Source organism: Ornithorhynchus anatinus, chromosome X1 (genome assembly GCF_004115215.2).
Source record: "Ornithorhynchus anatinus isolate Pmale09 chromosome X1, mOrnAna1.pri.v4, whole genome shotgun sequence".
NCBI lineage: Eukaryota > Metazoa > Chordata > Mammalia > Monotremata > Ornithorhynchidae > Ornithorhynchus > Ornithorhynchus anatinus.
The window spans coordinates 47,750,409-47,855,783 of NC_041749.1; the positions used below are offsets into that span (position 1 = coordinate 47,750,409).

The 105,375-nt window shown below is 52.3% G+C and overlaps 1 protein-coding gene across 4 annotated transcripts; it reads right to left on the reverse strand.

Annotated features, from left to right (window-relative positions):
- Window positions 1–17,861: 17,861 nt before the first annotated feature.
- Window positions 17,862–92,178, reverse strand: KLHL3 (kelch like family member 3). Of its 4 annotated transcripts, none has more exons than XM_029050785.1 (15): window positions 91,781–92,178; window positions 80,739–80,858; window positions 72,942–73,048; window positions 68,423–68,544; window positions 56,683–56,845; window positions 46,110–46,219; window positions 41,743–41,859; window positions 38,979–39,128; window positions 35,613–35,730; window positions 34,627–34,824; window positions 33,517–33,618; window positions 29,471–29,599; window positions 27,706–27,846; window positions 25,520–25,663; window positions 17,862–23,276 (listed from the first exon to the last, which is right to left on the reverse strand). In XM_029050785.1, the coding sequence occupies exons 1-15, from the start codon at window positions 91,792–91,794 to the stop codon at window positions 23,248–23,250; spliced, it is 1,764 nt and encodes a 587-aa protein (XP_028906618.1). In that variant the 5' UTR covers window positions 91,795–92,178; the 3' UTR covers window positions 17,862–23,247. The 4 variants fall into 4 exon arrangements, with proteins under 4 accessions (XP_028906618.1, XP_028906617.1, XP_028906620.1 ...); XM_029050784.1 differs by having other exon boundaries at window positions 72,921–73,048; XM_029050787.1 differs by lacking the exon at window positions 27,706–27,846 and having other exon boundaries at window positions 72,921–73,048.
- Between the last annotated feature and the right edge of the window lie 13,197 nt (window positions 92,179–105,375).

Here is a 105,375-nt window from a genome sequence, read left to right on the forward strand (position 1 = left end):
TCAATCAATCATGTTTATTGCGTGCTTATTGTGTGCAGAGCACTGTACTTGTCGCTTGGGAGAGTACAATATAACAAAGTCAGTAGACACATTCCCTGCCCACAGTGAGCTTACAGGCTAGAGGGGGAAACAGATATTAATATAAATAAATGAATTACAGATATGTACATAAGTGCTGAGGGCTGAAGGAGGGGTGAACAAAGGGAGTAAATCCCAGTTCAAGGGCATCATGGAAGTGAGTCGGAGAAGAGGAAGAGGGCTTAGTCAGTGAAGGCCTATTGGAAGAGATGTGCCTTCAATAAGGCTTTGAAGCTGAGGAGAGTAATTGTCTGTCAGACAATAGCATGGCCTAGTGGCTACAGCACGGGGTCTGGGGTCAAAAGACCTGGGTTCTAATCCTGGCTCTGCCACTTGTCTACTGAGTGATCTTGGGCAAGTCACTTAACTTCTCTGTGCCTCAGTTTTCTCATCTGTAAAATGGGGATTAAGACTGTAGGTAGATGGGCAACCATTGGAGTTTCTTGTAGAAAAATGATCTGGGCAGCAGAATGAAATATGGACTGGAGTGGGGAGAGACAGGGAGGTCAGCAAGAAGGTTGATACAGTAATCAAGATGGGATTAGATAAATGCTTGGATTAATTTGGCAGCAGTTTGTTGTGAAAGTTGACCGGACAGGATTTAGTGACAGATTGCATTTAAGGGTTGAATGAGAGATATGAGTCGAAGATAGTACCAAGCGTAAGGGCTTGTGAGATAGGAAAGATGGTGATGCTTTCTACAATGATGGGAAAATCAAGGGGAAGATAAGGTTTGGATGGCAAGATAAGAAATTCTGTTTTGGACATGTTAAATTTGAGATGTTGGTGGGATATCCAAGTAGAGTTGTCTTGAAGGCAGGAAGAAATGCAAGGCTGCAGAGAGGGAGAGAGATCAGGGCTGGAGATGTAGATTTGTGAATCAACTGTATAGAGGTGATAGTTGAAACAAATGTGTTTTCCAAGGGAATGGGTGTAGATGGAGAATCGAAGGGGACCCAGAACTAAACCTTGAGGGACACCCACATTTAGGGGGTAGGAGGCAGAGGAGGAGCCTGCAAAGGAGTCTGAGAATGAATGACCAGAAATATAAGAGGAGAACCAGGAGAGGATGAAGTCAGTGAAGCCAAGGTTGAATAACGTTACCAGGAGAAGCAGGTGGTCTACAGTGTCAAAGGCAGCTGAGAGGTGGAGAAGGATTAGGAAGGAGTAGAGGCAGTTGGATTTGGCAAGAAGAAGAACATTGGTGACCTTCTAGAGGGCTGTTTCTGTGGAGTGAAGGGGGTGGAAGCCAGATTGGAGGTGATCTAGGAACCTGTGAAGGAAACTGAGAATGAACAACCAGAAAGATAAGAGGAGAACCACGAGAATATGGAGTCAGTGAAGCCAAGGTTGGATAACATGCTGAGGAGAAGGGGATGGTCGACAGTGTCAAAGGCAGCTGAGAGGTTGAGGAGGATTAGGATGGAGTAGAAGCCACTGGATTTGGCAAGAAGGAAGTAATTGGTGACATTTGAGAAGGTGGTTTCAGTAGAGTCGAGGGGAAGGAAGCCAGATTGGAGGGGGTCCACGAGAGAGTTGGAGGAGAGGAATTCAAGGCAGAGAGTTTAGATGACTCGCTCCAGGAGTTTAGAATGAAAGGGTAGGAGGGAGATGGGGTGATAACTGGAGGGGGCTGTGGGGTCAAGGGAGGGTTTTTTCGGATAGGGGAGATGTGGGCATGTTTGAACGCAGAGGGGAAAAAGTCATTCGAGAGTGAGCAGTTGAAGATGGAAGTTAAGGAGGGGAGAATGAAGGGGAGACAGTTTTTATAAGGTGGGAGGGAATGGGGTCTGAAGCGCATGTGGAGGGGGTGGCACTTGAGAGGAGGGAGGAGATCTCCTCTGAAGATATGGCTGAGAAGGATGGGAAAGCAGAAGAGGGAGTGGAGAGGAGGGGGGATGGAGGAGAGAGGGGGTGATTTTTGGGACCTCAGACCTGATGGTGTTAATTTTCCTAATGAAGTAGGTGGCCAAATCATTGGGGGTGAGGGGTGGGGGAAGGGGAGGAACAGGGGGCCTGAGGAGGGAGTTAAACGTCCAGAACAGTTGATGAGGGTGATGGGCATAGGTGTCAATAAGGGAAGAGAAACAGTTTTTCCTAGCAGAGGAGAGAGAGGGCATAGATAAGGCAAGAAAGGACAAACTTAAATTGGATAGTTCTCCACTGTGGATTCAGTCTGGGCTGCAGGTAAAGGGAGAAGATGAAAGAATGGCCGCTTCTTGTCCGGAGCAGCTCAGGAACGAAACGTCAGTGTCCTGGAGGGCAGATGGTAGACAGTGGTTCTGGTGTCTGATGACCTGGTCTGGCTTAGGCCTCTCAGCAGGGAGATCTCAGTGTCCTCAGGCAGGTCTCTGTCCCGGGTGATGGCCGATGGTCCACGCCAGTTTGTGGCCACTCAGCAGAGAGATCTCTGTGTCTTCAGGCAGATTTTTCTCCTAGGCAATGATGGATGGTCCACTCTGGATTGTGACCGCTCAGTGGAGAGATCTCACCCGATCTGTCCGAGCGGCCTCGGGCAGGTCTTTGTCCCAGGCAATGTTCGATGGTCCGTGCTCACTGAGCCTACTTGGTCTCACAGTAAGTGCACACGATAGCACTTACTATTACTAAAGATGGCTGTTTGGATGACACAACTGCGTTGCAGGAGGGAGGGATGGGGCAGAAGTTAACTGGGGCTGGCGTCCTGGAGGAAAAAGGATTTCGGAATGGCTCTGAAGCTGGAATGAGCCGGAATCTGGAGGACTTGAAGGAGGAGGGAGCGTCAGGACCGGGGAAGGGCGTGAGCATAGTAATGATGGTGTTTGCCAAGTGCTTACCATGTGCCGTAAGCACTGAGGAATTGGTCAGAGGCAAGGAAAGCCAAGAATAATGGGCAGTAAGAAAGTTTGCTTGGAAAGAGGCAAATCTGGATGTTTCAAATGAAGACAGCTGTTGCTTGAGAAGGGGAGAGCCAAAGGGTGGGAGTTTACTGTGAGGGAGATGGGGTGATCATCCTCATCCCCTTTATTCAGCAAGAGGAGGAAGAGGGGCTGAAATGTCTTCTCTCACCACCAGAGTCAGAGCCACACCCCTTCCCCACAGAGGGCACTCCAAGCTTTGCCTGTCAGGCTCCAGCAAGGTAATCCCAGCCACGAGAACTGTGTGGTGCCACTGGGGTTGACTCCATAACTCTTTCCAACATGGTAAATCCCATTTTTAATAGAAATGTATCTTTCAGATATACACCGTGATTATGCTAGAAATAGATTAGGTTGTCTATCATATTGATATATGACTACAATCTCGGAAATTGGTCTCGAGTGTCATATCTCCGCTACACAAGAAAAATTTAGAGCCACGTAAAAATGCTTGATGGCCCGCAGCCTGAAGTGTTCCTGTTTTTCATGCGCATCCATAGGCGATATGCTATAAGCTGTCATTCAGCCCTTGTAACTGAAATCTATTTCACAAATAGTCCCAGCTCCCAAAATGAATTTCTGAGTGTTTCCCTTTTTGCTCCTGTAACAGGTTTTCTGGGGCAGGCACAGACCCTGGGGATCTTTTGCTTTGAGCGAGGCCTAGTTGAAAGAGTGCCATCCTGGGAGTCAGGGGACCTGGGTTCCAATCCCAGCTCCACCATTTGCCTGCTATGTGACCTTGGGCAAGTCAATTATCTTTTTTGTCTACAAAATGGAGATTCAATTTCTGTTCTCCCTCCCCCTTAGATTGTGAGCCCCAGGGACTGTGTCCAACTAGGTTATCTTGTATCCACCCCAGAGATTAATACAGTGCTTTGCCCTTAGTAAGTACTTAATAAATACCAGAGTTATTATTATTATTGAGGCTGCTTTGGATCACTCTTTAAAGACCCATCTCAACTTTTGTGTGGGATCTGAGGAGGGAGAATACTGCATCTACCTCTTCCAGTGACTGACTCTCCAACTAGCCCCTTTACCTCCTCTTCAGGAGACCATAAGTCACTTAAATCAGTGCTGGTCTAGATATGACTGGGTACATGCTGGAGGGAATGCTGGAGGAAATGCTATGGTTGGGCTATTTGGGGAATGGAGAAACTTTCTATTCCTCACACAATATACCCACTGTTTTGGCTTTATGACTGTTATGACTGCTATCTACCCTATGGGAAACCTGTGGGCACAGTGGCCATTTTCTCACGGAGATACCTGCGCACTTGAGACTTGCAGAAGACCAAAGTTCCAGCTCTCTTCTTGGACATTCCCTCTCTGCTGCTTCCAGCCACTCTCCCTGTTCTCCCATTTTCCATTACCACTCTCATCAGGCTTGCTGGTTCCCCACCCACCCACCTTGCTAATCTACCATGTTGGAAGAAACACTACTGTTGGGTTATTTGGGGACAAGGGAAACTTTCTATTCCTCACACCATGGGTCCACCATTTTGGTGGGCCCAGTTGTGATTGCCATCGACTCTGTGGGGAACCTGGGCACAGTGGCCATTCTGAGGAGCACCCTGGGACTCTACTCCCTTTAGGGCACCACGGTTGGGGGCCCTACAGTTGAGGTAATGGAGCAGGACTAGGGTAGGGCAGAAAGAGAGAGAAGATAGGGCTTGAAAAAGAAGGATACATCCTTCCCACCCTGACATGGCCTACTTGCCCCTGCCCACCCAGGCCTGGCCCTGACTTTGGCCCCCAACCTTGGCCTGGGGGTGAGGGTGGCAGCGATGGTGGCAGCAGTGGTGTGGTGTGTAGCATTGGAGCTGTGGGGAGGGAAATGGAATGACATGGATGGGTTTGGAGTAGGGGGCATTGGACCAGCGAGGTGAGTGGAAAAGTGCAGAGGGTGGGGCTAGGGTCCTGGATGGGCGGGGGCTGGGCTAGCTTGTTGTGACTTGGCAGGAAAGGAGCCAAACTCCTGGGATCTCTCGCCAGAAGGCAGATGCTCCAGGAGCATATCCCGCCACCCCCAGCTCAAGATTGGCCACCACTGACCACGTTCAATTGGGTTTACATTTTTCGAAGTAGCAAAGGGGTTGGAAATTTGGGAATTTTCTGAAATTTGACTGGTTGTGGCTTGAATTGGGGCTTTCGACTCCCCATAACTGCCCTGCTCAACTGCCCTCATTTCCCTGGGTGCACACACTGCTCAGGGCTGGCATCTGGGTGTTAGGGGGTCAGTCAGAATGAACCACCCCACTCCCCCTTAGCCACTTGACAGTTTTGAGCAGCTCTCCTTTCACTTCTCCAGTGAGGTCCATTTTGGGCAGGGTTGGGAATACAGTTAGATTATTGAGAAAATTGAAACAATCAGGTGTGATCTTCCTAAAATCTCCCCTGCCCCTCCTCAGGCCCTCCCTGCTCCTGCCCCTTCTTCAGCTCTCCCATCTTTCCCAGCAGCATTTCAAGAGGCGATCTGCTACTTTCTCTCCAAATCCACCCCTTTCACCTATGCATTCGACCCCATCCCTTTGCACCTTATCAAAACACTTTCCCCCTCCCTTCTTCCCTCTCTAACTGCTATCTTCAACTGTTCTCTCCATAATGGTTTTGTCCCCACTGCTTTCAAATATGTCCATGTCTTATCATAAAAAACCCCTCCCTTGACCCAATGGCTCCCTCCAGCTATCACTCCATCTCCCTCCTACCATTCCTCTCCAAACTTCTTGAGTAAGTTGCCTACACCTGCAATCTCAAGTTCCTCTCCTCTAATTCTCTCCTTGACCTCCTTCAACCTGGCTTCCATTCCCTTCTCTCCACAGAAACTGCCCTCTCAAAGGTCAGCAATGATCTCCTTCTTGCCATATCCAATGGCCTCTACTCCATCCTAATCCTCCTCGACCTCTCAGCTGCCTTTGACACTGTTGATCACCCCCTTCTCCCAGAAACATTATCCAACCTTGGCTTCCCTGACACTGCCCTCTTCTCTCCTCCTATCTTTCTGGCTGATCATTATTATTATTGTTATTATTATTATTATTATCATGGTATTTGTTAAGCACTTACTATGTGCCAAGCAGTGTTCTAAGCGCTGGGGTAGATACAAGGTAATCAGGTTGCCCTACATGGGGTTCACAATCTTAATCCCCATTTTAGAGATGAGGTAACTGAGGCACAGAGAAATTAAGTGACTTGCCCCAGGTCACACAGCAGACAAGTGGCAGAGTTGGGATTAGAACCCACGCCCTCTGACTCCCAAGCCCATGCTCTTGCCACTGGGTCATGCTGCTTTTCTAAGTCTCTTTTCTAAGTGGTCGTTCTCAGTCTCTTTCATCAGTAGTATTTATTGAGCACTTGCTGTGTGCAGAGCACTATACTGAGCACTTGGGAGAGTGCAATACAAGAATAAACAGACATATTCCCTGCCCACAATGATCTTACCATCTAGAGCAGGGGAGACAGATGTTAATATAAATAAATAAATCACAGATATGTACATAAGTGCTGTGGGGCTGGCAGGGGGGATGAACAAAGGGAGCAAGTCAGGGTGGAGAGAGACTGGGCCCAGTATGCTGGGGAGCAAGTGTCAGGGCTGGAGGTGGTGGGCTGAGGGAGTCAGGGCCAGGTCCAGGACTTCTGGGTGAAGGGAGCTGGGGCCAGGAATGCTGTAGAGAGAGGGCAGGGGCTGGAGTTACATTGCCCTGAGGGCTGAGTTCAGGTCCAGGGGTGATAGGTGAAAAAAGCCAGGGTTGGGGTCAATGGGACAAGAGGGCCCAGAGGTAGGGTTGATCTCTGACTACTACTGGAGGAAAGATCAGGACAATGGGAGCTGGGAAACTGGGATTTCCTGCTCTGCCTCTGGCCTGCTGTGTGACCTTGGGTCAGTCACTTCACTATCTGGGCCTCCATTTCTTAATCTGAAAAGTGGAGATAAAATACCTGTTCTCCCTCCCTCTCAGATTCTGACCCTGGCAAGAGCACAGGCTTGGGAGTCAGAGGTCATGGGTTCTAATCCTGGTTTCGCTACTTGTCTGCTGTGTGATCTTGGGTAAGTCACTTAACTTCTGAGAAATAGCGTGGCATAGTAGAGCAAGGCCTGGGAATCAGAAGGTCATGGGTTCTAATGCCAGCTTGGCCACTTGTCTGCTGTGTGACCTTGGGGAAGTCACTTCACTTTTCTGGGCCTCAGTTACCTCATCTGTAAAATGGGGATTGAGACTGTGACCTCCACATGGGACAGGGACTGAGTCCAACCCAATTTGCTTATATCAACCCCAGCGCTTAGTACAGTGCCTGGTACATAGTTAAGCGCTTAACAGATAACATTATTATTATGATTATTAATAATGAGTGCCCAATCAATCAGTCAATCAATGGTATTTATTGAGTGCTTACTATGTAAAGAGCACTATATTAAGCACTTAGAAGAGTATAACACAGTAGAATTAGCAGACACCATCTCCTTTCGGTCCTGACCCTCCTCTCCACCTAGTCCTGGCCCTCCACCTTTCCCTGGTCCTGTGAGCTTACAGTCTAGAGATGACCACTGATTGATTGGGAGAGTACATTTCAAGCAAGTTAGTAGATTCATTCACTGTCCACAAGGAGCTTACAGTCTATATGGGGAGACAGATACTAAAATCAATTACAGACTCTGAGCCTGTGGTGGGCAGGGATTGTCTCTGTTGCTGAATTGTACTTTCCAAGTGCTTAGTACAGAGCTCTGAACACAATAAGCGCTCAATAAATACTAATGAATGAATGAATATGTACATAAGTGCCGTGGTGCTGAGGGTGAGGATGATAGCAAGTGTTTAAAAGGTACAGTTCCAAGTGCAGAGGGAGTAGGGGAGATGAGGGTTTAGTCAGGTAAGACCTTTTGGAAGAGTTGTGATTTTAAGAAGGCTTTGAAGGTTGGGAGAGTGGTGATCTGTCGGATATGAAGGGAGAGGGAGTTCTAAGCCAGAGGGTGGATATGGGCAAGGGTTCAGTGGCAAGACTGATGAGAAGGAGGTACAGTTCTCCATCTGGAACAGGAAGAAGAAGAAAGAAGGAGGGAGGGGGAGGAAGGGGAAAGAGGAGAAGGGAGAGGGAGAAAAGGAGGAGGAGGAGGAGAAGGAGAAGGGAAACAGGAGGAGGAGAAAAAGAAGACTTATTAAGCACTTACTGTGGGTCAAGTACTGTGATAGATATGCAGTCAGGGCCAGCTACAGTCCCTATCCCAAACAGGGGTCACATCTAAATAGGAGGGAGTAGAATTTTAAACCCCATTTTACCAATGAGGACACTGAGGCACAGAAAAGTGAAGTGACTTGCCCAAGATCACACAGCAGGCAGGTGGCAAAGTAGGAATTAGAACCCAGGTCCTCTGACTCTCAGGCCCATGCTCTTTCCACTAGTCCATGAAGTGGCTTGCCACAGAGTAAGTACTTAATAATGCCATCATTATTGTCTCGACGGTCCACAACTCGAGGGCAGGAAGTTCCCCAGAAGAAAAGGAGGACTGAACAATCTGAAGATAATATTTTTCCTGAAAAGAGCATTGCTGCCCTCTAAAGGAAGTCTGCGGGGATTGGATAGGAAGCGGGATGGAGCCGAAGACAGGTAAACTCCCTGCTTCAGCAGCTTCCTTGGGGTGTGCAGAGGGAGCCGGGCCTGGATGCAAACATACCCGCCACGGCGACCAGGGAACCTGGTGCTGTTTGGAATCCTAGCCAGGGAAGGTGCTGTGTGACTGTGGGTAGCTCAAATCGCCTCTCTGGGAATCAGTTTTCTTATCTGCGAAACAGGAAAACACTCTCCCTCTTAGACTATGAGTCTGTGGGACAGGGACTTTGATGGATCTGAATATCTTGTGTTCATTCCAGTGCATCTTGGCAACAAGTGCTTAATAACACTGCAAAAATAATTGTTACTATCATCATCATTATTGAATATGCTTCTCTGCCTGCCAGTGCTCTACAGTCACTTTTGGACCCTGAAAAGGTGGGGACCCTGCGGGAATATGCTGCAGGAAGGCACCACAAGCAGACACTAAAGGCAGATGCTACCGGCAGACAAGGCAGGCACTTGGTTGATCTATGGCCATTAGCTAGCTGAGAAATAGAGGGAGGATGGTACACTGGGGTGCTGAAGGGCCCGAAGGCAAAACAGATAAAATAACATCAGGGTTATGACTGGCTTTGCCACCCTGAAAGGCCAGCCCCTTCCCTCCTCCCTGCAGTATGGGCCAGTGACATCAACTTCATCCATGCTGGCCCAATGGGCCAAAGAATCTAGCCCTCCCAGGCATCAGTTGATCGATAGATGATCTCTCAGCTCTGGGATTGCCTAGTCTGGGGGCCAGCTTTAGGGTGCAGGGTCCATGGAGAGCAGTCCGTGGCAGTAAGAGTCTTCATTCAATCAATCAATCAGTGGTATTTATTGAGCATTTACTGGGTGCAGAACAATCAATCAGTCATATTTATTGAGTGCTTACTGTGTGCAGGGTATTGTACTATATGCTTGGGAGAGTATAACACAATATAGCAGATACATTCCCTGCCCACAGGGAGCTAGAGGGGGAGACAGACATTAATATAATTAAATAAATTACAGACATGTGCGTAAGTGTTGTGGGGTGAGCCTGGGGTGAATATCAAGTACTTAAAGGATACAGATCTAAGTTCATAGGCAATGGAGAAGGGAAAGGGAGTAGGGGAGATAAGGGCTTAGTCAGGAACAGCTTCTTGGAAGAAGCAGCGTGGCTCAGTGGAAAGAGCATGGGCTTTGGAGTCAGAGGTCATGAGTTCGAATCCCAGCTCTGCCACTTGTCAGCTGGGTGACTGTGGGCAAGTCACTTAACTTCTCTGGGCCTCAGTTACCCCATCTGTAAAATGGGGATTAAGACTGTGAGCCCCATGTGGGACAACCTGATTCCCCCGTGTCTCCCCCAGCGCTTAGAACAGTGCTCTGCACATAGTAAGCACTTAACAAATACCAACATTATTATTATTATGTGATTTGAGGGCTTCGAATGTGGAGTGAAACCCAGGTTAGATAATGTTTTAAGGAAAAGAAGGAGGTCCACAATGTCGAAGGCCACTGATAAGTCTGGGAGAATTAGGATGGGCTAGAGGCCATTGGATTTGGCAAGAAGAAGGTGACTGGTGACCTTAGAGAGGGCAGTTTCAATGGAGTGAAAGAAGTGCAAGTCAGATTGCAGGGGCTCAAAGAGAGAATTAAAGCAGAGGTAGTGGAGGCAATGGTGAAGACCACTCGCTCAAGGAGTTTGGAGAGAAATGCCAGGTGGGAGATGGGGCAATAATTGGAGGGAACTGTGGGGTCAAGGGAGGATTTTTTTAGGGGCCCCTTGTTGTGCTCCACCCCCACAGACCATCCAAAGTCCCAGCTTCCACCGAGACCAAAACTCCGAGTCAGGACAGATCCTGCATACAGATGGGTCAGAGCACATCCAGGGATGGACTTGGGGAGCAGGCTAAGGCCTCAAGGTAGAGAAATGAGACCCTGGAAAAGACCTTGGGGGCCAAATTTATTCCTGGATCTTCCTTGACAAGCTGATGGCAGCAAGATCTGGCACTCAGGAGACCTTCTCGGAGGGAAAGAAGGAAGATTTTTCACTTCTCTTCTGGTGGTTAGGGCCCTTCAGAAGAGTTTTCTGAAGTGGCTTTCAGTAGGGTTTGAAAATTAGGGGAATGGTGGTTTGTCAAATATGAAAGGGGAGTGAGTTCCTGGAAGATATGCGCAAGGGATCATGAGTGAGACAGATGAAATCGAGGTACTGTGAGCAGATCGTCATTGGAGGAGTGAAGTATGCAGGTTGGGTTGTAGTGGTAGATTAGAGAGGTTAGGTAGGAGGGGGAGAGTTGATAGAGTGCCTTAAATAATAATGGTATATATATTCATCCCAAGCATTATTATAATGAAATTAGTGTGATTGGCTTCTCTGCTGGTCAAAGCGCACATGCATGGGTATGTATGTGCTCAATTGTGCTGTGCAGGGCCTCTCCCCACTCTCTCCCTTTTCCCCATTGTGAACAGGAGTAAAATCTGCTGGTTTTTTTGTTTGGGTTTTTGGGTTTTTTTAGTGGTATTTGTTAAGTGCTTTCTCTGTGCCAGGCACTGTATTAAGCACTGGGATAGAGACAAGCTAATCAAGTAGGACCCAATCCATGTCCCACATGGGGCTTACAGTATTAATCCTCATTTTACAGATGAGAGAACTGAGACCCAGAGAAGTTAAGTGACTTGCCCAAGGTCACACAGAAAACAAGAGGCAGAGTTGGGATTAGAACCCAAGTCCTTCTGACTCCCAGGACCATGCTCTATCCACTAGGCCACACTGCTTCGCTTGTGCTGTGTTTGAAGTCCTGCTCTCCCAGTGCCCATGGTTGGCACTTCTAGAAACCTTGGGGGGCAGCTGGGCATAGTTACTACAAAGTCACTCAGCCCTCAGCAAGCGGTGGCGGTTCCTGGGTTTGGGATGCCCATAACTCTGGAGGGAGCAGGGAGAGAGGAGGAAGAGAAAGGAGTAGTGAGGCCTAGTGGAATGAGTACAGGTCTGGGAGTCAGTGGACCTGGGTTCTAATCCCAGATCTGCCACTTGCCTGCTGTGCAACCTTGGTCAAGTCACTCAACTTCTCTGGGTCTCAGTTCCCTCATCTGTAAAATGGGGAATCAATATCTGTTCTCCCTCCAACTTACAATATGAGCCCCATGTGGGACCTAATGATCTTGTATCTATCCCAGAGCTTAGTACAGAGCTTGGAACGTAGTGAGCGCTTAACAAATACCAATTATAACAATTATTATTATTATTATTGTTATTATTATCCACATGGATTCTTGGGGCTGACTCTGGAATAGGACCTCAAAGGTGTCAGGTCTGTCAGTGAGCCCTGGCTGTGGCAAGTCCCAGTAAGTTGCATCTACCAGCCCAGCCACATCAACCCCAGAAAACCACTAAACTGGCCCAGTTTCTCAGTTTCGGGTCTGTAGTGGGCATATCCTCCCAGTCTCTCTCCCTTTTGAGCTTGCAGGAGGAGGCGGGGGGAAGGTGCCTCCCAACACCCCACTTTCCCAGCTTTTGTCTCCGAACAGCAGCTGGACATTGCTGCCAGGAAGAGCTGAATCCCGCTCACCCTAGCAGGACTCGAGTTTGATGGGAAGGGGGCAGAAAATGGTGATTGGGCAAAGGATGAGGAGGAATTCACAAGAGCAGCTGCCTGGAGAGGGAGGTGAAAATGGGATTAACCAATCAATCAATCAATGGCATTTATTGAGTGCTTACTGTGTACAGAGCACTGGAGAGAGTACAATAACAATATAACAGACAACATTCACTGCCCACAGTGAGTTTACAAGTCTAGAAAGGGAGACAGATACCAATATAATTGAATAAATTACAGATATGTACATAAGTGCTGTGGGGCTGAGAGAGGGGATGAATAAAGGGAGCAAGTCAGGGCTGCGCAGAAGGGAGTAGAAAAAAAGAAAAGAGGACTTAATCAGCTCCTCTTAGAGGAGCTGTGCCTTGAATAAGGCTTTGAAGATGGAAAGAGTGTCTGTCAGATATGAGGAGGGAGGGCAAGCCAGGCCAGAGGCAGGATGTGGGCAAGGGGTCAGCGGCAAGATAGATGAGATCGAGGTACAGTGAGAAGGTGAGCGTTAGAGGAGTGAAGTGTATGGGCTGGGTTGTAGTAGGAAAGTAGCAAGGTGAGGTAGGAGGGGGCAAGGTGTTTGAGTGTTCTAAAGCCAATTGTGAGGTGTTTCTGTTTGATGTGGAGGTGGATGGGCAACTACTGGAGGAGTAGGGATGGCCTAAACATTTTTGTAGAAAAATGATCTGGGTAGCAGAGTGAAGTAGGACTGGAGAGTACTATACAACAGAATTAGCAGAAACATACCCTGCCCTCAACAAGCTTACTGTCTGGAGAGAGAAAGGAACAGCAGCAGTTGGGAGCAGGGCAGGGCAGAGGGCAGCAGGGTTTTGGGCAAGGATAGATGGCCTTGAATGTGGGGGCCCTTGGGGAAAAGGGGCCCAGAAGACAGGGAGCACAGGGCAGGGTCTGATAGGCATTTGAAGGAGCTGTGAGAGGGCTAGGGTTAGTTAGAAGGGAGGAACTGGGAAAAGATAAAAAGGCCGCCTTGGGACATTCAGGGTCCTGCCTTGCTGGATCACATCACAATGGAGAACCCTGGTGAGAGACACGGCTGACCTGCCTGCTGCACCCCAGGACTCCGAAGAGAGGACCCTCCGGCAATAGGCCCTACATCATGGGAGAACAGCAACTTCATCTGCAGCTGTTTTCTCCATCTTATGGCCTCTCTGGTTTTCCCTCCCACTCCAAGCACCAAGACGGCCTAAGGAGCCCCTGCAGTGGCTAAAGAGAAAGGGAACATGATTCCCCCACCAACCTATGAGCCTGGGGTGTCTTTGAATCCTGCAGTTCCCTGCCCTGTTCTTGGAATGTCCAAGGCTGAAATCCAAGTATTAGTGACCTGGGGCTTTATTGGGCAGTTTGGGGCCTTGCTAGGGGGCCTGGACCATTTCTGAGTAGCCTGGGTTCTCACGGTGGGGGGCGGGGGGGAGGGGGGCGGGGATCTTGGGTATTGCTTGGCGTTGAGGAAGGAAAGAGATAATGTTGAGATGCCCCTAATGGGGGAGGTTCTCCTTGATGGGGAGACTATCTTCCCAAGATAATGGCAAGGTAATGGACTGTGTGTAAAACACTAGGGAGACCTGGAGACAACATGTAGAGAGGCTTGTGGGAAACTGGAAATTTATGAGGAGCACCAGAGGGACTAGGTGTGGCTGATCACCTGCCAGATGACTTGGGCTCTCACCATAGCAGCTAGATGTGTGCAGGACGATGAATTTTATGTCATGAGAGACTTATCTGAATCGTCGTGCCAAGTGTGTGAAACACACCAGCTCCTGCCAAGTCTGTGCAGTAGAGGGTGCAGCGGAGAAGGCTTCGTCCTTTGGGAGGCGCTCACATGAACTGCAGGGGATAAAATGGGAGCCCAGGGGCAGGGCTGGAGTACTCGGGCTTTTCTACAGGGGTCTTTTGTGTTCAGTGGTAGAGGGTCTGCAGGGGACCCAGCCAATGAAGTCAATCAGCCCTGTTCATATAATGGGTGTTACTTGCTGTAGGACAATTTAGTAGAAATAGTATTAATTAAGCCCTTACCTTGTGCAGAGCACTGTACTAAGCTCTGAAAGAATGCCCACAACACCCCAGCCAAGTAGGGTTAGAACTTAGAACTGCTTCGGGCCAGGATCAAATACCACCAGCGCCGCTTGCAAAAGGGGAGAGAGGGAGGATTTGCTTGGGTCCTGCCCAACACTTGGCAGAGTGGGGCATCGCATGTAGGTGTAGGGCACCCTTGGGCAATCTGGGGCACGGCTGGCTGGTCTAGGCCATCTCCGGGCAGTGTGGTGCTTGCTGGGCAGTCTTGTACTAAGCTCCAGACTGCCAAATGATGTGCAAGTGCTTAGTACAGTGCTCTGCACACAGTAAGCACTCGATAAATACAATTGAATGAATTAATGAATGGAGAATCCTTGAGTGTTTAGGGCCTTGCTGGGGAATTTGGGCATCGCTCAGCAATCTGGAGTATCACTAGTGGGACTGAAGCATCCCTGGAGAGCCTGGGACCTTCCTGGGGAACTTGGAAGCTCACTGGAGGCCTGGGGCAGTGTTGGTTGCTCCGAGGCTTGGCCGAACTACCCGGGGCATACCTGGGCAGTTTGGATCACTGCTGGGTGGTCTGGGGCCACGGACCCTATGGGAACCATGTTGGGGTGGGGTTGGGAGAACAAAGGCACGGATTGAACGTGTGAAGCCCCCTCCTGGGGCCTGGGGATCGAGCTTTGTTGGAAGTCAAGAGTAGGAGATAGGAAAGCACAGGTCCTCACTACAGCACCACTACTCAGCTGCCTGGGGGCATTTAGGCGCCTCCCTCATAGAAGGCAGGGGGAGGGGTGGGCTGACCTCTCATGGTCACTCCTTCCCTCAGCAAGCCAACTCTTTACCAATTATTTGGGAGGGGTTGTTGGAATCTGCAGCCATTTAGTGAGGGTGGTGGGTGGGGCCTCAGGCAATGGTTTCCACATGCCGCTGATCGAGGGTTGCAGGTGGGTAGTCAGCCCCCCTCAGCACCTGCTGCAGAAGGTGGCAAACTCAGCCCCAAGGTGGGGCCGGGCACATTCACACGGCTTACCAGCCTACTCAGCCCAGAGAAGTTAACCACCCACCCCTGCCCATCCAACCACACCTCCACCCATCTTCTCTGAATAAATGGAACCCCAGAACTGTTGGCTTCCAAGGCTTAGTCGAGCTGAGACAGGGCAGGGTGGACATGAACCTTCTCTTTCACACATCTTCTCTTGGCAGCCCTGCCTCCCTTGTCCCAACCTGCTGCTGCTGCTGCCATTGGCCCCTGCCTCCCTCTCACACCAGAGCCAGCAGATTTTCCTATCTGGGGGAACCCATCGGTGGAGAGCAGCTTGTAAAGCAATGTTTTAGCAGGTGGAATCCAAGCACCTAAACACTCACTACAGTGCTTTGCACACAGTAAGCACTCAATAAATACCATTAATAACAACGGTCACCCAGAAGCTATCATTTGTGGAGAATCATGACTTAGTAAGCCACACACTTGCAGTTATTGTTCCCTATTGTGGGCTATTACCGTTTTGGCAGGACTAACCTCCTGTTTGTTTTTCAAATAATAATTATGGTACTTGCTAAGCACTTACTATGTGCCAAGCACCATTTTAAGCTCTGGGGTAGATGAAAGTTAATCAGGTTGCTTGGCACACAGTAAGCGCTTAACAAATACCATCATTATTATTAGGTTGGACACAGTCCCTGTCCCACACAGGGCGCACACTCTTAATCCCCATTTTACAGATGAGGTAAATGAGGCCAGAGAAGTTAAGTGACTTGCCCAAGGTCACACAGCAGACATGTGGCAGAGCTGGGATTAGAACCCAGATCCTCCCTACTCCCAGGCCCCCTGTCTGCTAAGCCACACTGCTTCTCTAAGATCATCCACCACCAGAGGACAGCATGGCCTAATGGAAAGAGCAAAGACCTGTAAGTCAGAGGACTTGGGTTCTAATTCCAGCTCTGCCTCCAGTCTGTTGTGTGACCTTAGCTAAATCACTTAACTTCTCTGGGCCTCATGACTTCATCACCTCATCACCTTCCTACTTCCTCTGAGCCCCATGTGGGATAGGGATTGTGTCTGACCTTGATTATCTTATATCTATCCCAGTAAGTACATTGCCTGGCACATAGTAAGTGCTTAACAAATGCCATTATTACTATTATTACAGCATGGCATAGTGGATAGAGCACAGGCCTGGGAGTTAAATGGTCATGGATTCTACTACTCTGTTACTTGTTGTGTGACCTTTTACAATCCTTTTTCCACTGTCTTGTCTATTTGCACATTGATGTTGCTGGGTTGGCTCTGCTTTCTCATTAGACTGTCAACTCCTTGGGGACAGGCTCCAGGTCTCATTCTTCCTCTACAGCTCTCCATTGCACTCACTTACAGGCCCACACACTCAGGTGACACTCCTTAGTGCCCAGCCACCCACTGACAGATTTCTCCCTGCAGTGAGCTTTTCTGAACTGTTGAAAAACCAGCTTCAGCCCACCCCCACCAAGATCCCGCCTTCCCTCCCCCTCTACCCATCTGCTACCTACCCAACTTCCTCCTTCCCTCATCTTTCCTCCTTCCCCCCCCCAACCCATCTGCCCCTCCCCACCCAGCTCCTTCCTTCCCTCCCACCCATCTGCCCCTCCCCACCCAGCTCCTTCCTTCCCTCCCACTCCAACTCTTCCTCACTCTGCCTTCTCACCCATCTGCCTTTCCCCACCCAACTCCTTCCCTCCCTCCCATCTGATTAACTCTGTAGTCAGAAAGATCCAGGATTTAGGTTTGGGGGCCTGGCCTGGCCCTGTTGCTGGCTGGCTGGGCTTGCTGACCACCTCAGCTGGGGTTGTTACAAGGACTCACTGCAGGAACAGGGCAGGTTTTCTGGGTGTGCAGCTTGGATGGGTGAGGGGCTCAAGGCAACTACTTGCCTGAATCTTACCTATTGAATGGCAGGAAGGGACTTAGAGGTTTCATTTAGTCAACCTCCTGCTTCCAAACAGTGCTGCTTCAAAACCATCCCATACAGAACCGTGATTCTCTTCAGTAATCTTAATAATAATAATAATAATGTTGGTATTTGTTAAGCACTTACTATGTGCAGAGCACTGTTCTAAGCTCTGGGGTAGATACAGGGTAATCAGGTTGTCCCACATGAGGCTCACAGTTAATCCCCATTTTACAGATGAGGTAACTGAGGCACCGAGAAGTTAAGTGACTTGCCCACAGTCACACAGCTGACAAGTAGCAGAGTCGGGATTCAAACTCACGACCTCTGACTCCAAAGCCTGGGCTCTTTCCACTAAGCCACGCTGGCCAGGCCCCTGAATGTGTTTGGCGGGGTGGGGAGAGGAGCATTGCTCTGGAGGAAGGGAGAGAAGGTCTGGGACCCCAGGAGAAGGTGTTGAGGAACTAGAAGCACTAGAGAGAAGGGGAGGGTTAGAGTTAAGCGTTTGGTGCTAGGACTGGGGCAGGGTAGGAGTTGTAGGGACGTAGGGGAACTGGATGGGGAGGACTGGTGGGAAAAGGAACCAGGTCCATTGAACCATAAGGGATCTCCATAGAGGGTCTGCACAACCACAGATGGCCCTCCCTCTTTTGACTCCCCCTCAAGACCCACCACCCCTGCCAGTCAGCGCTGGCTACCCATCTGCCTGCTGCCCCGACTGGGGAGAGTTGAACCCCAAAGAGGCGGTCTCAAGGAGATATTGAGACTGGTTGAGAGTCCAGCTTTTATTCCCATTAAAGTGAGGCTGGGAGAATGCCATTCCCAAAAGGAGAGCGCAGCTCCGGCTTCCCCAACATGGATGTGACCATGGCTGCCGTGACACCCCCTCCTCCAGGGGCCTGCCTGCCAGGCTCAGCACACTGCCCTGGACCCAGAACAGCTCCACCCAGCCCCCCGCCCACCTCCTGTAATCTCGCCTATGTCACCCTCCTGTGGAGAGAACAGGGTGTGGGTCATGCGGTGCACATGGCATGTACGGAGAGAAGCAGTACGAAATCACAACACAGCAGACAAGATCTCCTGACTGGTCCCTGTAGGCGGGCGAAGCACTGAACAATGGTAGCAGAGAGGAGCTCTGGGGAATGAGGGTCCGGCTGCTCCCTGCCCCCAATGGTCACCCCTGGGCCAGGCCTCCAGAGGGTCCAGCTGCCCAGATTGGAGTGCCTGTGCCCAGGAGCCCTGCGGGGCAGCCTAGCCCTGGCTTTTGTAAGAGCGGTGGAGCAGTCCCAATGTCACCCTTAGCTGGGGGATCTTCTTCCGCTTCCAGATGCAGGCCTGGGGCAGCGCCATCAAGCCTGCTCCACCAGGGGACAAAAAACACAGGGCAAGGTTATAGAGGCCGACCATCGCCGGGGTTGTCATGAGAAGAACATTGTGCCCACCTGCCTGGCACAGGGGCCTGAGACAAGCTGTCTTTGCAAAGGTGCACAGCCTTGACCACACTCCCCCAGGGGAAAGCAGGCCCAGCCGCACCCAGGCCTGCGGCAATCTCAGGCCGCCCATCCCCCAAAGAAGAGAAAGGAATCAAGGCTGCTGGGGGATTCAGTGGGGAGAAACCCCTCCTCCACTATTCATCCTCTCCTGGAGAGCAGTGAGTTGGAGCTTCCTGAACAGCCTGCCCCATGCAGCCCCTGAGTGGCCCTGACAGGTTTGAGGTGCTGCGCCTAGCAGCCACACTGGCCTCCTCCGGGTTCCAAGCCTGGGGGCCACCGGAGGCTGCAGGAGACTGCAGAAGGCTGAGCTGGTCCCCATGCAGACTTTATGTTCCAGCCCAGCTTGCCAGGTGGACAGGAATGCCAGACCACATGGGGAGCTGGTGCAGGGGCGGGGCCCCAGGCAGTGTGGAGCAATGCCGGACCACAGGGGAGTGGAGGATGAGGGAGCCTGTGGTGAAGGCAGTGGCCAGGCCAGGCCGGGCAGGCACGTGGTATAGGCACCTGCACGGTGAGATGGGCACTGGAGAAGCCCCGTGGATTCGGGCCGTCTGGCTGGAGTTTTCAAAGGTTAAAAGGTTCCGGGCCCAAGACCGTGGCACCCCGCAGTGGCTTCCAAGCCTGGTTTGTGTAGAAAACACCGCGGCTAAACTCTGTGCAGCCGCTGGCATGGGCCGGGCAGAGGGAGAAAAGCACATCGGAGGTGCTGCCTCTTGTTCCCCACAGACCATAAAAAGTGATCAAAAACTCTTAAAAATCTTATAAAAATATCTACAGTAAGTCTTCAGCCCCAGCCTGCACTTGCAATGCAATAAAAAAGCGAGATCTCTGACAGGCCAGGTTCAGGATCAGAAAAATGTTACTCACAAATACCGAAGTAACGACAGGTGAACTAGTGTTCTCGGGCAGTTACCACCAGGGTTCCACAGAGTGACGTCTAGCATATTGCATAGCGAAAAACGAGGTCTTCGGGATTTTCATCGTGCCACATCTTTTAGGGCAGATGGGAAGCCACCAGGCCACCATGAGGAATACCTTTGGAACCTGGGGCAGAATGGGCACTTTGGGCTGAGGACCCTCCGCCACGCCAGCGTGGCCCGCCGAAATCCAGATCTAGTGGCTTTGGTCAAACTGGGAGAGCAAACATCAGAGGACAGACTGGTCTGTTGGACCAGCGGAGACCACAGGACCCACCCGACCCCACTCAGGGGTGGGTGAGGGGTGGGGAGGGGATGGCAGGGGCTTCTGTGGCACAGGCCACATTGCCCCGGAATTAACTCAATTTATCTGGGACCTTCCCAACTGGCCACAGCTCTAGGTAGACTGGTCTTCTGGGGTGGCCCGCCAGGGTTCAGATCCCTTGGAGCAGGCACAGGATGGGGCAGATGGCATTTCCCTGAGGCCTCGGCTATTACACGGCCTTCTGGGAGGCAGAAGCAGCAGCAAAACCAGAATAAGGGGAGGGCAGAGCCATAGGGCCACCATTTGCCTGCACCAAGAGTGTGTCCATGGGTGGGGCACACACAGCAGAGCCCCCCTCCCTCTTAACTGCTCGATGCCCTGACTCCTGCCTGCCCATGGGAGGGTTGAGCTGCCAGGCAGAGTGCATTTTTCACTGCAAATCGAGTTTAACCCAAAACCAAATCGCCATCTTCTCCTCCTCCTCCTCGTCCTTTTCCTCCTCCTCTCCCTGCCCCTTTCCTCCTTCTTCCTTTCTATTTCCCCTTCCCCACCAGCCCCTTCTCCTGCTGGGGAGAGGGGAGCCTCCGCAGCTGGCCCTGGGCCGGCCTGGCTCTGGTGGAATCGGTGTTGTGGCAGCCCCCTGCTCTTTCCTTCAGAGGAACCCCTCTAGACCAAGCTGCTAGATCCCATCAGAGAGGTCCAGTCCAGCCCTGGGGCAATGCAGTCACTGGCTTTGTGGCTGGAAGGAACACCAGCAAGCACAATGCAGGAAGGCGCTTCTCAAGGCAGCAGGGCCAACACCATGGGTGTGAGGGCAGGAGGGCCAATGGGCATGCAGACGTCTGTGGAGGGGCTGAGGCTCCCCCCACCATTGGCTCAGCCAATGTAGCTCAGTGCTACGTGTTTGAAAGTTAGGCAGTAGGCGTAGTTCCTGCCTGTGTCCTGGAATGATCTGAAGGGCTAACAGCCCATTTGGCCTCCAGAAATGGAGACAGTCTCTTTGCCTCGCCCCAGGGTGGTATTTGGTTCTGGGGGCCCTTCCTTCCTCTGGGCTTCATGGCCAGATCCAAGAGCCGACTCCACTGCCACAAAGCTGCTCACTCCATTCTCAGCTGACCACAAGTCACCAGCACCACTCACAGAGCTCAATCTCTTGGTCCCCAGAGACGAAAACCAAGGCTGGAAGCCTCCACTCCCACTTCCACTCAATTCCGGTCACCAGCACCACTCACAGAGCTCAATCTCTTGGTCCCCAGAGACGAAAACCAAGGCTGGAAGCCTCCACTCCCACTTCCACTCAATTCCGTTCCTTCCCAGTGGCTTGGGACAGGGCTCATTTTGGGCCTCCCCACGTCCTCAAATACACACCATGCTCCTCTGGCTCTACCGAGGCTGCCACTCTGGAGGGGAGCTGGGCCCAAAAAGGCCGGCCCAGGACACCTCTCCTGTGGCAAGTGGACATGAGGCCGGGACCAGGGCAGCCCATCTGTCTGTTTTTTGTATCTGTCCGACCACGCTTGAATGATGGATTTGTGCGTCTGGCTGCCGTTGCCCCCCCGTTGGTATTCCCTGCATCCATATCAATGTGCCTGCTGGCTGCCTGGGGATCCCTCTGGACATCCTGAGGGTGGAATGGAACGTTCCGTAGCCAAGCCAGCGGCATACTGGGCTTGTGCTCTGGGTGGGGTCATGGGCCAGCTTCCTCGAGGGGGCAGAAACTTCCTCCTCCTCTTCCTCTTCCTTGTTTTTCTCCTCCTCTCCACACATCCACGAAAAAGAGTTCACCAGGTGGGCTGGGGTTCTCCCCGCTTGAGAAATTAGTATCTCCAAGACTTCAAGGCAGCCTATTCTCTGTGTCTTCTGCCTCTTAAGGTCACAAGCCAGGGACCCACAGATGATCTGCCCCATGGACTGCCTGAGGAGGGCTGCTCCGTGGACCACACCATGGACTGAGGATGGCTCTGTCACCTGCTCTGTGACTTATTCCGTGGACTTCCCAAGAATGACTCTATGGCCTGTTCTCTCTAACCTGTTCTGTGGACTGCCCAAGGATGACTCTATGACCAGCTCTCTGGTCTGCTCCGTGGAATGCCTGAGGACTCTCTGTGATCTGCTCTGTGGACCAGTCTGCTTGTGGACGGCTCCATGGATCACTCTGTGATCTGTTCTGTGGACCACTCTGTGTACTGTTTGTGGATGGCGCCGTGGAACACCGTGTACTGCGTTTGGGTCGCTCCATGACCTGCTCTGCAGGATACTCCAGACTGCCTAAGGGTAGCTCGAGGAACTGCTCTGTGATCTGCTCCATGTACCACTATATGTTCTGCCTGAAGATGGCTTCTTGATCTGCTCCATGAACTGCTTGAGAACTGCTTGAGGATGGATTAGGGGACTGCTTCGTGGGTTATTCTGTGGACTGCCCAAGCTTGGGGAATTGCTCCATGTCTTGCTCCTTGGACCACTCTGTGTTCTGCCTGAGGACTGCTTCATAACCCTATGGGCACAAGGATGGTTTGGGAAACTGTTCTGTGTCCTACTCCATAGACCACTCTGTGTTTGTGTCCTGCTCCGTGAACCACTCTGTGTTCATGTCCCGCTCTGTGGACCACTCTGTGTTCTGCCTGAGGACGGCTCCATGACCTGCTCTATGGGTTACTACATGGACTGCCCAAGATGGCTTGGGGAACTTCTCCGTGGACTACCTGAGGATGGCTTCGTGCCTGCTCCATGACCTGCTGTGCGGATTGCCTGGTGTCGACTCCACTGACTGTCCCGAGGACTGCCCCATGAAATCTGATGCATCGCTGGCCCGTGGCTTATGAGTACAGCCTTGCTTCCTGGCACGAGAATGGCAGGGCCCATCTTCAATCGCTCCCCAGCTGTTCACCACAAAAAGTTTACAATTGCCAAGAACTGATACATGCACGTGGTCACTAAGAGGATACTAATGGACTCAATACCACTCCAACTGCTGTCCTACAAGGCTGCACTCTAAGGCTAGCAGCCTTCCAAACTCACCACCTATGAAGTACAAAGCCCCTGGTCCCATATTAATCGGGCCACCTTATTGGGCTGGCTAGCCCTTGCTCTGGGCTTGGGGGGCAAAAGGGGAATAGGGAGAGGGGAGGATCAGAGGATCCCTACAAAAGGTATCATGTCCGATCCAGGCTGGTCAGTTCTCTGGCTTCGGCACCCTGGCGTGGGTCAGCAGCCGCTCTCAGAAGGCTGTTCTGGACAGCCCAGAGGCCGAAGCGGAGAGGAAACGTAGAAGGTTCATCATAGGGTTTTCATGTGGTTTCACTACTCACTGCCAAACCAGAGCGGCAGGGGACATTCTTGTGTTTTTACTGGCCGTGTGTTGGATGAGGTCCCCGAGGGTTGGATAAAGTCAGGTGACAGTCACACTTCTCTGTGCTCCCAGCAGCAGCGGCAGCATTCATTCACTTCCTACACCTTCCGCCTGCTTGAGGCTGGATGTATGTCACAATGGTTTATGAATCACAGCAACGCCTAGTGTGAGAACAAAAACAAAATTTAAAAAAAATCACATCTACTTGTGATTCTCCTCACTTGTGTGCTCGGTGGGCCCAGGAAAGCCGCCAAGGCTTGGGCCACACCTCCCTCGCAAACCAGAGCCAGGCGGCAGTATCCTACCTGAACGTTCAACCCGACGGGGAAGGCGATGTTTTGGGGGCAGAGGGTTGGGATGTGCGGGGCAGCCTTACAATCTGGAGGTCCCAGATAGCCCCAACTATAGGACTGGCAGTGCCTGGCCATCCCATCTGTCCTTGGCCCCCTGCCCAGGCCTGCTCCGACAGGTCAAAGGACAGACAGGTCCCAGGAGAAATGTGGATGGGCAGCAATTGTTCTTTCTCCATCCCAGACTGCTGGAAAGAAAAGGAGCCCACAAACCAGATGGGTGAGATCAAGCAAACACTGGAGGATCTGAGAACCAACACAAGTGACTGGGGAGTGACCACAGCCCCATCCGGCCCATCAGTCTGCCAACCGACCTCCGCCAACTTTCCCCAGTGAATGCCCATCTGCCCCTCGGGTTCCATGTCGGGGGCCCTGATGATGACGCTTGCCTCCAGGTGTGCAGGCAGCTGAAGAAGTCAACGCAGGACAATGCCTGCCTCAAAGACTGACCATGGGGTGCCATCCCACGTGCTATTTGCAGCACCTAATCTCCTTCTGCTATGTCCTGCTGGTCCCCTAGGCCTCCTGGAGTTCCCACTGCCTCAGAGAGGTTCCTTCCCAGATGGCCAGGGGTTGGGCGGGTCTGCGGTCCAGCATCATGGCATTGTCCAGGCTCAGGGCCTGTGGAGGAAGGGTGTGGTGGCCGCCTCTTGGTCTTCCATCCCCGTGGTCAGGGAGATTGCTTCCATCCCTGCCAGCTTTGGCCCGACACCATGTCTTGGGCCAAGTGTGCTCCTGGATTCAGGTCACAAACCTTCTTTGCTACATCAGCCGGGGCCTGCCTGTACCCCATCACATAAGGAACACTAGCCGAACCCCTCCCACTCTCAGCCACCCAAGACTGGACCTAGAGAGCCAGATATAGGGAAGAGGGGCCTTCACTGGGCCAAGCTCCCCTGGGTTGCCAGGAGCTTCCTTGGGTCCCTCCCTCCCACCCTCCTACATCCACTGTCCCGGGCCCCCCGAACTGGCCAGCTGGAGCCCATCCCATTTGGCCCAAGCTTGTTCCTGCTCAGGAGGGGCTTAGTGGCTGGGGTCCAACATCGCCTAGACTATTCCCCCTCAGAAACACCTCCAGAATTGCATTTCCAAAATCTCTCCCAACTGCCAGAGTCTGGAACTAATGGCACGGGATCTGAAGGGGGAGCACAGGTCCCATCGTCAGGGGCTCAGCACCCCTGCATTTCCATCAAGTTGATGTGTCCTCGGAGGCCAGTCTGGCAACTGACTGGCTGGGACACTCTCTGGGCAGGTTATTTCAGGAACTCTGCATAGCAACAAACATTAATCATTCTTCCTTCCTTTCCTTCCTTCCCTTGTTCTGGGAAGGATTGGTGATGGACCTATTTGCCAAATACGTACAATTCTGAAGGATGAGTTTGGGCTACTTGTAGCATCTGGAAATAGCACCGTCCCTGGGCACAAAGAGACCAAGAATGTTCTGAAGGTTCAATTTGCTCTTTCCTGCTGGGAAGTGGGCTTTCTTTGAACAGATGCATGGAGCAGAGAATGCTGATGAAATCCAGGCTCCCTGGTGGCCAACCTCCGCTCCGAGAGTGGGGAAGACCTCCCTCCAGACAGCACGCGATTCGTTTCTTTTGTCTACCAAGAGTGCAACCCTGCCAAACCACAGGTGGACTGGCCAGCTTAAGCAACTCCCCACTTAGCCTCCACCTGACTGTAAGCTCAAAGCCAAAATTTCCTCCATCACCCGCACTTCCTGCCTGCTTCCCGAGCAGTCGCACACACCAGAGCTTGCTCTGACCAACACCGAATGAGTTCTACTGCAACAAGTCTCCGAGACGCTTGTCTTCCACCGTGCTCGACTCCACATCTGTCTCCACCCATTCTGGTAGCTAACCTACCTGCCTGCCCACCCATCTATGCGCTTACCCACAACCTACCCATTCATAGTCCCCCCCGCCACCCAACCATCTACACACCACCCCACAGCATATCCGCCCAACTAGGCACCTGCCCACCCACCTAAAGACCCACCCTCATACAAAGCAAGGTGTAGACATGTGAGATGGCAGTTTGAGAGATCCCCTTACCTGCATAGCTCCTTCCCGTGCTCATATTGGTTGGCAATAATGTCCACTTATCAATGACGGGATTGTAGTATTCTACGGAGGCCAGGTTGCATGACCCATCATCTCCTCCCACCACGTACAGGAGTCCATTCACGGCACACACTCCTGGGAACAAAGACAGGCCTTGGATCAAGCTTGCAGGCCACTGGCGGGCCCTGGAGCCAGTAGTAGTAGTATTTATTTAGTACTTATAGTGTGCAGAGCACTGTACTAAGGAATGAATACACCATCGGGCATTAGACACGTTTCCTCACCAACAATCTCAATGATCTTGCGGTGCAGCTTGGTGAGAAAGGAGTGATCCTGGACCAGAAACATACCGCTGAGGCCAAAAGTTCACGGGCCTGGACTCCCTGAAGGGTCTGATGGATCTCCACAAGGAGGAATTCTACCATCTGTTCCCTGTGAATCATTCAACTTTCTGAATCCCATTTTGGCCCTTCCCCATCTGCCTGGTCAGGAGCTTCACTGTTGTTACCAACATTATTTATTGAGCACCCACTGCAGGCAGAGTATTGGACTAGATAGCCACTCTGTGCAAGGTGCTGTACTGAGTGCCCACCGTGTGCAAAGCCTTACCCTGCACACAGTGGGTGCCCGGTGCATTTCACTGGCTGCCCACTGGGTTGCAGGGTCCCATTCTAAGTACCCAATGGTGCACAGGGCACTGAAGTAGACCTTGGGAGCCTATAAAAGGCATGGACCAAGCTCTCAAGGGTTCTGGTCTCCCTGGTCCTCCACCTGGCCCTGCCCGGAAACAGCTATCTTCCCTTTTCTCCACTCCTTCTTTAAGCTGCCTCCTAAGCTTGTGGCTTCTCCCGCCCAATGCTGCCTCTCTCTAGCTCTAGCCCTCTCACCAGGCTACCTGCCCAGCAGGCCATCAGCCCCCCCGCTCTATCCCTTCCCTGCCCAGCTGCCCCCTCAATGGTCTGTGGCTCTGGTCTCCACCTGGACCCCTATATACTGTGCCCCCTGTCACCAGGCTCTCTCTCCACTCTGTCTGCCTGCCTCCTTGACATCTTGCCTCAGGACCGATCTTACAATGTAGCGGTGGCTTCTCCCTTCCCTCCCTCTTCCCCCAGCACCGTTAAGCTTGTCCAGGTGGCTGGCGGGGTGGGTGGGGGTGGGGCTGGCAGGAGACAACCAGGCCCAGTGATCCAGATGGCCCTGGAATATGGTTGGTTCTGGGATGGGACTTGGCCTGGAGTTGGCCTCCAGGAGGGAAGCGGCCTCAGCCTGGTCTGGTGATCTGGAGGTCAACAGGTGGCCAGGAGGCATGGAGTGGAATCCCGGCAAGTGCTTGGAACACTGCAACATTGGAAGACTAAGGGAGGCACCGAGGGTCAAAGCAGGGCACCAAGGGAGGGAGGCAGGGGGCTTGCAGGGGCTGGAATTTAGAAGCTTTTGGGGGTTCTAAATCCCCATTCTGGTGGCAAGAGGGGAACCACAGTGGGGATGTAGCTGTGACTCACCCCACCTGGGAAGGGCTGGGGTCTGAGTCACCCCCATCCTCCCGACATTGGTATCTCCCGCTCTGGGGCCTTGTGCCCGAGGGGTCCGGCTGCCCCATGACACTGCTGACCAAAGAGCCTAGATCTCGCACACTCCTGCAGATGCCCTCCTGGTCCAACCAGTGGAGGCATTTGGACCCCTGTTGAGGGATTCCTCCACTGTACTGTATTGTTGTAATGTTCTCTCCCAAACACTTAGTACAGTGCTCTGCACACAGTAAGCGATTAATAAATATGATTGAATGAATGAATGGCTGCCTGCCAGAGGTGCCCACTTGCCACTCTGGAGAGGTGACAGGGACTTTAAGGGAGGGGACAGGCTTCAAAGAGCTAACAGGACAGAGAGCCCCTATTTTGGATCTTTCAGGCCCTGACTGGAAACACCCGGGCCTCATCAGAACCCTGGAGTGAGCAGGGCCAGGAGTCAGTTTCGGGCAGCCAAAGAGACCACTGCCCCCATTCTCTCTGTCATCAACGTGAGGAGGGGGCACCTATGATGCCAGCCACACCCTCCGCCTGCCCGTGTTCTGCACCCATGCTGTCACCTCCCTGGGGCAAGTTGAGGGACAGACCCAACGGGACAGAAGAAGCTCTCCCACAGCTCCACAGCACAGAGTCCTTGGGGTCGGAGATTACCTGCGTTCCTCCTGCACATGTTCATGTCCGCAACCTGCTTCCAGGTGTTGGTCCCGGGGTCGTAGACCTCCACGCTCTTCCTGACCAGCGGCCCGTCGTGGCCCCCCGTGGCATACAGCTGGCCGCTGAGCACGCCCACGCCTGACAGATAGACAGAGCACAAGGCCTGCACTCGCCCAGGGCACCCGAGCTGCACCCTCACCACTCCTCAAACGGCTCATGCCTCAGCTGTGGGGGCCAAGAGCTTTATTGCAAAAGGCTGCGGCTGGTCTGGAGGGCCTCCATCCCCCTCGTGGCCTCCATGGTTTCACAGACCTGCTCTGGGGCCAACTGAGAAATGACCTTGGTGGAAGTGACAGCAGAAGATGCTACATCCCTGCCTATCCCCTCGCTCATCACACTTTGGGCCTTGGTGGAAGCATGATCGGCAAAGATGAGAGAGTGCGGGTGGCCCCACGCACAAGCCCGTAATGCTCTCAACAATTTCTTCTTGAGGGTTATCGGCCCTCAAGTCTCAGGAATGCCTCCTCCACCACTGTCGTTGGGGGACTCCTTCCCCATCCCCACCTGAGACAAGCTGGTGCTTGTCCCCGAGGGACCCCAGTAATCAGTCGCCACTGTCTCTTCTCCAAGGCTGGTGCGCTCAGTGTCTGTGGGTGGTGGGGCTACACCGATTAAAGCAGAGTCACCCCAAACCCAGCACAGCACAGAACTGAGTTTCATGAGGCAAAGTCCAGTGAGGCTTTTTCATTGTCCTTTTCCCCAAGGGGTAAACACCACCACCACCACCACCTCCACCACCACCATGATGAAGTAGCAGCGGGAAGGGGAATGACCCTTCTATTTTCAGGTGACTGTCTCGTTCTGTAGCTCCTCCATGCTGAGGGCCAAGGATGGGAACAGGCATTGGAGATGACCACCGATCTCAGGTTCTCCCCGAGGAGCCCGCACACCCTGGTCCCGCCCCATCAGGAGCCGTCTGCCATGACCACGGCCAACACCCACTCAATCTCTAGAGCTGGAACACTGCCAACCACAGTCCATGGCCCTCCCAGTCCTGGGGGGAGTGGTCATTCTCCTGGACACTGGCCATGCAGGTCAGAGCCAAAGCCTTGGGCCTGGTTTTGCAGGATACTGACTTACCCGGTTTGGCCTGGCACCATTTTCCACTGCCCAACAGGGCCAACCCAGTGCCCCACAAGGTCAAGAGGGTACCTGTGGCTCTGGCAGGGGTGCGGGACCGTCTCTGAGTCCAGAACGGGATGTGCAGGGCGTCGTTGGGGAAGTAATTATTGAAACTATGGCACATGGAGTACCTTTGCCCAGCGGAAGACTGCAGTGTGAACTCCAGAGTGCAACTGCAAACACCCATGGGGACTGGTAGGAGGAAACTGAGAAAGGCTCTGGGCGGCTCATCACCCACAGAGGAGACAAGATTGGCTGTGGCCATCTGTAACTGTGAGCAATTACGGGAAGCCACGAACTGCCACAGGCAACTGTGGGTAACTGCGGGTAACTTTGGGCAACCATAGGCAACCCTAAGTAACCACATGGGCAATCGCGGGCAACCATGGACAACCACTTGGGTAAAGGTGGGCAACTGCAGGGAATCAAGGGCAACTGCGGACGACCATGGGTAACCGCAGGCAACCGTGGGTAACCGTGGTCAGTTGAGGACAACCATGGGTAACCGCAGACGACCATGGGCAACCATGGGTTCGGGATGCCCCTGGTTCTCCGCTTTACCAGGGGCCATGCTCGCTACCTGCACCGCTGCGCCGGGTGCTCATGTCAGCCACATAGGTCCACTCGTTGGTGGCGGGGCTGTACTGCTCTACTGTGCTCAGGCATTGGCGGGATGCCCCGTCGTAGCCCCCAACCGCGTACAGCTTCCCTGAAAGACATAAGCCATCAGTCCGTCAGCAACACTGACTGCCACCACCTGCAGACCCGGTGCAGTGGCCAGTGCTGGCGAGGACATGGCAGGAGCAAACCCTGGACCCTGATCCTCCAGTGTCAACAGGATAGAACCTGAGCCTGGGCCCCGACCTTCCTGGGCTGACAGGCTAGAACTTGATCCCGGGCCCTGACCCTCCTGGCTGACAGACTAGAAACTGAGCCCAGGCCCCAGCCTTCCTGGGATGACAGGTTAAAACCTGAGCCCGGGTCCTGGCGCCGCACAAAGCACAGAGCTCCCAATCGGTTTCCTGCCGAGCCTGGAAAGGCTCTAAGCAAGATGGGCCCTACTGTGCTCCCCGGGAGCCAGGAGCCCACTGCCAGCCCTGAGTGTCCCCACACCAAGTGCCTGCCCCATGCGCCCGCAGGCAGCTGTGGGGGTTGAACAAGGGCCCCACTACGGCAGTCCCTATGTGTAGAGTGAGGGGTACTGCCAGGACGTCCAGTCATCTTGGCTGCTCTGGGCAGGACAAATGGGGCCAGTTGGGAAATCCACCTGATGGGTAGGGATCCGACCTACTGCAACCGTCTGCCCAGCTGGCCTTTTGTCTCCAGCGGTGCGACTCCAAACTTGGCCTCCTCCTCCTCTCCTTCTCAACTCTGACTGGTTCAGGCAACAGGAACTGGACGGATCCCAGCTCTGCCACTTGCCTGCTGTGAGACCTTGGGCAATTCACTTCACTTCTCCGTGTCTCAGTTTAAATCGTCCTCCCTCCAGTGTAGACTGTGAGCCCATGTGGGACAGGGACTATGTCCAACCTGATTATCGTGTAGCTACCCCAGTGCTTAATTCAGTGCCTGGCACACAGTTAGCACTTAAGTGCCATCACTAAAACCTGTCAGTTCTACCTTCACAACATCACCAAAATCCACCCCTTCCTCTCCATCCAAACTGTTACCACATTAATGCAAGCACTTATCTTCTCCTGCCTTGATTATTGTATCAGTCTCCTTGCTGACCTCTCTGCCTCCTGTTTCTTTACACTCCAGTCCACACTCCATTCTGCTGCCCAATCATTTTCCTTCAAAAACGTTCAGACCATGTTTCCCCACTCTTCAAGAAACTCCAGTGGTTGCCCATCCACCGCTGCATCAAGCAAAAACTCACCACTGGCTTTAAAGCACTTAACCACCTTGCTCCCTCCTACCTCACCTTGCTCTCCTACTACAACCTAACCCACACACTTGGTTCCTCTGTTGCTAACCTTCTCAATGTATCTCGATCTCGTATATCTTGCCGCCAACCTCTCACCCACATCCTACCTCTGGCCTGGAGCGCCCTCCCTCCTCATATCAGATAATTGCTCTCCCCCCACTTCAAAGCCTTATTGAAGGCACATGTCCTCCAAGAAGCCTTCTCTCACTGAGCCCTTCTCTCCTCTTCTCCCACTCCCTTCTGTGCCGCTCTTACTTGCTTCTTCATTCATCTTCTCTCCCTTCCCCATGGTGCATATGCATATATCTGTAATATATTTATTTATTTATTTATTTATATTATTGTCTGTCTCCCCCTCTGGACTGTGAGCTCATTGTGGGCAGGGAATGTGTTTGATATTATATTGTACTCTCCCAAGCACTTAGTACAGTGCTTTGCACACAGTAAGCACTCAATAAATATGATTGTTATTAATAATAATAATAAAATTCAAAAAACAGCCTTGGTTTTGCAGCCTTGGCTGCAAACAACACTCCTCTGGGCCATCAGGAGTGGAGGCCTTGCAGGGCAGACAGATTGCTGACCCACTTGGGACAGACAGATATAGTGCAGGCAGCCCAGATAGCACACCAAATACTGTAGAAACACCTGAACCCATCGGCATCCAAGCCACACAGGTCTCTCCGATGGTGAGAATTCTCCTGGGTAGGCTTCCCTGGGGCATATGCGTGGGAAGAGCTGTCCTTGGGGAAGCCCTGCCTGGAGGTACTCAGGCACTGTTGTCTGTGTCTTGGTCTCACCGAGACTCACTCGGGCACTGGTTCACCCTAGGTCGGCTAAGGAATCCAGTCTGAGCCTAGGAAGCCCAGCCTGGCCAGGGCCAGAGAAGCCGGCAGTCTCTTTCTCTCTCTCTGCATGTCTCTCGCGGAGCAGCCAGGAGGTTTATTCTCTCCAGTCAGAGCAGGGGTGGGATGGGGACGATCAGGGTAAAGGGTCTCTAACATCCCACTGAAAGATGCTCTGGGGTCTGAGACTCAGGGATCAGTCCCTGAGACAGCCCACAGTGGGAAGAGACCTCCCCCGATGAACACCAAAGGGTGGGGTGCTCAGCTGGGGCAGGGACCAGCTAGCCAAACTCAGGAAATGAGGCCATGAATGGTAGGAACTGCTCCTGAGTCTCTTCCCCTCAATTGAGTTCCTGATATAAACTGCCTGCGCTTTGTGCCCACTGCTGGGGTGATCCATTTTCTATCCCACAGAGAGCTTGGTCAGGTGACCCTGAGGGGCACACTAAGCCCTTCCACGGGTCTGTCACCAAGCAGGATGGCTGGGGTCAGGGGTGCAGGGGAAACATTCAAAGGAATTCAGAGTAATTCAATTCATGTGAAAAGAAGAAGCTAAAGAGGCTTGGTTTGAACTAGGTAGGGGAATCCCATATCTGCGGCTGATGATTTGTACCATTAGCTGCTGAAATTAAGATACTAGCTTGGTGCTTGCAAAAAAGAACTGTCCCCTGGAAAAATAGCACTTACTTTCCAACACTGAATAAATGGATGATAAATTCAGGTGGCCATTATTTTCATTTTGTTTTCCCAATCAACCAATCAATGGTATTTATTGAATGTTCACTGTGCACAGCACTATACTAAGTCCTTGGGAGCATTCCACAGACCTGAACAAAAATTCTTGATGTTCAAAAACACCTGAGACTCAAAGCCTGCCCGCCTATTTCGGAAGGAGGCAGAAAGTGCTTTGGAGGGTCTCTGCCAGACATCTTGTCTGACAACTGGGGAGGCAGTGGGGCCTAGTGGAGGGCGGGCAGGGTCGTGGGGCTGGAGACTTGGGTTTGAGTTTCGGCTCTGCCGGTGGTCTACCTCTGTGATCCTAGGGAAGCAGTATGGCCTAGTGGAAAGAGCACGGTCCTGGGAGTCAGAAGAACTGCCCGAGTTCTAATCCTGGCTCTGCTACATACCTGCTGTGTGTGACTTTGGGCAAGGCGCAACTTTTCTGTGCCTCAGTTCCCTCACCTGCAGAATAGGGATTCAATACCTTTCCTCTCTCCTACTTAAGACTGTGAGTCCAATGAGGGACCTGATTATCTTGTTTCTACCCCACTGTTCAGTGAAGTTCTTGGGACATAATAAGCGCTTAACAAATACCATTAATATTACTATTTATTAGGGGTATCAGGAGAGATTTGTGCAAAACCTGCAAATTTTAATTCAAAAACCGAGATAGGAAGATCAGAGGTTCATTGGTGAGCCTTAAGCTGCTGGGCCATGATTGCAATAAGGCATACGCCATGCCTGTCTGGGAATAAGCTTCTCCCTTCCCACACCAACCCAAGAACACACCTCTCCTCTACACACCTACCCAGAACAAGCCTCTCCCTCCTCACACCTGCTCAAGAGCCCATCTCTCCCTCCCCACACCTGCCCAGGAACACACCTCTCCCTTCCCACATCTGCCACGGAACACATCTTCCCTGCATACCTCATAATAATAATAATCATGGTTCATGTGTTCAGCACTTACTGTGTTCAAGCACGGACCAAAGCGCCGGAATAGATACAAGATACTCGGGTCGGACATAGCCGCTTGCAGATCCAGATGCAGAGGAGAGACCCACCCACCAGCCCATCTGCCGGCGTGGTACTGCGCGCTCGCCTGGAGGTCGCCGGGGAAGCACGACTCCTCACCTTCCACCACTCCCACCCCGACGCTGCTGCGGCGCGTGTTCATCGGGGCCACGAAGAACCACTCATTCGTCTTGTAGCTGTAGGCCTCCACCGACGCCAAGCCTGGGGGATGGCAAGGGACGGAATGGTCTGAGAGGCGGCCGCTTCCGACCCAAGGGGTGAGACCTGGGGGCAGTGACCCAAGGGCCAAGCTCAGACCATCCTCCATCTCCACTGCGGGCACAGGAGAGGAAACAGGCCAATGGCCAGGAAGATATAAGCCTGGCACAAGTGTGGTACTGTTCCACCCGGGAGGCAGAGGAAGCCGTGGGATAGGTTTCTGGGGCTGGGGGCACTTTGGCTTAGAGGCAGGGGCCCAGTCAAGGATCCTGTGGATTTCAGAATCATAGTTTTGGAGGCCCAAGCCATTGAGCCAATGGAGCTGCCAGGGTAATAGATCAGTGGTACTTACTGGGCTCTTACTATGAGTGGGGCATATGTACCAAACGCTTGGGAGAGTAAAATATAATAAAGTAGGTAGACAAGATCCTTGCCCTCAGTGAGCTTATAAACTAAAGTGGGAGTTGGACATTAAAATATATTTCAGATAGGGGAAGGGGCAGAGTATAAGGTATGTACATAAGGGCTATGGGGCTGGGGGCGGAAGGGGTACAAGCCCAAGTGAATAGGTGACAAAGAAGAGAGGGGGAATAGGGTAGGGAGATGAGAGATTAGTAAGGGAAGTCTCTATGGCAGAGATGTGATTTTAGTAGGGCTTTGAAGTTGGGGCTGATTGATAGTCTTTCGGGAGCAAAGTGGGCAGGAACTCTAGGCAGGAAGGAGGGAGTGAGCAATAGTTGGAGGCAAGGGAGACACAGGTTGGTTTTAGGGTCTGGGCTGCCTCTAAACTTAATGAAGTGGGGGTGGGGGGTGGGGGGTGGAGGGGTCTCCTCTGGGAGGCTGTGCGGTCCGGGCTCTGCGGGAAAGCAGGGTGCAGGGTGGCAGTGCCAGGTGACCAGGCCCCATACAGCAGGGGCCAAGGCAGTGCCCGAACAGCTCCCTCAGCTTCCCCGAGTACCTGATCCTTCCCGGCCCACCCCCTGGCACCACCCAGCCCCTCTGAGCACGCACCGGTGCTACCATCGAAACCGCCCACGGCATACAGGAGATCATTCAACACCGCGGCCCCAAGCGTGCTCCTCCGCTCCTGCATGCTGGCGATCGACGTCCACTGGTCCTTCGCCCCATCGTACACATCCACTGTCCGCACCCGCAAGGAGCCGTTGAAGCCACCCACGGCGTACACGCTGCCAGCCATGAACACTACACCTGCCAGACACAGGGAGGAGGCTGAGGTCCCAGTGGGGAGCAAGACCCTGAGCCCCCAGGTCTCGAGGCGGGGGCTTGGAGGCTGAGGGAGTTCCTAGGCACACCAGTTATTCAGCGATCACTAGGCCATGTGGGGCTGGATTATCCACCCTGGGCATTCACCGTGCCATCTGCTGGCGCAAATGCTCGGCCGGCCCTTGGGCAACCCAGGCCGCCCCACGCCCCCAGACCCCATCACGGACTGGCCGATCAGAACTGTGCCCCAATTCCTCCTTTACCCTCCCTGCTGCTTGCCCCGGGAGTGAGGGTGCCTTCCTATGTGGCAAACGGCTTATTCTGACCAGTCCTTCAGTCCCCAGGGACAGTGCACCCCGTCCCCAAAAGGACCCGACCCCGGTCCTGGTCGCAGCAGGGGCACAAAAGCTCAGTAGATTTGTCCTTCCTGATGGTGTTCTTCACTACATGAGCAGCAGGCTCAGCCAACAGAGGCCAGACTGTGGCACTGTTGCACTGGGACCCAGCAGGGGCCAGGCCGCCTCACAGCTGCATGGGGACTCATCTAGGACCACACTACGCAAATGTTCCCTCTTCCCTGAGATCTTTCTCCCCACTCCCCCTTAGGCATGGCAAACTCAGGCTGCACAAGCCATTCCTCAGAGTATGGTGGGAATTCTGGTCAGAGGAGGCAATGAAACCTTGGATCCCTGAGCCCCGAAGCGGAGGGATCCAAGTGGGCAGCTGCCAGGAGCCACTGCCAGGGAAATGGGGGAGCACTGTGCCCTCCTTACCCGCCCGGCACCTTCTCGAGGGGAGCTCGGCGATCTGGTCCCAGCGGTCCTGCTCGAAGTCGTAGCACTCCACACTGCGGATGGCCTTGGGTGCCTGCCCACCCACTACGATCATCACCTGCAGAGAGATGTGGACACAGAGCCCAGCTGCCATCATCAGAATTTACCAATTCTGTTGTATTGGACTCTCCCAAGCACTTAGTACAGTGCTCTGCACACAGTAAGCACTCAATAAATACCATTGATTGATTGGTCAGAGCCCTGCAACCTATGCCCTCCGAGGCCTGAGTCCTCTGTGGCCTGTGGTCTCCACAGCCCAGGCTTACCGCCCCCATCCCTGTGGCCACTTGGCTCCATACCCACCCCCACTCTAGTCCTAGTTGAACCCACCCAGCTCCCTGGGTGGACATGACCCAAGGGCCGGCCGCAAAACCATCCTTCAGCTCCCTGGTTAACTTCAGTGTTACCAGGGGTCACAAACAAATTCCCAGTGGAAATGGCTTGTCCAGAGAGGAAAGGCAGAGTCATGTCAGATGCGATGGTGTGGCAGTGGAGAACCTGGGCGTTTCTCCAGCTTCTGCACGTTCCCAGGGCTACCGCTGATGGGTGAAGGGACGGAGAATTGGGTGGCTTTCGAGGGTTGCCCATGGCAACTGAGCACCTGGCTACTGTGGACGTGTGTTGGTTCTGAAACAGCACTGCACACCAGCCTGGCATCAAGGCATTGGTGAGATTTGCCCCCAGCTAGGGGACCTGCCCACCCTGACTCACTTGAGTCCCTAGACAGGGGAGGTTGGTGAGGAGGGAGGGCAGGGCATCACCATTCACTTGGCAGGAGGGAGGCAAGGGCAGCCAGGAAAGCCAGTTTCAGGCAGTCAGCAGGAGGCGCCCCTGAAGCCAGCGTACCCTTCATTTGTTCTGACTTGGGTGCTGGGCTAGGCTGGCCCCAGTGCCCAGCCGCAGGGTCCACAACCCAGCTCCAACCCCAGTTCCCAACCCAGTGCCCAGCCCAGCCACCAGTCCCAGCTAGCACCCAGCTTCATGGCCAGAGCCCAGCTCAGCATCCAACCCCAGTGCCTAGTCCAGTGCCCAGCCCAGCACTCAGCCCAGAGCCCAGGGCCAATGCCCAGCTGAAAGGAATGGGCAGTCAGGCCCAAGATCCCTCCTAGCAGAGAGCTGACAACTGCCTCCGCCCAGAGCATCTGCCCATCTGTCTGGGGAGGTGCCAGCAGAAGCCATGGCCCTGCCAGGTACCTATCAGCAGCAGTGGTGCATGTGGGTTGTCCCAGCGGGGCTCCGGAGTCAAGCTCAAGCTTGGCACTCTCATCATTAGAAAGTGGTTCATCTTTTTAGACTGAGACCAATGGAGAGATGCTCTTCACTGGCCCTCACTAATTACAGCGAGGGACCCCTTTACCAGGTCCCAGCCCTCGGTTCTGCCAAGAGCAGAGCTCTCCATCCAGCTAAGGTCACTCCTCAGAGGCGGCATATGTGCACCAGCCCCTGCCATCCCTTGCAGGACCGAAACAGTGACATGGGAACCTCCAATACGCTGAACGGGAACAGTCCAGGAACAGGGGCAGAGAATAAAAGAACTTTCAGGTAAGGCAAACAGACAAGTGGCCCCAGAGGAAAGCTTGGACCTCCGGCTGGGTGACTGGATGATTCCACAGATGCTAGAAGGACTTGGTCTGGCTCATACAAAACAGTCCTGGTTCTTCTCCCACTCTCTCTAACGGCTCAGTCTCTCAGTTCCATCAGCTGGCTGCTCCCCTTCCTTTCATCCTCTTACCATAGGTGTTCCTGGAGGTTCTGTTCTACGCCTTCCGCTCTTCTCATTCATTCATTCATTCAATAGCATTTATTGAGCGCTTACTATGTGCAGAGCACTGTACTAAGCACTTGTAATGTACAAATCAGCAACAGATAGAGACAGTCCCTGCCCATTGATGGGCTTACAGTCTAATCGGGGGAGACAGACAGACAAAAACAATAGCAATAAATAGAATCAAGGGGATGAACATCTCATTAAAACAATAGCAATAACTAGAATCAAGATGATGTGCATCTCATTCTCCCCTCTTTCCCACTCCCATGGCTTCAGATACCAATTCTGTGTAGAGGACTCCCTCATCTCCCTCTCTAGCCCTGACCTGCAACCCTGCATCTCCTCTTGCCTCCAGGACACCTCCCCTTGGATGTCCTGACAGCATGTCAAAACTCAACATGTCAAAAATATATCTCTTCCTCCTTCCCGCTGAATCCGCTCCCCCAACTGACTGCCAGCTTGAGCATCACCACCACCATCTTCCCCACCCCATAAGCCCACCACCTTGGTGTCCCTCTTGACTCTCCGCTGTCCTCTAACCCCACCTCCAATCTGCTGCCAAATCCAGAAGGCTCTTCCTGCCCAAAGTCTCCCAGATCCATCGCTTTCTTTCCTCCCAAATTGCCAGCACCCTAATATGGGCTCTGGTCTCGCTCCGGCTAGGCTACTGCTACTCCAGCCCCGTCACTGGCCTCCCAGCCTCCAACACCCTCCCACCCCCCGTTTCCAAAATGCACCACACCCTAAAGCTCGGATCCCATCTTTCTGAAGCTCCATTCGTCCCACATCTCTCTTTCTGAAACCCTTCACCATGTCCCGCCATATCAGATGAAACCTCCTCCTGGTCGGTTTCAGGCCTTGTCACCATCTGCCTCCCCCCACTCACCTCCTGCTCTCTTCTCCCTCTTTCTCCAGTTTGCCGACTTCACTCTTCCCAAGCCAATCTTCTCACTACCTCGCTCCCCACCCTCCTGCCTCCGTCCCCTGACTCATGCTGCTCTCCCAGCCTGCAACTCCCTCCCTCCCCACAGCAGACAGACCCCAGCTCTCCCCACATTCAAATCTCTCCTAAACTCCGACCCCCTCCAACGGGTATCCCCTGATTGGTTTCCAGGTACCCTGAGTCACATCAGCCAACTCTACCACTTACAAACTTAGCACTCAAGTATATATGCTCTCTCAATTTATTTCAACCACTCCAATTATAGATATTTTTATCTGCCTCCCCCATTACACTGTCAGCTCCTTGTGGGCAGGGAATGTTTCACTTTGCTATTTTGTTCTTCCCAAGTGCCTAGAATAGTGCACCTCATTACAACTCCTCCTCCTCCTCCTCTGCCACTAATCTGGAATCAGCGTCAGCAGGAGCCTAACTGCTTTAGGGGCCAGCAGTGGTGAGAGGATTGCCAGGGCTCAGTGTCCACCCTGGGGTCACTCGCCCCCCATTCCATCCTTGGAGGGGGAAGGTCATCCACAAGTCTGGGCTCCCTAGGAGACCGCTAGCCAGAGCAACGTACGGGGACCCAGGACGGTCTTACTTTGGGCATGCTGACGGGTGTGCGGGGCTTGGTCCTGGGGTTCTTGATCAGTTGCCTTTGGTCCAGAGGCAGCAGGTGGTACTTCATGGCCTCGATGAGGAAGTCCTTGCATGTATTGTTGTTCTTGATCAGAGCTTCTTCCTCCACAGTCTGGAAGACACAGCACCAGTTACCGGGAGAAGCAGGCATTGATGTTCATATGGCATGGGAGGCAAGGTGGGGGGAAACTGCCCTAGCACCAGAGCTTTGACAGCCAGACAGCCAGAGAGGTAGCCCAGGGAACACACCTCTTGAGAAAGGAGGGTTTGGTCTCATTCCAGGGAAGCTCAGTCTGGGAGGATCAGGCTGAGGACTCAGACAAGGTCAGGCACAGGAAGGGACAGGCAGGCCCACTCAGAACAGATTCCTTCCCAGATTTTCCAAATCCCTCTTGGCCTCAGCCAGCTGCAGACCTCCTACTTCCTTAGCCTTCCTGGCAAGGAAACATCACACCTCTGTAGTGCACCCAGCAGCTGAATGGGAGCCACCGCTAAAATCGCCAGTAGAGTCGTGTGAGCCGGAGATTTCTGCCCGTGGGCGATAGGTGCCAGGGCTCTCAGGGAGGAATACTGCAGTACCCAGCAGGGCCCCTGAGGACAGAGATCGGGCAGGAGTGCATTCAGAACAGTCAGAGGCTTGGGAAGCAGGGATGTAGCCCATGTGCATGACTGGACAAGGGTGACTGGCAGCCTTGGAATGCAACGAAAGCCTGGGGGAACAAATGGGGTTCCAGGGGAAAGAGCATGAGGGTGGGGTGTCAGTACAACCAGGTTCTGATCCCAGCTCTGCCCCTGGCCTACTACGTAATGTGATGCTGGATAAGTCACTTAACCTCTCTGGGCCTCAGTTTACCCACCTATAAAACAGGGATAAGACAGCAGCTCTCCCTGCCTTATAGGGCTGCTGTGAAGATAAAGAGATAAATGCCACCAGAAGGCTCTGAATTTTTTTAAATGGTATTTTTTAAGCATTTACTATGTGCCATGCACTGTACTAAACTCTAGGGTAGGTACAGGATAATCAGGTTGGACACAGTCCATGTCTCACATGAGGCTCACGGACTTCATCCCTGTTTTACAGATGAGGTAACTGAGGCACAGTGAAGTGACTTGCTCAAGGTCATACAGCAGACAAATGGTGGAGCTGGGATTTGAATCTAGGTCCTTCTAATTCTCAGGCCTGTGCTCCATCCACTAGGCCATGCTGCTATTCAATAAAAATAAGAATATTCTAAAAATACTAGGTGCCATTACTGTTTTTTCCCAGTTGTCTGGAAAAGAATCCCTGTCCCTGTCAGCCACTGATCTGCCTCTCCAGGCTTTTCCTCCAGTTGTTCTTCTCCCGGCAGAGCACAAGGCTGCTCTATCCTCCCCCAGGACTGCTCTCCATCCCTGGTGGTGGTCGGGCAGAGCTGGCCCCTGGACCAATGAGAAACTGACCCTAGGGGCCCGGAAGAGCAGGACTCCCTGGAAACAGATCTCAGGGCTGGGATCCTGGGGATTTCAAGAAGCAGGGGGAATATGGCATATGGACAATGCACTCTCAGAAGATCCCAGGCCATGGTCCCAACCAGGGAGACAGCGCTTATCAGCCACGGCTCCCCCAAGACCCTAAACTCTTCCTCACTGCTCTCAGAAGATCCCAGGCCATGGTCCCAACCAGGGAGACAGCGCTTATCAGCCACGGCTCCCCCAAGACCCTAAACCCTTCCTCACTGCTCCTCCAAGACCTGCCCACTGACCGCAGGACTCCTGCGGTCCAAGGAATCGTTGTCTGACATGGGTGGTGAGGAAGGGGCCCCGGACCAGCAGTCCAACAGGGGTTCCAGGGTGCCTGAGGCCAGAATGCTAACAGGGCTTGACCCTTAGTTGTCTCTGGCCCTTGGATGCTAATCCCTCCACCTTAATAGAGATAAACAACAGTAAACAGTAAATACAGTTGAATGAATTGAATGACTACACAGCCCTCTTGGCCCTGCCCCTAACCCCAACCTCTCCAGCTTCCCCCAGGACAAGAAGAGCTGAGTGAGCACTAGGAGTCTTCCCCCTTGGACGGAGAAACCCAGGGAGTGGGAACATCTCTACCTGGGACCAGCAAGAGGAGACCAGTGACCTCCCTATAAAAGCTGTAATGGCTTCCCAAGCCACAGAGAGCAGTGGTGAGCTCCCGCACACTAGGCTGAGGCTCTGATCCACAAGCAGAGGCCGGATACTGAAGCCGCAAGCTCCTTACACAAACTACATCCTGGGCTCAAAGGCCGGTGGTTTCTTGGGCTTTTGAGAAACTCCTTCTCACCCTCTTGCCCCACTGAATGGGGAGAAAGTCTTTAGCCCTGCCATCAATGGGAAGCCCTCCCTTCACTCCCAGGCTGCCCGTCCAGGCCCTGACCCTCTGTGCTGGTCTTACGGGCCCTCGGGTGAACCTATCCTGGGGTGTCCGTGGGTGGGGAGGTTTGGGGCTAGAGGTCTGTGAGTCTGTACTCAGGCAATGCCCTGGGAAGGGGCTGGGCTCTCAAGCTGTCTGATGGCTAGCTAGCCAGGGTGGGGCAGGGGAGGGCGAGGGGCGGGCAAGAGGTGGATGAGAGCTGCTGGTCCAGCAGGGGGTGGACCACTAACCCGGTGCGCATTTCAGCCCACAAACCCAGAACCAAATGGTGGTGATTGGACCAGCAAGGCCCAGTCTGGCACAGACAGCTGGCCACAGGTCAGTGGCAGCTAGTACTCACCTGGACAAGGTAGTCCCGTGGCAGGAGGGGGAGGCGGACATGCTCCATCAACTTGGCCATGTGATCGAGGCGGGTCTCCTTCTCATAGTTGATCCAAGAGATCACAGCCTCGAACACCTGGGGAGAAAGGTGGTAGAGTCACCTGATGGATTGGACCTGCAGCCGAGGCCTTGAGCAGCTTAGGGGGGGCTCCCACCAGGTTGAGGGTAGCCAGGGCTTCAGCAGGCTCCATGGAGCCCCTGAGCTCATGGTCCCTTGAGAAATCATAGAACTGAACTGTCACAGACAGGCTCTGAGCAGCGGGGAGGGGGCTACACCCTCAGGGTCCTGGCATTAGGGAGGGGTTGTCTACTGCACGAGATGAAACCCCTTCCCCTGAAATCATCCCCTTTGCCCTACTTCCTCTCACTTTGTCCATTTCCCTTCCCCCTGTCCCCATAGGGGACTTCTCTAACTGGAGCCCAACCAAGTGCAGAGAGAAAAACAGAAAGGGCTCAGGAGCCAGTGAAGAGCTCAGTGGAGGGAGGTGCGGGCCACTGAGGCTTAGCTGGTGCTGGGGCAGATCGGAGAGGCAACGTCGCTCAACAAGAGGGCAGTGTACCACTAGCGAAGGGGCCACAGATCCTGGAGTAAGGGACAATGGCTACCCCCCTGCACACTGGGAACGGATCAGCCGGCCCCAGCTTGCACCCAGGGTTTGGCTGGGGGTGCTAAGCAGAAATGGGTCCGGATGCGGGGGACACTGAATTGCTGATAACGCAGTGAGCATGAAAGCTTCGATCCATTGGGAACCCGAGCCCACTGGGAATGGGGATCTGGACCGGCCTGGGAAGAGACCAGTGGTGATGATGAAGTCTCTCATCTTACACAGGATGACAGGCAGGCCACCTCGGGCCTGTTCATGGCTTTGGGACTGAGAATCTGGGAGAAGGAATGCATTCCAGTGGGGGTGAAATAAGGCCCAGTTTCGAGGTAAGAGCGCGCTTGGCTCCCCCTGCCTCCCCTTCCCCTGTCCTCTCTATTCATCGCCTTCTCCACTTCCTGCTCTTCCTCCATCTCCAACACCTCCTCCATTTTCTTCCCCTCCATCTCAATCAAGTCCTCCATTTCCTTCCCCTCCCCCTTCATCTCCTCCTCCTCCATCTCCATTTCCTCATCCATTTCCTCCTCCTCCATCTGTTTCCTTCACCTTCTCCATCACCTCCTCTACCACCTCCCCCTCCTCTTTTTCTCTTCCTTCTTTTTCCATTTTGCTTCCTTAAAGCCCCACCCCAAGAGCCCTGCCCCCTCAAATTGCCACCACATGCTCAACTTCACTCTAGAAATGAAAAGCTGGCCCCCCTGGGTGGGTGAAAATGGGATATTCTAGCACAACAGCGTCCCGTTGTGCTGTTGGCATATGTCACTGGAGCCACACATTCATTCATTCACTCATTCAATCAATTTTACTGAGCACTTACTGTGTGCAGAGCACTATATTAAGTGCTTGGAAAGTACAATTCAGCAATAAAGAGAGACAATCCCTGCCCACACTGGGCTTACAGTCTAGAAGGGGGAAGACAAACATGAAAACAAGTAAATAGGCATCGATATAAATAGAATTATAGATATATACACATCAAGACAAGTGTACAGGCATCAATTTAAATAAATAGAATTATAGATATATGCAAATATACATAAGTGCTGTGGGGCAGAGAGAGGGGGAAGAGCAAATGGAGCGAGTCAAGGTGATGCGAAAGGGAGCTGAGGAAAAGTGGGGCTTAGCCTGGAACTAATGGCAGACACATGGCAACCACAACCACACGCACCACCCCACATGCCACCCGAAACTGCTCATGCCACCCACAGCCATACAAGCACACTCTCTCTCCAAGCCCATTTTAGAACAAATCCAAACATATTAGTGTCATAACTGAAAGTAGAGGTGGTGGGGGCGATTTTTCAATTGAGTTCAGAAAATCCAATGGAAGAGAGGGTCAAGGATGAGTTAAGGTGGAGAGTGGTACAGGAGAACAAGAAAGCTTCTCCATAACTCAGTGGATCAGGGAAAGTCAAGAAACCTGAAAATGGGACTTCTATCTTATGAAAAGAATAATTCTACTTTGAATTTGTCAAGGGTTTCCATTACCCCTTCACTCCCACTGTTACCCTTGCCTTTCTCAGGCTCAGGCTCTGTGGTAGAGAGGTGAGTCTAGAGAGGTGAGTCCCGGGCTGCTTCCGCCATGGAGCTGACACTGGTCCCTGCTCCGCACCTTACCGATTGTTGTCCACCCCCTGTCCTTCCCCTGGTGCCACAGAGTCCTGCGCAGAGAGCTCAGGCTGCCGCAGCGGGGGTTAGGAAGGGCAGCTCTTGGGGCTGGGATATAGGCAGAAGCGAGGGTAGGGGAGCGCACCATGCAGAGAACTCGGGCTGTTGCAGAGCTGGTGTCCTCTTTCCCCTCACCTCAGAGATCGGAGCCCTGGTTCCAGGCCCCCTTTTCCCCCTTCCTCCCTAACCCGTGGGTTCTGGAGTCAAGCATTGGGTGGAGCTCGTTCCGACCCTCCCCAGGTGCCTCTTTCCCTTTCCACTCCCCAGGACTCAGCCCCTTACCAACAGGGACCCAGGCTCCGCCCCTTGCGCTCTGGAGTCCTACTGGGGTCCAATCCCAGCATCTTGCTTCCTCCCAGAGCTCTAACAGGAGGAGGGCCCCAGACTGTGTCTCCCAGCCTCAGCAGGCTGGCCGGAGGTCCAGGCCAGGCCTGCGAAAGGTGAGCTGGGGCAAGGCAGCATGACACTGTGGCAGCAGCATCCTGCAGGTTGGCCACAAAGGAGGCCACTTCCCTGCTGGCCCTGACAGTCACTAGGCTGTCAGTTCCTCCAGGGCAGGGACTAATGCCCCCCTACTGTAGTCTCCCCAGCACCCGCTCCCATGCTCTATACACAGCAGGAGCTCCCAACCCCTCTGGTGCCATGTCCTGGACAAAGAAGGTGCACAGAACAGTGCTCTGTCCCCAGAGAGTGCCCAGTACAGTACTCTACACAGCAGGCACCCAGTACAGCCCTCTACATACAGGGAACACCCAATACAGCACTTTGCACACAATGGGTGCCTAGTGCAGTGTTCTGCACACAGTGGGCTCCCAGTACAATGCTCTGCACACAGCAGGAACCCAGTTCAGCACTCTGCACACAACAGGCAACCAGTACATCACTCTGCCCACTCCTCCCTGCCCACTTGCCAGGTGTCCAGCTCCCAAAGGGCCCCGGCTCGGCCACAGGCAGGGCTGCTGAGCAGCCCCCACAGGGCCAGAAGTGGAGACCTCTCCCGGGCAGGGTGACCTTCTTGGCTTCCCACCAAAACCACTATCAGCCAAGGTCACCTCCATTCTGAGGCTCCAGGAAATGGCCCACAGCCGGGTCAGAGGCAGCAAGTTTTTCCAGGCCCTTGGGCAGACCGATGATGACTCATCATGGGCTCAGAACTGACCAGCCCAGCCTAGCAGGGCCTCAGTAAGGGCATCCGCCCACACACGTATACACACCCAGTCCCTGCCCCACGCACCTGCACACCCTTCCCCTCCCTCTCCACTCACACCCCCAAATACACCTACTCCCCAGTACACACATACCCCCAAGTGCAGACACACACATATACACACACCTGCACCCCTGATGCTCTTGCATACCCAAACATGTGCGCACACACACTGCACCGGACACTGCGACACACACATACACAAACACACCCATGTTGCCATCTGATACACCAGATCTCTTCTATCCATAAGGCAGAGTGTTTTTATTAATTATTCCCATTTTTAGCATTTTTCCTATAGAATTAGTTTCAACCCAATCTTAACAGAAATAATTAGCACATGCAGGCTTGGGACCAGCGCTTTGACAATGCTCTCGTTTCTCACTCCTCAAGAGGACACCTAAGAATCAGGTGGAGAGTGGCCCTGGGGCCAAGGTCCACTTTTCCCTACTCCAGGCAAGCTCAGACATCTGTCCTATCGGGCCAGGGGTCAGCTGTTGTTCCTCACTGGCCGGCAAGCAGGGCCAGAACAGCAGGTTTACATAGTCTAGAAGAAAGGGCCTGGGCCTGAGACTCAGGGGATCCGAGTTCTAATCCTAGCTCCATCACCTTGGGCACATAACTTCATTTCTCCATGCCTCAGTTTACTTGATAAAATGGAGATTCGATACCTGTTCTCTCTCCCCCTTGGACTGTGAGGCCTGTGTGGGATGGGGGCTGTGTCCAATCTGATGGTATTGTATCTACCTCAGTGCTTAGCACAGTGCTCGGCACCCAGTTAGCCGAGAAGAAATCGCGATGAATATAATCACCGCTTGTATCTCCTCCGGGCCGCGGGGTCCACGCTACCTTTTCTTCTGAAGAGACGGTCAGCTTGTCGCTGGATATGAGGCTGCACACCTGGTCCAGGCTGAGGCTGAGAAACTCTTCTCCCAGCATCACCTCCGGAAAGTGCTGCTCTGTGCCAAAACAATGAACGGCGGACACACAGTCATGGCTGCCCCATCCAGCCGTCCCATCCCTCCCAGCTGTCTCACCCATCCCTCCCAGCTGCCCCACCAGTAGAAGCGGGACAAAACCCCAGCAAAGCCTGCTCAGTCCCACTTCTGCCCAGGGACTCTGGACAGACACTGCCGGGGCTCCCTCCCCTCCAAAATGTAAACTCCTTAAGGGCAGGGCTTAGGTCTTCTAACTCTGTTGGATATGAAGGTAAGTTCTTAGATGGTGGGGTGAGTAGGTCTGTGGGTAGAGAAGTGCCATGGGTGCATATATATAATTGGCACAGGAGGGCTGAGGCACTAGAAGGGGGATATGACCGGGAGAGAAGAAATATGAATCAGGGAAGGCCTACTGGATAAAGTTTCATGGCAGAAGGCCTTTGAAGGTAGAAGGCAGCTATGGTCTGGTGGATTTAAGAGAGGAGGAGTTCCAGAAATGAGGAAGGGCATGTACAAGGGGGTTGGAAGCAGGAGAGCCGAACATGAGGCCCAGCGAGTAAGTTGCCTTGAGAGGGATGATGACTGTGAGCTGGGATATAGTCAGAGCCGAGAATGGATAAGTAAGTAAAAGGGAGAGAGCTTCTGGAGGGCCTTGCAGCTGGTGGCCAAGAGTTCCTGCTGAGGCAGGGAGAGGGCCACAGGCACAGGAGCTGAGGAAGCCCATCCTCTCATTGACTGGGAGGCCCACGTGGGACAGGGACTGTGTCCAATTTGATTAACCTGTACCTTTTCCAGTGCTTAGTAGATGCCTAACACATCAAAAGCGCTTAACAAAAACAAAAGCCTTGGCTCGCCCAGGCCAGGGGCAGAGAGAGTGTTCCCATTTGGTGGCCAAAAACCGCCTGGAGCTGGACTGGGGTCATCGCCTCCTCCTTTCTGGGCCTGTGGGCTCTCCCCCGGGTCCCAGCCTCTAAGGCTTCATCGCCCCATCCAGGCCCTTGGCTTCCCCGTCGCCTGCAATGCCAGCCTAGCCATCAGTGTCATTCCAATTAATCAATCAAACAATAAGTGGTATTTATTGGATGTCTACTGTGTGTAAAGCATCATCCTAAGTGCTTGGGAGAGTATAATACAACAGAGTTGAAAGACACATTCCCTGCCCACAAGGCCCTTACAGTCTAGAGAGGGAGACAGACATTAATAGAAATGAATGAATTTCGGATAATGTAATTACTTTTCCAGGAACGTTTGACACAGCATTCCTGCTTGTCCCTTCATGGCCAGAATTCCTTCACTGCCAGGGAGAGAAGTCTATGTGCCTTCCCAGGGTCTGGGACATGGCTTAGGGTGTGGTCTCAGGACCTCCTAACTGGCTCCCAAGCATCCCCAGGTCCTCCCCTACCCTTAATCTGGGATGCGAGCTAGCCTTCTCCTCCCAAAGTCATCCAGACCGGTCTTCTATCTCTGGCTCACCATGGGCACCAAGAATGTCTCGGGCGCTGACAGGGCTCCCAGAAGGGAGAGTGCAAAACCTCATTCCCAAGTGTGAGCCAGTCCCGCCCCAGGGCAGAGCCATCGGTGCCGTGCTCTGCCTCCCAGGGGAAACCTCCAGTTTCCACAACCCAGGGCCCTCCGTAGAGCCCAGTGAGTGCGGGCCCAGCCAGTCTTGCTCCAATCCAGGTCTGTGCCGCCAGGGAGGATGCCCGCTGCAGACGCAGACACCAAGGGCAGCCATTCACAAGTGGGGACTCAGTTCCCACGTTCACACACGAAGCCCTGTTGGTATGAGTGCAGAACCCAGCCTCACGAGGGAACTTGACACTCATCCTCACCTGCTATAATTCTGTTCTCTTTTCTGCACAGCAACACAATGTTCCTTCCCTCTTCAGCTCCCATGCCCAGTGCCCTTACCTCCCCCCAGGAGAAGCAGCGTGGCCTAGTGGAAAGAGCATAGGAGTTGGGAGACCTGGGTTTTTATCCCAGCGCTACCACTTGCCTGCTGTGTGACCTTGGGCAAGTCACTTGACTTCCCTGTGCCTCAATATTCTCGTGTGTAGAATGGGAATTCAATCCCTGTTGCCCCTCCCCCTTAGACTGTGAGGCCCATGTTGGGCAAGGACTGTGTTGGATCTGATTCTATCTATCCCAGTGTTTGGCACAGAGTAACTGCTTAACAGATACCATGATTATTATCATTATCTTGCCAGCAACTTAGTTGACAAAATCAAACGAGTTCCATGACGTGTTTGCACATTTTTGCTCCACCAAACATTACTTAGGCAAAATCCTTCAAGATGATATGACATTTCTGTGCTCTGGAGTCAATCAATAGTACTTACTGAGCACTTATTGTGTGCAGAGGATGGATAATGAATGATCCTCTCAAAGTTTGAATAGATCACCTGATCTTCTGAGCAAGGGGTGGCACTGGGGAAAAGGGAGGCGGAACTTTTTCTATGAAATGCAGGAGGAAGGAACCTGGGCCAACTGCACATGCGTTTTCCTCCCCTGTGCCGGCTTATTTTCCTGGGGCCAGAACAGGAGAAAAAGGAAAACACGTTTTACCGGGCTCCAGAGGGGTGGTAACAGAGGGGAAAGCAGGAAGACCCATTTTCCCTCTGTTACCTTGGCTCACTTCCCCAGGCTCCAGAATGGGAGAAGCAGGAAAACATGTTTTCTTCTACTTGTTCTGGCTCTTTGTTCCAGGCTGATCGCCACAGCAGTTGGGGAAATGCCATACTTGAGACTGAGGGATGGAAGAAAGCTGAGCTTCCCCGGCGAGGCACAGGGAAGACGGGAGGTTTGTTCTTTCATACTGCCTGAGGTCTGTTTCCCCATGGGGCAGGTAGAGGAGGCGAAATGAGAAACCTTGTGGTTATTTTCTTTTTATTTTAAAAAAGCCACAAAAAAAAATCCTCAAGGCCAGAAGTGGTCCCAGACTGGGACGACTCCAGATTGGGGAGAGTTGAGGCCACAGACTGGTCTAGTGGGGCCATGCATGGGGGCAGGCAGTAGGTTGGAGCTAGATTTTATCGAATGACTGTTGGGGGTGACAGGAAGAGGAAGTGCCATTTTGAACCATAGTTCAACCCCTTTGCCTCGGGATTGTTAGAACTGATAGGCTGCCCAGGCAAAATTGAAAGCCAACCAAATGCTTATGCACATCATACCATCACTGAGGACTCTCTCCTTTTTAGCCATCTCTCAAGAGATGATCTCCCAACTGCTTTCAAAATCTATCCCTTCCTCCAGTGCCTCCAGCCACATGCCTTTGCACCTTATGAAAACACTTGAGCCCATTCTTCTTCTTTCCCTAATAGCTTAGTCTCCAATGACACCTTCACGTCTGCCTTCAAACATTCCCACATCTGCCCTCACCTTAAAAAAAACACATAAAACTTCTGAATTCCACTGCCCCCTCTCCCTGCTCCCATTCTTGTCCCAACACTTTGACCAGGTTGCTTAAACTCCACTTCTCCTCTTTCAATTCCCTTCTTGATACTCTAAAATCCCACTTCCACATTCTTCACCTCCTGAGGCCGCACTCTCCGACGTCACCAATGAATTTCTTGCCAAATCCACTGGCCTCTATTCTATCCTCATCCTTCTCAGCCTCCATGCTGCCTTGTTTTTTCTGACACAGTTTTCTCCTGTTTTCCTCTTACCTTTTTTGGTAACTCTTTCTCAGGCTGTTTTGCCGGCTCTCCCTCCGCCTCCCACCCCCTAGCTGTGGGAGTCCCTCAAGACTCAGTTCTCAATTCCCTTCTATTCTCCATCTGTTCACTGCCTTGGGACGCTCCTCTGCTCCAATGGCTTCAACTACCAGCTCCCTACAACTAACTCCTAGTGGAAAGAGCTGAGAGTCAGGAAACCTGGGCTGTCATTCTGGCCATGACACTTGCCTGCTGTGTGACCTAGGACAAGTCACTTAGTCTCTCTATGCCTCAGTTTACTCACCTGCAAAATGGGGATTCCATGCCTGTTCCCCCTCCTACTTGGACTGTGGATCTCCATGCGGGACAGGGACTGTGTCCAACCTATATATCCTGTATCTACAATAGTGCTTAGAACAGTGCTTGACACATAGTATGCACTTTGAAAATACCACCAGACTTGGATGGGTGGATTCATCATGGAGTGGTCTGTGAGCCAGGTCTGGGTGGGCAGGAGTGGGTGCAGAGGTGCAGAGACAGGCCCGATCTAGGGAACAGCAGGTCCAGAGGGTGTGTTTTCAATCAGACAATCAATATTATTTAATAATGATAAAGGTGGCCCATCACTGTAGACAACACCTCTATCCTCCATATCTCACAAGCCTGTAACCTTGGCATTATCCTCGATTCATCTCATTCATTCAACCTTCTGTCATCAAATCCTGTCGGTTCAACCTTCACAAAATCACTCAAAATCCATCCTTTCCTCTCTTTCCAAACTGCTACTATGCTGACCCAACCACTTAGCGTATCCCACCTTGACTACTGCATCAGCCTCCTCACTGATAGCCCTGACTCCTGTCTCTCCCTGCTCCAGATCTTACTTCACTCTGCTGCCCAGATTAGTTCATGTCTCCCAACTCCTCAAGAACCTTCAGTGGTTGTCCATCCACCTCTGCATCAAACAGAAACTCCTTACCATTGGCTTTAAACCACTCGATCAACTCTCCACCTTGCTGATTTCTTACTACAACCCTGCCTATACACTTCAGTCCTCCAATGCCAACTTACTCACTGTATCTCAATCTAATTTTTCTCACCGCTAACCCCTTGCCCACATCTCCCCTCTGCCCTGGAACTCCCTCCCCCTTCATATATGACAGACCACCACTCTCACCACCTTCAAAGCCTTATTAAGGTCACAACTCCTCCAAGAGGCCTTCTCGGACTAAACCCTCTTTTCCGTGGTTCCCTCTCCCTTCTGCATCATCTATGCACTTGGATCTGTACCCTTTGGACACTGTATATACACTCCACCCTCAGCCCCACAGTTATGTCCATATCTGTAATTGATTTTGATGTCTGTCTCCCCCTCTAGACTATAAGCTCATTGTGGACAGGGAACATGTCTACCAGCTCTGTTGTACTGTACTCTCCCAAGAGCCTAGTACAGAACTTTGCATACAGAAGTGATCAATAAATACCATGGATTGATTGATAAAGTCAGCCTTTGCCAAGTGCTGTGTTAAGCACTGTGCTAAGCGCTGGGTACATACCTTGCAGTATATCAGAGACCGTCCCTGGTTGGCTTGGGGGTCTCATGTGGCCCCAGGGCTCCCAGCCAGCCTCTTCCTGGGGCCAACCAAATGCACTGGAATTCTGCAGAGCTCAGGTGCTCTACCTTGGGGGAGACAGAGATGGAGCCTACACTCCAGGGCTGTGCTTCAGGGTTTAGGCTCTAGGTGGGGGTCCTCATGTGGAAACAAGGAGCTCAAAGAATGTTAATTACCCCCAGATTAATGGGGCCTGGGGCTGGCCAAACAACAAAACTGCCATACATGAGGAGTTAAAGATTAAACAGCCAGAGAAATCTGCAGACCAAGCTGGCACCTGGCCAGCTCCACAGTGGGGGATAACTCTCTGGACCAGGTGGTGCAGAGAGGAGAGTCTCCCTGACACACAGGATCCGGGAGAGCTGGCAGCCAGTGAGGTCCCTTATGGGCGGGCAGCAGTCTCCTGGGACAGGAAAGCAGGTCCATAGAAAATAGCCGCTTACCTCAGGGAACCCGAGGCTCCTGTCCAAAGTTGGAAACAAAGCCCACAGATGGAAGAAGTTAGCACCTCGGCCCATCTCCTTCCTGTCAATTCTGGCCAGAGCAAACTGAGCCAGGGCAGGCAGGAGAGGCTCTGGGGAGGGGCAGGGGAGCAAGCCAAAGCCTGCAGAGCTCTGTGAGGCCTTGCTTGAGGATCCAGTCTCCCTCCTCGAAAAAAAAATCCAATAGTTGCCCATTTCTTTCCACATCAAGCAGAAATCCCTGACTGCTGGGTTTAAGGCACTCAATAGGCTCTCTCCCTACTCCCGCTACAGCGCAGCTCACACTCTTCATGCCTCTCAAGCCAACCTTGGAGGAGGAGAGGAGGGTGGCAGTTGGAGTGGCCAGCCAGCCTGCTGGGTCAGCTCTGCTCTTCACTCGCCCCAAGGACAAGCTGACCCTCTGGCTCCTGCTCTGCCCTGAGTCACTATGGAGATTTTAACCTCCTGAGCCACAGTGGGTATTTACACTGTAAGAGGAGCAGCGTGGCCTAGCGAATAGAGCACAGGCCTGGGAGTCAGTAGGTCCTGGGTTCTAATCCCAGCTCTGCCACTTGTCTGCTGGGTGACCTTGGGCAAGTCACTTAACTTCTCTGTGCCTCAGTTACCTCATCTGTAAAATGGGATGAAGACTGTGAACCCCCATGTGGGACAGGGACTGTGTTCAACTTTATTAGCTTGTATGCTCGTTGTGGGCAGAGAATATGTCTGTTTATTGTTGTATTGTACTCTCCCAAGTGCTTAGCACAGTGCTCTGCACACAGTGAGCGCTCAATAAATATGATGGAATGAATGAATCTACCTCAGTGCTTAGAATAGTGCTTGATACATTGTAAGTGCTTAACAAATACCATCATCATCATTAATATTACTTGTACCAGCAGGTGCCAGGCGTGAACACTTGACATTTGGCCCCTCTCATCAGGGGTCAGAAGTCAGCCAGGCTTCTGGAGTTCCAGAAGTCTCTCTGGAGCTCCCTCTCTGAGGCCAGGGGCCAGGAGTGTTTGGGAACTCAGATATCAAAGGTGAAAGTACTCCTGGTACTCTGAGAGAAGCCTGCATCTGGGCAGTGTGGAAGCGGGGGCTCAGAGGAAGTCGGTCTGGCTCTTCACAGACACTGGTTGATCCTGCCAGCTTAGAGCAAGCAAGAGCTGTGTTGCCTGTCCATCCCGAAGGGCTTCAAAGGCCCTGGCAGATGCAGCTGCCCTTGATTCCTAAATGGAGCCTCCCTGCCCCGATCTTGATAGCCTCAGCGGCCTGACAAGGTCAGCCTCAGATCCCATACAGGGGTCATCCCAGCCCGGCCCTCTCTTTGCTCTGGGACCGCTCTGGCCCAGAAGTATCCATCAACTCTGGGAGAGGACCGTACTGGCCTTCGGTGATCATGCTCAGCAGGAACCTCCTCAGCTAAGGAACCCAAGCACCTGGTCAGTGGGGTAGCTGGGGCTCTCGAAGTGTAGGCCCAGCCTTTCCCAGTGGGCAGGTGGACATCAGGAAGCCCGGGCGCAGAGTAACTCGTCAACTGTGGACTAGTCATTCTCTTTCCCTACAGAACAGAACTCCTTGAGGGTATGGGCCATGCCACTCTGTGTCTTTGGTCCCTAAGCATCCAGTCCAGGGCTCTGCTCAGAGGAGATGCTCAGTACAGAGCACTGGGAATGCTGCAGTGCACCACAGGAGGGCAGCGTACAGAGTACAGGAGTAGGTGTATGAGGAGAGGGGAAGAGAGAGGCTGCAGGTTCTGTTCTTCCTGCACATGCTCGCCCCTCCCCAGGCACCTCCTCTCCACCCTCACCCTTGAATCCTGTCCAAAAGAGGGGCATTATCCCATGGAGTTGAGAGGGGGTTTGTGGCCCTCACTCACTGGCTCTGATTTTCCCTTCTGACAGGCAGCAATGGTCTGGAGGAGGCAAATTTCCAGAACCTTCCTGATGAGCCATCGGCAGGGTGGACGGTGGGATGGGGTAGAGTGGAACAGAAAGTAGGGCAGTCAATTGGAGGGACAAGGCAGAAAGTAGAGTGGGCAGAGAGGTGGCAGTGGAGGGGACAGCGGGCTACTTTCAGTTTTGTCCCTCTGCAAAGGCTTTCCTGGCTAAGGAAAGGTGGCAAGGAGTCGGGGGCTGGGGGGACATCCCAGCCACTCGGCTTGAGCAGTGAGGGGTCACCTGGGGGATTCTCTCATGAGGACAGACTTGTGGGAGTGAAGCAGGATAGGGGAGCGGACAGAGGGGGACAGGGGCGGGAACAGCAGAGGCAGAGTCGCAGGGCTGGGGGTGGACAGGAGGAACAATCGACTGAGCTGGGGCCAGGGGTGTGAGGGGGCAGGTGAGGATGAAGGGAGACACTTTAGGAGCAGGGCCAGGGGAATAGCTCTCGCTACCACAGCCCCTTCCAGGCCTCCCATCCAATGCCAAGCCCCCTGGGTAGCAAAGGGCACCAGGATCCCCGGGGGCAGAACAAAGCACAGGACCAGCTGGGCCAAAGCCAAATGAGGCACCAGGACCCTCAGGGCAGTATGAGGTGCTGGGCCACCCTGTACCCCAGGTCAAAATGAAGTGCCAGGATCCCCTAAGGCAAAACAAAATGCTGGGCAAGTGTCAGGTGCAGGTGATACTCAGGTGCAGGTGCCAGGACCCCCAGCCAAAATGAGGTGTCAAGACTCTCTGGGGCAAAACGAGGTATTGGGACCCCTTGGGGCAATCAATTAATGGTATTTATTGAGTGCTGGGTGTGTGCAGAGCACTGTAGTAAGCATTTGGGAAAGTACAATATAACAGAGTTGGTAGCCATGTTCCCTGCCCACAAGGAGCTTACAGTCTAGAGTGGGACAATAAAGTCAATTACAGGTACAGACATAATTGTGGTGGGGCTGAGGGTTGGGTGAATATCAAGTGCCCAAAGGCACAGATTTAAGTTCTTAAATGGCACAGAAGGGAGAGGGAGCCGGAGAAAATAAGGCTTAATCAGAGAAGACCTCTTGGAGGAGATAATAATAATAATGGTATTTGTTAAGTGCTTAGAATGTGCCAGTCACTGTACTAAGCGCTGAGGTGGATACAAGCAAATCGAGTTGTATACAGTCACTGTCCCAAGTGGGGCTCACAGTCTCAATCTCCATTTTACAGATGAGGTAACTGAGTCCCAGAGAAGTGAAGTGACTTACCCAAGGTCACACAGCAGACAAGTGACGGACCCGGGATTAGGACCCCTTTGCTCTTCTCCCCCGCCCCCCGACCCATAGCAATCAAGGCAGGATAGGATAAGTGCTTGGACCAACATGGTAGCAGTTTGGACAGAGATGTGATTTCAGTAAGGCTTTGAACCTGAGGAGAGTGGCCATCTGTCATATATAAAGGGGGAAGAAGTTCCAGGGCAGAGGGAGGACATAGGCAAGGGATCAGCAAGCAGATAGACAAGATGGAGGCACAGTGAGCAGGTTGGTATTACAGGAGTGAAGTGTGCAGGCTGCACTATAGAAGAAAATCAGTGAGATTAGATAGGAGGGGGCAAGGTGATTGAGTGCTTTAAAGCCAATGGTAATGAGTTTCTGTTTGATGCAGAAATGGATGGGCAACTATGGGAGGTTCTTGAGGAGTGAGGAGATGCAGACTGAATTGTTTTTGGGGTTTTTTTTGAAAAATGATCAAGAGAGTGAAGTATGGACTGGAGTGGGGAGAGACAGGAGTCAAGGAGATCAGCAAGGAGGCAGATGCAGTAGTCAAGATGGGAGATAAGTGCTTGCAATCCTATTTACTGAGTACTTACAATGTTCAGAGCACTGTACTAAGAGCTTGGGAGAGTACAATATAACAGAGTTGGATAGGCATGGTAACAGTTTAGATGGAGAGGAAAGGATGGATTTTAGCAATGTTGTAAAGATCAAACCGAAAGAATTTGGTGATAGATTGAATATGTGCGTTGATGAGAGAGATGAGTCGAGGATAATGCCAAGGTTATAGACTTGTGAGACAGGATAGTGGTGTTATCTTCAGCAATGGGAAAGTGAGGGGGAAGACGGGGTTTGGGTAGGAAAGTGAGGAGTTGTTTTTTGAACATGATAAGTGTGAGGTGTCAGCAGGACATCCAAGTAGCGATGTCCTGAAGGCAAGTGGAAATGTGAGACTGCAGAGAAGGAGAAAGATCAGGGCTGGAGATATAGATTTGGGAATCATTCTCATAGAGATGGTAGTTGAAGCCATGGGAGTGAATGAGTTCTCCAAGGGACTGGGTGAGGATGGAGATGAGAAGGGGACCCAGAACTGCACCATGAAGAACTCCCAGGGTTAGGGGGCAGGAGATAGAGGAGGAGCCCATGGAAGAAACTGAGAATGAGGGGCCAGAAGATAGGAAGGGAATGAGGAGAGGCCAGTATCTATGCAGCCAAGGTTAGATTATGTGTCCAGGAAAAAGGGATAGTCCATAGTGTCGAAAACAGCTGAGAAGTTGAGGAAGGCTAGGATGGACTACAGGCTATTGGGGCAGGAACAAGATATCTGGACCCCCTGGGCCAGAATGAGGAGCCAAGACACCCAAAGGCAGAATGAGACACTTGGTGGGGTCGGGATGGGGGCATGTGTGACCCCATGCCACTGGGAGATACCATGAGAGCAGCATATTCTTCGCTAGAACTGGGCCTGGAGGCGTGGAAAGACTGGCTACTGGTCAGCTGAACCTCTCGTTGGCAACCCAAACCCCCAGCCTGGAACCCCCATCCTCACCAGCCGGAGCACACTACTTACCTGCGTAGGCATCGGCCTGCTGGAGTAGCTCAGTGCAGGTGTGCACATCGGCAAATGCCCGAATGCCCAGGCAGTTGGTGGGGTGCAGCTGAGCCTGTAGGAAATCACAGCAGTTCTGCCGGACATCCATCAGCTGAAGTAAGCTGGCGGCTGGTAGCAGGACCTGTGGACAGAGAAGGGTGATCTATTAGAGGGCCGAGGGGCTGGGGCTCCTCTGGGGCTTGCCCCTCACTCCAGGTCTGTCCCCAGAGGCAGGATGCAACAGCAGCCACCCACCACTTCCCAGATGGAGGGGGGAGAGAAGAAAGAGGGGCGGAGGGGGAAATCAGAGACATAGAGAAATAGAGTCTCAGCGAGATGAGATAGAGGCAGAGAGGGAGAGAGACCAATACAGAGATATTACCCAGCAGGTCCCAGTCCCAGCCCCGAGAGAAGAGGAATGGGGGAAGGGCTGGCAGGGGGTTCCAGTCATCAAGGCAGAATGACCTCCTCAGAGAGAGGAGGGAACGTCTTCTCCACCACCCTACAGAGAGCTCTTCATCCCCCTGCTGATGCTCTTCTGGACATTGGCAAAACCAGAGGCCCCTGACTCTTCCCAGGCTCCCCTCAGAGTGACCCCAGGCTGGCCACTCTGCCAGGGGTGGCAGGATAAGTGGTTCTCCTGGGCCCCCAGTCTCAGGTCCGCCCAGTGCATTGGGTTTTGTCCAGAAAGAGGTGTGAGCTGGGAATCTTGACATTGATTTTCCAAGCTCCCTTCCTCTCCCCGTTCCTCCCGACCACCCAGCATACCCTAACACCCACCCCAAGCATAGCCGCACCTTGTAGCCTTTGCCCCCACGTCTAACAATAATCACTGCCTTCCAGCACTGGGTGCACCTCTGCTTCCCAGTCCCTGGCACTGGGGTCAACTGACTTTCCACCCATGCAAAAAGGTTTGGTGATGGAGCACCAATGCTAATGATGCATTGGTGCCCACTGGTGGGGGTAATTCCCAAGAGATGGAGGGAGATGGGCAGAGTCAGAGGAGATGGGGGGAGATGGGGAGAAGAGCAGAGATGGGCAGAGATGGGGGAGATGGGAAGAGATGGGCAGAGATGGGGAAAAGGGCAAAGATTGGGGAGAAGGACAAAAATGAGGAGAAGGGCAGAGAAGCGGGAGATGGGCAGAGATAGGGGAGATGGCCAGAGATGGAGCAATGGGCAAATATGAGGGAGAAGGGCAAAGGCGGGGAGAAGGGCAGAGATGGGGGAGAAGGGCAAAAATGGTGAGAGGGCAGAGATGGGGAGATGGGAGAGATGTGGGAGAAGGGCAGAGACAGGGAGACAGACAAAAGCTGAGAAGAGATGGGATAGAGACGGGGAAGAAATGGGCCAGACAGGAGGGAGCTGGGGCAGAGAGAGGCACCTAGGTGTAGAGAGACCTGAAAGTCACACTCTGCTGCCCCATAGACCTGTTTGATGATAATAATAATTGTGGTATTTGTTAAGCACTTATTATGTGCCAAGCACTGTACTAAGCGCTGGGGTATATACAAGATAATCAGATCAGACACAGTCCCTCTCCCACATAGGGCTCATAATGTAAGTAAGGTATTGAATCCTCATTTTACAGATGAGGAAACTGAAGACCAGAAAAGTAAATTGCCTTTCCCAAAGTCACACAGCAGGCGAGTGGCAGAGCCAGATTTAGAACAAAAGTCCGCTGACTCCCAGGTAACCAATGACCTCCTTCTCACCAACTCTGGCAGCCTCTTCTCTGTCCTAATCCTAGATCTCTCAGCTGCTTTCGACACTGTAGACAACTCCCTTCTCCGACCTGAGCTTCACTGAGACTGTCCTCTCTTGGTTCTCATCTTGTCTCTCTGACCACTCCTTCTCAGATTCTTTTGCTGTCTCCTCCTCTGCCTTCCTCCCTCTGACAGTGGGGCTCCCTCAAGGCTCAGTTCTAGGTCCCTTCTATTCTCCATCTACATCCACTCCCTCGGAGAACTATCCACTCCCACGGCTTCAACTATCATCTCTATGCCGATAATTCCCAAATCTACACCTCCACCCCTGATCTCTCTCCTTCCCTGAAACCTTGCATCTCCTCCTGCCTTTAGGGCATCTCTACCTGGATGTCCCACTGACATCTCAAACTAAACATGTCCAAAACTGAACTCTTTATCTTTCAACACAAACTCTTTCTCATCATTGTAGACGATAACACTATCCTCCCTATCTCACAAGCCCATAACCTTGACGTTGTCTTCGGCTCAACTCTCTCATTCCACCCACATATTCAATCTGTCACCAAATCATGTCAGTTCCACCTTCACAATTCTGCTAAAATCTGCCCTTTCTTCTCCATCCAAACTGCTTCCACACTGATTCAAGCACTCATCCTATCCCACATGGACTACTGCATCTGCCTCCTTGCTGAACTCCTGGCCTCCTATCGCTCTCCACTCTAGTCCATATTCTACTCTGCTGCACAGATCATTTTTCAACAAAAACATTCAGTTCATGTCTCCCCACTACTCGAGAACCACCAATGGCTGCCTATCCACTTCTGCATCAAACAGAAACTCCTTACCATCAACTTTGAAGCAGTTGATCAGCTTTCCCCATCCTACCTCACCTCACTGATCTACTACAGCCCAGCCTGCACACTCCACTCCTCTAGCACTAGCTTACTATGCCCTGATCTCATCTATCTCACCGCCAACCCCTGTCCTATGTCTTCCCCCTAGCCTGGAGCCCCCTCCCCCTCCACAGAAGCCAGACTACCACTCTCTCCACCTCCAAGGCATTATTGTCACATCTCTTCCAAGAGGCCTTTCCCAATTAAGGCCTCTTTTCCCCAGCTCACTCTCCCTTCTGCGTTGTCTATGCCCTTGGATCTGTGACCCTTGGACTTTTGATGCTCGCCCCACCCCCAACCCCACAGCACTTATATACATATCTTTATATATTATAAATTATTTAATTGCATTACTGTCTGTCTCCCTTTCTAGACTGTAGGTAGTTTATGAGAAGGGAACATGTCCACTAATTCTGTTGTATTGTAGTCTCCCAAGTGCTTAGTACAGTGCTCTGCACATAGTAAGTGCTCAATAAATACCACCGATTGATCGGTTGATTGATTGATCCCAGGTCCGGCCTCTTTGTACTAGTGTCTTTTATTTCTCCTCCCTCCCTTCCTCTTCTCCTCCTCCTCTCCCTTACCACTTCTCCTTCCCTCCCCCTCCCCACTTCCACTCCTTCTCCTTCTCTCCCTCTCCTTCCCTCCTATCTCTCCCCCGCTTCCCTTCCCTCCTCCTTCCCCTACCTCTCTCCCTCCCAGCCTCCTCTTACCTTTCCCTTCTCCTTCCCCTACCTCTAACCCTCCTCTCCCCCCCCACCTCTCCCCTCCCCCGCCACAATCTCCCCACCCCCACAACCTGCAGAGAGACCAGCCCCAGATCAGACATCTCCCTCACTTGACCCGACCACTGGGGGAAACTCTTCCTGCTCTCTGACCTCTCCTCATCTTCCTTCCCTCTCCTCTCCTCTTCCCCCCTCCCCTCCCTCTTCCATCTCAGGCTCCCAGCAGGTCAGCTGTGAATTAGCAGTGTGTCCTTGGGTATTTTCTGAGCTACTAATTCATTCCAGCAGAAAACAAGTTCTAAGCGTGCACACGCATGTGCGCACACACACACAACACACATACACACACACACCACCCCCTCCACCCTGGGCTGCCTGCAGGCCCAACCAATGGCAGGATAATGCCCTGTCCCCACCAGGCAGCCATAAAATGGGAAACTCAATTAACCTGGGGTCGGCTAGGCTTGGGCGCCCACAGATTCCAGGAACAGATTAGCCACTCCCGCTGGGTAAATTGAGGTATCATTAACCATTCTTGCCGCTCTCTTTCTTTTTTTCCCAAACACGAAGTGAAGCCTGGCTTTCTGCAGGCTAGACAGAGACCAGAAAGGAGCCCGCCTCCATTTCTTGGGCTGTCCAGGGGAGAGGCCAACCTTGTCCAGAGGGACATGGCCCTTGGACTCTCAGAGACTGGATCAGTTGACTCTATGCAGCGCAGGAAGGAAGACTCGGCACTGTGGTGGAGGAGGAGCAAGGTTGGGCAGGGCTGCCCATTTATCTGAATGGAGCAGTGCAAGCCAGGGGTCCACAATGCCACCAGGCTTCCCTCTGGACACAATGTACCCAGGCTCCTGCCATCCAGGCTAGGGGACAGAGTGCTGGACCAGGAGTCAGGAGACCAGCGCTCTAGCCCCTTCTTGGCCACTAGTGTTCTGGGTAACCTTGAACAAGTCACTTGACCTCCGGAGCCTCTGCTTCCTCAGCTGTAAAACAGGATAAGCTCCCTGCTCTCCCCTCCCAATTGAATTGGGAGTACCCCGTGGGACAAGGACTGGGCCAAACTGATTATTCCAGGTTTGCCCAAGTGCTAGGCAAAGAGAAAGTGTCAAATGCCCCTGGAAAATGCTGGGGGAGGGGGAGAGGCTCCTTCAGAGACACCCAGGGCCTAAAAAGGAATGGGCACACAGAGAACAAGATGGCAGACACTCCCCACCAGCACCTCCTCAGGGGATGGCACCAACTCAGCCTCCTCCTTCAGCCTCTCAGCCTGACTGGGCCAGACTGTCGCCTCATGGAGCCTCACCAATCTGTCTTGGCCTCACAGGACCATCCGAACCACACCACTCATTCATTCATTTGATCGTATTTATTGAGTGCTTACTGGGAGCAGAGCACTATACTAAACGCTTGGGAGAGTACAATATAACAATAAACAGACACATTCCCTGCTCATAACGAGCTGCCCAAGCCTGCCCTGGTCCACCTGAACCTCATCAGTCTTTCTGAGCATCACAGAGCCATCTGAGCCACACTAGGCTATCCCAGCCCACCTTGATCTAGACTGTGAGACAGTTGTTGGGTAGGGATTGTCTCTCTCTGTTGCCAAATTGCACTTTCCAAGCACTTAGTACAGTGCTCTGCACACAGTAAGTGCTCAATAAATACAATTGAATGAATGATTGAATGAATGGTCCACCTGAATCTCACCAGGCCATCCAAGCTTCATGGGGTCTTCTGAAACACCCTGGTTGACCTAAATCGCACAGGGCCATGTGAGCCACACCAGTCTCCCCGAGCCAGCCCCAATCCCCCTGAATCTCATCAGGCCATCTGAGCCTCACAGGACCATCCAAGCCTCACCAAGCTGCCTGGGTCCACCCTATCCAACTGAACCTCACTAGGCTGTCCAAGCCACACTAGGCTGTCCAAGCCACACTAGGCTACCCAAGCCTGCACTGGTCCACCTGAATCTCACTGGACCGTCTCAGCCTCACGGGGCCATCCAGGCCACAAGGGGCATTCCAAGCCACACCAAGCTGTACGAGCCCGCCCTGGTCCACCTAAATTTCACCGGGCCTTCTGAGCCACACTGGGCTACCCAAGCCCACCCAGTTCCCCTGAATCCCACTGGGCTGTCCGAACCTCACGGGGACATCAGAGTCAAACAAGCCTGGCTGCCTGAGCCTGCTCTGGTTCATCTGTGCCTCACCAGACCATCCAAGCCTCACTAGACCATCTGAAACACCCTGATCCATCTGAAGCTCACCAGGCCATCCAAGCTGCACCAAGCTGTCCAAGCCTGTCCTGGTCCACTTGAACCTCACTGGGCTATCCAAGCTGCACTGGGCTGCCCATTTCCACCTCTGGTCCACCTGAATCTCAGGCAGCTGTCCAGGCCTCTTGGGGCCATCTGTACCACCCCACTCCACCTGAACCTCATCAAGCCACCCAAGCCACACTGGGGTGCCCGTGCCCACCCTGGTCCACCTGAACCTTACCAGGCTGTCGGAGACACATTAGGCTACCCATGTCCATTTCAGTTCACCTGAACCTCACCAGGCTGAGTTCCCAACAGTACACCTGAAACTCAACGGGCTGTCTGAGCCATACTAGGCCACCCTAGCCTGCCCTGGTCCACCTGAATCTCACTAGGCCATCAGAGCCTCACAGGGCCATGTGAGCCACACCAGGCCACCTGAGCCCACCCCAGTACACCTAAACCTCACCAGGTCGTCCAAACCACACCAGGCTGCTTGAGCCTACCCCGGTCCACCTTAACCTCACTGGGTCATGTGAGCCATATCAGGCTACCCAAGCCTGCCCTGGTCCTCCTGAATCTCACCAAGTCTTCCGAACCTTACAAGGCCACCTGAGCCACACCAGGCTACCTGGGATCACCCCATCCACCTAAACCTCACCAGGCGATACGAGCCCCGCACTGGGCTGCCCATTTATGCCCCTGACCAACTGAATCTTACCAGGTGGTCCAAGCCTCATGGGGCCATCTGTGCCACCCCAATCTATATGACCAGGATGTCCAAGCCACATTAGGTTGCCTGTGCCCGCCCCAGTCCACCTGAACCACACCAGGCCATCCAAGCAGCACCAGTCTGCCCAAGTTCACCTGAGTCCACCTGAACCTCCCAGAGCCATCTGAGCAAGCCTTGGTCCACCTGAATCTCATCAGGCCGTCAGCATCTCAACTGGCTATCTGAGCCACCCCAGTCGCCTGAACCTCACTGGACCATCCAAGCTGCATCAGGTTGCTTGAGCCCGCCCCATTCCATCAGAACATCACCTGGTCATTCAAGCCTAATTGGGCCATCAAAGCTACACCAAGCTGCCTGAACTCTTCCACCATTCATTCATTCATTCAATCATATTTATTGATCGCTTACTGTGTGCAGAGCACTGTACTAAGCACTTGGGAAAATACAATAAAACAATGAACAGACACATTCCCTGCCCACAACAAGCTTACAGTCTAGAGGGGGAGACAGACATTAATATACATAAAATAAATTACAAATATGTACATAATTGCTGTGGGGCTGGGGCGGGGAGGCGTGAATAAAGGAAGCAAGTCAGGATGATCCAGATGGGAGTGGGAGAAGAGAAAAGGGGGCTTAGGGAAGGCTTCTTGGAGGAGATGTGCCTTCAATAAGGTTTTGAAGATGGAGAGAGTAATTCTCTGTAGGATTTGAGGAAGGGAGAGTGTTCTAGGCCAGAGGGAGGACATGGGTGAGGAGTTGATGGTGAGGTAGATGAGATCAAGGTATAGTGAGAAGGTTAGCATTAGAGGAGCAAAGTTTACAAGCTGGGTTGTAGTAGGAGAGTAGTGAGGTGAGGTAGGAGCGGGTGAGGTGAGTGAATACATCAAAGCCAATGGTGAGGAGTTTTTATTTGATGTGGAGGTGAATGGCCAACCACTAGAGTTTCTTGAGAAGTGGGAAAACATGTCCTGAATAATAATGTTGGTATTTGTTAAGCACTTACTATGTGCAGAGCACTATTCTAAGTGCTGGGGTAGATACAGGGCAATCAGGTTGTCCCACGTGAGGCTCACAGTCTTAATCCCCATTTTACAGATGAGGTAACTGAGGCACAGAGAAGTTAAATGACTTTCCCACAGTCACATAGCTGACAAGTGGCAGAGTTGGGATTCGAACCCATGACCTCTGACTCCCAAGCCCATGCTCTTTCCACTGAGCCACATTGAATATTTATGTAGAAAAATGATGCAGGCAGCAGAGTGCGGTATGGACTGGAGTGGGGAAGAGACAAGAGGCTGGAAGGTCAGCAAGGAGGCTGATTTAGTAATCGAGGCAGGAGAGGATAAAAGTGACTGTATTCTGCCAGTTCTTCCTGCCTCTCACTCCCTACCAGTGGGTGTGCCTGGGGCCCCTTTTTTCTCCCCACACATTACACTCACTCTCCTTTTGGAGCACATAGGCTCCCAAGGTTTCCTTTGTGTGAATGACTCATAAATCTATCCTGCCAGCCCTGTAGTCTCACCTCCTCTGCCCCTGACCCCTGACTGTCTACTTTAAGCCACACCATCCATCTCTCTCCCTTCTACTTACCCACTGTGTTCTTCCATTGCCCCAGGCTGGCACTTTTCATTCTGCTCAAGTTCACCTTCTCATCATGCTTCACTCTTGACCCTCCCACCTCCAATCCCTGGTTCACACTCCCTTCCTGCCTGGAACTTCCTCCTAATTCAAATCCCTCCTTCTTTTGAAAGCCCACCTCCTCCTGGAGGACTTCCCCAATTCATTTTTCTTCTCCCCATGTCAGACCCTCCCAGCTTCCATCCTGACATTTATGCCCTCACAACGTAACCTTTCTCTACATTCAGACTGCCATACTCTACTAACATATTCATCTGCATATCCATTTGGCTATTCTCTTTGTCCGCCTATTAGTAATTATTTTGTGTCTGTCTCCTTTGCTGAGCTGTAAGCTCCACAAGGGCAGGAATCGCATCTACCAGCTGAAGCAGGATGGTGTAGTGGATAGAGCACAGACCTGCAAATCGGAGGGTCATAGGTTCTATATCCCAGCTCAGCCACTTTTCTGTTGTATGACGTTGGGCAAGTCACTTAACTTCTGTGGGCCTCAGTTACCCATCTGTAAAATGGGGGGTTAAGATTGTGAGCCCCATGTGGGACAGGGACTGTGTCCAACCTGATTAGGTTGTATCTACCCAAGCGCTTAAAACAGTGCTTGACACTTAGTAAGTGCTTAACAAATACCATCATCATTATTATTATTATACCCTCCCAAGGGCTTAGAACAGTGCTCTGCACACAGCAAGTGTCCAATAAATATCACTCATTGACCAAAGTCAAGCCGCCTGCCACGAGGCAGGATCAGTAACTCCTTTGGGAGTCACCTCTGTTCCATTTGTAAGCCTTATCTAAATAATACTGCCCAGAATTTTCCATTTGCCCACTATTTGCCCAATTGGCTGGGGAGATGGAGGCTGGAGTAATTTTCTCCCAGTCTGTCTCATCTTCTTCTGCTTTCACAACACTCTAGTGGCTCATCCTTAGGACAAGCAGCCTTTGGCCTTTGCTATTAGTCACCCCACCTGCCCCATGCCCCCTTACTTGACCAGGATTGCCTGTTAGTAAATGGATTTCTGGCCCTTTCTAGCCTGGTGGAAAGAGCTTAAGACTGGGTTAATCAGGACACCTGGGTTCTAGTCTTGGCTCTGCCATCAGCCTGCTAGGTGATCTGAGGTAAGCCACATAACCTCTCTGGGCCCCAGTTTCCTCCTCTTAACTGGGCACAAAATAGCTGCTCTCTCCCATCCTCTGAGCCAGGAGTCCTGAGTGAAACGGGAGCTATAACTGATCTGGTCATGCTGTACCCACCCCAGAACTTAGCACAGCTTCAGGCCCCGGTATGTGTGCTGAATAAATATCACCATTATTCTAAAGGTTCTGCAGTTTAGGGAAATGAGGCTTGGACAGGTGAGCAGAAACCAAGGCTCAGGCAGCCAGCTCCACCTCCCGATGATCCCATCATGGAGCCAAGGGGGCTCTAAGGAAATATGGAGTCCCACTCAAAAAGGTGCCTGAAGCCAGCTGAGGCGAATCCCAGAGAACAGCAGGTCTCTGGGGCCAGAGGCAACAGGAATCGCTGCCTATATTCCACTGTTTGGTGGTCTGACTTTCCGTTGACCGTTCCGTCCTCTCCGGTGCCCCTGAGCAGCTCCTTGGATCTCCTGACCGCAGTTTGGCCAGGAGGGTAAGGGAAAGGGTATGCCCCATCCTCTGTCAAACAGGGCCTACAACAGGAGGTCAGTGGCCAGCAGCCCCACCCGTTTCCGAAGCTGGACGATGGCTTGGGCCAGAGCACAGTGTTCACCACCTGTCCACCTTCCAGGCTGGGCCAAACAGACCTGACATGGCCTGCCAGGGAGATGAGACTGGACTCCTGGAGCGGGATATGGCCACTGTGCTCTTTGTCATTCTCCTTGCCCTGCCCCCACCCTCACCGCAGCCTGGAAGCTCGCAGAGGATATCCCGTTCCTGAGCCTCCGCTTCCTCCAATAATAACAAAAGGAAATGCCTGCCAGCACCACTGCCTCTGCTGAGGGGACGCCCACCGTCCCGGTCTCCCCATCCCAGAATGCAAGCCTCCCACAGGAGGCTGGGGGACACCCAACGGTCCCGTTCCTCAGGGAGACTCAGTCCAGCTCCCCATCCCAGAATGCAACTCTTAGGCACCCAAGGTCTGTCCCTGGCTCACCCTCTGTCCCTTCCCTTCAGCCAGGCTGGCTGAGGCTAAGGCAGAAGACTCACACGGTGGCTTGGCACCCCTGACTTCCAATTTACAGGACTGTTCCAGCTGGGATCATTAAGCAGAGCCCCCTGTTTGTTCAGTGGGTCAGAGGGTAGCGAACCTACTGGTTTAGGGCTCCTGAAATGGTGCTGCTACCCCCCACCACCCCTCAGCCTGCTTACCTGTACCTGAACTATCATTTCTGCTGTGTCAACTCTGGATTACCCCTCTTAATGGGGCACAGGACAAGTGGAATTCTAAAATATTCACACTGGGCATTTCGTTAATATTACTGCTAGGTTAATAATTACTATTATCATTATTATTATTGGGCTCATCAAGCACTTTGTGCAAAGTATGGTGCTAAGAGTTAGGTCTGATACAAGACAACCAGATCAAACACAGTCCTTGTCTTACACAGAGCTCACAATCTAAGAGGGAGGGAAAGCAGATGCCTCACCCGCATATTACAGATGAGAAAACTGAGGCCCAGCAAGGGTAACTGACTTGCCCCAGGTCACACAGCAGGCCAGAGGCTTAGCTGGGAGGAGAACTCAGGTCTCCAGATCTCTTTTCTCTAGCCACCCCCACCCAAGACGTCATCAGCTGAAGACCAACGGGAAGGGCACCTGAGAGTCCTCTATTTCCCCTCCAGCAGGGGTAGGACACAAGGCCAGGACCTGGATGGTCCAGCCGCTGGCTAAAATACTTTAAGAATCTGGCTCTAGTCTCTCCTGCCAAATAAAGGTCCACGTTAGCCCTGAATCATTCTCTGGATGAGTAAACTGGCGCCCGGAGAGATCATTGAAAAACTTCCTCCAGCAGCCTACAGGCTGGTCCCCAGCTTGGGGAGAGAAGCTGGGATCTGTGGAAGGGGGAAGAGGGGCCAGTTTCCCTTCAAGTCAGGAGGCCCTAGCTGTGAGGGGCAGAGGGTGGGTGAGCTGAACATCCCGTGCCCAGAACGTGTGGTCAGACCCAGATGATAATTCAAATAGGCTGACGAGGGGAAGAGCTGGCTTTTCCTCCCAAAGGTCATCGGCCAGAACCCCTCCGGTCCACTTTCTGCCTTGTCTTCCCACCTCAGAGCCCCTCCTGAGCCCAGCCCCACCTACGGCAGGGCCAGAATCTACAGAACTGTCCAGCAGACCCCATGGGTCCCAAGAGCCCCCAACTCACTCTTTGTTTTCCCTGAGGTCTGGGGGTACAACCACGAGCCAAGTCTCCCAACCCCTCCCACCTTCCACTCTGAATTCCCCGCCAGTGGTGGCTCCCACCCCACAGGTCCCTACCTGTGCCCCCTAACCCCAGTACAGCAGAAGTGCAGGTACAGGGCTGCACTGGACCAGACCTTGCTCTCATCAGTCTCGAGGCAGAAGTCAAAGGGCATCAGGCTTAGTGAGTCCCCAGGCTGAGCAGATGAGGTCTTCCAGGGCACAGCAGGTTGACCGACTCTCCCACCATCTGTCTCCTACTCTTCCTCCCTCCCCACCCTCCAGCAGGGCCGGTTGAGGCTGAGGTGATCTTGAGCTCACAAGGCCATTCCAGGAAGGATCACAGGGGATGAGTGTCTCCCGCAGGGGTGGAGCTGCCCGGTGGCCTACCTGGACGTTCTCTTCCGTCACTTCAATCTCAGCTGTGTAGATGTAGTCGATCAGCTTGCTCAGGGTGTGCCCATCCACATCCTTGATCTCAACCTTCCTGGCCTTGCTTTCTGTCATGTCACCTGAGGCCAAAATGGGAAAATAAATGGGAAAATAAGTTGTATTGACAATACTTCCTCCCCCATTAGCCACCCTACCCCCCCGACTGACAGTCCCCCCCATCCCCAGCCCCCAAGATAACTGACACGCCCAGGCTCAGCCCCCTCAATAACTGACAGACCTTCAGTTCTGGCCCCACTCCCAGCAGGTTCTGCTTCCCTCCCAAGAGCTGAGCATGGCTTCGGACACCACATGCTGGAAGAAACTCAGACAGCAGTGAACCATGACCTTTCCCACAGGGCTGGGCCTGGCCCCTGTCCATCCCCGCACCCTGAAAAAACTGTCTCTTGGTTAGGGCCCCACAAAACCCCTGACACAGAGAAACAGGCTTGAAAGCCTCACAAAAGGGTAGCTGCCAGTCAGATCTGCCTAAACCCGCTTATTTGGGAGCTGATGACCCGTTGACGACCCCTCAGCCCACACCACCGGCATGACACCCATGGCCAAAGGTCTCTCACTTCTTCAGTAGCCTTCAGGTGCCCACCCATCCATTGCCACAACCTGGATTCCACCCGTAAACTGTTCCCTCCCTGAGGAGGGAACCATTAAAGGTGTCTGTGCCGGGTCCCATCCCCTCCCTGGGCACCGGATGACTTAGAGGATCCAGTCTGAGACCTGGGTAGCCCAGGCATATCTCTGATGGGTCCCTGGGGGCCACTGGGCTCCTCTGAGGAGCCCAGGGAGGGTGCTTGCTCACCCCAGGGATCTCCGGCAGCAGCAGGCAGCTGCCAGAGCCCACAGAGAGAAAGTGAAAGCTAGACACTGGGCACCAGGCCCGCCCACCCATCCCAGGCTCCCTGTCCAGTCTGCGGCCACATCTCCATGCCCCATGGGGCCCAGCCCTGGCAGGAGAACCTCGTGTAACCAGCTCGCATGCTCCAGGGATGTGGTTTTTCCCAGCATGCTCCCCCATCCTGCAACCGAAGGATGATTTTCACAGTAGCAATGCCCCCAGACCCACTGCCACTGACCAGCTAAGGGGGGATGGGAGAGCAGGCCTGCCCTCAGTCAGAGGACTGTCAGAGCAGGGGACAGCCACTCACTCGCTCTCCCTCTCCCTCTGTAGATCCAGGCCTCAGAGCTAAGGGAACAGAAACTCCACCAGCTGGGAACAGTGTGTGGGCTCCGCTCTCCCACCTCCCAGCTGCCAGCCTGCCTGTGCCTTCTGCCCAGATCTCTGCTCCGCCCCTGCAAAACAGGGGCTGGGATCCCCGCTTATGTACATATCTGTAATTTATTTATGTTAATGTCTGTCTCCCCCGTGCTCATTGTGGGCAGAGAATGTGTCCATTTATTGTTGTATAATACTCTCCCAAGAGCTTAGTACAGTGCTTTGCACACAGTAAGAGCTCAATAAATACAATTGAATGAATGAATGAATGAATGAATGAATGAATGAATGAATCACAATCTCTCAGGAACGACAGGAGCCAGCCCACGATTGGGCTCCCACCACCACTCCTGGGCTCTGCTCTGCTCCCTGGAGCAAGAGGTCTGTGGTGGCCTCTCCCCTCCACAGCCCAGCAGGACAAATGTCAGCATCCCGTCACACTCCTCAGACTCTCCAGACCCCTGACCCTCACGGAGCCTGGTCACAGAAAGGACACGAGTCCAAAGTTAGAGTTTGGAAGAGCTGGGGTGATAAGGCGAAGATAATGTGGCCCCTCTAGCCAGCCTCCCAGGCATACACATGCAGGCATACCTGACTCATGCACACAAGTGCACACATGCACACAGATGCATAGGTACATAGATTCTCATACACACAATTATATGTACATCAGTCAGTCGTATTTACTGAGTGCTTACTATGTGCAGAGCACTGTATTAAGTGCTTGGGAGAGTACTATACAACAGAATTAGCAGATACCTTCTCTGCCAATAACGAGAATACAGTCTAGACTAATAATAGCAAGGATAATAACAATGCTATTTATTAAGCCCTTATTATATAGGTACTAAGCACTGGGGTGGAATCAAAAGCTGATGAGATTTGACACAGACCCCGTTCCATAGTCACAATCTATTTTACGTAATCTATTTTATCTTATTTTTCAGGTAATGGGAAGAGAGATTAAGTGAGTTGCCTAAGGTCGCCCAGCAAGCCAGTGACAGAGCTGGAACTTGAATCTAGGTCTCTTGACTGCCGGTACTGTGTTCTCTCCATTACTTAACCCTTATTTTGCTCCAAAGCACTCTGTCTTCACTACTGAGGTAGCTTTAAGGAAATCAGATAAGACATGATCCCTGTCCCACATGGGGTTCATAATCTAAGAGGTGGGCAGAGCAGGGATTTCATCCCCATTTTACAGATGAGGAAACTGAGAAGGTAAATGACTTGCCCAAGGGCCCCCAGCAGGCTCACAGCAGAGTTAGGATTAGAAACCAGGCCTGCTGATTCCCAGTCCCAGGTGCTCCTTCTGCTAGGCCTCAAGAGAAGCAGCATGGCATAGTGGATAGAGCATGGGCCTTGGGAATCAGAAGGTCATGAATTCTAATCCTGGCATTGTGACCTTGGGCAAGTCACTTCACTCCTCTGTGCCTCAGTTACCTCATCTGTAAAATGGGGATTGAGACTGTGAGTTCCATGTAGGAAAGGGATTGTGTCCAACCTGATTTGCTTGTATCCACCCCAGTGCTTAGTATAGTGCTTAGCACATAGTAAGTGCTTTACAAATACCATCACTATTATTATTACACACAGCTTGGCCTGTGCCCTGTTTTCTCCCAAGGTACTTCCACCACACCCTGGGAAGCGAATTTATGAAAAGAAGACGTTTTGCTTCAGCTGCAAACAGACCCTTCCCTAGATGTTGGGGCTTTCAGACCAAACCAAGCAGCACGGTGGTGGGACCAGTCGATTAATCAGGGAGCAGCTGAGGGCTCCGCAACACCAGGGCTATCAGTGACCATCCCACATTACAGGAGTTACTCGACAGAGAATGCTGAGGCCATGGTGGGGGCAGAGTATCAGGGCCTTCCTTTCCCAGGGGCCAGGCAGGGAGGCTAGCCTGGAGGCGAGTGTCCCTAGGAGTACACAGGAATTTGCAGCAGAGATCATGTGGAAGTTGAAATCTGGGCAGTGGCAGGTTCTGCAGGACAGTGGCAGGAGAACATTCCTGGTGACATTGATGCATTAAGTGCATAGTCCAGACTTATGGACACCGCTGTGCCCTTTCCCAGAGGATCTCAATTGCCACCCCCCCAAACATCGGGTCATCCTCAGCCACCCCTGGTCCCTAGAGTGCAGACGACCCACACCTCGGCCTGGGCAATGGCTAGATGGGCTGGTACCGGTCCAGTCAGTAGAGATGCCCCACCCCTTGCCCCAGTCTCAGGGATCCCCACTGTGAGCTCTGGTGGGGAAGTCGCTGCTCGAGCCAGGAGTGAGGTCGCACTGTGGACAGAGCAACAGGGGAGGACAGAGGCCAACAATCTGCTCTTGCTGACCACTAGTTCCTGGGAGAGCTGGGGCAAGCCACTTCACTTCTCTGGGCCTCAGCATCCCTATTGGGGAACACAGGCTTGGAAGCTTTGCCTCTCCCAGGGTCAATGAGCTGGGCTGTAGGGAAGCAGCCTGGCCTAGTGGATAGAGCATGGGCTGAGGAGTCAGGAGACCTGGGTTCTAATCTGGACTCCACCACTTGTCTACTGTGTGACCTGGGGCAAGTCACGTACTTCTGTTTTCCTGTTTCCTCATATATAAAATGGGAATTCAATACCTGCTCTCCCAATCCCACCCTAGACTGGGAGCCCTGTGTGGTCAGGGACTGTGTCTGATACGCTTATACTGTATCTATCTCAAGATTTAACACAGTGCTCAAAACATAGTAAGGACTTAACAAATACAACAACTTATTATTGTTGTTATTATTATTGTTATTAAGTGCTAAGAGCTGCTCCAGAAGAAGGGGTTATGCAGACAGCAATGTCCCACTGGCCCTCAGGAGACCAGAGGTGTTGAGCAGCAGGGAAAGACCAGGCAAGAAGAAAGATGGACAGAGGGTCGAACCCCCAGCACTGACCTCTACGCCCCTGGCCCACACTCAGCCACGCGACTCCCATCGCAGGGGGAATGGGAGGACCAAGACTAGCAATGACAGGCTGTCTGCCATCATCATCATCCTTAACAACCAACCCACAGTTTTCTATTCCAGACAGAGCCAGCACGTCACCTCCCAGACTATAGGAGGTGCCCCCCCCAGCTAGGCAATGGCTCTCTAGTCTTCTCTCCTCTATAGTAGCATCACCTCCAAGCCAACCAAGAGCTCATACCCTTCCCCGCCTGGACCCCCATGCCTCCAGCCTCCCCCTCTGGTTTGCAGCTGCTGGTGGGTACCTCCGCTCTCAGCTCTGGTACCTGTAAACATGGCGCAGAAATATGGGCTGCAGGCTGCCAGGACGACGCGATGGGCTTCAATCTCCACATCTTCAGCGACAATCATCACATCACACAGCATCTGCTTACTGAAAGGCAGCAAGGGTGAGAGCAGGGTTTTAATACGCAGCAGAGGGAGCTTGGGGCCTGTTCCTCGGGTCCCAGCAAGGTCCCCCTCACTGGAATCATGGCTGCCCCCTCTCCCCCACATCCCAATCCCAAATTTCCTGGGAATTCCTAGAGCGGGCAGCACTGAAAATTTGGGGTTTTCTGAACCTCTTCTACTGCCCTTCCTCAAGACAGAGGAAAACTGACCAATTTAAATGTTTAATAACCTGCATGTGTCTGACTCCCTGGATTAGACTGTGAGCTCCTGGAAGGCCAAGGATGTGTGTCTTGTGCTCCAGTGGCTCTAAGGAGCTTATTTCAGTGATCTGCACTCAGCAGGAAATCGGAAAACATAGAGAATGGACAGATTGGTCAATCGCTTGATTGACAAGTCCGTGTGCTACCAGCAGCCTGCGAGTGACAGATGCACAGGCAATCCAATGTGGAGAATGCAGAGTCATTGCTGTGAAGGTCCTTCTGGGAGACCACCATGTCCAGCTATGGACAGATCGGGAACCAGGGGAGACTTCAGAGGACAGCCAGCTGCTCAGAGAGAGCCTGGCGGGGAACCAGTTGGACCTCCCCAGAACAGAGAGGGTCCTAAGGGGCCGAGGCTCATGGTGGTCCCAAAGAGAATGAGCTCTGGGTTTGCAAAATCATATTCACTGGCCCCTTGCCCACCTCCTCAGAGAGTAGGTGTAGTGCTAGTGAGGAGGGAGCAGGTCAGGAGTGGGGTGCGTGAGAGTGCGTGGCCACTAGCTTCCTCTCCAGGCTCCCTAGACCAGCCACTCCCCCCTTAAGGTAGCAGAAAGAGGTTACTCTCCAAATGCTAGGGGGGTGAGGGCAAACCGGGTACAAACAGAGGGTGAGATCATGGACAGGGAAAGAAATCAATCAAATGCCATTAAATTGAGATGTTCAAAATGAGGTGAGTCCAGTTCAAGACCTCTATGTCCAGGAAACCCAGGAATTCACTGACATTTTATTACCTACGTAGCACAGTTGGGTGAGGTGGTTCCCCCTCTCCTGGACAGGTGCCTTCACCACAGCTCTCCTGTGGAAAAACTACACCCTCCATCTAAAGGCTCCTCGAAGCCATTTCCTCAAGTGCCAGAAGTCATTCAGAACAAAGAAAAACAGCAGCTCTAAAGTACTTGAGGGCTGTGAGGCCCAGCAGCCCAGACGCCTCTGGCTCCTGACCAAAATCTCCCCCACCCCCAGGGGGAGTGACAGTAGTGGGGAAACCACCCCCAGGGCACCTCAGGTCTGGAGCACTCACAAATCAGTGAGATTTGTTGAGCAATTACTATGTGTAAAACACTGTACTAAGCACCTGACCCTCACAGAACTATCCCCAAGAAAGTAACCCATCTACAGCTGGGGTGATTCTCCAGAAGGACCCGCTCAGCTAGGTACACACCCTCCCCAAAAACAAGACAGGGACACAAGTAGCCTGGGAATGCCAAGTCTGGGTCCTCTGCACTTGGCTGATCCCTGCCCCACCCAGAGAAGGGCTTTGGTACAGAGCCGGATCTTCACTCTCATGGACAGGAACCACTATCCCGAGTAGGAAGCATAGTGGCATAGATGGAAGGGAGAAAAGGTTTAGTGAACTGAGACTCAACAACTGAAGCCAGCAGCCATCAGAGTCAGAGAGCTCCTCCATCAGCCTGGGTAAGAGGTGGAAGAGAAAGAATTGTGGTGATGAGGGGGACCTGATTGGGATGTGGAAAGGACGGGGGGGGGGGGGGGGGGAAGGAGGTGACAGTGCCTGAGGGCAGCCTTGCCCCTATGGACAGGCCTAGACCAAATAGCCTGTCTCTGGTGAGGACAAGGACATACCCTGGTCCTTCAAAGCAAGGTCCTCTGGGCTCCGTGTACAGCCCAATGCACCAACTTTGCACTACCTTCAGCTTGGATATATAAGTGCTGCTACAACACGGATGATACCAGTGAGGGAAGGCAAGTCCAGACCCCAACCTCTTGGGGACGGGCAGCCCCCGCCCGGCTCCTCTTCTCTTTGTGCCTCGCGCAATCTGGTGCTTGGCTCTTTCTCCCCTCATTCACGCAGCTGCCCAAAATCAGGCTGCCACCAGTCAGCAAAAGTCAAACTGGCCAAGGATGCTACATGTTTTCAGCTTGGCTTTCTCCACATGCCTGGAGTGAGAGTGGCATCTCACCTGGGAGGTTCAGTCCTCGCACCCAGGTCGAGCCCAGACTGGGAGGGACATTGAAATGAGAGTAGGGTTGGGCATGAGGTGGGGGCATGAAACCAGCCAGAAACCAGCCTCTCCTTTGCCCGTCCTCGGAAGTCCAAGAGGAGGCTCATGGATGTGAGGCTCAGAAATGGCAGAGGCCACATGCACTTGGGCCAATGCCATTTGCCATGGGGAGAAAACCACCAATGGCAAAGGGGCTGAGGCATCCTCAAGCTTCCAGTCAGCCTCATGGCTGTCAGACAAACAGACCACCTGGAAAGGCTTCCATGCGAGACAACAGGGTTGCTGGCTTCTCTCGGGTGAGAAGCAACCATGCTTCACACTGAGCCCAGGGTGCCACAGAGCTCCTCTCGCTTTTGGCCTCTTCTCGCCCCTGCCATGGCCTGGCTGCAAAGATGTCTCCATGGGGCCCCTCCAGGTTCCACCTCTGGGAGGTCTGGAGCTTAAGCTCAAAGGAAGGGCCTCAGATTGTGGACAGGGAGCAGGTGGCTGGACCCATGGAAGGACCCGCTGGCGGGAATGCAAGAGCGGGATACCAAGGCTTTGGCCCAGAGAAGTCTGAGAACCGGACTGATGCTCCTCAGTCTCCAGGGATTTTATCATGGGCAGTTCCGGGAGCTGGGGTCAGATAGGGACCTACCCGGGGCTCCTTCCAGCTCAAAAATGATCTGTGGGCCATCACGGTGCACTGTATGTGCCCAAAAATTGGTTGTATCAATTCATTCAATCACATTTATTGAGCTCTTACTGTGTGCAGAGCACTGTACTAAGCACATCACTACAGCTGGTGAATGGTGACTGGAGCTACAGATGACTTCGGTCTCCCATGGAACTTACAGCCAGAACCAAGAATAATTTTCAGCCCAAAGAATGAGAAAACTGAGGAGACTGGAGGAAGAGACTAATGAAGGCAGTGAAACCAGGATAGCTGGCCATCATCACACTGGTCAGGCAATCAATTCTGGAGTGTTGAGGACCTCTAAATTGGGAGACACCCAACACAAAGTCTGTCCTGGGGATTCCTTCTCCTTCTCCTGACCTCTCCTCTCCTTTCCCAGTTCTGGAAACCTTCACAAAAACCAGAGGCCCAGGGAAAAAGCATTAAATCATCTGGTGTTCAGGAAGCGAGTTGCGTGGTACAACAAATGAAAACCTCCGCTCCTGAAGCAGTGTTTGGACATCTCATCCCCCTCGCCCTGGCCAGTTGTTTCAGACCTTTAACTGTCCCCTCAAATCTCTTGCTCCCCACCTCCCCCACCTCTTGCCCCTAATGACCTGGCCACATATTTTATTGAGAAAATTGAAACCATCAGGCATGATCTCCCAAAAATCTCTTCTGCTCCTCTCGAGGCTCTCCCTTCTCCTGCCCCTTCATTCTCCCAACTTTCCCAGCAGTATCTAAAGAGATCTCCCACCTCTTCTCAAAATCCACCCCCTCTAGCTGCGCCTCTGACCTCATCCAGTCACATCTTATCTAAGTACTTGCCCCCTCCCTTTTTCCCTCCCTGACTGCTATCTTCAACAGCTCATTCTTCATTGGCTTCTTCCTCACTGCTTTCCAACATGCTCAAGTCTCCCCTGTCCTAAAACAACCTTCCCTTGCGAGTTGTCTACACCCACTATCTCCATTTCCCCTCCTCCAATTCTCTCCTTGACCCTCTCCAATCTGGCTTCTGTCCCTTTCATTCCAAGGTCACAAATGATCTTCTTGCCAAATCCAGCAGCCACTACTCCATCCTAATCCCCCTCAACCTCTCAGCCACTTTCAACACTGTTGACCATCCCCTCATCCAACATTATCCAACCTTGGTTTCACTGACATTGTCCTTTCCTAGTTCTCCTATCTCTCTGGCCACTCCTTTTCAATCTCTTTTACGGGCTCCTCTACTGCCTCCCACACCTTAAATGTGGGAGTTCCTCAAGGTTCAGTTCTGGGTCACCTTCCATTCCCCATCTACACCCACTCCCTTGGAGAACTCATAAGCTCCCATGGCTTCAACTACCATTCTATGCAGATGACTCCCAAATCTGCATCTCTAGCCCTGATCTTACTTCTCTGCAGTCTAGCATTTCTTCTTGCCTTCAGGACATCTCTACTTGGATGTCCCACCATCAACTCAAATTTAACACATCTGAAACAGAACTCCTTATCTCCCCATCCAAACCCTGTCCTCTCCCAGACTTTCCTAGCAGTATAGACAGCCTCGCCATCCTCTCTGTCTCACAAGCCTATAACCTTGGCATTATCCTCGACTCGTTTCACTCATTCAACTCACATATTCAATCTTTCATCAAATCCTGTGAGTTCAACCTTCACAACATTGCTAAAATCTGCCTTTTCCTCCCCATTCAAATGGTTACTATGTTAATCCAAGCACTTACCCTATCCTCGATTACTGCATCAGCCTCCTCTCTGACCTCCCTGCCTCCTGTCTCTCCCCACTCCATTCTATACTTCACTCTGCTGCCCAGCTCATTTTTCTACAAAACCATTCAGTCTATATTTCCCCACTCATCCACCTCCACATCAAACAGAAACTCCTTACCATCAGCTTTAAAGGACTTAATCACCTTGCCCTTCCTGCCTTACCTCACTGCTTTCCTACTACAACCCAGCCCACACAATTCATTCCTCTAATGCCAACCTACTCACTATACCTTGATCTCATCTATCCCACCACCAATCTCTTGCCCACATCCTGCCTTCAGCTTGGAACGTCCTCCCTCTTCTTATGCAACAGATGATCACTCCTCACCTTCCAAATCTTATTAAAAGCACATCTCCTGCAAGAGGCCTTCCCCATCCTTCATTTTTGTTTCTCCCTTTCCCTTCTGCATCCCCCTTGCACTTGGATTTGCTCCCTTAATTCACCCGTCCCTCAGCCCCACAGTATATGTCTTGTCTTGTCTTATGCTGTTGGGCCATTTCTGACCCATAGCGACTCCATGGACCCATCTCTCCCAGAATGCCCCACCTCCATCTACAATCGTTCTGATAGTGTATCTATAGTGTTTTTTTGGTAAAAATATGGAAGTGTTTTACCACTGTCTTCTTCCGCATGGTAAACTTGAGTCTCCACCATTGACTCTCTACCACACTGCTGCTGCCCAGCACAGGTGGGTTTGACTTGTAGCAAGCAGATTGCCTTCCACTCAATAGCCACTGCCCAAGCCAGGAATTAAATGGGTATGCCTCTCCTTTCCCTCCCAAAGCCGAGATTGAAAGAGTTGATAGAGTACTGGAAACTCTCCAGGTGCGGTACTGAGAGGGGATCAGTATATGTGTGTGTGTGTGTATATATATATATATTTTATTTATTTATATCAATGACTGTCTTCCCCTCAAGACTGGTAAGCTTATTGTGGGCAGGGAATGTGCCTATCAACTCTAGTATATTGTACTCTCCTAAGCACTTAGTATATAGTCCTCTGCCCACAGTAAGTGCTCAGTAAATATGATTGATAGATTGATTCATTCATTCAATCATATTTATTGAGCGCTTACTGTCCGCAGAGCACTGTACTAAGCACTTGGAAAGTACAATTCGGCAACAGATAGAGACAATCCCTACCCAACAACGGACTCTCAGTCTAGATGGGGGAGACAGACAACTAAACAAGTAGAAAGACATCAGTACCATCAAAATAAATAGAATTATAGATATATACACATCATTCATTAAATAAATAGAATAATAAATACATACAAATATACACAAGTGTTGTGGGATTGATGAATTGGTCTCATGAGGAGAAGAAGGGGAATCCCCATGCAGAAGCAAGAGGTGACACCCTCACTAACCCTTTCTGGAGATCCAAAAAAGAGAGACTGAAAGAGGAACCGCACTGAGAGCCGGACAGACCGGGGCACCAGGGAATGGCTCACAGAGGGGAAGGGAGAAGGGAGAGGAGGAGACAGTAGAAGAAGAGAGGGGAGGGGAAGGGAGAAGAGGAGAGAGGAGGAGAGGAGAAGGAAGGGGAGTGGATAGAGAGGGGAGGAGAGGAAGGGAGGGGAGGCTTACAGCAGCCCCCAGCGGCTTGTCAGCAGCCACTCTGGTTAAAGTTTTCATGGAGAAGGAGGTTAGGCCACACCTGGTCATCAGATTTTGAGGAGCCAGATTAGGGTTGGGAGGATTTGGAGTGGGGGCGGTCATTTTGTCATCTGGGTAACAAAGAGTAGAGCAAACCAACACTTTTGACTGCAGCAATTCCTTGAGGACAGAAGCCAGATGTCCCCACCACCCAGCCCTATGCCCTGCTCTGCCCTGCACTGCCAGGACCCTTTTTTTTTTAATGGTATTTTGCTAAGCATTTCTTATGTGCCAGCCATTGCACTAAGCACTGGGGTAGATGCACTATAATCAGGTTAGGCACAGTCCATGACCCATATGGGGCTCACAATCTTAATCCCCATTTTATAGATGAGGTAACCGAGGCATTATTATTATTATTACCAGGCCAAGGCAGCCAGGAAAATGAGCTCTTGGCCCTGTGCCCAGAGTCAGAGCAGGAAAAAATAGGCAGTTCTGACCTAGCCAGAGGGTTTCTCTCTCTCTCTCTCTCTCTCTCTTACACACCCTCACCCCACACCGAGAGGGGCCCCGTAATGTGCCCTGCTGCGAATCGAGTGGAAGGAACCCTGCTCTGGGAATCAGCAGACCTGGGCTTTAGTCCCAATTCTGCCTGCCGAGCCTGTGCCGTCAGTGAAGGTGACTGACTAAAGACCCTTCTAGGGCATTCAGCAAAGTGGACAACTCCAGCACAGATCCTGACAAATCACTGGCAAAGGCACATGCACACTTGGGAAGGCAGAGAGAGAGAGAAGCACACAAAAAAGCAAGTGCACACAGAGGGCCATGGCTCTGCTGCTCAGGCCACCACCACCCAGATTGCAGCACCTTGTGTCAACTGAAGAGAGGCCGGATTTCATCCCTCCCAGGATTAAAGTGCAGCTAAGTTGCGAGACACCACTCATGAAGCCGTATTGCTGGCAGAGTTCAGGTGGCAGAGGTAGGTGGGGCAATGAGGGATGTGGCCAAGGCATTCTTGGCACCAGAATTTCCCGTCAGTCAAGTGTGGGTGTCTTGACGACGCTGTCTCTGCCCTCCCCGCAGGCAGCGGCCGGAAGGCCAGGGAAGAACAGAAGTCTCAGGAGGGTAAGAGCTGTTGCGTGTGGGGATGGGAGTATAAGGTGTTCCGGAAACCGAGGGGGAGAGGCTCCCCACCTGCAGGAGTCTGTTCTCGATCAGAGCCCAGCTGGAGGACAAGCGGGCTGCGTCAGCCAGGAAGGTGGGCGGGGGGGGGGGGGGGGGGGGGGCGGTCTCTAATGGGCACCATTTCCCAATAGCGTGGGCACCCACTAACCAACTGCTCCAAGCAGATGCTTCTGCCCAGGGGAGAGGCTGGAGGCCAAGGGCCAGGGATGGGGGCAAATGTGAAATAGGAACGGTACCTCCTCAGTTCATTCATAACCCGGAAAGCCTTTCCCATGTGCGCCGCATTGACCGTAACCGTCCGCTGCTCCTTCCCTTCATGCTCCGCTCCCACTGGGGACTGGGATGTCGGCTTGTTGCTGTAAACAGAGACGGGAGAAATGGGAGGGATGGGTAGGGATTGGGAGGGTAGAGGGGGAAAGCACGGTTTAGCCACTCGATCCTCCATTCCTCTTATTGAATCAAGCTTTGACTCTCCATACCAGTCACTACAGCCCACCCGGGTTGGACCCCGGTTGGACCAGAATTCAGTCAAAGGCTAGGTCAGCCTGCCCACTCACAAGCTAAACAACAGAAATTCACTCATCTGGGGCAAACTGCTACCTTCTAGGGCTGCGGAAGAGGGACTCTTAGGGAAGTCAGTTTCATCAGTTTGAGTCCAAAAGTGTTTTCCATACCACATCCCCCCAAACTCTAAACCCAACTGGCAGAAGCCATGGGCCCAGGCTGCCAGCCACCCAAACTCCTGCAGGAGCCAGAGAACTCTTTTTGCCCCCAAAAAGAGGCAATGGCAGTGGGAAAAATCAGGCCTCAGATGACCTGCCCACAAAACCCCCCAGAAAGAGCCCCAAACAGGCAAGCTGGAAACCCCAAAGGAGTCAAGCAAGGCTGGGAGTCTAAAGGCCTCCTCTCTTCTGGAGTACAGTTCCCCACAGCCCTCGGCTCCCCCGCATCACCCCACCTGAGTCTAGGCAGAGCAACACAAGGCAACATTAAGTGTCATCGGCTGCAGCGCAGCTCGCTCAAGTCAGTGCTGAGAGCCCGGTGATCACAGGGGCTCAAGGGGCCTGCTGGGATTCAGAAGCCCCCCTCCACCCCTGACTTTGGACATTACATTACTGCTATAAGAAATCCCAGCAAGAGCGGTGTCACTACTCCTCCTCCTTCCACTTCTGCCTTCTGCCTCCAGGCTTCACCTCCCACAGGGTACCACAGCCTGATGTGCCTTTGATGCTGCTGCCTCCATCATTTCCCACCCACCACCACCAGCATCTCCCAGGCCCAGCCCCCTGCCATAGGGTTTCTGAGTGCCCGTGTAGGGCTCCCCTGCCTCCAGCCACAGTCCCAAGAACCCCCACCCTCACTTACCCCCATACAAGTACCACCACCATCACTAATAACCCAAATAGCTATCTTGTATCTTCCCCAGTGCCTAATACAGTGCTTGAATACAGCAAGTTTTTAACAAACAATATTATCAGAAGCCATTTAGAGGGTGTCTCTGTGTGTTTCAAAGGGTTTTGAAGCTGGGCACTGAGAGAACTGTGATCTGGAAGATTTGAGGGAGAAGGAGTTACAGTCAGGGGATGAAGAGAGGAATGGATTTGGAAATGGGAGAGGCCAGAGCAAAGGACAGGGAGTGAGAGGTTTGTTTGGGAAAACACGGAACTTTAATCTGAAATGAAAAATATATGAGCAAAAATATATGAGTTTTAATAATACTTGTACCTAAATATGTAAGTGTTAGAGGTGGCTGTTGGGTTTATGTGGCTTAGAGTGGTGGGAATTAAATTAGGAAAGCTTGTTGGAGGTCCTTTTTCTAATTTCTTTTTCACTTACACACTACTATTATTATTATTATCAACAATAGGCCACAAAGTAGTAAATTAAAAACCACAATTTTATGGCTTCTATTAATGACTCAAGGAAGGTGGAGTCTGGGTGAAACTGTAGGAGAGGAGGGAGCAGATCCATTCATTCAGTACAATGCAATAGTATTTATTGAGCACTTACTGTGTGCAGAGCACTATACTAAGTGCTTGGAAAGTACAATTCAGCAACAGAGACAATGGGGAGACAGACATCAAAACAAGTAAACAAGAATCAATTGCATCAATATAAATAGAATTATAGATATATCCACATCATAAATAAATAGAACAATAAATATGTACATATATACTCAAGTGCTATGGGGCGGGGAGGGGTGTAGAGCAGAGGGAGGGAGTCGGGGCGATGGGGAGGGGAGGAGGAGCAAAGGAAAAGCGGGGCTTAGTCTGGGAAGGCAGATGCAGCAAGGCTGTAAATTTCCAGAAATCTCCTTTACTCCATCTCTCACATTTTTTTCATATTTTGTTAATCACTCACTAAGCCCCACAGAAGGGGTTTCAGGAACAGAAGCTTCTGTACTTTGAGATGTATGTGATCCTGGAGTGTCCCACAGAAATGATGAGCCTCAGTCCTGAGACGCTAGAACTAAGAACCTGCAAGGAGGATGTCACTGAGCAGTGCTCAGTGAGGGCCAGGGTCTCTCTCCCCAGAGGTTCTTAGCCCGCTTTTCCTTTCCCCGCACCAGCTCGGCCCCCACCCACCAGCCTTCTGTACCCTCAGGGATACAAGCTTTATAGCGAAGCTTGGAGAGGGAGGAGAGAGGAGAAGAGGAGTGCAGTAGGAAATGCTGCTTGACAACTCTGGGTCCAGAGCAGCACCCAAACCTTCCCTTTTCCTTCCTGGGACAGAAGGGCCCTGCCCTCCTGGTTCCTGTTCCCTGTGCAATCCCCTCAGAAATATGCCACCCTGCCCCAGTTGCCTGGCTGAGCACCTGCATAAAACCAAGTCAGCCACAAGTTCCAACTCCATCACCAACCTGGGTGGGGTCGTGGTATGGCATAGCACTATGATACAATTGTGCTGCAGCACATTCGTCATCAGTGGACGGGGTGTGGGGGATGTCATCAGGCATCACATTGAGCATGAGGGGTCCACAAGTCAGGTTAGCCCCAGGCTCTGAATTTCCTAGACCGAGCCCAGCCTGGGAGCAGGCCCTGAAGCCCAGCAACAAGAAGACTGCTAGGAGGAAGAACCCAGATTGGACCCACACCTGATGGAATCCTGCCCAGGATTGAGGGCTGCTAAGAACCCAGGGTTCTCTATGCAGGGCAGAGACCAATCCCTCGGGGCAGCCGGCAAAGGTGGGGGGTGACACACTGAGCTGGGCAGAAGGGATAAGGAAGAGGACCCCTGTTGAGTCAAAAGCAACCTCAGTGACCGTCCTTGATAGCCAGACAAGCCGCTGCATCCAACCATCCATCATTTACCTAGTGTCCACGGCCTGCAGACCTGAGAGAACTGAGTGCTGAGGTGACGACAACAGAAACAAGACCCAGGGGTGAGTGGTGAGGGGGGGAGATGTTGGATAAGTTTGTGCCAGGCAGGAGAAAAAAGAAGGGGGGAAGGGAGGAAAATGAGGTAGAAGTTATGGTGGCCAGAGCCATCAGGTCCAAGATCAAAGTGCCAAAGGGTAGCTCTGCATCTACTGGCCCCAGCCTGCCCTGCTGCCACCAACTACGGCCAAGGGCCACAGCCTAAACCACCGCCACCAACTTTGCCAAGGCCTACAGCCTTCACTCCTTTTGGTCATCAACACAGTGGCCTATTAAAATCATATCTCCTCCAAGATTTCCTGACTAACCCCTCATTTCCCCACTGTATTTGCTCTCCCTTCTGCATCGTCTAAGCACGTGGGTCTGAACCCATTAACACTTTGATATACTCACCCCATAACCCTTAGGCGCTTAACAGATATCATCGTTATTATATACATATCCTTAAACTCTGCTGTTTCCCCTACCTGCATTTTAATATCTACCTCCTCCAGTAGACTGTTAACTCCTTGAGGACAGGGATCATGTCTACCAATTATATTGTACTCTCACAAGCACCTACTACCCTGCTCTGCACACAGTAAGTGCTCAACAAATACCAATGATTAATTGAGACTCTCCCACCAACTCCTTAAGGGGGCGAGGGGGTGGGTCAGCTATAGCCAATCTCCCTTAAATTCTCCCACTCAGTCAAAGAAGGGTTGAAGCTGAAGAATCGGGTGGGCAAGAGCTCCACTCACCAGAGAGAAACTGCAAAGCTTTGAACGGAGAGATACTGCACAAACTTAGTAGTAACTGTGATACTTGTTAACCACTTAATATGTGCCAAGCACTGTGCTAAATGCTGGAGAAGTGACGAGATAATCAGGTTGGACTTAGTCGCTATCCCACACGACTCTTGGTGTAGTGGATAGAGCATAGGCTTGGGAGTCAGAAGGTCACGGGTTCTAATACTGGTCTGCCAATTGTCTGCTCTGTGACCTTGGGCAAGTCACTTCACTTCTCTGGGCCTCAGTTACCTCATCTGTAAAATGGGGATTGACACTGTAAGCCCCATGTGGGAAAGGGACTGTGTCCAACCTGATTTGCTTGTATCCACCCCAGTGCTTACTACAGTGCATGGCACATAGTAAGTGCTTAACAAATACCATAATTATTATTAACCCAAGTCCTCTGACTCCCAGGCCCATGCTCTTTCCACCAGGTCACGCTGCTTCCAAACAATCTAAATGCTCCATTAAGACATGACCTAACAATCTAATTCTGGTAGCGGTAGTCTTTCAGGTTAGTTTTTTCCCCAGTGACTCTTTCCGAAATGGAAAGTCTGGAGCTAATCAAACAGTGGCCCAAACAGCAAACTGTGTTGGCTGACATTTCTACCCTCCCTCAATTTCTATGGAAAAGGACCCACTGGTAGAAACATTTTCAACCATATCTGCAGTCAGGTGTTCCCCAAAGCACTAAACATCTTGGTGCTCGCAAAACCATGGTGGCAGATGAAATGCCCCAGGGAAATGCCTTCACTGCTGCTTGGTGCTGCTCCTTCCCAGACTTGGCTGCATCCAGCAGGTCAGCACAGAACAAGTCGTGCTCTAAAGCTTTCGGGCTCTGCTTCCCCAGGTTAGATCCAATTGTGATATTTCCCGGGTAGAGCCGGCGGGGGGCCCTGCCCAGGAGACAACTGTACGGAAAAGAAACTGGTGGCAGCAGGGAAGGCCACAAAGCGCGGATGGCTCAGTGCAAACCAGCCTCAATATTGCAAAAACAATGTCCCTCTGGCAGTAGGCCACATCTTAACCCTCTTTACCATTGGCATCTGAGCAATGCTCCCCCAAATGGCAGGGGTCAGAGAAGAGGCACCACTGTATTTTTGAGGGTCTGGTGTACAAGTGTCTTTCAAAGACACTGTCTGAAGCCATCCTGCTAGGGGCCACATCACCTGGGAACCAAGGGGCCACTCTACGATGACCACCATTGGAGGACTGAAAGCGAGGGAAGCCACAGACTGGCTGGGCCCCATGCTGCTTCTGAGGCTGGCTGGGCCCGACCTCCACCAGGCCTGACACTGCCCCCCTAGGGTGCGACAGTTGGTTATGCCATGGGGGAGGGAGGGCACGGGGGTCTCAGGCTACCAGGGTTTATGTGGGTCTTTGACGAGACCTACAGAGTTCTGCAAAGGAGGAGAGAGAGCAAAGCAACTGCCATTTTGATGAAGTCCATTCAATTTCATCTGTGCCCACACATTACCCCTGTGCGCACATGAGCATTTGTACATACAGACTTCATCGCCATGGTACCCAAGAACCCTTAGGAATGGATGCGACTATGTTCATTTTCCTGCATCAGATGGGCAGCATATTCTTGCTGTTCTTGGGAGTAGGGGCAGGAATCTCCAGCAGAGGAACCCTCCAGGATACTTGTGGCCGGAATGGGGGGGGTGGGGGTGGAGACCCGGCCTCGGCCCTATGTCTAGACTAAAAGCTGACCTGGCTTCAGACCGGGGTCAGAGAGCGGTAAGCCACCCTCCAAACCTGGCCCTGGGGGCCCAACGAGGGGGGAAGGAGATTGTGGCCAATCCCAGAAGGCCTCCCCAATCTTGCATCTAAGCAGGGGGTTCTTTAATAATAATAATAATAATGTTGGTATTTGTTAAGCGCTTACTATGTGCCGAGCACTGTTCTAAGCGCTGGGGTAGATACAGGATAATCAGGTTGTCCCACGTGAGGCTCACAGTTAATCCCCATTTTACAGATGAGGTAACTGAGGCACAGAGAAGTTAAGTGACTTGCCCATAGTCACACAGCTGACAAGTGGCAGAGCCGGGATTTGAACTCATGACCTCTGACTCCCAAGTCCAGGCTCTTTCCACTGAGCCACGCTGCTTCTCTAGCCACGCTGCTTCTTTAGATACTCACAGCCACCTGCAGCCCTCCATCCACATCCACTGAAAGTGGGAGCCCCATGTGGGGCAGGGACTGAGTCTGACCTGATTAACCCCAGTGCTTAGAACAGCACTAGACACATAGTATGTGCTTAGCAAAAACCATAATCATCATTACTTACTATGACTTACTGCTACTACTTTCTCCCACACACTGCCATCTCCTTATTCTCTTCTCCCTCCAACCTGTAATGCCTGCCCCTCCCCTCCCCTACCCTCCTCCCTCTACCCCCACGCATTCTCTCTCCAGGATGGGGATTGCATCTGTAATCCAGGACTCCAAGTGACTCCTTCCCCCTACCCCTGTCCGCAAGCGATGCTGGTGGGTATTTGGGTCTCGGCTGGGAGAAGGTATTTTATTCCCCCAAGTTCACGTGAGCCCCACCCAGAGGGCAGAGCAATGTTGGCCACTTTCTTCTCTGCCAGCCGCCTCTACCGTGCAGGCTTGCCGGGCACTGGCATGTTACACACGCTTGGCATGACCATTCAAATGAGTCTCTTGCAACATAAAACTTGCATCATCTTTGCCACCGTGCACAACTGGTCCCTACAGTGAGAGCTCAGGTCAGTTCCCAGGTGGTCAGCCACACCTACCACGCAGGGGCTCCTCATCAATTTCTAATTGAGGCCAGTATTGTCTGGAGTACTCTCTAATATTTTATTCACAACCCTGCAGTTATCTTGGGGGGGAGCTGGTCCCCCTGGAAAGGTGCGACATCTCAAAACTAACCCTTCCTTCCCAACAGGACCTTCAAACTGAACTGAACACACTGCTCAGCCCATAGAAGGAATACTTAATAAATCCCATAAATGGATGGATGGTTGGTGTGCATTGCTTGTACTCTCCCAAGCGCTTAGTACAGTGCTCTGCACATAGCCAGCACTCAATAAATACAATTGATTGCTTGGGTGGAGACAGAATGGTCAAAACTGCGGGGGGCAGGAAGCTGACTGCAGCACCAGCATGGCTTTGCCGGGGATCAAACCCCCAGCAGGAGAGTCTGGGGTTCTACCCTCTTGGTGCAAAGACTCTCAAACCTAGCAAAAAGCAGTCATTTCTGGTTTCTCTCAGATCAAGAGCCTCTTTGCTACAGCTCCCTCATCAGGACCCAGGTGAGAATGTTTCTGAGGGGAATTTCTCAGCAACTGCACCCGCTTAATTCCCTGTTGCCTCCAACCCAGCACAGCAAGCCATGTACCCATCTTGCTAATCCACATGACTAGAGGTCTTTCTGAGAGGGCTTCACCAATGTGGCCTAAAATAGATGGTCCAAACATCTCACTGACCTCCCTGCCTCTTGTCTCTCCCTGCTCCAGTCCAATCTTCACTCTGCTGTCTGGATCGTTTTTCTAAAATAAACATTTGTTCCACATCTCCCCACTCAAGAACCTCCAGTGGTTGCCCATCCACATCAAACAGAAACTCGGAACCATCAGCTTTAAGGCACTCAATCAGCAATCTCTTTCCTTCCTATCCTAGCTCCTCTCCCTCTGCAACCCAGCCCACACACTTCGCTCTTCTAACACCAACCTACTCACTGTCAAATTCTTGTTCATGCCCTCCCCTCCTGCCTGGAACTCCCTCCCACTTCACATCCAACAGACCAGCACTCTCCCCATCTTCAAAGCTCTTCTGAAGTCACATCTCCAGGAAGCCTTCTCAGTGTTGATTTTCCCCACCCCCCATCCCTAGTAATGCTCATGTACATATCCCGCCCCTACCAATAATTTATTTTAGTGTGGCTCCTCAACTAGATTGTAAGATCCTTAAGGACAGGGGCTATATCTACTTATTCTATTATACTCTCCCAATGCTTAGTACAGGGATCTGCATACAGGGTTCTGCACAGAGTAGGTGCTCAGTAAATGCCATTGATCAGTTGAGTTAAACAACAAATCAAAAAAAAAGAGACCATCTATGTAGTCCTGCCATAAAACCCAGACTTCAAATTTACATTTCCAAAAGGGAGTGCTAATTGATCACAGGCTCTTTCTGGAGGCCATGCTATCACCCTATCAGCAAAGTTGGCTGCAGGGACTCTCCGTGTTCTCTGGTATTGGCAAAACAGAAACAGCAACTGTAGAAGTGGTTTCTGCGGGGACTTATGTTCTGTTATTTCGGGTGCCCAGAGAACATTAGCTCTATCTCTCCATCATTTAATTGGCTTGCTGGAGAAGCCAGCAGCAACGCGTGACTCTGGGGTGGCTGCCTCTGCTTAACGACTGAGTCAGAGCCCAGCCACTTTCACCGTGGAGGCTAAGTCACCTGGACTCCAACCCCCCAGGGCCAGCTTCCCCAGCATCCCCTGCAGGACCACAATGCTCAGCGACTCTTTGGTCATCGGGCTAAAGAGGCAACTTGGGGAGGCCTCACTCTGCCTCGGAAAAACAGAACCGGGCCAGTGATTTTATGAGAAACTGATCTGCTCACTGACTCTGGGCTGGTAGAGCCCTATGCCAGTCAATCCATTGTATTAATTGAGCACTTGCTGGGTGCAGAGCCCTGTACCAGACACTTGCGAGAATGTAACAGTAGAGTAGGTAGACAGGATCCCTGCCCTCAACGTATTTACAATCTAGCAGGGGAGACATATATTAAAGCCAGACACCTTCACTTGAAAATAAACCTGATCTGGGACTCTGGACTTAGGAAGTGTACGTGGGTGTGTGGGAACACACACACACACTCACTCTCTCTCTCCCAATTCTAATTGCAGAGCAGAGGGAAGCCCAGTGTCAGACTCATCCCAGGCCTCTGGGGTGGGGTTGGTGGGGACAGAGCCTGAGGGTGTGCTCCCTCCCCTTGACACACATAGATGTCCCCCAGCTTGAGGTGGGGTGTCTGCTGCCCCCTCCTTCGGACTTCTCCAGTGTTCAGCAGTGGCATGGAAAATCTGGTCCCACTAGGATCCATATGGAATGATCTCTCTCTCTCCCTTTCGTTTTCTCCTTAACCTGCCTTTACATCCACCCAATCTGCGGTCACATCCAGTCAACGTGCTGTCACGTTCACTCCTTGATCTGACCCCCTTGGCTTGCCTGCCTGCCTGACACCCTGTTCAGGAACTTGGAATCTCTAATCTCCACATTGAAAGGATTATTATTTATAATAATAATTACAACAATAATAATACCGAGCTGGGCTATTCCAAATGAGGGCAATTTATTCCACAACCACTAATGCCTCCAAAATCCCAACCAAGTGAATTTCTGCTCCATCCAGGGAAACCCCTTCACTACTAAATTCAGAAGCAGCTTCCCAGTTTGGCCAGCTGAGAAGGGAAATGAGGACAGAGAGAATGGAGAGGAGGAGGGAGGGAGGGAGAAAGGGAGAAGACGGAGAGGAGGGGAAGATGGAGGGGGGCGGAAGGGAGGAGAAGACGGAGAGGAGGAAGGAGGGAGGAAGGAAGGGGAAGACAGAGAGGAGAAGGGAGGGGAAGATGGAGGGGCGGGGGGGGGGGGGAAGGGAGGAAGGAAGGGGAAGACGAGGAGGAGGAGGAAGAGGGAGGGAGGAGAATAAAGAGAGGAGGAGGAAGAGGGAGGGGGAGAGGAGGAAGAGGGAGGGAGGACGAGAAGGGAAGAAGGAGAGGAGGGGGAAGGGAGGGGAAGACGGGAGGAGGAGGAAGAGCGAGGGAAGGGGGAAGATGGAGAGGAGGAGGGAGGATGGAGAGGGAAGACAGAAAGGAGGAGGGAGAGAGGACGCATAGTGAAGAGGGAGAGCGAGAGAGGGAGGGGAGGACGGAGAGGAGGAGGAAGTGGGAGGGGGAAGACGGAAAGGAGGAGGAAGAGGGAGGGAGGAGAAGAGGGTTAGGAGGAGGAGGAGGAGGATGGATGGAGACGAAGTCGGAGAGGAGTAGGGAGGAAGAGGGAAGGGGAAGAGGAAGAGGAGACAGAGAGGAGAAGGAAGGGGGAGACAGAGAGGAGGAGGAAGGGGGAAGAGGAAGGGGGAGACAGGGAGGAGGAGGAAGGGGGAGGAGGAAGGGGGAGACAGGGAGGAGGAGGAAGGGGGAGGAGGAAGGGGGAGACAGAGAAGAGGAGGAAGGGGGAGGGGGAAGAGGAAGGGGGAGACAGAGGAGGAGGAAGGGGGAAGAGGAAGGGGGAGACAGAGGAGGAGGAAGGGGGAAGAGGAAGGGGGAGACAGAGGAGGAGGAAGGGGGAAGAGGAAGGGGGAGACAGAGGAGGAGGAGGAGGGGGAAGAGGAAGGGGGAGACAGAGGAGGAGGAGGAAGGGGGAAGAGGAAGGGGGAGACAGAGGAGGAGGAGGAAGGGGGAAGAGGAAGGGGGAGACAGAGGAGGAGGAGGAAGGGGGGAAGAGGAAGGGGGAGACAGAGGAGGAGGAGGAAGGGGGAAGAGGAAGGGGGAGACAGAGGAGGAGGAGGAAGGGGGAAGAGGAAGGGGGAGACAGAGGAGGAGGAGGAAGGGGGAAGAGGAAGGGGGAGAGAGGGAGGAGGAGGAAGGGGAAGAGGAAGAGGAGACAGAGGAGGAGGAGGAAGGGGGAAGAGGAAGGGGGAGACAGAGGAGGAGGAGGAAGGGGGAAGAGGAAGGGGGAGACAGAGGAGGAGGAGGAAGGGGGAAGAGGAAGGGGGAGACAGAGGAGGAGAGGGAAGGGGAAGAGGAAGGGGGAGACAGAGGAGGAGGAGGAAGGGGGAGGGGAAGACAGAGAGGAGGATGGAGGGAGAGGAGGAAAGAGAGAGGGGAAGAAGGAGAGGAGGAGGATCAGTGGAGAGGAGGACGAGGCTGTCAGCGGGCGATCTTTTCGGCGGAATCCGGCGGGACGGGGGGGACAAGCCCGAACGGGGATCCAGCCCGAGTCGGCGGGACTCTGCCTCAGGCCCCATCCTCACGGAGTCCCCCAGGGGTACGGCCGGCCGAAGCGCGTGCACGCACGCACAGCTGCACGCGCGCACAAACACACCCGCATAGCACACGCGCGCGCACACACACACACACACCCATACCTTTCACCCTCCATTGTGCGCAGCCGGTGCGGAGATTGAACTCTGCATGGACCCGGGCGTCCCGGCCTCCCAGCCCCCCTGGCCCGGCCCCTCGGCAATCCGCAGGCAGCCAGCGGGAATGAGCGGGGCCGGGCTTGGGATGGAGCTCGGAGCCGGGGCCCGGCTGGGCTGGGGATCGGAGCTGGGGCCGAGCGGGCTGGGGCTCGGAGCCGGGGCCGGTCGGACTCAGAGTCAGTGATTCAGCATGGCTGCAATGGGATCCGTCTTCCTCGATCTATGTCAGAGGACCAGAGTTCTTCCTCTGACCGACTCCGAGAGCCAGCCGTGCTGCTCCGTCAACGGCGACGGAAAGCGCTTTTCCCAGAGCTCCCTGCAGCCCTTTCCCAGCAAAAAGCAGCATCCCCTCCCTCCCTCTCTCCCTCCTCCTACTCTACCCCCTCCCCCCCCATCCCCCGGCCCCGAGCTCGCTCCCCGGTCTCTTAGGAGCCGGGGCCGGGCTCCGCTAACCACGTGTGCAGCGGCCGCCCCGGTTGGGCTGCATCCTCCCCGGGGCTTCCCACAGCGGTCCGCATTTGCCCCAGGGGAGGCAGGAGGGGTGGACCTCCAGCGCTGCACTTGCCCCTCCCCGGCCTCGAACCTCGGGCGATCGTTCCTCTTTCCCCCCCGGCCGGGGCCGGCAGGCCGTCGGCTGACCTCCCCCTGAGGGTTGTCCGGAACTTGGGGCCAGGACCCCTTTTCCTCCTCCGCCCCCAGCCACCCTTTCCATCTACTTGGACGAAGCTCAAACCCTCCCTGCTGGGGGTCTCAGCCAGGGGCGCATTACGAGCACCAGTGGTGTCTGTCCTAGGGGGCTGCTGGACTCAACGGTCCTCCCCACAGCACATGGCAGAAGTGAGCCTTCCAGGTGCAGGTGCTAATGTCCTAGGACTGGGCGAGGGTGGGCTGGGCCTGGCTCTCTAGCTCACACGGGGGGCTGGAGTGGTCAGTAACCATCACCACCCATTCCAAGAAATTCTGGGTCAGCGACAGACGTGGGCACCGTCAATAGCCCTTGGGAGCTGGTAGGCATTTTCAGGGCAGCTTTAAACCATATCAGTCTGGGACAGGGGGCTTGGAGGAAGCACTGGAGAGATCTGGAGAAGGTACCGAGAAGACAAGGGCAGGTGAACGGGGGAGGGAGAAGCTTTTGTTAGCACTCTTCAGTCTGGTAAGATGAAGCTGAAAGGAGACCTGCTGGACCTCAACATCACAAAATGTGTGGGCCGAGCCAACCCAGAAGGGATGTTCACAAAATCAATCAACAGATTGCATTTACTGAGTGCTTACTATGTGCGGAGCACTGAACTAAGCATTGGAGAGAGTACAATATAACAGAGTTGGTAGACATATGCCCTGCCCATAACCAGCTGACAGTCTAGAGGGTGAGATGGACATTAATAGAAATAAGTTATGGATATGTACATAAGTGCTTTGGCGTTGAGGGTGGGGTGAATAAAGAATGCAAATCTAAATGCAAGGGCAATGCAGAAGGAGTGGGAGAAGAGGAGATGGGGGCTTGCAGGGAAGGCCTCTTGGAGATGTGCTTTTAATAAAGCTCTGAAGGTGGGGAGGGAAAGTGGTCATCTGTCTGATATAAAGAGGGAAGGAGTTACAGGCCAGATGTGGGATGCGGGCCAGGGGTCACCAGTGAGATATATGAAATCGAGGCACAGGGAGCAGATGAGCATTAAAGCAACGAAGCGTGTGGGCTGGGTTGTAGTAGGAAATCAAAGTAAGGTAAGAGCGGACAAAGTGAGTGTTTTAAAGCCAATAGTAAGGAGTTTCTGTTTGATGCAGACATGGATGGGTAACGACTGGAGGTTCTTAAGGACTGGGGAAACATTGGCAGAGCAGTTTTGTAGGAAAATGATCTGGGCATCAGAGTGAAGCATGGAGAGGCAGGGAGGTCAACAAGGAGGCTGATGCAGTAGTTGAGGCAGGCTAGGATAAGATAGATACATTACCTTGTATCTACCCCAGTGCTTAGAACAGTGCTTTGCACATAGTAAGCACTTAAATGCCATTATTATTATTATAAGAGCTTGGATTAATGTGGTAGCAGTTGGGATGGAAAGGAAAGAAGGAATTTAGCCATGTTGTTAAGGTGGAACCAACAGGATCTGGTGACAGACAATATGTAGGTTGAAGGAGAGATAAATCAAGGACAATGCCAAGGTTACGAGCTTGTGAGACAGGGAGGATGGTGATGCCGTCTACAGTGATGGGAAAGTCGGGAAGGAGAGGGTTTGATTAGGAACATGAGGAGTTCTGTTTTGGACATTTTAAGTCTGTGTCAGTGGAACATCCAAGTAGAGATGTCATGAAGGCAAGAGGAAATATGAGACTGCAGAGAAGGAGAGAGATCAGGGCTGGAGAGGGAGATCTGGGAATCATCTGCATAGAGATGATAGTTGAAGTCATGTGAGAAAATGAGTTTTCCAAGGGAGTGGGTGTAGATGGAGAATAGAAGGGGACCAGCGTGGCTCAGGGGAAAGAGCACGGGCTTTGGAGTCAGGGCTCATGAGTTCGAATCCCAGCTCTGCCACTTGTCGGCTGTGTGACTGTGGGCAAGTCACTTAACTTCTCTGTGCCTCAGTTCCCTCATCTGTAAAATGGGGATTAAGACTGTGAGCCCCACGTGGGACAACCTGATTCCCCTATGTCTACCCCAGCGCTTAGAACAGTGCTCGGCACATAGTAAGCGCTTAACAAATACCAACATTATTATTATTACCCAGAACCTTGAGGGACTCCAACAGTTAGAAGGTGGGAGGCTGAGAAGGAGCAGCCAGAGAGATAGGAAGAGAAACCAGAGAGGACAGTGTCAATGAAGCCAAGTTTAGATAATGTTTCAAGGAGAAGGGGGTTGTCCATGGTGTTGAAGGCATCTGAGGAGTCAAGGAGGATTAGGATGAAGTAGAGGCCATTGAATTAGCATGAAGGTGGTCATTGGTGACTTTAGATAGGGCAGTTTTCATGGAGTGAAGGGGACAGAAGCCACATTGGAGAGGGTCAAGGAGAGAATTAGAGGAGAAGTCGAGGTAGCAGGTGTAAGACAATCCCCTCCCCCTCCCCCTCCCCCTACTCTTCCCCCCACCAAACCCCCTCTTCACCCCCTCCCCCCTTCTCTCTTCCCCACCCATGCCCCATCCAGTCCTCTTGTCCCACCGCCACCCCTCATCCCCCTCTCCCCGTCCAGGGCCCCGCCACCTCCTTCCCATCCAAACCCCACCCCCCCCCCGCCCTTCCCCCCCTCCTCCCCTTGCACCCACAGCTACTTTCAAGTGTGGCCTCTGGAACCCCCGCTCTATTACGGGCAAGCTACCTTTCATCCATGACCTTTACCTCTCCCGCTCTCTCCTCCTCCTCGCCCTTTCGGAAATGTGGCTCTCTCCCGAAGACACGGTCTCCGCCGCCGCTCTCTCCAGCGGAGGCCTCTCCTTCTCCCACTCCCCCAGACTCACCGGTAAGGGAGGAGGCGTCGGCTTCCTCCTCTCGCCCCGTTGCCACTTCCGCACTATCCCTCCTCCCCCGCTCCCTCTCCTTCCCCTCCTTCGAAGCCCATATCATTCGCCTCTACCACCCACTCCAGTTACTTGTCGCCGTCATCTACCGCCCTCCCGGTCCCACCTCCGACTTCTTCAACCACCTTGACCCCTTTCTCACCTTCCTTCTCTCCTTCTCTCTGCCCACTCTGATCCTTGGAGACTTCAACATCCATACGGATGTACCCGACGACTTCTCTGCCGCCCGCCTGCTATCCCTCCTCGACTCTGCCGACCTCCTCCTCCACCATACCGCGCCCACTCACCGACTCGGTCACACCCTCGATCTCGTCATCTCCTACCGCTGCACTATCTCCTCCCTCACCGACTCTGAAATCCCTCTCTCTGACCATAACCTTCTCACCTGCCTCATCTCTCACACTCCCTCCCCCTGCAAATCTTCGCTACTGCCCCACAGAGACCTCCGCTCTCTCGATCCCATCCGTCTTTCCAATAGCATCTCTCCTCACCTCGCCGCCCTGTCCTCTCTTCCCACTCTCGACGTTCAGGTCTCCGCTCTCAACTCCACCCTCTCTACTCATCTCGACTCTCTCGCCCCCTTTTCCCTCCGCCGCTCTCGCTCCACTAACCCACAGCCCTGGATCACCTCCTCCGTCCGCCTCCTACGCTCCTATGCTCGAGCTGCTGAGCGCTGCTGGCGAAAGTCCAAGCACCGAGCCGACCTCACACACTTCAAATTTATCCTTTCCTGCCTTAACTCTGCCCTCTCCTCCGCCAGGCAAAGCTTCTTCTCCTCCCTCATCGACACCCATGCCCGTCACCCCCGCCGATTGTTCCGGACCTTTAACTCTCTCCTTAGGCCCCCTGTTCCTCCCCCTCCCCCATCTCTCCCCCCCCAATGATCTGGCCACCTATTTCCTCACGAAAATCAACACGATCAGGTCTGAGCTCCCCAAAGTCACCCCTCTGCCTCTCCCCTCCCCCCCACCAACCCCCTCCCCTACTTTTCCATCCTTCCCTGCAGTATCCTCAGAGGAGATCTCCTCCCTCCTCACAAGTGCCACCCCCTCCACCTGCGCCTCGGACCCCATTCCCTCTCACCTTATTAAAACCATCGTCCCTGCCCTCCTCCCTTCCTTAACTTCTATTTTTAACCACTCAATCTCCAAGGGCTCCTTCCCCTCTGCCTTCAAACATGCCCACGTCTCCCCCATCCTAAAAAAACCCGCTCTTGACCCCACTTCCCCCTCCAGTTATCGTCTTATCTCCCTACTACCCTTCCTTTCCAAAATCCTAGAACGAGTCGTCTACAATCGATGCCTAGAATTCCTTAACTCCCATTCTCTCCTAGACCCCCTCCAATCTGGCTTCCGTCCCCTCCACTCTACCGAGACTGCTCTCTCTAAGGTCACCCGTGACCTCCTTCTTGCCAAATCCAATGGCTCCTACTCCATTCTGATCCTCCTTGACCTCTCTGCTGCCTTTGACACTGTCGACCATCCCCTCCTCCTCCATACCTTATCTCACCTTGGCTTCACGGACTCTGTCCTCTCCTGCTTCTCCTCTTACCTCTCTGGCCGATCATTCTCGGTCTCCTTCGCTGGAGCCTCCTCCCCCTCCCATCCTTTAACTGTTGGAGTTCCTCAAGGGTCAGTTCTTGGCCCTCTTCTGTTCTCCATTTACACTCACTCCCTCGGTGAACTCATCCGCTCTCACGGCTTTGACTACCATCTCTACGCCGATGACACGCAGATCTACATCTCCGCCCCGTCCTCTCCCCCTCCCTTCAGGCTCGCATCTCCTCCTGCCTCCGGGACGTCTCCACCTGGATGTCGGCCTGCCACCTAAAACTCAACATGAGCAAGACTGAGCTCCTCATCTTCCCTCCCAAACCCGGTCCTCTCCCAGACTTCTCTATCACCGTGGATGGCACGACCATCCTTCCCATCTCTCAGGCCCGCAATCTTGGTGTCATCCTTGACTCGTCCCTCTCGTTCACGCCACACATCCTATCCGTTACCAAGACCTGCCGGTTTCACCTCTACAATATCGCCAAGATCCGCCCTTTCCTCTCCACCCAAACGGCTACCTTACTATTACGGGCTCTCGTTATATCCCGGCTAGACTACTGTGTCAGCCTTCTCTCTGACCTCCCTTCCTCCTCTCTCGCCCCGCTCTGGTCTATTCTTCACTCCGCTGCCCGGCTCATCTTCCTGCAGAAACGATCTGGGCATGTCACTCCCCTTCTTAAACAACTCCAGTGGTTGCCTATCGACCTCCGCTCCAAACAAAAACTCCTCACTCTAGGCTTCAAGGCTCTCCATCACTTTGCCCCTTCCTACCTCTCCTCCCTTCTCTCTTTCTACCGCCCACCCCGCACGCTCCGCTCCTCTGCCGCCCACCTCCTCACCGTCCCTCGGTCTCGCCTATCCCGCCGTCGACCCCTGGGTCACGTCCTCCCGCGGTCCTGGAACGCCCTCCCTCCTCACCTCCGCCAAACTGATTCTCTTTCCCTCTTCAAAACCCTACTTAAAAATCACCTCCTCCAAGAGGCGTTCCCAGACTGAGCTCCTCTTCCCCCTCTACTCCCTCTGCCATCCCCCCTTTACCTCTCCGCAGCTAAAGCCTCATTTTCCCCTTTTCCCTCTGCTCCTCCACCTCTCCCTTCCCATCCCCACAGCACCGTACTTGTCCGCTCAACTGTATATATTTTCGTTACCCTATTTATTTTGTTAATGAATTGTACATTGCCTTGATTCTATTTAGTTGCCATTGTTTTTACGAGATGTTCTTCCCCTTGACGCTGTTTATTGCCATCGTTCTTGTCTGTCCGTCTCCCCCGATTAGACTGTAAGCCCGTCAAACGGCAGGGACTGTCTCTATCTGTTGCCGACTTGTTCATCCCAAGCGCTTAGTACAGTGCTCTGCACATAGTAAGCGCTCAATAAATACTATTGAATGAATGAATGAACACTCAAGGAGTTTGGGGAGGAATGGTAGGAAGGCGATGGGGTGAAAACTGGAGGGAGCCATGGGGTCAAGGAGAGGTCTTTTAGGGTTAGGGGATACATGAACATCTTGGAAACAGTAGAGAAGAAGCTATATGAAAGTAAACAGTTGAAGATGGAGGTCAGGGAGGGAAAAAGGGAGGGGACAAGTGGTTTCATAAGGTGTGAAGGCATAGGGTCGGGTGCACAGATTGGGGGTGGATTTTGAAAAGGGGCAGGAATTGTCCTCTTGAGCTACTGCTGGAAAGAGATGGGAGATTTGAAGAGGGGGCAGGAACAGGGAAGGAAGATCTTGGGGGTGATCACACCTGATCAATCAATTGTATTTACTGAGTGCTTACTAATGGTATTTGAAAACTGATGACTTCAATTTTATCAAGTACATGGCCAGGTCATTACGGACAAGAGATTGTGGGGTCAATGGGAAAGAGGATTTGAGGAGAGAGTTTAAGTCTGAAACAGCTGGTGCAGGCATTGGGCAAATAAGGATGGACAAATAATGTTGCTGGGCAGAGTTAAACCCAAGTGAAAATGCGTTTGAGGTGGATGAGGTTGGCCCGGTGTCTGGGTTTCTGCTAACAGCACTCTGCAGCTCAAACTCAAGAGTGGAGGAAGCATATTGTGAAGGTGATCCAGGACTTGTGGGTTAGTGGGAACACACCTTTCAATTAATCAATCAATCAATTATTTAGAGGAAATGAGTAATTTGACAGAACACAAAAAAAGAAGAGAAAATGGAGTTCCACATGTACATGAGTGTGTACAGAACTTTCTGTGAAGACTAGTGTCTGGTAAACTTTTTTATGGTATTTAAGAGCCTGTGAAGTGTCAAACACTGTTCTAACTGCTGGGGTAGGTACAAGTTAATTAGGTTGGACACGGTCCCTGTCTTGCCTGGGGCTCAGTGTCTGAGTAGGAGGGGGAACAGGTATCCCCATTTTACAGTTGAGGAAACTGAGGCACAGAGAAATTAAGTGACTTGCCCAAGGTCACAGCAAGCCATTGGCAGAGCTGGGACTAGAACTCAGGTCCTCTGACTCCCAGGCCCGTGCTCTAGCCACTAGACCACACTGCTTCCATCTAAGGCCCCCCGATCCCCATGCCAGACAAGCCTCATCTCTCCTCTCATATTAAGGTGCTGAGGTTCTCAATGCTCCTGCCCCAAACACTTTTTTTAAAATGGCACTTAAGTGCTTATTATGTGCCAGGCACTGGGGTAAATACTACATTACTAAGCAGTAATGTTAGGGGGATAGAGGGGCTCAAGGCAAAGGCCAGCTTAGATTTTGGTAACCCAGGTCTCAGAATCAGTGAGATCCACTCTCCAACCCATAAACTCAACTCTTCTGAATCTGACTAACCTCCTTGTTTAATAATGATGGTATTAGTTAAAGAGTTTCCTACATGCCAAGCACCCTAAGCACTGGGGTAAAGACAAGATAATCAAGTTAGACACAGTCCCTGTCACACATGGAGCTCACAGCCTAAGTGGGAATGGGAATTATTAACAGAGCAAATTCCCCTAGATAGTCAACCTCTCTTTACAAAAGAACCTTCTCCTCTTCAGTGAAACCACTGGGTTCTTGCTTTCCCAGCAGAAAAGGGTCTGGGAAGCTTTCTTTCCAAGCAAGAGAGCCATACCATTGCCCTCTTCCTTCCCCAGCGGACATGATCATTTGTCTCTCGTTCCTTCCTCCTCCTCTAATTGTCCTCGTGGCCCCTCTCCAGATGTTTCCTCTCCCCATGATTCATGGGGATGCGGAAAATCACAAACATGGAAATTGAATCCTAGAATCTGGGCCAGGGCGCTGACAGCCTCCAGGGAGACAACTGCGGGAGAGGACAAGAAAATCTTTCCCACCCCCAACCACCCGCGAGTCCCGCAAGCTGCCCTACCCAGCCCAGGCCCGAGCCCCACCGGGAGTGGGAAAGGGCAGAGTCTGACAGCAGTGTCGGTAAGCAGAGTGTGTCAGTACTAACCCATCTGCTAAGCATGCTCAGGCTGATAAAGATCCCGGGGGTACTATCTCTCAGGGGTTAGCCCACATGGAGCAGCCTCTAAGAGAAGGCCACCTGACTCTCCCTTCAACACGGGGCCTGGCTTCCTCCCAACAAGACCTCTTTTCTGCAAAGAAGGGGAGAGATGCCAAGTGGAAAGGTCCTCAGCCACTGTGAGGAATGAACTTGGAGTTCACGGGGTTGAAGCACTAGATGTGTGTGATCACGGCCCCTACTGTGAGTGGCCAGCCATCCCCCCCAACGCTAGTTCATTGCTAGCCAAACCTTGGGGCTCACTCTCAACTTGACTGGCTCTCATTTTCTGCCCACCACCTTTCTCCCACTCCACTGTGGTGGCCCCTCGGACTGGTGATCCAGGTCCCTGCGTTATCCTAGCGGGGCTGTGTTGGGTCTGCCGGTTGCAGCTCAGGCAGCAGAGGAGAAAGGCCTGGATTCTGCCTTCGTACCCCCCAAAAAAGTCCCCCCTTACATGATTGAAAGGTGCTACATATGCGTCTATGCACAGGCTCGGGTTCAGAGTGCATAGGACTGAAACCCAAGGAGCTGGACTCTGTTGGGGGGAATCCAGCAGCTCCAGGCAGCTCCCACTTTTTCTGGGTGCAAGGTTGAGGTTGGCCTTATGCTTCGCCACCTGAATCGATCCTAGCTTCACTAGCTTACTGAGGAGCAGATTTTGCAAGCCCAGATCAGACAACGTGGACACTCCTTCCATGTGGGAGCCAGAAAAAGCATCAAAACAAATTAATGAATTGTTACCCACTGCCACCAGTAGGGTACAGGGGGCATCAGGCCACACCTCCCCTAACATGGTGCACCTGTCAGGAAGCCGTCGTGGAGGGTTCTCAGGGCTGCCACTGAGGGGGCAAGAGGGGACTTGGGGTTAAGCATGAGAGGGCAAGAGGACTAGGCCAGAGAGCGTGGGAGGGTGGGAGAGAGGAAGTGAGGGAGGATTGCCCAAGTGTCAATATAGGGAAAACATTTCTACACCATCTTACCCAGGCCACTGGCTCTCCAAGACCCTGGAACCCCTGAACCAAAACAGCTTCTCCACCAGCAGAGAGGAGGCCCCTCACAGCCTCGGTACCTCTCTGGCATCCCTGAATATCGAGGGTCGAAACATTTAGTGAGATATTAAAGCAAATGGCACTCACACCTTGCACCTTGTGGTTCGGTGACCCCGATGTCAAACAATTTACTGTTCCTTAGACTTTATGGCTGGTGCCCTCTAGTGTAGTCTAACTGTAGTCTTCACTAGAAAGTTGAACCCCGAATGATCACGCTTACATTTCAAAGAAAAGTCGATCTCCAAGCTCTTGCCTCCAGAGGTGTTTTTCAGGATTTAATTTTAAAGTGTTTATACCTATGCCAGTTTACCCTGTGCATCCATAAACAGGAGCCTCCAGCCCCAGGCCTAAAGGGAGGAATCAGAGGTCACACTTAAAATAGTATGAGTTCTTAGATTGTGAACCCCATGTGGGACAGGGAGCTACAGATCTAATTATTTTGAATCAAGCCCAGTGCTTAGCTAGTTCCAGAATAAAAACTCCGTAATTGTTATTTTCAGAGGGCATGTTCTAGCCTAATTATTTTCTATCTGACTCGACCGGATTATCTTGCATTGACCCCAGCACTTAGTATGGTGCTTGGTGCATAGTAAGTGCTTAACAAATGCTATTATTATTACTATTACTAATAATAGCAATCATAATCTTATCCCCTGCCTCTCCTAAGACCTCTGGGTTGGGTTTTTGGAGCTTCTGGGTCCATACAGATCGATGCTTGAGCCCTCTCAGCCTATGGAATCAGGGTGGGAGGAATTCATTCATTTTCATTCAACAGTATTTATTGAGCGCTTACTATGTGCAGAGCACTGTACTAAGCGCTTGGAGTGTACAAATCGGCAACAGATAGATACAGTCCCTGCCCACTGAAGGGCTTACGGTCTAATCGGGGGAGACAGACAAAAACAATAGCAATAAATAGAATCAAGGGGATGAACATATTAAAACAATAGCAATAAATAGAATCAAGCAATAAATAGAATCAATGATTAAGAAATGAGTGACCACAGCACAGGGACAGTCTTGATGGGGCTGGCCAAACTGTTTGGATTACAGACCTAGGAGGGCAGGAGTGCCCCTAATCTGCCAGGCTGTTTAGAGTCCCCAGAGCAAATAATAATAATGTTGGTATTTATTAAGCGCTTACTATGTGCAAAGCACTGTTCTAAGCGCTGGGGTAGATACAGGGTAATCAGGTTGTCCCATGTGGGGCTCACAGTCCATCCCCATTTTACAGATGAGGAAACTGAGGCACAGAGAAGTCAAGTGACTTGCCCACAGTCACACAGCTGCCAAGTGGCAGAGCTGGGATTCGAATCCATGACCTCTGACTCCCAAGCCCGCGCTCTTTCCATTGAGCTACGCTGCTTCCCCTAGCAAATGTTCCCCTCTAACCCATGGCATTTTAGACCAAGGCTTCGTCTACTACTAAAGCCAACATTTAATGAAATAAAATGACCAGGTCTTGTGGAACAAAAACAGGAGTCCACTGAATGGCACATGACATGTCTGCTTTTTATTGTTTCCAGATTCAGATGGCAATGTGATTGTATAAACATGTTCAGCTAGTAGCATCGTTCGCTAGTGGCATAATGATGGTATTTATTAAAGACAATTTTTATTAAACATTTGCAATGTGCCAAGCGCTGTGCTAAGCCATGGGGTAGATACAAGATAATCAGACTGGACAAAGAGCTTGTCCCCCTGATTAAAACTACACAGGGTGCTTTAGTCTTAAGGACCCATGGGATAAAAACCAAATGTGGGCATTGGTAGATTTTGGGTGGACTCAACCACAAACCAGAAAATGCAAAGATGTGTCTAATGTCACTTCTGCTAAGTGCTATGTAGTCCTGGATATGCTACCTAACTTCTCTGTGGTGTTTGATTAGCTTTTCACAGTTTTCCTGGACCTTTGGACAAATGTGTTAAGAGCACGGGCTTGGGAGTCAGAGGTCATGAGTTCGAATCCTGGCTCTGCCACTTGTCAGCTGTGTGACTGTGGGCAAGTCACTTAACTTCTCTGTGCCTCAGTTACCTCATCTGTAAAATGGGGATTAGCTGTGAGCCTCACGTGGGACAATCTGATTACCCTCTATCTACCCCAGCGCTTAGAACAGTGCTCGGCACATAGTAAGTGCTTAACAAATACCAACATTATTATTATTATTATTATGTGTTAATAAAAACATGCTTGCTGAATAACTCACCAAACAGAACTATACTAAGGTTAAATGATAGTGCTTCCAGCTTTACATTCATTCTCTTCACTAATTTCCCTCACCTGGATTAAATTCCTTCATACAGGGGCTGATTTAACATAACAAAACATGTCCAGCAGGATTTTTCCCAGGAAGAATACTGTTACACTCTAAAAATCCAACAGTCCAACACAGTTCCCTAGAATTACCTCAGCAATGTTTAAAGCTTTGTGTTCTCTTCATAACACTATTACCCCAAGTGTTTTACAATGGGAATAAGTTTGTTTTTTAATTGAGTCCCACGCTTTTCCTAATCAATAGATTGTTCGCTCCTTGAGGACAGGAACTGAATCTCTCTACTGTTGTACTTTTCCAAACAATACTTACAGTGTTTCAAGCTTAGTAAATATCACTGATTGATAGACAGATCAACAAGGCCCTTGTTACCCTGGATCACCACAAAATCCTTGGGCTAGGAAGATGTTGGAAATAAATGGGATTTTGGTGCTGGAAGAGTTCCACACATTTTTTTGGTGCTTGTTTTAGACTCTGGACATTTGTAGCCCCACAAGGGACAGTAACTGTGTGACCTTGTGGAAAGTGCACCAATCCGGGAGTCAGAGGACCTGAACTCTAATCCCTGCTCTACCACTTGCCTGTAGTTTGTCCTTGGGCAAGTCACTTCATTTCTCTGAGCCTGTTTCCTCAACTGCAAAATGGGGATTCAATACCTGTTCAGACTTAGACTATGAGTCTTAGTCTATGAGCCCCACTACTTAGACTATGAGCCCCAACCTTAGACTGTGCCCAACTTGATTATCTTGTATATATTCCAGTGCTTATATCAGTACTTCACAAAATACCATTTAAAAAAAAATTCAATAGTATTTCTGAACAAGCCCTCCTTCCCTTCTTGACTGCCATCTTCAACTACTTACTTTCTTATGGCTCCTTCCCCACTGTTTTCAAACATGCCCTTGTATCCCCTATCCCAAAAAGCCCTCCCTTGACCCCACAGCCCCCTCCATTTATCGCCCATTTCCCTCCTATCATTCTTTTCCAAATTCCTCAAGTGAGTTGTTTACACCCACTGCCTCCATATTCTCTCCTTGACCCCCTGCAATCTGGTTTCCAATCCCCTTCACTCCACAGAAACCATTCTAAGGTCACCAGTGACCTCCTTCTTGCTAAATCCAACAGACTCTATTTCCATCATAATCCTCCTCAACCTTTCACCCACTTTAGACACCAAAGACCACCCCCTTCTCCTGGAAACATTATCTAACCTCAGCTTCACCGACACTGTCCTCTCTTGGATCTATCCCTATCTCTCTGACTGCTCCTTCTCAGTCTTTTTTGCAGCCTCCTCCTCAGCCTTCCACCACCTAACCATGGGAGTCCCTCAAGACTCAGTTCTGAATCCCCTTCTATTCTCTATCTACACCCACTCCCTTGGAGAACTCATTCACTCCCACAGCTTCAACCACCATCTCTATGTGGATGAGTCCCATATCTACCTCTCCAGCCCCAACCTCTCTTTCTCTTCAGTGCCACTTTTTCTCCTGCCTTCAGGACATCTCTTCTTGGATGTCCTGCTGACAACCCAAAACTTTGGGAATGAAAATATAATACAATGGATGGACACAATCCCTGCCTTCAAGGAGCTAAATGTCTACAGGGAGAGACAGACATTAAAATCAATTTCAGATAGGAGAAATGGAGTATAAGATTATGCACATAAGTGGTGTGGGGCTGGAGGTG

Bases quoted from the DNA above. Each gene is read 5' to 3' on its own strand.
- KLHL3 (XM_029050784.1), bottom strand. The intron at 41,860-46,109 runs GTAGCGTGGACC...CTTTCTCCCCAG, and splicing joins CCGTCTCTTCAGAAGAAAAG to GTGTTCGAGGCTGTGATCTC. The intron at 29,600-33,516 runs GTGAGGAGTCGT...TATGTCTTTCAG, and splicing joins CGGGGTGGGAGTGGTGGAAG to GGAAGCTGTACGCGGTTGGG.